This window comes from Geotrypetes seraphini, chromosome 7 (assembly GCF_902459505.1).
Source record: "Geotrypetes seraphini chromosome 7, aGeoSer1.1, whole genome shotgun sequence".
NCBI lineage: Eukaryota > Metazoa > Chordata > Amphibia > Gymnophiona > Dermophiidae > Geotrypetes > Geotrypetes seraphini.
This window is the reverse complement of record NC_047090.1, coordinates 31,593,732-31,737,910: the sequence shown is the minus strand read 5'-3', so window position 1 is coordinate 31,737,910 and position 144,179 is coordinate 31,593,732. Positions and strand designations below refer to the sequence as shown.

Sequence of the window (144,179 nt, the reverse complement as noted above, 5' to 3'; positions counted from 1 at the left end):
TATGTTCTTCAGCGAGGGACCTGCATGACCTCTGTTGCTTGCTTAGCAGGGGTTAAAACAGAGTAGTAAAGTGTGTGGCACAGTGGTTAAAGCTACAGCCTCAGCACCCTGAGGTTGTGGGTTCAAATCCCACACTGCTCCTTGGGACCCTGGGCAAGTCACTTCCCCCATTGCCCCAGGTACATTAGATAATGAATCCACCAGGACAGAGAGGGAAAATGCTTGAGTACCTGAATGTAAAACCACTTAGGCCAGTGGTTCCCAACCCTGTCCTGGAGGACCACCAGGCCAGTTGGGTTTTCAGGATAGCCCTAATGAATATGCATGGAGCAGATTTGCATGCCTGACACCTCCATTATATGGTGACCAGAGGGCACTCGCTGAAAGTCAGGGGAGGGAAATTTCAAGGTGATGCCAGGAAGTACTTCTTCACCGAAAGGGTAGTCGATCATTGGAACGAGCTACCTTAGCAGGTGATTGAGGCCAACAGCATGTCAGATTTTAAGAGAAAATGGGATATTCACGTGGGATCTATAGGGGAGTAAAAGTCAGGGAGTGGGTCATTGGTATGGGCAGACTTGATGGGCTGTGGCCCTTTTCTGCCGTCAATTTCTATGTTTCTATGTTCAATTTCTATATGCAGATCTCTCTCATGCATATTCATTAGGGTTATCCTGAAAACCCGACTGGTCCTGGTGGTCCTCCAGGACAGGGTTGGGAACCACTGTCTTAGGTTATAACTGATATATAAATACTAAAATAAATAAATCTTTCTTTATTTTCTGTTTTTCCTGACTTATGATTTGCCAGTGTAAATATAGAAGCAAACAAGACATGAGCCATTGCGCAAGTAGAGTTATTACATCTTACAGACGCATGTCTTTTTCAATTCTGTTCTGCAGTTTCAGGGCTCCTTTTATCAAGCTGGCGTGACGTTTCGTCACTCATTAACCCCCGCGCTGGTCTGAAAACTATCGCCTGCTCAAGGGAGGCGTTAGCGGCTAGCGCGGCCGGCGGTTTAGCGCGCGGCATTACCCGTGTTAAACTGCTTACGCGGCTTGATAAAAGGAGCCCTTAATGTTTTCCTCCTTAATGAATCATCCCTTTCATTTCACCTATTAACCCTTTATTTGGCATTGCTGCTGAGAAGCGACATGCGTCTTGTATGGCTTTTCTGGGAGATCTGCATCTCCGAACGCCTGTTCACTTGGCACGCTTGCTCTCGTTCAACATTGAGTTACGCAAAGCAGCTGTTTCACCATCTGCCAATTAAAGGGTTAATGTGGAGATCCTGATAAAGCAAGGTCAATTTTCAGCCTGTAAAATAATGTTCTAGGATAGAATAAGCTTGTGTTTGCCATGATTCATATTATTAATATAATTTTCCCAGTCATATGTGTACTGGGCAAAAAATACAAAATAAAAAAATGGTGGACCGCTTCTTTGTAAATTACTATCTTAAAAAATGAGTGAAAAAAAAAATCTTCTTCACGAGCACATTTTTCCTCTTATTAATCTGTGATTTTATTAGATTAAATTAAGAAATCAGACAGAGGTTAATTAAAATCTTTTTTTCTGTGCCACCATTTTAATCAGAGAGAAAGTAATTTGCTTTTGTATCTCAAGAAAAAAAATAAAAAATTGAAATTATATGATGTTCTTTATTTGTTGATATTGAGAACAAACAAACCAACCAAAACTTGAAACTATAGGTTACCTTGCCTTTGTAATAAATAAGCAGTTTGGGGTTGTTTTTTTTCCAGTGATTCCTGGAATCCCCTTTTCAGCTCTGGGCAAACTTGAAATTCACATTTTATGCCTTATCAGAAAACAGTCTGGCATGAATTTAAAGTATGAAAAGGACTTATGAACACGACTGCATTTCAGTAGCTATTTGAAAAAAAAGTAATGCATTTTATTTTCAAGAATGCATTTCCATTTCTTCTTCTTTATCACCACAAAATACCAGTGCATCGATCTAGTTCTGCTGTATTGAACCCAGGTATCTTTTAAAGAGATCAAGAAAGAGCAAAAGCCAGATCAGCTCTCATTTAAACAGCAGCTCAGAAATATTGCCCAGTTCAATTTGCGGCTAGCCTGTGTTCCAATCTACGCGATCGCTATCATTAAAATATGGACTGCAGTAATACTCACCTCGCTGCCTCGGAGCTCCTTCCCTTAAATCCCGGCACAGAGGCAATAAAGGAGGAAAACCAGCTGCTGTGTGAAATGCTGTAACCAGTATCAGGAGGGATGCCGATTACCAGATTCTGTGAGAGATAACTTAAAAAAAAAAAAAAGAAAGAAAGAAAAAAAAAAAGCAACAAATCTTGGTCCCACTGCTGTTTGAAAGTACTACGTCATCATTCTGAATCAGTGGTATCTCATGTGAAAACAGTCTCAAGTTTCAAGTTTTCAAGTTTATTTAAAATTTCTTATACCGCCTAATCAAACCTTCTAGGCGGTGGACAAAAAATATTAAAACTGTCTATTAACTAAAATACAGTTTAAAAACACACAACAACACTAGGGGAAATACTAAGTTTAAAAGACCTAATGAAATGCAGGTGGGACAAATGCACATACAGCCTACTCTATCTGCTAAGACTGTAGCATGGACGGTCCTGTAGTTATCATAATTACATGCTTTTTTTTTTACAGCAGAAAAATGCAGTTTAAAATATGAGCCTAGAAAGACTTCAGTTTGTGCATGAGCAGAACCAGCTTTAAAATGCGCAATATCAGTTCACCGGTCATTGTTGTTGTTTTTTTTAAATGGTAGACCAAATTAACAAAATCATACGTAGCTGAGCAAACCACCCATCTGAAAAACAGGTCAAATGCATAAATCATGCATTTGCATTCCATGTTTTGAGTCTTTTGTCTCTTACCCTCTGCACACTTTGTAGAAGGGACGCTTTAGTCTTGCTCAGATGTCTTCTCTCAAATGATCGAGTCTGGATTTGATTACGGATTTTTCTCGATGATATTTGCCAAGGAAAATAAGTTCTTTCTCTCCCTTTGGTTCTAAACAACACTATTATACCCTGCATAAGTCTGGAAGCAATCAGTTGTGAGGTATCTGTTTCTTGGGTCTGTGGATAGCATTCAAGAATGTAGCCTTGAATCTTTGATGCTAAAGCTTCCTGTGGCTGAAGACAGTGGCAAAACGATAATGTTGTGGCATCTGAACCAATTAATTCATAGAACCTTAATGTTTAATTATGGCCTGTCAGCCATTCATGGGCAATGTGTTATGTGCTCCTGATGACATTCAAGATATACTGTAATGTGACATCAATTAACACTAAGAAGCTTACTTGAAATACAGCAATAAAGTCTAGTTACGAAATATTTGAATATGCTAATAACATAGGGAAAATTTTCAGTGGCTGCTATAGGACAAAGGGCCAGATTCTATATACTACGTCTAAAGCAGTGGTCTCAAACCCAAACTTTGCAGGGTCACATTTTGGATTTGTAGGTACTCGGAGGGCCGCAGAAAAAATAGCTAAGGTCTTATTAAAGAAATGACAATTTTGCATGAGGTCAAACTCGTTAGAGCTAATAAATCTTTCCTTTTCCTTTGAATTAACAAAAGATTATAATAGGCCTTCAGCTCTCACCTCCTCCAGCACAAGCTGCACTTGCCTCCAGTCATTGCTCCAGTGGTTACCTTACGCTCTGGAACATGGCCCGCCTCACTGCTGTAACCTCACGCAAGCGCTCTCCTGCGTCTGCACGTGATTGGACTCCACCTCATGATCGCGTGCAGAATCTTATACCAGCCGCCCCTGAGCGCAAATCCCACGCCTTTTTCCAGCAAACTTCGGGGGAGCATGCGCGAAAGGATGGCTGCGGACCCAAAAGCAGCGAGTGGTGTCGTTCTGAATTGACGCGCGTGCGTGGAGGAGTGCCGCCATCGTCTTCCCCAATTCCCCATGGCAGCACCGTAGTACGAGGGCCTCAAAAGAGTACTTGGCGGGCCGTGAGTTGGAGGCCGCTGATCTAAAGTCACACAGGCATATCTATGCACATTTAGTAGCACAGCGAGGGTACGAGGCGCCTGGGTGGTGGTTCCCCCCATGCCCTCCTCTCACCCCCCATCCTTCTGTACAACCTCCCCATGCCCTCCTTTCTGCCCCCTGCCCATTCCACGCCCCATGACATACCTGTGTCCTCCCTTCCCAACCCTGCCTGTACCTCTTTAAATCTTCTGCTCACGCTGGCATTCCCTCTGACATCACTTCCTGGTCCAGAAGTGATTTCAGAGGGCAACAGGCCTGCGTGAGCAGCAAACCAGAGAAGCTGCTCGTGCTGGTGAAGATTTTACAGGCATGGGGGGGGGAGGGCAGGAAAGAGAGGGCACAAATGTGGCATGGGGGGGTGAAGAAGTGCCGGTGCCCACACTGAGATAGCACCCGGGGACGTCTGCCCGCCTTACTGTGCCACTGTGCACATTGCCAATTTTGTGTGAACAATTCAATTGTTTAAAAAGCTAATTAGTGTCGATAATTTTGGTGTTGTTAGGCAGGACGTCCATGACACACCCGTTCTCCACCGAGTGACGCTGGCACTCTTCCTCCTCTCTGAACCCCTGCTCCTTCCCCGCCCCCATTACTTTGCACGCCCCTTCCCTCTCTACCTCTTTAACGTTCACGGAACAAGTAGCAACCCCAACCTGCTGCTTGTGCCAGCATTAGCTCTTCCTCTGATGTCACTTCCTGGACCCGTGCCTAGGAAGTGATGTCAGATGAAGAGCCGGTGTTGGCACAAGCACCGGGTTGAGGTTGCTGCTCTCACCGTGAACATTTAAGAGGTACGGTGGCAGGGAAGGGGCACGTGTGCATGGCAGGAGGGGGGAGGAAGGAGCAAATGGGGGTGGGGGATGGAAGGATATCTCTCACCCTCGCTACATCACTGTCTCCACCCACAGGTATAGCCTGCTTGCATGTGCGCACTAAACTACATGTACGCATTTTACAGAGTAGCACCTATGCATGTATTTGTCTACAGTGGTGTATAAGGAGGGGCATGGGGCGGGCTGCCCCGGGTGCCATCTTTGTGGAGGGCGATGGCGCCAGCAACTCTCCTCCTCTCCTCTTCCCCGCGTACCTCTTTAAAAGTTTGTCGGCGCAAGCAGCATATTCCACTTACCGCTTGCACCAGCCATGGCTCCCTTCTGACGTCGCAGCCTGGTCGCAGGACCGGGACGTGATGTCAGAAGGGCGCCAAGGCTGGCACAAGCAGCAGGTGGAGATGCTCGCGCCGGCAAACATTTTAAGAGGTACATGGGGGGCAGAGGGCGCTCCAGCGGTAGGGAAATGTAGGGGGTTACGTGGTGCAGCGGGGAAGGGGGGGGCCACATGTCGCAGTGGTGCTGGGTTCCACCACCCCAGGTGCCAACCTTCCTCACTACACCACTGTTTGTCTGTTAAGGGTGCCAATCCCACATATAAGTGCAAGTGTTCTGTAAACATAAGAACATAAGAATAACCTTACTAAGTCAGACCAATGGTCCATAAAGCCCAGCAGCCCGTTCTTACAGTGGTCCATCCAGGTCCCTAGTATCTGGTAAAAAACCCAAGAAGTAGCAACATTCCATGCTACCGATCCAGGGCAAGCAGTGACTTCTCCCAAGTCTCTCTCAATAACAGACTACGGACTTTTCCTCCAGGAACTTGTCCAAATCTTTCTTAAAACCAGCTACGCTTTACGCTCTTACCGCAACCTCCAGAGCATAAGTGCTCTCTGCGTAAAAAGGTTTTTCCTCCTATTGGTTTTAAAAGTATTTCCCTGTAACTTCATCGAGTCTCCCCTAGTCTTTGTCATTTTTGACGGAGTGAAAAACGTTAACACACAATTGGCAGCTCAATTTAAATGCACCTTATGCAATTGCCTTTCATCATTTTAAATAAGTGCTCTCTTACTTGTGAAAATGATTTTCCTTCAAAGGCCACGGTGCACTGTAGCTATTGCCTTAGGACTTATTTGGTTTTCTTTGGCTTGGTGTTCCTGTGGCCTCCTTGAAATCTCTGTGGATTGGCCCTGTATTGGGAAATGTGCATCTGTTGCAAATTTGTGATCTCTGCTGCATTTTTGGCGGTTTGAAATGATAGGGAAGCTGTGTGCCTTGGGTGATCATTCCAACACAAGTGTGTTCTTCACAAGATGAAAAGGAAGACAAAACGTTCCAGCTTCCCCTGATGTGGGCATTTCAGTGCCAAACTATGAGATGTGTCAGGAAGTATTAGGTGATATTTTTTCATGTTAAAAATTACTTTCCTGCATTTTTTATTTTGTACCAAAGCACTTACAAATTTATTTTTAGGTTTCCTTCACTGGAAAAATTAGACCCATCATGATTTTGTATTAAGAACATAAGAATTACCATACTAGGACAGACTGAAGGTCAATCAGGCCCAGTATCCTGTTTCCAACAGTGGCCAACCCAGGTTCCAAGTAACTGACAGAAACCCAAAGAGTAGCAATGTTCCAGAGCTGAGATTGTGATGTTATAATGCCTCATTCCATCAATGCCTAAGAGCCAACCTCATCAGTGATGTCACAATGGCTTGATTGTCCTATACTTAAGAACATAAGAGTTGTCATACTGGGACAGACCAAAGGTCCATCGTGCTATTCTGTTTCCAACAGTGGCCAATCCATGTCATAAATACCTGGCAAGACCCCAAAGAGTAGAACAGATTTCATATTGATTATCCTAGGAATAAGCAGTGGGTTTCCCCATGTCCATCTACCTCAAACACATTTTTGCTTTCCTCCTCCTTCCCCCTTCCCCCAAATCAGATCCTTTACATTTCATTGTGTCTCTAAAATCACCATGCATATCCTTATATGGAAAGTACCGAGAAGCTCCTAAGGACACATTTGTATTTCTGTACATATTTATAAAAATGTTTATGTATGCTGGTTACTTACCTAAGAAAAAAAGCAAACAGGATGCTAGGAATTATTTAAAAAGGAATGGTTAACAAGACTAAAGATATTATAATGCCTCTGTGTCGCTCCATGGTGCAACCTCACCTGGAGTATTGTGTTCCATTCTGGTCTCCATATCTCAAGAAAGATTTAGTGGCACTAGAAAAGGTTCAGAGAAGAGCGACCAAGATGGTAAAGGGGATGGAACTCCTCTCTTATGAGGAAAGACTAAAACGGTTAGGGCTCTTCAGCTTGGAAAAGAGATGGCTGAGGGGAGATATGATTGAAGTCTACAAAATCCTGAGTCGAGTAGAACAGGTACAAGTAGACCGATTTTTCACTCCGTCATAAATTAAAAGGCTAGGGGACACTCGATGAATCTGCAGAGAAATACTTTTAAAACCAATAGGAGAAAATATTTTTTCACTCAGAGAATAGTCAGGCTCTGGAACGCATTGCCAGAGGTTGTGGTATGAGAGGATAGCTTAGCTGGTTTTAAGAAAGGTTTGGACAAATTCCTGGAGGAAAAGTCCATAGTCTGTTATTAAGACATGGGGGAAGCCTCTGCTTGCCCTGGATCGGTAGCATGGGATGTTGCTGCTACTCTTTGGGTTTTGGCCAGGTACTAGTGTCCTGGGTTGGCTACCGTGAGAATGGGCTACTGGGCTTGATGGACCATTGGTGTGACCCAGTAAGGCTATTCTTATCTTCTAAAATCTGTGCAATGGTCAAGAGCAAATTTAAATGTAAATATATAAAATCCCTAGTGCAATTTTCAAAACATAGGTATTTATATATTTTCATATAGAAAATTTGCTGGTACCCACAAAACAATAAAACACCTTTTGAAATGTCTGTAATATTAATGCTAGAAGCCCAAAAATAAGAAGGAAGAATCAGAGTCTATAGTACTAAATAAAGAGATAGATATAATGGACATCTCAGAGACTCTGTGGAAGATAACCAATGAGACACTGATACTAGGGTACAAATTATTTTGCAATGATAGGGTGGATCTTTTGGGATATTTACTATCTGGATGAGGATGGAACTATGCGAGAAAAAGGGAATTGAGTGAAAAAAAAAGACTAAGGGGTCCTTTTATCAAGCTGCGGTAGGGGTTTAACGCGCGTTAAACCGCCTGCCGCGCTAGCCGCTAATGCCTGCATTGAGCAGGCGTTAGTTTTATAGCTGGCCGCGGGGGTTAGCATGTGATGAAATGTCCGACGCGCTAACCCCAATTGCGCGGCTTGATAAAAGGACCCCTAAGGGCTCCTTTTACTAAGTGAAAATCAGCGCGCGCTAATCCACGCTACGCGGCTAGAACTAACGCCAGCTCTATGGTGGCATTAGCGTGCTAGTGCGCGCGGCAATTCTGCGCGCACTAAGCACGTGCTAAAACCGCTAACGCAGCTTAGTAAAAGGAGCCCTAAAATTTCAGCAGGAAACAGAGTGCAATGTGGAATCCTTATGGACAGAAATTCCATGTCTGAAGTGAGAGAGAACGCCGGAGGGGCTTTACTACTGTCTGTGTGCCAGAACGAAAACACAGATGGTGAAACGGTAACAGAAATGAAAGGAATCTAATAAAGTGGGTGATTTCAATTGCCCCAGTATTGGCTGATTAAAAATCACATCTGGAAAAGCTAGGGAGGTAAAGTTCACAGAGCAGCTGTTTTAGGAGCCGACAAGGGAGAGAGCTATTTCAATGGTGCATGTTGTAATCCACCTCGGTATAAGGCAGAATAGAAAAAATAAACTATTATTAGAACTATAATAAAGTATTATATCAAGTTTCCAGTTTATTTAAGCTTGATATACCGCTTTAATTACCAAAGCAGTGCACATTTATTTATTTAAAACATTTTTATGCCCTTTATCCAAGGCGGCTTGCAAGTTTCCATACAGAATAAAATCACAAAATAGAAAGACATAGATTAAGTAAAGGAAAATATAGAGTTACAACAGTCTATCTGCATAGTCACAATATGAATGCATTCAAACTGTTCTTGAATTCACTTTAATAAACCATTTACCTGTTCAAACCTAATTCACTAAAAAAAAAAAAAGCTTAAACAAATAAGTAGGTTTTAATAATAATAATAACTTTATTTTTTCTATACCGCCACAATCTTGCGACTTCTAGGCGGTTTAAGCAACTTCCTGAATTGCAGGAGGTTTCTACAAAAACGTGACGTTCCCGACAATGCAAAATTTAAAATACAGTCAAACCTTGGCGTACGAGTGTTTTGCAAGACGAGCAAAACACTCCAGCAAACTTTAACTCGCAAAATGAGTGTTGACTCGATAAACAAGCGCTTCACTCCCCAAACTGAACTTCCACCACCCCACCCTGGGAACCGGCTTCTCTCTCCCTGCGGTTCACCCTCAAACCTTCACCTCCAGCGGACACAGGAAAACAGCATGCACCAACCACCACCCTGCCTATGCCGCATCCAGCTCCGCTGGAAACAGGAAGTGGAATCTAAAGGGGGTGGAGCTTGGCCGAGGGAATGTTGCGATGCCGGTGGGAGTTAATTTGTCTGACTGCAGCTGTTCAGCTGAAGGCAGGCTTGAAGATGAACCGCGGAGGAGAGAAAGAAAAAGGGAGGGATGGGGAAAGCAAAGAGAGAAAGGTGATGGATGGAGAATAAGAAAAGGGAAAGATGGTTTGTAGGGATGGAAAGAGAGGGGAGTACAAATGCTAGATCTAGTTGGAGAGGGGAGGGGAGAAGAGGGAGAAATGCTGACACAGGGAGTGGGAGAAGTGTTGGACCACAAGAAGACAGAGAGAAGAAGGGATATGGGTCGGGGAGGAGAGATATATTAAGTCACTGAAGTTGAGTGCAGCAAAGGCTTGTTTTTGGGATGTGGAACGAATCGTCTGAGTTTCCATTATATCCTATGGGGAAACTCACTTTGATATACGAGCCCTTTGGATTACGAGCATGCTTCTGGAACGAATTATGCTCGCAAACCAAGGTTCCACTGTATAAGTAATAAAAAAAAGTGGAAATGACAACACAAATTACAGGATATAACTGATGATCCATGCTACAAAAGGGAAATGGATGGGATACATTTCATAAAAATAAAAAGGAGGGGGAAAGGGAAGGATGAAGGGGAGAATGGAATTGTCTGATTCTTAGCCTTTGTTTGAGTTTGTTTGGCCTTGCCTGCTTGGTGCGAGGGGTGCCATGTTGGGTCCACTTGACAATAGTTATCATATCATGATCAAATTGCAGTTAAAAAAAAAAAAACTGGAGTGAAGACGCTAAGGAAATATCTACTGCATCAGCATTTAACGTTCAAAAAAGGGCAGCTGTGAGAAAATCAGGAAAATGGTTGCACCAAAGCCACCAGAAGTAGCTGCAAAGGTTATGAAATTAAATCAGGCCTAGGTATCGTTGAGAAATAACATCTTGGGAGACCAGATCAGAGGTTTCCTATATATTTAAAAGCAAAAAAAAAAATTGGAGGGAGGCCAAATGACAGCTGGTATGGTTAAAAGATGAGATGAAACAAGCTATTAGAGCCAAAAGATTATCTTTCAAAAAAAATGTAAAAAAGGATCCGAATGAAGAAAGCAACAAAGGCACTGGCAAGTTAGATGCAAAGCATTGATAAGGAAGATTAAAGGAATTTGAAAAGAAGGTTACTGTAGAGGCAGCTCACAGTAAAAAAAAAAAAATAATAAATCAGGTACATTAGATGCAGAGACTCAATTGGACCTTTAGATCATCAAGGAATAAAAGGTGAACTTAAAGGAGGACAAGGCCCTAATGGAGAAGGGGGAAATACTTATAACAGGTGATTTTAATTTACCATTTAATATGTTGCAAGGTCATCTAGGAGTAGGGAGAGCCTAGACTGAAAGAGAAAGAAAGAAACAGGAAGAATGTTTTATGGATCAGCTGGCTCAGGAACCAACAAGAGGCAAAGCAATTCTAGACCTAGTTTTTAGTGGAGCACATGATTTAGAGAAGGAGACAGTGGTGCTGGGAATGCTTAATAACAGTGAATGATCATAATGTGATCAAATTTGATATGATCTCTGGAGGAAGTGCACACAGGAAAATGTCATTTAACTTTAAAAAAGGAGACTATGATAACATAAGGAGAATGTTAAAAAAAACAAACTTAGAAGAGCATCTGCAAAGGTCAAAAATTTACATCAGGCATGGATATTATTAAAAAATGCCATCTTGGAAGCCCAGGCCAGATATATTCCATGTATTAAAAAAGGAGGAAGGAAGAACAAACGTCAGCCAGCATGGTTAACAAATGAGATAAGGTATTAAAGCTAAAAGAAAATCCTTTAGAAAGTAGAAGGAGGATCCGATTGAAAATAATAGGAAGCAGCATAAGGAATAGCAAGTCAAATCCAAGGCACTGATAAGGAAGGCAAAGAGATACCCTGAAAAGAAGATTGTGATGAAGGCAAAAATACATAGTAAAAACTTTTTTAGGTATATGAGAAGCAAGAAGTAGGGAAAAAATCAGTTGGACTTCTAGATGACCGAAGGTTCAAAGGGATGCTCAAAGAAGACAAAGCTATACCAGAGAGATTAAATGAATTCTTTGCTTCAGTCTTTACTGAGGAAGATGTGGAGGAGATATCAGTGCCAGAAATGGTATTCAGTGGTGATGAGTCAAAAAAAACTGAAACAAATCTCTGTAACACTGGAAGATGTCAATTTGACAAATTGAAGAGTAGCAAATTGCCTGGACCAGATGGTACTTGACCGTATAGTTTCAAGTTTCAAGTTTATTAAAATATTTTTTTAGACCGCCCATTCAAATTTCTAAGCAGTTTACAAAATAAAATTACATAAAAATGGATTATAAAATTACATAAAAACACGTAAAATGGGGGATACTAAATAACAACCCAACATAACAAACAGTTTTAATCTGAACATGGTACTTAGACAGGATAGTGGGGAAGAACTACAATAATTATAGAAAAGATAAACGTAAAAGGGTAAAACAATAGGTTAGGATTAAAAAGGCAGTAGTTTAAATTTTAAGATTTATATTTAATAATAATAATAATTTTATTTCTTATATACCGCTGTACCGTGAGGTTCTAAGCGGTTTACAGTAGAAATAGAAGAAATGCATTAAGTAAGATTAATTAAGATGAAGAGAAAGTACTTAGAGTTCCCTGACTGTCCCAAAGGCTCACATTCTTGCTAAAGTACTTGAGAAAAATAAATTAGTTAGGTTATAAACATAGAGTAGAAGAAGGTAGGAAAACAGTTCATAGGAAAATTAATTTCGAATACATTATACATTATATATTGTTCAAGGCGGAATACAAATTATAGGAATTACCAAAAGAATTGCGTAATATAGATTATCTAGATAAATTACATAACAGTGATTCGTGTACATTACATGGTGTGGTAGAGGATTCAATTTTGAGAATTACATATCAAGGGAATCAAGTGATAACAGAATATAGTGGAGATAATCAGTATATACGGTTTACAGATTGGAAGTTACCTAATAATGAAGTAAGAAATTTATTGGATAGTGTGGAAAATGTTTATATAGGAATCAGAGTATGTATGATAGGAAAGGTTCTAAGAATTGAATTAATGTGTTATTCTATCGAGGGAGAGCTTGTGCATAAAGGGAGGCTATTAGTTGGTAATGACGTGTTTTCTGAATAGAAATGTTTTGATTTCTTTTCAAAACATTTTGATGTCTGTTGTATTGATCATTAGTTTGGTGATTGTGGGGTCAATTTTTGCTGCCTGTGTCGCTAGAAGGCTGTCGTATAGTTCTTAAGACGGGTTCCATTATTAGGTGGGAAGGTGAATAGGTTTTGAGTTCTTCTTGATCTGGATGAGCGGTAATGGTTTAGGCGGTTGTTTAGGTAACAGGGGGCAGTTCCATGGGTTATCTTAAACAGCAGACAATAGAACTTGAATTGAGTTCTTGCTTTTATCGGAAGCCAGTGAGAGTCTATATAGGCGGGAGTGATGTGGTCAAATTTTCTGAGACAGTAGATGAGTCTGATGGCAGTGTTCTGAACTGTCTGTAGTTGTTTTATCATATTGTTAGGACATGTTAGGTAGAGGCTGTTGCAGTAATCCAAGTTACTGAGTGTGAGGGATTGTACAATGATCTTGTAATTTCTTGGTAAAGAAATTTCTTATTTTTCTTAGGTTCATTTTTCTAATGCCCTTAGAAGGACAATTGTTAACCAAAGGCGTCTTGAAACAAGAATGTCTTTAGTTTAGCTTCAAATCAACAAGAAGGCAGACAGATGCACACAATTAGTAGAGGATATGCTCTTTCATTTCAACAGGCTTGGCTGTCACATGAGTGTTAAAATCCATTATCCGTACTGTCACTTAGGGCTAGATTCACTAAGCCCATCGATTGTGTTCCGACCACTTTGTGACTCCAACCCAATCCGATCCACGCATGCAAAGTAAGAAGGGCCTTTACTCACTAAACAAAGTCATGAACACCAACTGGGCTGGCCGATCAAAAATGAAGCGACTGCTGAGGACCAGTCGCTCACGTCCTTTCCTGCTCCCTGCCACTCGGCTTGCCTCTCTGCCGCCCCGACTCTCCTGCTTTTGCAGACCCGACTCTCCTGCTCTGCTGCCCTGACTCTCCTGCTTTTGCCGCCCTGACTCTTCTGCTCTGCCGCCCCGACTCTCCTGTTCTACGCCCTTCCCTGCAGTGCGAGCCCATGGTTTTAACCCACTTTAAACCCGCGGGGGGCTTGCGAGTAAAAAAATTAAAAAGCAAAGTTTTGTTCACGGACAGCAAGCGCATGCACAGATCATCTACAGGCGAAGAAGATGGTCTGTGCATGTGTCGGGATCGCTCAGCAGTGATCTGTGTCGCTGGTGTGGGACGTGCCTTCGATCATCCCCATTTTCACGAGGACGCGTTGTGGATCAGTTGGCCAGCCACAGATCGGATCGGATCGCCCACGGAGTGGGAAGGTTAGTGAATCTAGGCAGTGGCGTACCTAGGGTATGTGGCACCCGGGGCCCATCATTTTTTGACCCCCCCCCCCCATGTAAAAAAATATTTTTTGTAATGACCATGAAACGGAATAAATGGTCAGAATAGAAACAGGCAGTGAAAATTTTCTTATATTCCAAACATAACATAACATAAATTATGTCTGAATTGTCATGACATCAGAAGTACATATGGAGTAGTTGCAGGTGATGCTTGGGACAGTTCTGATTGTGTTAGTTCGGTTTTATATGTTTTTTGAATAGAAGGGTTTTTATTTATTTTTGAAGGTTTTGCAGTCTGTGGTCGATGTCAATTGGTTGTAGAGTTGGGGGTCGAGTGTTGCAGCTCGAATGGCTAGGAGGTTGTCGAACAGTTTTTTTCTTTTGACGTTTTTGGTTGGAGGGTGTGTGAATGGTGCGTGAGTTCTCCTATGTCTGTTTGAAGTGGATTGAATTATTTAGCTGAAGAAATTAGTTACCCCCTCATCCCACACACATTAATTCTCTTCCCTTTTTGTTCCCATTATAAAAAACACTGATAAGTTCCCAGAAAAAAAATACATTAAAATAAAAAGTGAAAACAAAGGCCCCTACAGATGAGAACATAACATAAGAATAGCCTAACTGGGTCAGACCAATGGTCCATCATGCCCAGTAGCCCATTCTCATGGTAGCCAATCCAGGATACTAATACCTGGTCAAAACCCAAAGAGTAGCAACATTCCATGCTACCGATCCAGGGCAAGCAGACACTTCCCCCATGCCTTAATAACAGATTATGGACTTTTCCTCCAGGAATTTGTCCAAATCTTTCTTAAAACCAGCTACACTATCTGCTTTTACCATAACTTCTGGCCACTTCATTTTTAAGTTTAGATCTTTCCTTTCAAACAGAGACCTTGCTAGATGTCAAATACAGCACAAGGTAACTTCACATGGACTTAGCTGTGCAGGAAATGTGAATCTCCTCATACACCCACCATATAGTGCAAAGGTCTGTTTTTTTCTTTCGATCACTACATAGCCTAATGCCACACAAGCAGTGCTGTTACAAACATATTCTGTAGGTCAATGCTAAGGATAACAAAGTTTCCTTCCTTGGACCAGAAGGAGATACTGATAAACCACTGGAAGAGATCCCAACACAACACCCAAAGACCCACTCAGTCTGTCAGTGTGTGAACCAGTTGAGTGGAGTGGACTAACTGGGGGGTGGAAATGGGCCCGGAGTTTGCTCAGCAGAATTTCCCAGACTACCTCTTCCTCTCAACACATTGACACGCTGCCACCACCACCACTAGGAACATCTCACTGGGAAGGCCAGCTATGCTATAAACTTTATAAAACACATTATTATATTTTCTTATAAAGCACATATTTTAACTGAACTCTCTGACATCCTCAGCCTTTCCATTCACAAAAATAGAAGGAAGAAAAGTTCCCATTTCCTGCTGTCTCATGTCCCCGGCCTATACAATATTTTTTTTCTGCAGACCCTTCAAAAGTCTGACCAAATCCTCGTTTCACTTGCATTATAAAGTACTGAGGATGCCATCTCTCCCCAATCCCAGGTCCTAAAGTCTAAGACAGTAGCGCAAACTAATGCTGCCAGATTCAGGAAAAAAAATTTTGATTCGATTCAGCCTATTGAATTGGTTTTTCAATTTGATTTTCCTGCCCAGTTGGGTGATTTTTTTCAATACTCCTGGTGGGTTTTATAGCTTTTTCACCCCCTTTGGCTTCTCCTAACCACACTGGCGCTGTGGTGTAAATAAAATAAAGAAACAAAAAGGACTTTTCCTCTCTCTGTTAAATCCTAGCTCACGTTTGCAGTCCAACACCAGCTTTGTCAGGATACACATTTCAAATCTGACATATTATAATCACAAAACAGAAAATAAAATTAATTTTTCTACCTTTTGTTGTCTGGTTATATTTCAAATCTTGTTGGTCCAAGGCTCTGGTTTTCTTCTGATAACTTGCTTGCCAGGGTCTCCTTCTTTCTTCTTTCTGCGTGCTAACCATCCATCTGCCAACTCTGTCCTCCCTTTCCATTTCTCTTCCCTCCCCAGAAAGTCTGGTATCTTTCCTTTTTTTTCATCTCCCTCCACAGATCCACCTTTTCTTAACTACCCTTTCATCCGGCATCTCTCCCTCCTTCCCCACCACCCCAGAGTCCACCATCTCTCCCTTTCTTTTCCCAATTACCCTCCTATCCAGTATCTCTATCCCTCCTCCACACCATCCCTTGTGTCCAATTTCTCTCCCTTTCAGTTCCTTCCCTCCATAAATCCCATGGTCCATCATCTCTCTCCCTCTCCTCTATTTTCAGACCCATTATTTCTTCCTCCCCCCCCAAAGTTTGGCATACGCACGTCTCTTTGAACACCCCCTTCCCTCCGTGTACTTCTAAACCAGGGTCCCCCCCAAAGGCCTGTCCCCCCTTAAAGGTCTGCCTGTCCCCCCTTAAAGGTCTGCCTGTCCCCCCTTGAAGGCCTGTCCCTCCCCCTTGTAGGCCTGTCCCCCCCTTGAAGGCCTGCCTGCCTGTCCCCCCCCTTGAAGGCCTGTCCCCCCCTGAAGGTCTGCACCCCCCCCGAAGGCCTGCACCCCCTGAAGGCCTGTCCCACCCCCTTGTAGGCCTGTCCTCCCCTTGTAGGCCTGTCCCCCCCCCTTGAAGGCCTGCCTGCCTATCCCCCCTTGAAGGCCTGTCCCCCCCTTGAAGGCCTGCACCCCCTTGAAGGTCTGCTCCCCCCCTGAAGGCCTGCACCCCCCCCCCGAAGGCCTGTCCCCCCCTTGAAGGCCTGTCCCACCCCCTGGTAGGCCTATCCCCCCCCTTGTAGGCCTGTCCCCCCCCCCTTGAAGGCCTGCCTGCCTGTCCCCCCCCCTTGAAGGCCTGTCCTCCCCTTGAAGGCCTGTCCCCCCCCTTGAAGGCCTGCACCCCCTTAAAGGTCTGCACCCCCCCGAAGTCCTGCACCCCCCGAAGGCCTGCACCCCCCTGAAGGCCTGCACCCCCCCTGAAGGCCTGTCCCCCCCTTGAAGGCCTGTCCCACCCCCTTGTAGACCTGTCCCCCCCTTGAAGGCCTGCCTGCCCCCCTTGAAGGCCTGTCCCTCCCCCTTGAAGGTCTGCACACCCCCCCGAAGGCCTGTCCCCCCTTGAAGGCCTGCCTCCCCCCTTGAAGGCCTGCCTGCCCCCCCCCTTGATGGCCTGTCCCCCCTTGAAGGCCTGCCTGTCACCCCCCTCCCCCTTGAAAGCCTGCCTGCCTGCCCGCTCGCCCCACCCCGAAGGACCGCTCGCCCCCCTGGCCTCCCCGCACCACCTATGAAGCAGCACTACCTATGCTCTCGGCCTTGCCGTTCAGTCCCCCCCACCCCCGAAGGACCGCTCGCCCCACTGACCTTCCTGCACCACCTATGAAGCAGCCGCAGCAGGATCGCGACGTCAGCTATCCCTGCGCTGCTTCCTGCGCTGCGGTCCCGCCCCTCCTCTGACATCAGAGGAGGGGCGGGACCGCGGCGCAGGAAGCAACGCCCAAGCAGCTCAGGGATCGCTGACGTCGCGATCCTGCTATGGGCTGCTTCACAGGTGGTGCAGGAAGGTCAGTGGGGCAAGCGGTCCTTCGGGGGTGGGGGGGGGGACTGAACGGCAAGGCCGGGAGCACCCCCTCAGGGCTGGCACCCAGGGCGGACCGCCCCTCCCGCCCCCCTCCTTGGTACGCCACTGAATCTAGGACTCAGATTGTTTTCCAGAGAACAATGGTGACTTAAGCGGAGAGCAAGGTGAAAGATTTCACCAAGACATAAAAGCAATGGAAGCCAGATAGCAAAGAAGATGGGATGCCCACATGATGGCAGACTATTGGTGGAATCTTATGCGGGATTGTCCTGGCAGATCCCACTCTCGGAAGTCTTACAAAAGGAGCTTCTTGTATGTCGAAGGACTGGAAAGTTTGTATCATAAACTTGTGTTTTTGGAATGTACACTTTTCTTTTTTTTTTTTAATATGTTTCTTTCATGCTTAAAAGAGATTAATTTAAACACTACATTAAAATATCCTGATTTTTTAATGGGTGAGCAGAGTGAAGCGTAGTATATGGCATATGTTCTGTATCTCAAAAACTAGAGCTGATAGGAGAAAACTGGTGCCATTTTTTTAAATCTGCAGGTCAAATGTACCCAGAAACAGGTCTAACATTTGAGGCTCCAAAATGAATGTTGGCCAGTGTTATCATTGGTGAGTGTTCACTTGCACTCAAACATTTGAAAAGGAATAATAGAAATCGAAAAAAGTAGATTACCAACAGCCTAAAGGAATCAGCTTATCCCCTGTAGAATTGGCCAAATGACTCTCACTCCTTAGATTTCAGATTGAATTGAGGTTTCCTAAAAGATCTAAAAAAAAAAAACAAACTTGCCATTGAATCAACTTTTCAATCACAACATTGATTTAGGCCCTGCAATATCTTAAAAACATGACTTAATGTTGACTCAGGCTTGGATGAAAGAATCCTTAATTTGTTTACACATTTGCTATCCAATGTTTATTTTAATCAAATATTTGCAGTTCAAGTTATATATGGCTTTACAATCTTTACAAAAAATAACAGCTTGTCAAATAATTTTGACCTTCACTAAACCATGTTATATTTTAACGTTCTTTTGACTCTCTTGTTTGACTGTGGAATGAAACATTGGCCACTGTGCAGTCAAGTTGAGAAGAAAAATGCGATAGCACAGTTGGCTGTAAAGTACCCAAAATGTTTGCTAGAGCAGGAAAAATATTCTCTTTGATGTATAGCTTAAAATTGGTCAAACTCATTCGTTATTAATGAGCCCAATACCTTTTTTTGGATTGCGCCACTGAAAAAGCCAAGAATGCCTCTGGTCAGTGCTATCCACAATTCAGACTCCTGGTCCAAGCATTAATACTAGGAATACTAGACTACTGCAATATCATATACCTACCCTGCCCCGCCACCATGATAAAACAACTATAAACAGTGCAAAACACAGCCCTCAGACTAATCTACTCACTGAAGAAGTACGACCACATCGCCGCAGCCTACCAAGACAGACACTGGCTACCTGTACAAGCACGAATACTCTTTAAATTCTACTGCATGCTCTACAAAACCCTACATTGCAATGGACCATCTTACCTGAGCACTTGCCTAACTCAAAACAACTCTTCCAGACCAAGGAGAACTCAGACACCTTTCACCCACCCCCTAATCAAAGGAATTCAGCGTAAAAAAATACACGATGAACTACGGTACTCACAACACAAGCAGCAAAACTAGACAGCCACATCTCCAAATTAATGATCTCAGCGCCAAACTACAATACCTCCAGGAGGGAAATAAAAACCAGGTTGTTCAAGGAATATGTCAAGACAAACTCCTGACACAACCAATAACCTCACCCCATCACCAAACTATAAATGTTCCAACCAATAACTTCCCTGTAATCTTCTGGATGTGGCCAGAATATCTTCCTTTTGTAATCCGCCTAGAACCACAAGATATTGGCAGAATAAAAGAAACTAATGTAATATTGGCCAGACAGAAACATGAGAGCAGATAAAAGCCAAATGGTCTACCCAGTCTGCTCATCCACACCATCCACTCTCTCCTCCTCCCTCCCCCCTTCCCCCCCAGATATTCCAGGTGCAAGCGATCTCACAAGCAGGTCCCACATCTTTTGAATTTGGATACAGTCTTTGCCTCTACCACCTCCACTGGGAGGCCATTCCTCATATCCATCACCCTTTCTGTAAAACAGTATTTTCCTAGATTTTTCCTTTTTAACTTCCTCCTATGTGATCCAAGATGTGCGCCCAACTAATTAGACTAGCTAGCCAATTAATGCCAACAATTGAGTGTTAGCCAACATTAACTGGCACTGACTTGAATTTAGGCACACATCTTACTACTTCCCATTCTATATAGCAAGGTGTATAAAAGCCCCGCAGTGCACAACCCAAAAGGGTCATGGCCATGAGAGGTGCATGGGTAGGTCAGAGGCACTGGTAAAATTTGTATGCCATGTTATAGAATATCTGGGATGTGTACTGGTTTCAGTAGGCATAAGTCCTAGCACCCAAATTTGGAAGCCAAAATCGGCTTGCAATGCTAATGCAATAATGGGCGCTTATTTTGAGCGCTCATTATAGAATAGCGTTGAGTGCTGGGGTTTTTTGGCCACAATTTTTGAGCAACTTTTATTGCATTGAGCGCAATATATATAGCTGCATATTTTCTCAGGCAATTCATTCCAATGGCTAGAATGCTTTCTGCCTCTAACCTTTCTCCAGGTGGGTCTGACACAGCCCAGGAACAGCCAATAGGCCCTTCATCAAAGAGATCTCCCTGGTATACACTTCTCCCTCCGTATTCACGGTTTCAGCATTCGCGGTTTCAATTATTCACGGTTTTTAGCTTGCTGGTTTCTCCCCCCAAATTATGTCAGCTTGCATAGAGAAATCACTGATTCTATGCATTTACAGAGAAAATCACTGCTTCCCAGCACTTTCTTCACCATGTTTTGCCTCTCCTTCAGGAATAGGCCAAATCTCCCACCATATTATTCACAGTTTCACCATATTCACGATGGTTTTTTAATAGAAAACAGCGAATAACATATGAAAAAGTTATTTGCGGATTTTCTGTATTTGCGGTTCTGTTAATCCCCTATCACAGCGAATACGGAGGGAGAAGTGTATAACCTGAAATGATCTTGGAGATATTTTGGAGTTAACCAAGTCGCTACCTTGAAAGTAAGGGTTAACATTTTAACAAATGTCATGCTTTTCTGGTGGGTGACAGAGGATCAATGTTGTTGCGTTCCTCTCCTGCTGCTTCATTTTGCACCCTCTGCATACACCAAAAATAGACTGAATTACAATAGTCTACTCTTGATGAAATCAGGCAGCGTAACAATTGCTAAATCTGAAAAAGAAAGGTAAGGATGAAGCGGACATAAGAACATAAGCAATGCCTCCGCTGGGTCAGACCTGGGGTCCATCGTACCCAGCAGCCCGCTCATGCGGCGGCCCAACAGGTCCAGGACCTGTGCAGTAATCCGCTATCTATACCCCTCTATCCCCTTTTCCAGCAGGAAATTGTCCAATCCTTTCTTAAACCCTAGTAACGTACTCTGCCCTATTACATAGAAACATAGAAACATAGAAAGATGACGGCAGAAAAGGGCTATAGCCCATCAAGTCTGCCCACTCCACTGACCCACCCCATTAAGTCTGAGTACTAATGACCTAGTTCCTTAACTCGACCCTCGTAGGGATCCCACTAGGGCGTCCCATTTATTCTTAAAGTCAAGCACGCTGGTGGCCTTGATCAGAAGTGCGTTCCAGGGTAAAGAAGAACTTCCTAGCATTTGTTTTGACTCTGTCTCCTTTCAACTTTTCCGAATGCCCTCTTGTTCTTTTATTTTTCGAAAGTTTGAAGAATCTGTCCCTCTCTACTCTCTCTATGCTTTTCATGATCTTGTAAGTCTCTATCATATCCCCTCTAAGTCTCCTCTTCTCCAGGGAAAAGAGTCCCAGTTTCTCCAATCTCTCAGCGTATGAAAGGTTTTCCATCCCTTTAATCAGACGTGTCGCTCCCCTCTGAACTCTCTCGAGTAACGCCATATCCTTCTTAAGGTACGGCGACCAGTATTGGATGCAGTACTCAAATCATGTTGAGTTTTAGACTAAATTGCTGATCGAGGCTTCTAGTGGAGGTCCCATAGAGAGTATGGAATCTGTTCTCACTTCCAGTTACGGCACTTCCTGTACCCACAGATATATGCAGCACCTTAGAATCTGTGTACTATTGTCAGACAGTTTGTGACCCGTATCGGCCATTGTTAGCAACAAGATACTAGGTTTGATGGATCTTTAGTCTCACCCAACATAACAAATCTCACGTTCTTATGTTTTTATGATGCGCTTTTTAATCTTATGTGCCCATCTGTTTTTTCTTTATTCTCCAAACTCACCAGACTTCTGATTTTGCTGTGTTTAATTGAAGCCACTCTCTGACCCGTGTCAAGGAAGCTCAGGCTTAATTTAAAACTTCATTTAAAATATTTCTTATTTCCTGCCAGTTTGAGATCCGTGTGTACAATTGTTCAGATGCAACGTCTGCAAGTGGCTTTGTATTCATGGTCTCAGCCAGCTTAAGATTTTCAAAGGGAAACTCCTTGGTTACAATACAATGTAATGCAGCTGTGTTATTTTTAAAGCGGACCCATTATTCCTTTACCCCTCCTTTTACAAAACCATAGCACGGTTTTCAGCGCCAGCCAAGGCGGTAGCAGTTGTGATGCTCATAGGAATTCTATGAGCGTCGGAGCTGTAACCGCCCCGGCTGACGCAAAAAAACGTGCTACGGTTTTGGAAAGGGGGAGTTAATATGCTGCGTGCAGGAGTTACAATTCAAAGATGGTACTGTTTCCTTTAACATTCAAACCTGAACATAGATGTAAATGCCAACGTGTACTCCTTTATGTTATCTCCAAGTGAACTGCTATTACCCCACAGTTATTTGAATTATTTATTTAATCTCTCAAATTTTTAAATTGGCCTCAGAAACACCACTCCACCGCCCAGAATAAACTTGTTGCCTGCGGCAAGCTTTATGTGTCACGATCTTCACGGGCCTGTCTCATTATTAAATAATTACTGAATTTTGCTCTCTTGCTCTAAGACGTTAAGGGGAGTCGGATGACGGCGCTGACTCGGGGGGGGGGGGGATCCTCGATAAAGCTTTGGCCAAACATGTCGGATCCAGCCCTCCCTAGTCACGTCTATTAAGATAAATGCAAAGCATATGCATGTGAAAATTTATATAAATTAACGGTTGTGAGAAGTTCTGAAAGTAGGTTAGTAATAGGAGTTTGAACTGTATGCGGAGGTAGATTGTAAGCCAGTTGAGAGATCTGAGGAGGGGGTTAAGGTGAGCATAGCAAGGTTGGCAGTAGATAAATCATGCAGCTGAGTTTTGCCTTAGGCATTTGAGACAATCAGGGCCTTAGGCTGCTCCCCGTGCATCACGTGGTGCATCGGGGAGGGGAAGGCCTATCATTGTCTGTGGGCGGGGCTTGGAGGTGGAGGGATGTGCTTCCCTCTAGCTCCCAAAGTCTAGCAAAAGGTTCGGGGAGTGGGGGTGGGGTTCAGGGGAGCATTTGGTGGCAGGAAGGAGTGGGCATCCCTCCTGCCTGGTTTTTTTTCAGGGGGGAGGGTCTCCGTTGGCAGGAGAGAGTGGGCATCTCTCCTGCCAATTTTCTCTCATGAGGGGTGGATTCCTGGTGCCGCGTTCATCGCGGGTTGTTGGGGAGGGCCATCATAGGCTGTGGGGGACCTTTTTTTCTTTTATTATTTTATGGGACAGATATTTTGCATATGTAACACACACAAAAATATGTGCCATTGAAAAAAAATGAAAAAAAACCCCAATTTTTTTTTTCCGATAGGTAAAACCCCTGTGTTTTTGTTTTTTTTGCATAGCCAAGCGATGTTAGTGCATCAATCGCTTGGCTGCTTTGCATGGGGTTTTAGCTAATTTGCATGGCCGGATCGCAAAACATGCGACAAGCCCTTTTGTGCATCGGGTCGGTAGAAGCAATCGTCACTAAAGCTGTGAAAACAGTTTTAGCGATCATCGTTTGACTTTAGTGCATCTAACCCTTAATACTAGAACTAATGACCCGGGGAAGACATAGAATGTGTATGATATGGACATTGTAACAGCAGATTAGACTAACATCTCTTTGGGCCGGTTTAATTCAGTGATTCTTGTCTGGAGATAGAATTAGAGACTAGAAGTACACCAGAGGTCCTTTCTAGACCTGTCTTTCTAGAATTTTAATGATTTCTCTAAACAATTTACTACTATTCTATGGTAACTAGCCAAGATAGCTCTACAGATTTGTCAAACAATGGTAATGTTTCCCCTGTAGACTAGAATTAATGTTTGTAGTTCATGTTCTGGTAACCATAGCATTGGTATATAGTACAAAATTAAGAGCCCCCCCCTCTCCCCACAAAAAAAAGTATCACTTGCACCACAGCAGGAGATCATTGTATTAAACTCTCATAATTTAGTTTGAACCTGATCCTGATGCAAAGGCGTTGGTATTATGCTAAAGTTTCTTAGACACATATGGTACACATTTTCAAAGCTTATGTTATTTGGCTGGAATGCGCCTTGGGTTTTAGGGACTGGGGACCTCAGAGAAACTGAAATTCTTCATCTGGAAATAATAAACTTGCTTCTCCAAAGTTAAAATTCATTTTAAATATATAATTATATATTTATTATTTGATCTGTTTGTAGATATACCTTCTATATTCAGCCAGCAGGGTTCAGTGAATTTAAAGCATTGGACACCATTGCTTGAATCTGACCTGATGTTCAATGCCCAGTCTAATCCAGGCATCATCAGCACTGAATTCGAGGCTACAACTATTACTTATTTCTATAGCACTGAAAGTTTCAAGTTTCAAGTTTATTAGGATTTTATATACCGCCTATCAAGGTTATCTAAGCGGTTTTTATAATCAGGTACTCAAGCATTTTCCTTCTCTGTCCCGGTGGGCTCACAATCTATGTAATGTACCTGGGGCTATGGAGGATTAGGTGACTTGCCCAGGGTCACAAGGAGCAGCGCAGGGTTTGAACCCACAACCCCAGGGTGCTGAGGCTGTAGTTCCAACCACTGTGCCACACACTCGTACATTTAATATTCAATAGACAGTCCCTTGTTAAAATGTTTATTTTATTTTTATTTTTCCTCTAACTCTACTTTTCACTTCTCTATTACCCTCCAGGTACTTTAGTTAGATTGTGAGCCTTCGGGACAGTAAGGGAATTTTTCAAGTACCTTTCTTATTTCTAATCTTAATGTATATTTTCTGTAAACCGCTTAGAACCTAACGGATGTAGCGGTATATAAGAAATAAATTACATTACATTACATTACATAACAGTATAAGAATAGCCTTACTGGATCAGACCAATGGTCCATCAAGCCCAGCAGCCTGTTTTCACAGTGGCTAATCCAGTTCCCTAGTACCTGGCCAAAACCCAAGGAGTAGCAACATTCCATTCAGAATCCTAAAGAATAACAAGATTCTAGAATCCCAAAGAGTAACAAAAGATTCCGGAACCCCAAGGAGTAGCAATATTCCATGCTACTGATCCAGGGCTAGTAGTGGTTTCCCCCATGTCTTTCTCAATAACAGACGATGGACTTTTCTTCCAGGAATTTGTCCAAACCTTACTTAGAAGAGCTTACAATCTAATATGGACAGACAGACAGGACATCTCAGGGTTGAGGAGTTTCTGGTAGAAGGAACGATATTAGGGTATAGATATCTGATTGTGAGTTAAGAGTTGAAAGCAGCTTCAAAGAAGTGGGCTTTTTGCTTGGATTTGGGTCATGGGCAGCCAATGAATTATTTGGGTGCTGGCCAATATTCTTACCAGTGCATGGATAATGTTCCATATAAATCCCTGTTGCTGTCTTAAGAACATAAGAACTGCCATACTGGGAAAGACCACAGGACCATCAAGCCCAGTATCCTGTTTCCAACAGTGGCCAACATAGATCACAAATACCTGGTAAAATCCCAAAGGGTAAAACTTAGTTTATGCTGCTTCTCCTAGGAATAAGCAATGGATTTCTCCACGTCCATCTTAATAGTGGCCTATGAATTTCTCTTTTAGGAAATTATCCAAACTTTTTTTAATTAATGAGTTCCAGGGTTTAATTACGCATTCAGTGTAATTAATGTTTATCTGGACACATACTAGAACCTGTTTAGTGGACTGAAAGTTGGCGCTACCTGGGTAAGGCCTGATTCTACCCTTAGACCTTTCCAGTACTAATAGGAGAGTGCCACGGTAATCTGTGTTGATATTCAGTAGCACTAAAGAGTACATTTAAAAAGGGCACCAAAATTTATGCTCCTGGATGATGCATGCTAAGTGTGAAGTCTATGGTCCCAATATACAAAAGTCTGCCGTGCACATACGACTGGTTGTAGCCACTGAGAACCCTATGCAAATGCATTACAAGGAGCTCATTACCATTTAAATGAGCTTTCTTTATGATGCACAAAATGGAATGACTACAGTTTTAGCTGTGGGAGCTACTTTCTTCCTTAGATTTCCATGTAAGTGTTTAGTATCCTATGGGAATAATCTATATATATATAATTGGATGGATGGATGGATGTTCCAGTATAACTCCGAAACGCATGAATAGATTTCAACCAAACTTGGTATACTTATCAATTACTATCTGGGAAAAAATACTGTGAGGGTGGTAAGGGGGTGATATATAAAGAATCGTCAAAAAAGACAGATATTGCTTTGACCAATGGTGTGAAATGATGGGGACCAATGGGGAATGATGTCACACAGTCAGCATTATATATGGAAATGTAGCTGTAGTGTGGTGAAGCCTAAACAGAAACTGAAAATGTGTGGGATGTTAATCCTCAAGTGAATGTAAACCAAAACCCAAGGGGATTTATATCCGGGCAATGCCGCAAACAACTTCAACTAGAGTTATGGGGAAAGGGGGCGCGCACGTGGAAGGGAGGAATGGGAAAAGGCGGGGGGCGGGGGGGGGGCAGAGAGGAGGAGAGGTGCCAGCTTCAGGAATGATGTCATACAGTCATTTAACAATATATAAGGAAGTGCAGCTGTGATGTGGTGAAGCCTAAACAGAATGTGAAAACTGAGAATTTGTGTGATGTTAATCCTCAAGAGAATGTTCCTCAAGTGAATGTAAACCAAAACCCAAGGGAACACCGGGCAACAGTACAAACAACTTCAACTAGAGGTATGGGGGAAGGGAGGGGGCGCATATGGAGAGGAGAAATGGGAAGAGGTGGTGGGGCAGAGAGGAGGAGAGGTGCCAGCTTCAGGAATGATAACAGTATATAAAGAAGTGCAGCTGTGGTGTGGTGAAGCCTAAACAGAAAGTGAAAACTGAAAATTTGTGTGATGTTAATTAGAGAATGACACGGGGACCGTTTACCATGGTAAACTGCGGGTCACTGCGGTAATTCCGCAGGAATGGTGACATTTGCAACTGGTTTACCGCAGGAATGGGGACAAGACCTTTCACCGCCCTGCAGGAATGGGGGACAAGACCTTTCACCGCCCCATGGGAATGGGGACAATACCTTTTACCGCCCCGTGGGAGCGGTGAAAAGTCTTACTCCTGTGGTAAAAAAAAAAATTGTGCCCGTGTCAGACTCGGCATCTTCTCCCCAGCTCCTCTTGTGCCTATTTTACCTTCAGGAGCCAGCCATGCCACGATGAAGACAGAAGGAACCTAAAATCAAAGCCTGAGACCAATGTGATTTGAAGAATAAAATTACCAGTCAACAAAAAGAAAAAAAAATAAATTTATTTTATATTTTGTGATTAGAATATTTCAGATTTGAAATATGTATCCTGCTAGAGCTTGTATTAGACATAACTGGGGACCGCAAAGCCAAGCTGTGCTATACTTGGCTCCAATAAGAATCAGAGTATGCTTGGCTAAAGCTCTCCCTTATATTATAGGTTTGCACCAAAATGGATTTGTTTTTTATTATTTATTTTTATTTATTCAATTTTCTATACCATTCTCCCAGGAGAGCTCAGAACGGTTTACATGAATTTATTCAGGTACTCAAGCATTTTTCCCTGTCTGTCCCAGTGGGCTCACAATCTATCTAGTGTACATGGGGCAATGGGGGGATTAAGTGACTTGCCCAGGGTCACAAGGTGTAGCGTGGGTTTGAACCCACAACCCCAGGGTGCTGAGGCTGTAGCTTTAACCACTGTGCCACACTCTCATAGACATGCCTCACATAATACTAGATTGACTCTTCATATGTTGACCTTAACAAAATCCATGGAGGATCCAGCCTTCTCTGTATTTTTGGATGCGGAGAAGGTATTTGATCGTGTAGAATGGACTTTTATGTACCAAGCTATGGACTGGTTTGGGGTGGGTTCTGGATTTATACAAATGATCAAAGCTTTGTATAACTCCCCTTTGGCTAGATTGTATATAAATAATTCTTTTTCAGACAATTTTCATCTGGAGAGGGGAGTTAGGCAGGGATGTCCCTTATTTCCTCTGATATTGTATTGGAACCCTTATTATTAGCTATTCAACAAACAGAGGAGATTCAAGGTATTCCTTATGCTGATAGGGAATACAAAGTTTCTGCATATGCAGATGATATTTTGCTTCATTTGAGGAATCCTGAATCTACTATTCCACAGTTATTGAATTTGATTGAAAGATTTGGAAAATTTTCAGGATATAAAATAAATTGGAATAAATCAGAAATCCTTCCACTTAATATACATTCTCAAAAAGGATTGTTTGACCAGTTCCCTTTTCTTTGGAAAGAAGAGGGTATAAAATATTTAGGAATATGGATTTATAAGACATTGGAAGAAACAATAAAAATAAATGAAAAATCTTTATTGTTAAAGGTTATAGAAATGTGTGAGCAATGGAATCTGTTACATTTATCTTGGTGGGGGAGAGAGTTCAGACAGTGAAAATGATGATTTTGCCTGTGGTATGTTACCAAATGGGAATGTTACCAATTTATTTTCAAGGTTCTTTTTACAAGAAATTGAATAGCATTCTTATCAAATTTGTTTGGGTGGGCAAAACTGCTAGAATAGCTTTAGTATCTCTACAAAAATCAATTATGGAGGGAGGGGTAAATTTTCCAAATTTCTATAGGTATCATCAGGCCTATATTATGCGTCAGGGTATGTACTGGATCCTGCCTGACCTCATGGAACATTATCCAGAATGGTTAATTTTGGAATGGAAAATTATGTCCCCAATGTGTCTGTCTCATATATTGGACATTAAATTGCCTAGTTATGCTAAGGATAATAACATTATTTTGGATACTTGGAAGACCCTGAGATATATAAATAATTTAACTGAAATTCCTATAGAACAGTCTTTGTGTCAATCCCTATGGCTGAACTCCAAGATACAAATAGGCGGGTCTAAAATTGCCTGGAAGGATTGGATGCAAGTAGGCATAAGAACATTAGAGGATGTCATTTTAAATGGAAAATTGCTTGATTTTTCACGGTTGCAACAATCTTTTGGTATTTCAAAATTTCAGTTTTATAAATGGTTGCAACTGAAGCAAGCTATTCGGAAAGGGTTCCCTGAGTGGCGTAATTTAAAAAATTTTTATAGTCTGCAATTCCTCTGTTTTCAGGCAGACATGCTAGGACATCAAGCCGCCAAGTGGTATAAATTAATATCTGAACTTATGAATAAGAAACCCAAAAACGCTCTTAGAGATATTTGGAGCATTGAGATTAAGCAGTATATTTCTGCATCTCAATGGCCACGTATTTGGTCTTGGAGGATGAGGTGTACAGCTTCAACATCTATGAAACAAGCTTGGTTCTTTTTGTTACATCGTTCTTTTTGGACCCCAGTTAGATTGAATAAGTTAGATAATTCTAGATCTAATAGATGCTGGCACTGTCACCTAGACATAGGTAATCAAGATGAAAAGGAATTGGCTAACTCACCTGATCCTTGGGGAGAAGAAGTCTAAAGAGATGGGGCAAATCTACAGATTGATAAATAAATAATGGACATCAGTATGAGCCCTTCGTACATAAACGAACATAGACCTCTGGCTCAGGCGATATCTCAAGAGGTGACCAGCACCAGACCACAGTCTAATTGAGAATTGCCTCATACATCATGTAGTCCATATGTGTCTAAAAATGTAAACTGTATTATACAACCTCCCAAAACTGGATAGACCTTTTCTCACCAAGGAAAAGGGGTTTTTTAATGGGCAACACATACATACTGTCCCTAAATACACACCTTGTGAGAGAAACAACAATAAATATAATAAACACTATAAATATATGTATAAAAGAATATGTGTGGTGTACCAGAGACTATGTGTAAAGTGCGAATGAAAAAAATAAATGCATAAATACTTAATAAATAATTAATAAATAAATAATCATGCAAAATACAAGGTGCTTCATAAAATACAAAGTGTGTAACTAAAATACAACCTAAAGTGCAAATGCAGCCTATAGCACCATGATGAAAGATATCTGGTCAATAAATATCACAAAGATATGTATAAAAATATATATAAAGTGCAAAGCATATACCAGAAAAAGAACATAAGGTGCAAATGCCTATAGCACCGTAATGAAAAATACCTGGTCAATGAATGTCACAAAAATATATATAAAGTGCAGAAAATATAGCAAGAATAAAATATAAAGTGCAAATGCAGTCTATAGCACCAGAAAAACACTTGTACATATAAAGAAGAATATAAATATAAATATAAAGTGCCGATGCAAATCCTACCATTTAGAATATAAGTGCAATTTGTCATTAACTATAGGTTATAAGCACCATAAACACACACTCACACGCACCAAGCAAAAGATAGTAAATAATAAATACTTGACTAGCAAATGCTAGACATTCACACTTGTACCACACAAATACACAAGTACACTCACTCATACACCGGCTTAAATGAAGCCCAATCAAACAATAGTAACTCTGTTTAAGAAATCACTCATGAATATCACCACTCCTTCATCAGGAGCGGAGACGGGTTGAGATAGATATATGTATATAAGGTAAATAAAGAGCCCGACAAAAACTGTTAGGATTGTCGGTGGAAAAAATCCTGCGGTTCCCAGGCGTATAGCAATCAAAAACGCAGGGACCGAAAAAACACCTCTCACAAGGTGTGTATTTAGGGACAGTATGTATGTGTTGCCCATTAAAACCCCCCTTTTCCTTGGTGAGAAAAGGTCTATCCAGTTTTGGGAGGTTGTATAATACAGTTTACATTTTTAGACACATATGGACTACATGATGTATGAGGCAATTCTCAATTAGACTGTGGTCTGGTGCTGGTCACCTCTTGAGATATCGCCTGAGCCAGAGGTCTATGTTCGTTTATGTACGAAGGGCTCATACTGATGTCCATTATTTATTTATCAATCTGTAGATTTGCCCCATCTCTTTAGACTTCTTCTCCCCAAGGATCAGGTGAGTTAGCCAATTCCTTTTCATCTTGATTATCTTTTGGATTTTATTGGCTACGATCCAATTAGGGTTTTTTACCTAGACATAGGAACATTAGATCATTTACTGTTTTATTGCCCTAAGATATTGATTTTCTGGAGATCAATTAGGGGACATATTAATAATATTTTAGAATCTGAGATTCCGTTAACTTATGAAATAGTAATTTGTGGTACCATTTTACATATCAAGGATCCCCTAGATAAATATAAAAGATGTCTTTTATTAATTATGACTAGTACAGCTATACAAATGATTACACGAAACTGGAAAAACTGGGATTGTCTCATCTTTACATTCTGGTGGGCAAGTTTATGTCTAATTTACAAATATGAGAAAAGGAACGCTGATTTATTAGGGAATACAAAAATCTTTAACTTAATTTGGGGCCCATTGTCGTCTTTTGTAGAATTATTATAGGTATGATTTTTGATGTTAGATAAAATGCACATCCAGGGAGGGTGGGAGCGTGGGATGATTATAAGGTCTTTTTATTGATTATTTATACAGATGATAATAGGAAAGAAGGGTGGTATTTTTGAGGTTGATAAATAAGTCTGATTAATCATATATATCACTTATGTTTAAAATATGTATAATATATACTCTGGACATATAATAAATTTTATAATTACTTTAATGATAAAGATTAGGAGGGGTGGGGGATGGTAATGATCTGTATGAATCTTGTAAAAATATGTGTTGTCTAAAGTGTTATATGTATAATCTATGTTGTTTTCACTTATTGAAAGTGTTTTAAAATGAATAAAGATTATTAAAAAAAAAAAAAAAGAATCAGAGTATGAATGGGCCCAGCCACTGACCCTCAAGCTTTGCATTGAAGAATGCTTATGTAGAAGGACTGAGGTTGAGATAGACACTAAAGAATGACACCAGATACTTAGAATATAAGACCATAAGTGTTGCCATACTGGGACAGATCGAAGGTCCATCAAGCCCAATATCCTGTTTCCAGCAGTAGCCAATCCAAAGAGTAGCAACATTCCAGAGCTGAGATTGTGATGTCATAATGCCTCATTCCACCAATGCCTAAGAGCCAACTTCATCAGTGATGTCACAAAGGCTTGATTGTCCTATACTTGGCTCAAATAAGAATCAGAGTATGAATAGGCACAAACACTGACCCTCAAGCCTTGCATTGAAGAATGCTGATGTAGAAGGACTGAGGTTGAGATAGATAGACACTAAAGAATGACACCAGATGGTTAGAACATAAGACCATAAGTGTTGCCATCCTTGGACAGACTGAAGATCCATCAAGCCCAGTATCCTGATTCCTTACTCGTTATTAAGGTCTGTCTGTGTTCCCTCTGTGTGACAAGTTATTTTATTTATTCAATTTTCTATACTGTTCTCCCAGGGGAGTTAAGAACAGTTTACATGAATTTATTCAGGTACTCAAGCATCTTTCCCTGTCTGTCCTGGTGGGCTCACAATCTATCTAATGTACCTGGGGCAATGGGATGATTAAGTGACTTACCCAGGGTCATAAGGAGCAGCATGGGTTTGAACCCACAATATCAGGGGGCTGAGGCCGAAGCTTTAACCACTGCAGCACTCTAGAAATCAAAATGTAGTATAAGGAAGCCAAATATAGGACAATCAAGCCATTGTGACATCACTGATGAGGTTGGCTTTTAGGTACTGGTGGAATGAGGCATTATCACAAACAAAGGAGGAATGACCCCAAAAAATCCAAGAGAAACCAAAAAAGCACTGTGGAGAGACGATGATCCTGAAATGGACTTGAACTTTTATTGCATATTTGGAGCTTTCTTTCTCTATTAAAGTCCATTTCAGGATCATCATCTCTCCACAGTGCTTTTTTGGTTTCTCTTGGAATGAGGCATTATGACATCACAATACCAGCTCTGGTTATCAGAGGCTGAAACTTTACACATTATTTATTCAATTTTCTATACCGTTCTCCTAAAGGAGCTCAAAAACAGTTTACATAAATTTATTCAGGTGCTCAAACATTTTCCTTGTCTGTCCCAGTGGGCTCACAACCTATTTAATGTACCTGGGGCAAGGGGGGATTAAGTGACTTGCCCAGGGTAACAGGAAGCAGTGTGGGTTTGAACCCAGAACCTCAGGGTGCTCAGGCTATAGTGTTAACCACTGCACCACACTCTCCCACCCTATGTTGATATAAAGGATAAAGTGCCTGTTATACCACCTTTCTGCAGCAGAACAAAAGGGGATTCATATTCAATGCAGATACTGCCTTAGTCCCTGCATGTAAGCTTTTGTACCAGGGGAAGATTCAGTGAATTGCACAGAGCCACAATGGACTACAGCTGGAATTGAATCCAGTTTCCTAGGTTTTCATCTCACTGTACTGTGTAGCTCACTCGCTCGATGTTTAGTGTCTAAGGATCAATAGCAAACCAGCTTGTTCTAGTTTCCCTGTATCAGGTGTATTGGTATTCAAGGGCCAAGTGTAATATTTACAGTGCATTCTGAGTGTAGGAGAACGGGTACAAGTGGATCAATTTTTCACTCAGTCAAAAATGACAAAGACTAGGGGACACTCGATGAAGTTACAGGGAAATACTTTTAAAAACAATAGGAAGGTATTTGAATCAACTATTACAGAAAATTCTGAAAGAGCGACCTTACTGGTGTCCTTTGTATTCGAACAGGATGTTAACAATATTTTTAGGCTGTTTTTTTCATAATTCTCAAAAGCTGTATTATGGGGAAAAAATTTGGATATTTCCAGATGTGACTAAACAAACTCAAGACCGTAGGAAATTATTTCTTGCATTGAAATCAGATGTAATTTCTTTGGGAGATTCATTCCTATTATCCTATCCTTGTAAGTGTTTGGTAAAATATTTAGGTGTAAAATATATTTTCTTTACCCCAGAACAGCTTAAACATTTGTAGATATGAAGAAACTGGTAACTTGAAGTGTTTATTGTCACAGAACAGATATCATAAGAAAGCAGGATATCCTGTTAAGTCTTTGTGATTAATTATATTTTGAATTGATAATCTCCTTGATATTTTCCTGGATTTGCTTATTTGTTGTGGTCTAAGGAAGATGTAATTTCTTTTTCCTTATAATATTTGTTCTCTGTATTTCTGTAACAAGAGTTCTTTTTGTAAAAATTTCACAATTGTATAAAAAAAAAAAAACCCCTAAAAAAAATACCAATAGGAAGAAATATTTTTTTCACTCAGAGAATAGTTAAGATCTGGAACACGTTGCCAGAGGTCATGGTAAGAGCGGATAGCGTAGCTGGTTTTAAGAAAAGTTTGGACAAGTTCCTGGAGGAAAAGTCCATAGTTTGTTATATAGAAAGACATGGGGGAAGCCACTGCCTGCCCTGGATCGGTAGCATGGAATGTTGCTACTCTCTGGGGTTCCGGAATCTTTTGTTACTCCGTGGGGTTCCGGAATCTTGCTATTCTTTGAGATGCTGGAATGTTGCTACTATTTGGGTTTGGGCCAGGTACTAGGGACCTGGATCGGCCACCGTGAGAGCAGGCTACTGGGCTAGATGGACCATTGGTCTGACCCAGTAAGGTTAAATGCTTTTTAATATACCACTTTTTGTAACTGGTAGGATAATGTGTTTACATATATATATATATATTTTTTTTTTTTTTTTTTTCCAGTCAGGTACTCTGAGTATTTTCCCTATCTGTCACAGCAAGCTCACAATCTAACTATGATTAATTTTATGGGGAGAGCTCATAGCTTGTGTGTTACAAGCTTGTAGTTCAGGCTTTACCCAGAAGATTCTCAGAGTTGCCAAATTGTTCCAATCTAACAGGATGATTTTAAGTTACTTCTGGTTTTGTGATGATTTCTGGCACCTGCAGCCTTGATTCCAATGGGCAGAATCAGGAACTATAAATCCCACCCAGTTCTGGGGTGTGAGCTCAACAGCATGATTGGCCACAAGGTCTCATTTCCCTCCTGAAACTGGGTAACTTGCATTTCGTGATATTGTCTAATCTTGTATGGGATCCAGATTATGATCATATTAATCTACTACTACTATTAATTATTTCTGTAGCGCTACCAGACGTACACAGCGCTGTACAGAGTCACAAGGAAGACAGTCCCTGCTCGAAAGAGCTTACAATCTAAACAGGTAAGGCAGACAAACAGGATGGCATGGATACAAAGGGAACAGTTAATCTGCTGGCTGGGGTGGTGGGTAGTGGGGAATAGGGTTATGGATTGAAATCTGTGCAATATTTGCAATGTTACCAGCCTGTGGAGAGCAATATTTGCAAAAAATATACCAGAGAAAAAGCCTCAAAATTGCAACAACAGCACAAATACCCACCGCTGTGCACAGGAAAAGTCTAAGGGCTGCTTTTACGAAGGTGCGCTAGCGTTTTTAGCGCACGCACCGGATTAGTGTACGCTATAGCGCGCACTAGCCGAAAAACTACCGCCTGCTCAAGAGGAGGCGGTAGCGGCCAGTGCGCGTTAAGGCCCTAACTTGCCTTCGTAAAAGGATCCCTAAATCTGTAATTTTTACTTAGCACAAAAAAATTCAGGCGTCTCATTGTCCAGCGCTGATTCCTCTCAGAGCTTTCAAAAATCTCGCCACGTCAACTTTTACAAAAAAAACTCCAGAACGTTAATCTCTTCAATCTCCAGCGCTGACCCAATCGCACCACCTATCTTGTTTGTTGCATCACCTAAAACATACTCCGACAAGAGCCTTGTTTCGCCAAGCTATGACTGCATCAGGGAAAATTCTCACAGATCACTCTGCTTGTCTCACGTATAAGAATGTGTTGAATGATGCTGTCAGTTACAATAATAGTTTTACTAGGTAACTAAGACCAGAAACTTAAAGGCCAAACAGCCCATCTGAGGGATTCTCTATGGCTAAAGATGCTCTTTCAGCTGATTTCATGGTGTGGGGGGGGGGTTTGAAAATGTCACTTTGGCTTGTCTCCATCCCCCTTCCACCATATCTAGCTTGCCTCCTTGGCACCTCAAATATTTCTGGTGTGTGAAAGGCAGATTCTCTCTAAGTAGACAGGTTAATATTAAAATTTTCAATTTTGCTTGACACATTGGGAAATTCCTCGATTTTCTTCTGGATTAAATCAATAACATCTTTTCTACCCGGTTGTTCATTCTCCATGTGCTGCATTCTTGGGATGCTTCCCTTCCTGTAGTATTAAAGATACTAGGTGGTGGTCTGACACCTTCCTCGGTAATGTCGTGCATTCTAGTGTGTGAATCTTAAGGGTGAGGGAGCATAAGAAGAAATCAAGACAATTCTAGGAGTTATACCTTGGTGAGAAAAAATATATATATAGTCTGCATTCAGGATGCGTAGCTCTCCAGATAATCTTCTAGCTGAGGCATGTCTCCATAAGAAAGTTGAACACCTGATTCTTCCAGCCCTCTACGCACAGATTCCAATTGATCAACGTTATTTTTCAAGCAGACATTTCAGACCCACCCATAATAACTGGTAAGTTCCCAAAATCTAAACATTTATGACTGAGCATTGCAAGAAACCAATTCGATTCTCATTTAGATTCATCCACATTTATTAACGTAAGAATTGCCGCTGCTGGGTCAGACCAGGGCCGCCATCAGGGCAGTACTACCAGTCCTGCATTCAGGGGCCCGGAGCTGACAGGGGGCCCGGGCCAGTAGCGTACCTAGGGGGGGGGGGGGCGCCCCGGGTGCACAGGAGAGCTGAACGGGGACGATGGGGGACCCGCGGGGTTAAATATAACTCGAGCCGCGAGGCTCGTCTTCTACTCCGACTGCCCTGCCGCTCACACAGCCGATCGGAAATCTTCCCCGACGTCAGCGGTGACGTCGAAGGGAGGGCTTAAGCAAAGCCCGCCCTCCGACGTCAGCGCTGAAGTCGGGGAAGACTTCTGGTCGGCTATGTGTGCGCGGCGAGACAGGCAGGAAATAGAAGAAGGGGGGGGGGGATCAGGGGGGGGAAGGTGTGCGTGGGGGGCCCAATAGGATTGCTCAGTAAGGGGCCCAGAAATTTCTGATGGCGGCCCTGGGTCAGACCAGTGGTCCATCGTGCCCAGCAGTCCGCTCACGCGGCAGCCCCCAAGGTCAAAGGCCAGTGCTCTAAATGAGCCCAGCCTCACCTGCGTACTTTCCAGTTGTACCTCTGCTTTTTGAAGTGTATAGGGGATGGGAAAACATAACCCACCCAATTACATTACATTACATTACATTAGTGATTTCTATTCCGCTTATACCTTGCGGTTCAAAGCGGATTACATAAGAAGAAGCTGGACATTTCCAGGAGGGTACGTGACATTTAGGGTAAGACATAGTTACAGAATGAGTATAGACTTGGTAACATTGGATGAGAGCAGTTATATTACATTACATATCAAATCTTTTTCCAGGCGTTGGTAGGTAATAAATCGGTAGGAAGAATTTGGTTTTTTATTTCACCCATTGTGTTCAGCTTGGGACAATTGAATCTCCTGCAAAAGCACCACCTGTGTCTTCATCCTTTTAAGGACTCTTGTCCATTTTATTGGGCTGTTTAAGAACATATGAATTGCCGCTGCTGGGTCAGACCAGTGGTCCATCGTGACCAGCAGTCCGCTCATGCGGCGGCCCGTAGGTCAAAGGAACTTGTCTAACTTTGTCTTGATGTTGAAAGTGACAATATGCAGATGTACCCCATCATTATGGATTCCACTGAAGCGTACTCTAAATCAGTGATTCCCAACCCTGTCCTGGAGGAACACCAGGCCAATCGGGTTTTCAGGCTAGCCCTAATGAATATGCATGAAGCAAATTTGCATGCCTATCACTTCCATCATATGCAAATCTCTCTCATGCATATTCATTAGGGCTAGCCTGAAAACCCGATTGGCCTGGTGTTCCTCCAGGACAGGGTTGGGAACCACTGCTCTAAATCATCTGGATGTAAGCACAGCTTTAGCACCAGTGTCCTCACAGACTTACCAGAGGCCGGAAACCCATATGGCTCCCTTCCAGCCCTAATGGAACTCCTTTCATGCATTTGGCTGCCAGAGCTTTTATTAAGTTGAACTTTCCCAACCAAACAGCCATAACAATAAAAAGTAACAACTACCCCAGCCCCCAAGCAAGCTGCTCTCAACACCTTCTCATCCAAACCCTTCCTTCCCTTCTGAAAGCCAACTTTCCCATGAAAAGTTCTCAGTCCAACTAAGAAGAGAATGACGTGGACATGGTTCTATCAATGATCTGAAACAATGTCAAAACAGAGAATTGGGTTTCTGCAAATTGGCATTTAACGAAATGAGATAACATTCTTTACAGCTACAGTGGCAAAATAAGGCTCAGAATTTAGGAAGTTGGTGGGTTGGGCTGAGAACTTTTCAGCACCCCCTCATATGTAATATAAGTGAGCTAAGTATAGGACAATCAAGCTATTGTGACATCAATGATGAGGCTGGCTCTTATTGGTGGCATGAGGTACTATGACATCACAGTATCAGCTTTGGTTACCAAACTCTTCACACTAGGAGGGGGTCTGAAAAGTTCTCAGCCCAACCAAAAAGAGAATGACAAGGATATGGTTCAATTAATGATCTGAAACAATGTCAAAACAGAGAATTTTGTTTCTGCAAATTGGCACTTAATGAAATAAGATAACACTCTTTTTAGCTTCAGTGGCAAAATAACACTCAGAATTTAGGAAGCTGGTTGGTTGGGCTGAGAACTTTTCAGCACCCCCTTGTACTTGACAGATGAGTTTTGACGCCCCTACATTATATATATAAACTTTATTTATATTGGCACGCATGGGATATTGAAGGCTACACATTCCCAAACTGATACGCATGAGAAAAACACAAAAAATGGCCACAACCAAAAAAGTGAGCAGTATTGCAATTATTTTGTACTTTTATTACAATAAAAATATGGCATACAGAATCTGTCATCATGAGCCAAAGAAAAGTTTGTGAAGGTTAGGAACAGAAAATGTTTTTTTTTGTGATTCAAATGATTTATTTGGTCAACACAATTATCTACGTATGTTCTTGATGTATGAATTACTTATACACATCTTTTTTTTCTTTTTTTTTTTCTTTTTTTTTTACTAAACTTGTATACAAACTGGGTTTATTTTTTTTATAACAAAAAACTATTGGACGTTAGCAGAAAAAAAAATACATATTATCCTCTAAGTGCCTGTGCTAAGTAGTTACATTCAAGATTGAATCTTGAAGTAGATAGTTCTAAACCTCCAGGGCTTGATTTAAGATCAAAGGAGCTAATTCTGTCCAAGAATACATAGTACATTATTAGTGCCTAGTAGTATATTTTTAAAATTCCTTCTTATGTGTGGTTAGTAGCAAACAGTGACTGTAAGATTCGTTTTAACATCAAAGTCTGACAAATATTTAGTTTGAATCTGTAGAAAGCAGTAGGATCTGGGAATGGATTAACAGAAAGAAACTACAGGAAACATGCAGAAGATGAAATCTTGAAATGCCATTAGACACAATGAATTATTAGGGTAATTTTCTCAACTGTTCAAAAATATTTAGACTTTTAAAATTTACAGTAGCAACGACAATAAGTTTCCTTTGCACTCAGGGTCCTTCAAGTCCTTCCATTGTAGACTGCTATGGACTTAAGGGCAAATTCTATAAGCAACGCCCAAAAGGTAGGCGCCGATATAGGCACCGTTCGGCGCGATTCAAGCACAATTGGGTGCTGTTTAGTGAATCACGCTGAGCAGCTCCTATTTCGAAGGCGCCCGGTAAATAGGCCAGCTCTAGGCACAACTAAAAGGTGGGGCACCCATGCGAACGCTTAAGCACGCTTAAGAGCAGCGGTTCTGTCAGAAGGCGCCTAACACGTAGCCACGCCCACGCCTAACATGCATAGCGCCTAATTTTTTGAAGGCCGCCTAAATTTTTAGAGGCGCCTTGTTACAGAATCACGCTTTCCTTGATAGGCGCCTATGTTTCAATCAGTGCTGATTTAAAAGCTTAATTGGGCTCGTTCAATTTAGCTAGGCGCCTATCTAGTTGGGCACCTCTAAAATAGGTACCTAACTAGGCGCTGGTTACAGAATTTGGGCCTTAATCCTTCCCCTTTCCTTCCCTTGATAGAACTTAGATTGTTCAAAGGAATGTGAATCCCTTCTGACCTAGTCACCTCTATTTAACTGAATCCTGATACATATACGGTATTCTAACCCTCAAATCTATAGCTGCAAGTAGTGGATCATAAGGCACTTGCATACAACTAGAAGCTTCTCTAAAATATAATTGAGATAAATCACAGCCAATTAAGAAGCAGGGCCGGATTTGTCTTCTTGGAGTCCTTAGGCACATGGGTAAGGGTGTTTCCAGAGCATGCCCCATGTTGAAAGAGGCACTTTCTCTCCTAAGAATCCGTTCTTTCAAATGCTGTACAGTCTGAATGGCAACAGACTGTTGAACCTTTCACCTTAAGGTAAAGGAGTGAGCTTTGAATACTACTAGTTCTTCCTTATATCTTTAAGGAGGCAGGTTAGATAGGATGCTTCTGGTCATTCTGAGTGTGCTTCGAAGAAATTATCACAGAAACAGAGTTCCTCTTCCAATCTAGTGGCCCTAAGCTGCTGTTTATTGTACCTAATGGGAAATCCAGATCTTCTAAAAGTAGTCTTCTGCCTCTAATTGAAGCTAACCTACCAACTTCCGAAAAGGTTCCTTAATGGCTTTTGTTTAAATGTAAACCTTTTCACCAGAGATCTGTGTCACAAATGACTTAATCAAATGGGTAGCAAACTGAACGGACTTAGAATCATTAACATCATTGTCTGTATTAGATCACAGCAAACTCACTAACTGTAGCTTACCTAACTCCATGCGCAAATTTCTTGAGGACTCTAACATGCATAAGGGAACTGCCTATGGTTGCCATGGTTAGAGGTACCATTTAGTATTCATCAATTTAAGGCATATACTCTACAGTAAAAATTTCAATACTTGACTTTTATAATTATCAACAATACTAACCGGCTTTGACAACAAGGGTTTTGTACAGCATCTAAAGTACAATTGGACATCGTCCAGAAGAGTTTACTTATAATTTCCCAGCTGTATTGCAGAGCGTTCGTAGATGCAACGGAAAGTCGATGGTTGGATTTCCCAGTATTGTACGGGGTTGCTAAATAGACTCACACCAGAGTACGAGGCCTTCTTTGTATTGTAACCAGGAGGGCAAAAGTCGTTGGAATTCACAGCCGCAATTTTATTGCTATGAAGATAGACAATCTGCAATATAATTAAAGTTATAATAAGACAAAAGTATTCCGACAAGGATTTGCCATTGGTTGTCTAATAATCATCTTCAGTACCATGTTTGCCAGCATGTATATTTGTAAATCACTGCTCCAATTGCATGTGCTGGCAAGCATACATGTGCTCCTCTTGAGTATTCTAGAAAAGACTAAATAACGCTAGACTTGAAGACATTCCAATCTGGACATCTCAAGTCTCTACATTCTTTGTAAAATGGTGCTCCATGTAATTTACTAATAGGTTAAGAACATTAATCAACAAGAAATTTAAAAAAGATCAAGTTGCTAATTCAAGTGATATACAATTAAGAAAAGAAAAAACAAAACATTTCTAGAAGAAAAAATAAGGAAATTTCAGTACTGACAGAGAACACAGATACTGGTACTAATGATTATTCCTCTGATCTAGCCTGCCCTTCTGGAAACGAGAATAAATATGTATTGGGAAAAATTTCCATGCCTAGTTTCACACCAGCTCAAAGGTATGCATAGTTTTCACAGACTTGGTTGATTTAGTCTGGGTAACTATACATTATTTTGTTCTGAGCTTTAATAATTTTTAAGATAAAAGCTAAATTGTAGATTCCTTTTTTTAGACAGTTTAGATCTTAAAAGAGCAAAGCTTACTCACTTAGTTTCCATAGATAAAAGCCATTTATAGTTTTACAATTTTTAAACTTGAACTTTCTGCTAGAGATAGTCTCTGACAGGCATAGCAGGGTCTAGCTTAGTCTTTATTCCCACCCACCCCTAGCTCATTTCTTTACTTTACTTTAATTTTTAGTCATTTATTCTAATTAGGACAATAGGAGAACTGTTTATTACATTTCATATATATATTTCATTACTTGTTAAGAATCAAACACTAAATAAAGCATGCAATATAATCCTAAGGCTCTCTGTACTAGTCTAATATTCATAGAACCATAATAGGGGTTAATTAATCAGCTCAAAAATAGGATGTTGACAGTAGTCCAGCAGCAAAAGGGGTGAGCCCATTCCCTTACGGCTAGAGTTGCAGACTCGGAGGAGCTGAAGGAGACAGAGAGGTACACAGAGGAGACCTATAGGGACATTGTAGAGAAGTTCCACCTCCAGTCTAGCAGTCCCTGTGCTGCCCTGGAGGAGCGATGTCTCCTAAAAGAAGAGCATCACCCTGGTGAAGTAGGAAATAATCCTGTAGCCAGGACCTGCCCACCAGGGGATGCAATATCCTCTCACACTGAGGATGTGTATCCAGGGGCTTCTGCCCAGGAGGGAACAGCTGTTATAGTTGGTGATTTGACAGTTAGGCATGTAGATAGCTAGGTGGCTGCTGGGCGTCACGTGACAATCACCTGGTCATATGCCTGCCTGGTGCAAAGATTTCAGACCTCATGTGTCATTTAGGATTTTAGATAGTGTTGGGGAGGAGCCTGTTGTCTTGGTGCATGTAGGTACCAATGACATAGGAAAATATGGGAGGGAGGTTCTTGAAGCCAAATTTACGCTCTTAAGTAGAAAACTGAAATCCAAAACCTCCAGGATAGCATTTTCAGAAATGTTCCCCATTCCATATGCAGGACCCAAGAGGCAGGCAGACCTCCGAAGTCTCAATACTTGGTTGAGACAATGGTACAGAGATGAGGGATTTAGACTTGTTAGGAACTTGGCAACTTTCTGGGAAAGGGGGGAGCCTACTTCAAAAGGACAGATTCCACCTTAACTGGGACAGAACCAGGCTGCTGTCGCTAATTTTTAAAAAGGAGCTAAAGTAGCTTTTAAACTAAGATGGAGGGAAGCCGACAGTTGCCCAAGAACAGATGGCTTGGTGTGGAGTACACTTGAAGGTTACTAGTGAAATAGGATATTTAGGGAGTCCCAATAGAGATGTTTCAATAACGGTGAAAGAAAGCAGGTGTGCTTAAGAGGAAGGCAGAAAGCATTGGAGCATTTACCATATCGGCTTGCGCTAAAAACCTCTAGCGCAGCTTGATAAAAGAGGCCCTAAAATTGTTACATAATTGTTACAAAATTCATGAATATTCATGTTTGAATTCTAATTTGGGCTGAAGACGTTGCTATATCTCTGCTTATACCAAAGCCGTACACAGTGGCCAACTGTTTTCTGAGCTGCCTGTTCTGGAAAAAAAAGTGACAGAAAACCCAGGAATTTTGGCCAATGCCAAAAAGGAGATGAAGTGTTATCTACATAACGTTGGTCTCAACCAAAACAAAAGCAGAAGACAAGAACATGACTTTAATATAGGTTCCAAAATATGGGAAGGAAAGACCTGAGTAGCTAACAGCATGCAAGAATAAACTATGATGAACATAAGAACCTAAGAATAGCCTCACTGGGTCAGACCAATGGTCCATCAAGCCCAGTAGCACGTTCTCACACGTGGCCAATCCAGGTCACTAGTACCTGGCCAAAACCCAAGGAGTAGCAATATTCCATGCTACCAATCCAGGGCAAGCAGAGGCTTCCCCCATGTCTTAATAACAGACTATGGACTTTTCCTCCAGGAACTTGTCCAAACCTTTCTTAAAACCAGCTACGCTATCCGCTCTTACTACATTCTCTGGCTTAACTATTCTCTGAGTGAAAATATTTCCTCCTATTGGTTTTAAAAGTATTTCCCTCTAACTTCATTGAGTGTCCCCTAGTCTTTGTAATTTTTGACGGAGTGAAAAATCGATCCTCTTGTATCCGTTCTACTCCACTCAGGATTTTGTAGACTTCAATCATATCTCCCCTCAGCCACCTCTTTTCCAAGCTGAAGAGCCCTAACCATTTTAGTCTTTCCTCATACAAGAGGAGTTCCATCCCCTTTACCGTCTTGGTCGCATTTCTTTGAATCTTTTCTTGAGATAAGGAGACCAGAATTGAACGCAGTACTCCAGATGAGGTTGCACCATGGAGCAATAAAGGCGCATTACAACATTCTTAGTTTTGTTAACCATCCCTTTTTAAATAATTCCCAGCATGCTGTTTGCTTTTTTGGTCACCGCTATACATTGGGCGGAAGGTTTCATCGTATTGTCTACAATGATATCCAGATGGCCGTCTCCAAATTTAGTTATCGGTCTAATTAAAAAAAAAATAATAATTAGAGTGTGAGCACTTACCAACACCTATTTTGTAGGCAGTAAGGGCCATATTCTATAAACGGCGCCATACGTTAAGCAGTGGTAGGTGCCCTACCACCACCTAACTTAGAGGTCCTTTTATTAAGGCGCGCTAATCGATTTAGTGCACGCTAAAGATTTGCGCTCACTAAATGCTAAGGCGCCCATTATTTTCTATGGGTGCCTTAGCATGTAGCACGCACTAATCTTTAGTGCGTGCTAAATTGATTAGCACACCTTAATAAAAGGACCCCTTAGTTGTTTTAATTGGCTTTAATTGGCGCAGTATCTGACCGCGTCATTTCAAACCAATTACAAACTCATTTAAAAAACTAGGCACTGGGAGGCATCTACAGTTTAGGCGCCGTTAATGCTTCTTCAGCAGGATGCCTAATGGCGCCTTATGCCTAAATGGGCGTGGTTAGGGGGGCAGAGCTAGACTTAGGCGTCGTTAGGCATGATTCACTAAAACGCTGGCCCACGTTGCAGGGCCTCTAAGTTTTTTGCTTAGGTGGCATGAATTCTGTTGACGGCGCCTAAGCGTGATTGACGCATGACAGGCATCCATTGTTGTGGATGCCGCCAATTTAGGAGCTATGCGCAGAATCCGGCCTGAAAGATTCACGAAATAATCCTGTGCTAATCGGCATGCAGTAATGTAGATGCTCTCATTGGTTAACACAGTAATGCCCGCTCTCTGGCCCCAGACTTGCCCCCTCTGTTACAAATATTTTTAGTGCATGGTTTGTACCATGCACAGATTAGGAATTTACCACAGGATGTCTGAGTGCAGTAATCCCTTATAAGCTATGGTAAGCATATGCTAGCAGGTATCGCAGCTTAGTAAAAGAATCCCTAAAGTTATCACATCCGCATTTTAAATGATTAAAATATCTGAAACTGGGTCATACTTTACCACTTGACGTTCATGTCCCCTTATAGAATTATCTCTTTATTGTTGTAACACTAGATTGGACAGAGTATTGGTTGCTTGGAAACCCAAAGATCTATGCCAAATTTCCCTGTACTAATAAGTCTTTTCAGTTTGGGTTGATTAACCTGAGTTATTTCAGCCAGCAATGGGCCTACAAAAGATTTAACACTCAGCTAGAAGCAGGCGTTAAATTTCCAGGCTTTACTGAGCCCATGTGGACTAGCAAATGTAGAGACCATAATCACATGTTTTGGGGTAGGATCAGTGACATCTTATTTTCATACATTGGCTCTACTGTTCCTTGTAAGCTGGAAAAAATGTAAAAAGCTGCCATTCTCACTGTAATTCAAAATCGGCTTGACCGATTTGGACGAAACTTGGTATGCAGATCCCTCACTACCTGGGGTGATATGTTCTGGGGGTCTCGCGGCCCACCTGCACACGTGGGCGGAGCTACAAACAGAAAATCAGATTTCACCCATTCATGTCAATGGAACAAATGTAAAAAGCTGCCATTCTCACATTAATTCAAAAACGGCTTCACCGATTTGAACGAAACTTGGTATGCTGATCCCTCACTACCTGGGTTGATATGTTCTGGGGGTCTCGCGGCCCACAACTCTATGTTGCTTGCTCAAGGGTGGGTTCACCCAAGAATTTATATGTTCTTGCTCCAGGAGGTGAAACTAAAATTGTTGTTTATAATCACGTTTTGCGTTAGTTGTATTGTATTCATTTTGTCAAATATTTCACATTATTATTTGAATATTGTACTTTTTATTAAGCTGTATAAAAATACTTTCATTCACCACTATAAAGTATCTTTATTTGAATCCATTTACAGTGTTATTGCTATAATTAAATACCCGTGCAACGCCGGGGCATCAGCTAGTTATATATATAATAGGAGATTGTCATAATATGCATATTAGGGTCTTACTGCACAGCATCAGTGGCGTAGTAAGGGGGGATGGGGGGACAGGGGGCGGATAGCCCCAGACGCCATCATGGCAGGAGGCACTGGCACCTCTCTACCCCCATGCCACACTCGCGCCGTCCCTTCCCTGCCCCGTACCTCTTTAAATCTTCGCCAGCACGAGCAACTGCTCTCCACCATCTGGTGCCATCTGAAATCACTTCCGGATCACGGGGCCAAGAAGTGATGTCAGAGGGAAAGCCAACACAGGTGCGAGCAGCAGGCTGGAGAAGCTGCTCACGCTGGTGACGTTTTAAAGAGGTGGGAAGGGAGGGTGTGAGTGTGGCATGTGTGGCGAGGAAGGAGCAGGGGCAGAGAGGAGGGCGCAGGGGGCGCCACCGCCCTGGTCGTCTCCTGCCCTCACTACACCACGGCATAGCATACTATATTTAACTACTACTACAACTATTATTTCTAGAGTGCTACCAGGTATACGCAATGCTGTACAGAGTCACAAAGGAGGCAGTCCCTGTTCAAATGAGCTTAAAATCCAAACAGACAAAGAGGATGCCAGGGTAGGGGGGTTATAGTTAGAGTGGATGGTTAAACTGCTGGCTAGGGTGGTGAGCAGAGGGGAGTGGGGTTTTTGAGTTGAAAGCTGTCTCAAAAAAGTGGGTTTTCAGCCCACTTTTGAACAAGGGAAGGGGCCTGACGGTCAGGCTAAGGTAGTTTATTCCAGGCATACGGGGCAGTGAGATGAATGGAATGAAGTCTGGCATGGGACATGGAGGAGAAGGGTACAGATAAAAGCAATTTGTCTGGGGAACGGAGTTCTCGGGAAGGTGTATAAGGAGAGACAAGAGCAGAGAGATGCTGAGGGGCTGCAGAATGAGCACACTTGCAGGTTATTAGACTAACCAGCTAAGACTCAGTGGTTCTCAACCCTGTCCTGGGGACCCCCCAGCCAGTCGGGATTTCAAGATATCCCTAATGAATATGCATGAGAGAGATTTGCATATAATGGAAGTGACAGGTATGCAAATCTCTTTCATGCATATTCATTAGAGATATCTTGAAAACCCGACTGGCTGGGGGGTCCCCAGGACAGGGTTGAGAACCACTGAGCTAAGTCCTAAAGGCCAAAGACATACCTGCTTTTTAGGCAGCTCTGAACTTAACTGGCGAGCCAATGAATCTTGACAGTGACCAGCCAATCTGCCCTATGTGCTATCAGCAGGAGATAGCCGGACCTCACTCGCTGAATATCAGCAGATACCCAACTAAGTGCTCTTTGGCCGGCCAGGAGCTGTTCCTGGCTTAGCAAATAGTGCCGAATATCATGCGGAAAGGTTCTGGGGCCACTGGTATTCGGATCACAAGAGTTGACCGGGCTGACTCTCAAGGTAGGCAGCAAGCCCAGAAAGCCAATCCCAGGCCATCTACGGCGACCGGCATTGAATTTTCATGCTCTTTTTAGCCGCGTTTCACATACCCAGTCAAGTTAATATTGATTGGCTGACCAGCTAAGTGATAGCGGCCAAAGATAGAGCTTCTATTTAGGCAGGTCTATCCGGTCCACAGCTAACCTGGTCTGTTGGAGACTGGGCTAGCTGCTGACTGCAAATATTCGGTAGTTATCTCCCACTGAATATTTAACCTGCTCCCAAAGGCCCTTGGCATGGAAATTAAACTTTTGAGGACATGTCCGGGGGTCTGGATGGCTTTTCAAAACCTGGCACTTTGTCCAGGTTTTGAAAAGCTTTCCTTCGTGTGGATGTCCTGCCCAACGAGAGAAGGTAGTGAGGGGTGGGATTGGAGGCGGGGCTTGGGGCGGGCTTTGGGGGTGTGACAGGGCGGAACTGGGGTGTGATGGGGCGGGGATGGGTAGGACTGGGCGGCTCTGGGGGAGGGTCTAGAGGTCTGGATTTTCCAGATATGTAAATTGTATACATACAATTTTCAATAAACCAATTCAGGTCAAGCAAACGTCTCTTGTATCCTAAACAAGTGAGATTCACATAGGTTCAGATCTCCTCGGGGCCTTCACTGATGTTATGACATCTGTACATTTGACCCTGCTATGCTAACACCATTAGAGGCTGAGAAGAATATTACTAAATTAGCTCATATGTTAGTTATACACCGCCATCTACCACCCTCATATGAAAAGTAATAGAGAGATCTTAAAAGATTAGTTATAAATATTAATGATAAGGAAAAAAGCTGTGAAGATGAGCATGCATAATTCAGTATTATCCTACCTGGATATATTTGTGCTCTCCTAATCCTGAAGGTACTTTAGTGAGGGCATTATGGTCCAGGTGGAGTTCTCTCATATGAGGTACATTGGCAAGGGATCCATTTTCAACAGTCGTTATGTTGTTAAAACTCAGACCCAGTCTAAAATAAAACCAAACGTTTAATGTGGATCTATGAATTCTAGAGAAAACATCATTAGTCATATTTTGTATTTTAAAATGCTGTTACTGAATTTCTCATATAGGCCCTCTTTTACTAAGCCACGGTAGAGGTTTCTACCGCGGCCCAGAGCGCTAAATGCTCTAACGCTGTTCCGACACCCATAGAAATTCTACGAGTGTCGGAGCATTTAGCACTAAAAGCAAAATGTGGAACCACTTCCTGGACTTCCAAGAGTATAAAATTATGAAGTTTACTAATACAAAAACAAGTCAAAAATATCAATTTACTGCATGAATAGTAGCCGTGTTTCGGCTTTGTAAGCCTTCCTCAGGGGTACTTCAAATGCAGTAATAGGCAATCAAAACAAATCTAAGTCTTCTTGATAAGTGCGACCATCATCATTACAAACAAACACTCATCAAAAAGACTTATATTTGCTTTGATTGCCTATTACTGCATTTGAAGTGCCCCTGAGGAAGGCTTATAAAGCTGAAACACGGCTACTATTCATGCAGTAAATTGATATTTTTCAATTGTTTTTGTATCAATAAAATTCATAATTTTATACTCTTGGAAGTCCAGGAGCTGGTTCCACATTTTGGTTTTAGCATCACCCATTCTTTGTGATACCCTGGTCCATCTCTGTGGTTGGCAGGACCGTCTTCGTGATGTACCGCCCCACAGCAATTGGAGCATTTAGCACTCCAGATCGTGGTAGAAACCTCTACCGCAGCTTAGTAAAAAAAAAAAAAAGGGGGGGGGATAGATAAGAAAATCCTTTTCCAGTGAATAGGTTAGATTGTTATTTCATGCTCTCTTTTTTCAATGATTTTAGTTATAAATGTTAGGGTTACCAGATTTTGCTCCTGTAAAATCCGGACCCATAGTCCCGCCCCCAGGCCTGCCCAGTTTCACCCCTCTCAACCTGTTCTCATCCTCAGGACTTTATCTGCCATCATGTTTCTATATATAGAATTGCACCCAGCAGCACCTAAGCAGTCTTAGGCGCTGGTAGGTGTTGAAACCTTAGGAGCACTCCCATTTATGCCAGGGTTTTCTTGGCCTAAATGAGTGTGCCTAAGTCATACTAAGCCTAAAGATCTGCCCCGAATTGGCCCATAACCACACCTACTTTCAGTTAGGTGACTCAGAATAGATGCCTAAGAACATAAGAATTGCCGCTGCTGGGTCAGACCAGTGGTCCATCATGCCCAGCAGTCCGCTAATGCGGCAGCTCCCAGGTCAAGGACCAGTGCTCTAACTGAAACCAGCCCTACATGTGTTCGTTTTGGTTCAGCAGGAACATGTCCAACCCTGTCTTAAATCCCTATGACAGACTCCAGAAGAGCGTTCCAGTTTTCTACCACCCTCTGGGTGAAGAAAAACTTCCTTACGTTTGTGCAAAATCTATCCCCTTTCAATTTTAGAGAGTGCCCTCTCATTCTCCCTACCTTGGAGAGGGTGAACAACCTGTCCTTATCTACTAAGTCTATCCCCTTCATTATCTTGAATATTTTGATCATGTCCCCTCTCACTCTCCTCTTTTCAAGGGAGAAGAAGCCCAGTTTCCCTAATCTTTCACTATACGGCAACTCCTCTAGCCCCTTAACCATCTTAGTCGCTCTTCTCTGGACTCTTTCGAGTAGTACCGTGTCCTTCTTCATGTACAGCAACCAGTGCTGGACGCAGTACTCCAGGTGAGGGTGCACCATGGCCTGGTACAGCGGCATGATAACCTTCTCCGATCTGTTTGTAATCCCCTTCTTTATTATTCTGTTTGCCCTTTTCGCCGCCGCCGCCACACATTGCACGGATGGCTTCATCGACTTGTCGATCAGAACTTCCAAGTCCCTTTCCTGGGAGGTCTCTCCAAGTACCGCCCCGGACATCCTGTATTTGTGCATGGGATTTTTGTTACCAACATGCATCACTTTACACTTATCCACATTGAACCTCATCTGCCATGTCGCAGCCCATTCCTTGAGTCTGATTATGTCACGTTGTAGATCTTCCTCAAAGTGGTAGACACTCACCAAGTTACATGCTTACCAGCTAATTCATTTTTTAAAATTGTTTTAAAATGGGGCTTTTCAATTAACAGCGCCGATTAAGCCTAATTGAATAATTATCTTAGACACCTAGATCAGCTGGACATGCTAATTTAGGTGCCTAACTTACAGAATCTGGGTCCACGTGGATTTTTTTCAGCATTTCAGCTCCCAGATTCGGACACCATGTACTGAATCTAGTCCATCGTGTCTAAAATAATGGCATCCTCTGTCTAAAATTAGCCCTAAAAGGGGGGGAGGGGGGAAGCCTTTACTAAACATGACCTTTAGAAACCAATCTATTATTTTTAAACAATAGAAATATGACAAGATTTGTTGTCCTGTTTTGTGCTATTCCCCCTATCCAAAATAACCATTATCAAGAAATTAAAAACAAATGATGAATGGGGTGTAACAGTTAAATAGGGAACAGTCATTAAATCTTTCAAACGAGACAAAAAAAAAAGACACTCCATAAAACTAATGAGCAGCAGATTGAAAACAAGTAGAATTTTTTTTTTTTTTCATGTAGTGCATTATTAAACTGAGGAATCTTACTGGTAAATGTGATGAAGATAACTAATATAATGAGATATAAAAGAGGTTTAGAGGCAATGGTGTAGCAGGGGAGGGAGGAGCCTGGCATCATCGTACCATGTGCCCCCCTACTTTTCTCTGCTGCTCAAGCCCCCCCCCCACACACACACATACAGTGTAGCTCTTGAAATGTTCACTGGCACTCACAACACCTTCCACTTTCTGCTCATGCCAGCCATGGCTCCCTTCTGATGTCACATCCTTGTCCCATGACCAGGAAGTGGTGTTGGAAGGGAGCCAAGGCTGGCGCGAGCTGAAGGTGAAAGATTCTGCTCACATTGGCGAACATTTCAATAGGTACGCAGAGAGGGTGCGATGCGCCAGTGCACCCTGCCAAGGCAGCATCCGGGGCGGTTTGCACCTCACCCCCCACCCCGCACTCCCCTTTCTACACTACTGTTTAGAGGAGTTCCTGATGGAAAAGTCCATAAGATATTGCTTGCCAGTTAGAGTGGGAAGAACTATTGCTCATCCCTGGAAATGAGCTACGATAAATAAATCTACATTTCAGGATCCGCCAGATACTTGCGTGACCCAGAATGACCACGGTCGGAGTCAGGATGCTGGTGCTCGATGGACCTTAGTCTGTCTCAGCATGGCTTTTCTTGAGTTCCTATGTTTTTATGAAGTTGTTTATAGTGGCAGAGAGAAGTGGAGAAGCTTTTTTGTAAAAGGAAATGTTTGCTCTGTTTTTTCTTCAGGAACTGTCTTGAAAAACATTCATTATAAGGCATTTCTTAAATGCATGGTTTATAAAATAAAACAAACTGATTGCTAATGTCGAGACGGTAATTCTATGTAAAGTTCCATCCATGTCACCAAAACCTTTGGGCTTATTAACACAGCTCTTGTGTACGCAACCAGTGATTATACCGTGAAGGAGGGATTCCAAGCTCCAGGTGGTGAGCTCCTTTTTCTATCTGGTGATATTTTTAGGTTATGTAGACATGTCCTCTTTTCAGAGGACTCTCCGGTTGCCCAGAGGGATTTCCAAAACCCGGCAGCTTGTCCAGGTCTTGAAAGTCCCTAACCTCAGGGCCACATCTGGAGGGCGTCTGCGCATGTATGGCCATCAACGTTATGATGTCATATGCATGCATGCATGTGCGTGACTTCATTGCATTAATGGCCGCGCAGATGCAGTCCCGAGCTCAGGGAGGTTCGTGTGGAGGTGGGGTGGGGGAGCGTATAGGGGGCAGAGCTGGAGGCGGAACGGGAGTGTGCTGGGGTGGAACAAAGTGTCTCCTTTTTTCAGAGAGGAACTCTGACAACGCTACTGCAGTGACTCTGGCCATCACAGGACTATTTTATCTGGTATCTGTGTTTCCTAAAACTGGCCTGGGAACCTCACAGCTAGTCTGGTTTTCAGAGTGTTCATCGTGGTTGGCCACACATTGACGACTTGATACATGCAAATTTATCTCCTGCGTTTTCACTGTGGCAGAGAACTCAGCTGCCTGTGGGATGCCAGGCCAGGTTTGGGGAGTCGTTACTTAAATACTGTTTGTTAGAGCCATCCCTGGGTATTCTTACATTTTTGCTGAATTAATTCATGTGAAATTGTATCGTAAACTTGTACAGAAATTATGTGAATGAACCTGTAACCCGTTCTGAGCTCTTTGGGGGTCAACGGGCTGGAAAACGAATTGAATAAATACATAAACGTACTTGGCCAAATTGTTGAGTCCGCTTAGACTGTCAGCGTCAACCCGTGTGATTTTGTTGCCATCAAGGTGGAGCTCAGTGAGAGAAACGGGAAGACCTAAAATATAAAATGCATATGAAGAGGCCAGTTTTATTTACGCTGTGAATTCTTTGTTAAAGGTATAAGGTTGTATTACGAAACACACCCTTCTACATTTATATTCCATCTTTTTCTTAACAAGGGAATACAAAATGATTTACATAATAAAAAAAAAAATCAATCAAATGCATCAAAGTCACATCGTACAACACATATAAGTGTCCTTAAATCAGTGCTATCCTATCCCTTACTCTCACTAGGGAAAAGCGTCAGACTGTATCACACCAAAATAATAAATTAATTAATTAATTAAAACACTCCCTTTCGGTCAGTAAACTATAATCCTCATCACAACAGCAATAGCACAATTTCTTCCAATTTGCAAATCTAGCAACTCCCCTAAAATTGTACACACACACAAATCTATAGCCCCCCCCCCCCCCCAGCCTAGTAATATTTATAGCTGGGGTGTGGGAGATAAGATACAGACTTTTAAATTCTTGAAAGATATTAACCTGGAAGAAATATCCCTTTCCAAAAAATAAAGGGTTTCTTTTACAAAGCCACAGTAGACATTTCTACAATGGGCCAGCGAGGTAAATGCTCCGACGCTCCTCCAAATTCTTTCTTTCTTCAATTTTCTATACCATTCTCCCAGTTGAGCTCAGAACTGTTTGCATGAATTTATTCAGGTACTCAAGCATCTTTCCCTGTCTGTCCTGGTGGGCTCACAATCTATCTAATGTACCTGGGGCAATGGGGAGGGGATTAAGTGACTTGCCCAGGGTCACAAGGAGCAGCGTGGGTTTGAAGCCACAACCTCAGGGTGCTGAGGCTGTAGATTTAACCACTGCACCACTATAGAAATCAAAATGTAGCAAAAGTGAGCCAAGTATAGGACAATGAAGCCATTGTGACATCACTGATGAGGTTGGCTCTTATTGGTAGAATGAGGCATTATGATATCACAGTATCAGTTCTGGTCAGACTGTGTATTCAATTTCTATACTGTTCTCCCAAGGGAGCTCAGAATTTATTCCGGTACTCAAGCATCTTTCCCTGTCTGTCCTGGCGGGCTCACAATCTATCTAATGTACCTGGGGCAATGGGGGGATTAAGTGACTTGCCCAGGGTCACAAGGAGCAGCGTGGGATTTGAACCCGCATCCTGTAGCTTTTAACCACTGCGCCCTTTCTATGAGCTCTAGATCATCTACTTCGCTAGACTGCAGTAAAAACGTTTGCTGCAGATTTTTAAAAGCCAGCAAAATGAAGTTGTAGAACCAGGGTTTGGGGGGGGGGGGTGATATGAAGCCACAAGGAGGAAGACTCAAGAGTAACATCAGAAGGAATAATGGATACCTGGAATACCTTCCAGGTAGAACTGGTAGAGACAAAAATAAGGTGCGATAAGCATTTTAGCGGGTGTTTAGCATGTGCTAAATCAACGCGGGCGCTAACCGCTAACGCGCCCATAGGATAACATGCGCGCATTAGCGTTTAGCACATGATTAGCGTGCGCTAATATTTACCACGCGCTAAAAAGCATAGCGCACCTTAGTAAAAGAGGGGGTATGTTTTATTGATACCCCGATTTTATGCTTGTAAATCGCTTTGAAATATGATATTGCAATTGAATCAAATTTTTAAGTAAACTTGAAACTTGAATCACAATGAATTTAACAGAATTTAAGTTTTAATCACAGTATGAAAGAAACCAAAAAGCCCAAAAAGCTCTCAGAATATTAAAAAAAAAACAACTTTTACTTTTTACAAAAATATGATGAAGTCTGAGATTTGCCCAAGATCACAGAGTAGGTCATTTCAAAGACCTGCGGCCGAAGTGTGGACAGCTTGTCTATGAGTCTCAGACAATCTGGCAATGGTCAATGGTAGAACAACCACAAGACACTTTCACTGTGAATGCAATAAATGTACCAAAACATATTCCAATATAACCTTTGTCCAATAACCAGAAACAGTCATGCAAAGAGTTCTCAAAACCAATATACAGTTTTAGACTTGGCGCACAGAACACGGGAAGCCAATATTGCTTTTGCAAAGCTGTACAAATATGATCTGAAAAAGCAGCCCATGAATATACTTGCAGCAGAGTTTTGAACAAGTTATAGTACATGTATAAGTGACAACGGCAGCTCTACCAATAGACCATCAATAATAATAATATGCTAAGCGCGCATGCGCACTCTAATCCCATGTTCCCTGAGTCCTGCTCTGTCGGGATGTGGCCGGCAGAGTACGCATGCGCGCTAAGGCGCATGAGGGAGGAGGCTGCGGTGGCTTGAGGCGAAAGGCTCTAAATGCTCTACTGGGTTGCAGAGACCCCACCCCCGCGCAACGCCCCTTCCCCCTTCTGCCAAGGCTTCGCATAGCGGCCCTGGTGAGGGCAGATGCTAAAGGAGGTAAGGGGTGCTGATGGACAGGGGGGGCAGAAAAAGGAAGGGAGGCATAGTGCTGGATAGGGAGAGCAGGGATGGACAGGGGAAGAGGTGCTGATGGATGGGGGGCAGAAAAAGGAAGGGAGATGTACTGCTGGATAGGGGGAGCAGGGATGCACAGGGGAAGAGGTGCTGATGGACATGGGAGGTAGAAAAAAGAAGGGAGGTGTACTGCTGGACAGGGGGAGCAGGAAAAAGGGGTTGATGGACAGGGGAAGAGGTGCTGATGGACAGAGGGGGAAGAAAAATGAAGGGAGGCCTACTGCTGGAAAGAGGGAGCAGGAAAGATGTGATGATAGACAGGGGGGAAGTAAAACAAAGGGAGAAGGGCTGCTGCTGGATAAGGGGAGCAGGGAAGGGGTAGTAGTGGACACAGGGGAGGTAAAAGGAAGGGAGAATGGACAGGGGGAGCAGGCAAGGGGTGGTGATGGACAGCCAAGGAATAGAAAAAAAAGAAAAGAAAGAAAGACACACACATATATTCTAGCACCCGTTAATGTAACGGGCTATAAGACTAGTTGTAATAATAAACAGCTAGAAATATTATGGACTACAATGTTCTTTTAAATTAGCTGGCGGCAGCAGTGGCTTTAAATAGTATTACATTTTTAACCTGAGAAAGACCGATTTTACTAATGCCTTCTCTTGACCAGCCACAGAGAGTGGTGATCAACGATAAGTCAAAGACTTTGCAACCAGATAATTATTTGAAATGTTGAATGAAATAAAGTTACCACCATTAATTTGGATTTAGCTCATAGTTCAAGATCTTATTGCTGACCTACAAGTGTGTTCATTCTGCTGCCCCTCAATATCTCTCCTTGCTTCTCTCTCCTTATACACCTCCCAGAGAACTCCGTTCCTCAGATGTCACTCTTAACGTTATCCTTCTCCTCCATGGCCAATTCCAGACTTCGTTCCTTTCATCTAGCTGCCCCCTATGCCTGGAATAAATTACCCAAGTTTGTCCATCAAGCCCCTTCCCTTCCCTTGTTTAAAGGCAGACTGAAAATCCACCTTTTTGATATAGCTTTCAATCCTTAACCCTACTCCAATCCAGCCCGCTGATTAATCGTTTCCTTTAACTGTATCCATGGCATCATGTTTGTCTGTCTTGCCTGTTTAGATTGTAAGCTCTTTCAAGCAGGGACTGTTTTCTTATTCTTTGTGACTGTGCAGCGCTGCGTGCGTCTGGTAGCGCTATAGACATAATTAATTAATAGTAGCGGTAGTACTTTCAAGTCTACTAAGTATTTCCCGGTTCCTGGAGGGATCACAATCTAAACTGCCCCAAAGCTCATAGGGATTTAAAGGGCTTTTGCCGTGCGGCTTTGTAAACGAGAGGGGCGGAGGGGGGAGGGGATTCAGCTTCTACCTGAGGCAACAGAGGGTTAAATGACTTGCCCAAGGCCACAATGAGAAAGAGTGGGATTTGAACTTGGCCCATGTATCTCCACCAATTAAATATTATGCAAGCAGGATTTAAATATACTGTATATGTTTTGTTTAATATACACTAACCTTTACTGAAAACCTGCGCTGTAAAATATTCAAAAATAAATAACCCTTAGCTGGATTAGGAGGCTTTCTGACTCAAACAGGTAGGGAATGGTTCCCGCACAGTTTGATTCTATTCAGATCATGGAAAAAGTATGATGGAGGACCATAACAGAAGCAAAAATGTTGATTTCATTGTTTTCATATGTTGGGATAAGTAAAAGGGGGTGTGAAGGTATACTTCATTCATTGGTCTATAGATTTTAATCTAATCTAATCCTTGGATTTATATACCGGGTCATCTTCTAAGTTATAAGCTTGACTCGATTTACATAAAAATACTTGATGAAGTAAAAGGATCAGATCTAATTAGCAGGGAACTAAAACAGAATTGTCGAGCCCTGGAACGGAAATGGAAAAAATCGAAATCCCCCTCAGACAAACAATCCTGGCGAGACAACATCAAGTGCTATAACACAATACTAAAAAAAGCAAGAAAGAATTTCTATGGAGATAAAATCACCAGATCAAAAAATCAAAATAGTACTCTGTTCTACATCTGGCGAAACTTAACCTCAAAAAACGACTCCACCTCTCCCCTCTCCCCTTCTTCCGCAAACGACTTAGCCAAATTTTTCAATGAAAAGATTTCCACCATAAGGAGCTCTTTCCCCTCAGCAGTCTCTTACAATTCTCTTCCTCCCAATGACTCAAACCCTATCCCAGTGGATAGATCCTGGACGACATTTGAACCCATATCTGAACCCCAGATCTCTAAGCTCTGCCTCAGACTGAAATCCTGCAAATGCATCTTAGATCCTTTCCCATCCCACCTTTATGAAAACATTCCTGCACAGGCCATCTCCTCCCTTACGAGACTCATTAACTCTGCTCTACTATCAGGCTTGTTCTCCACAAAAATGGGCCACATTGCCTTGTCACCTATTCTGAGAAAAGCCAATCTCGACCCCTCCCTACCTTCAAACTACCGTCCCATAGCAAATATCCCTCTACTTACCAAACTTCTAGAAACCATAGTTGCTACCCAGCTCTCCTCCTTTCTCGAGAGATTCTCCATTCTTCACCCCTACCAACATGGCTTCAGACCCTGCTTTAGCACTGAATCCCTCCTAGTTTCCCTAATTTCAAAGGTACAACAACTACACTCACGTAACAAATTCGCTGTCCTACTACAATTCGATCTTTCCGCTGCTTTTGATGTCGTCCATCACGACATACTACTTTACCAACTTTCCGAGATTGGAATCGACTCCACCGTCCTAATGTGGTTCTCAAACTTCTTACGCTCCCGTTCCTACACCGTCAACACAAATGGCACCATGTCCACTCCTTGGACTCCATCTTGCGGTGTCCCTCAAGGATCACCCCTTTCCCCTATTCTCTTTAACATCTACATGTCCTCCCTGAAACTCTTTCAACTATCCCCCCTGGAAACAATCTACACTTATGCAGATGACATCCTTGTCCTCCTTGAGACTGACCAGAACCTTACCAACCTCCACGAAAACATTACAGCTTGCATAATGAGACTCCGTGCCTGGTCCTTCTCGGTACAGATGAAACTAAACGAATCTAAAACAAAACTACTCTGGCTCGGCCCAAAATTCGAACACCTGCCCACACTTTTCACACTACCCACAGACGATACACTACAGCTCGAGTTCTCATGCAAGGTCCTTGGTATCACTATCGATTCCTCTCTCTCCCTCAATGACCACCTCAACTCCTTGGCAAAATCATGCTTTTTCAGCCTTCACATGCTGAGGAAAGCTAGATCCTACTTCAGCCAACAACACTTTGCTATCCTTGTCCAATCCATCATCCTCTCCAAACTAGATTACTGCAACGCCATCTACTTAAATCTATCAAAAAAAAGTATTCTAAGACTCCAGCTAATCCAGAATACTGCAGCCAAACTGATCTTCTCAAAACGCAAGTCTGACCATGCCTCCCCACTCCTTGCCAAACTTCATTGGCTCCCAATAATCTCCAGAATCCATTTCAAATGTTCCTGCCTGGCTTTCAAGATCATTCACGGAATCCTGCCTCCTCTTATCCCACTGTCTTTCAACTCCACCAGTCCCGAGTCCTCCAGAACTGCCCAAAGGCTTAAACTAGCCTTCCCCTCTCCACGCGGCATCCACTATTCAGGCAAACTGGGAAAATCCCTTCTCTTCAAAATCACAGGTCTTTGGAACGACCTCACCACCCCGCTGCGGAACCTGAGCTCCCTTCAGTTATTCCGCAAACAACTGAAAACCTGGCTTTTCAGCAAATTGTAGCTCTATCCTTCCCCCCCTTTCTCTCCCCCCTTCTACACATAAGTTCATGTAATCCTTTTTCTTCTTCTCTACCCACTATTTTAAGTTCTTGTAAACCGTGTCGAGCTCCATTCTCATGGAGATGATGCGGTATATAAACTTAAGGTTTAGATTAGATTAATAAAGTCGACATAACATAATCTACATCCGCAGTAAGAATAATTTAAAAAGACTTGTTTTAAAAGATTTTCTAAAAATTGGAAGAAGTGGAAGAATTCTAATCTCGGGAGCATTTCTTTCCCCCTCCCTCTCTCTCTCTTTCTCTCTTTGTCACCCCAAGACATAAGAACATAAAAATTGCAGCTGCTGGGTCCATCGTGCCCAGCAGTCCGCTCACGCGGCGGCCCTTAGGTCAAAGTCCAGTGCCCTAACTGAGACTAGCCTTACCTGTGTACGTTCTGGTTCAGCAGGAACTTGTCTAACTGTCTTGAATTCCTGGAGGGTGTTTTCTCCTATAACAGCCTCCAGAAGAGTGTTTCAGTTTTCTACCACTCTCTGGGTGAAGAAGAACTTCCTTACGTTCGTACGGAATCTATCCCCTTTTAACTTTTGTCTTGAGAAGTATGATTTTTATATTAAAAAGAAATAATTATTTAAAATATAAATGAATAATTAGACATTATAGCAACGGGTCCAATGAGGATTGCAGTCCAACCGTGTTAGGCTACACGATTGGCAGTCTGAAGACCCTAAAAGATGCTATATAGCGGCACAGCTACCTTATTCCAAAAGTTGTATTTTAAAAAGTAGCATACATATCTTAAACCAAAAAGTAGAAGACAACCTCTAAATGACAACCTCTAAATGACAACCTCTAAATTTCTTATTTTGCCTAATCTTTTTGTGAATTTATTTTGAATATTTTTCCACATTCTTTAATAGACATTTTGGAATCGGCAGTTGAGTTGGTAATATTTTTTTCAAGTGATATGCAGTTGTAAACTTGCAACGCTGGACATGTTAGTTCTCATCTATTTGTACGATACAGAACCTGTGTGCGGTATTCATGTCATTCATACATTACCTTGAGGGATACTTGTTAGATTGGTGTCAGCGATCCGAATGTAGGACAGTTTCTTCATGCCTTGTAATGCTCCTTTCTCGATACCGGAATTTTCCAGTGGATTGGTGCCTAGTTCTGTTAACAAAATATTTGAGGAGTAATTGTCAATTTTTAATAGTTTAGTCCAGGATTTATTTATGAGTAACTATGATTATGAGCAAGCATGGCGTGAGAATTTCTTCAGTCATTTTTAGAAATGATGGTGTTCATTTTCAAAGCACATAAATTTACAAAGATATAATAAAATATGTAAATTTGCAAGTCTAAGTGCTTGAAAATGAGTTTCTCTATCTATACCATCTGTCTAGTTCTTTCTCATATCTTCTTTGCTAATTCTTGTAAAGGCCCGTCTTCTCTGGTCGCCTTTGATTCCATATACTTAGAGCAGCATTTTTAGAAAGAACGTTCAATTTAGCATAGATGGCCAGGTTAGGATTTGTGAAGTTCTTTTAGTATCGTTCGCTTGTTAACTCAATCTTCTTTTCGCTTGTTAACTCAATCTTCCATTTTAAGTATTCTGGACTACTGTAACATTATATATTTGGGTGCTTTTAAGAAAATTCTCAAAACGTTGAGAGTAGTTCAGAATACGGCTGTTCGTCTTATTTTTGGTTTAAAATAATGGGAGCATATTACTCCATTCTATCAAAAGCTTCATTGGCTGCCATTGGAATCCAGTCTTATTTAAGTTCTCATGTATCTGCTACGAAGCAGTATTTGGCATGCTACCAGGCTATCTGACCCCGAGTTACATTAACCTTTTCCTATCATAATAAATTTTACGTTACGCTGGTTCCAATCGTAATTATTTTAGCAAAGTTTTATATTATTCACCGTTATCATTTACGGCTATTGTAAACACAATGGCCCAATAGATGGGACAAATGATAGATAGAAGGTGTACTGTATGTCCCATGCCATGGGACATACGATGGCAACGACATTTTTTGGAATGTCCCATCCGGGACGCACGATAGGAAAAGATTAATAAGAGCTCTCGAAGAGTGCACTTGTTTGCATATCCCTCAATAAAATCCTGTCATTACAAAAGGTTCCTCGACAGAACCTTTTCTTTTCAGGCGGCCACACTGAATACATGGCTTGCCGAAATTGCGTTAGAAGCTTCCTCTTGTCTTGATTTTAGAAAACAGATAAAAACTCAATTATTCAAAAGACTGGCAATCTTATGTATCTTATTACTTCCTTATAATTTTTATCTCATTTTAAATTGTTTGTATCTTCCCACTGTAAGCTTTTAACTTTGCTGAAATTATAGATGATTTTAATTTTAAATATCTATTTGTACTGTATGTATAATGATTGATTGTTGTGATTCGCCTAGAACTGCTGGGCATGGCGGTATATAAAAATAAACTATTATTATTATTATTATTATTATCATAGAACAGGACCTGCCAACTTAGAACCCATTCCAAACTACGTGAAGGGGCATTTTCAATAGTGCATCGAAGTCTGACTTTGGACGTTTCCCGCTAGACATCCAAATTTGGACTTCCAGAAGTGTCCATTTTTAAAAATGCTGGCTGTCCAAATTTTTTTTTTGGAATATCGTCGAGTTGGACATCTAGTCTACCAGGATGTTCAAGTACATGTCCAACTCCAGGACGTCTAATTTTATACCTTATTTTCAACCACAAAACTGTCTAAGTTGAAAACATTCAAATGAAGCCCATCTGGATATGGGAGGGGCCAGCCTTCTAATGGGCTGGTCACAAAGACATGCCAACAGACCATTGGGCCACATTAGAAGGCACTGCTGTGAACTTCACATAAAGAGTGCCAGAAGTACATCTCACCATAACCCCCTTCCAATGTTTGGTGAGCCCTGCCAAACTCCCCTAAAAACTACTATAGCCACCTGTCCACCACTCCAATAGCCCTTAAGGCTATAGGTAGCACCTTTATAACAGTAATGTAGGGTTTTGGTGAGTTTTGGTGGGTTCACATTGTCCACCATAAATGTAATAATTAGAGTGGATTATGAGCCTAGCTCCTCCTCTCTATGGTTCACTAGCCCACCCACCTGACACTTGTGTGATGCTCAACAAGGCTTTCCCATGCTGCTGTTCTAGAGCTAAGTATGTATTGTTTTATTCATAATATTTGGGAGTGGGAGGGGGGGTCAATGACCACTGAAGGAGTGTGTGGGGGTCATTACTTAATCCCTTCAGGGGTCATCTGGACAGTTTGGGTATCCTTTTGGCACTTAGACACTTCTCAAACAGGTCTATTATTATAGCTGCAGGATGTCCAAGTCTAAGCCTGCCCAAATTCCGCCCATAGCACTAAAAACCCCTTCTGCACACTTGTAACGGGGGAGGGGGGTTAATTTGTAATGCTTGTGTTGTCTTATTTGGTATTTTGAGACCAATATGTCTACCAAATGTAATATAGCTATCATTTGCTAAATAGATCACTAATTTTACAATACAATAAGAACATAAGAATAGCCTTACTGGGTCAGACCAATGGTCCATCAAGCCTAGTAGCCGATCCACAGCAAGCAGTGGCTTCCCCCCATCTCTTTCTCAATGTTTAGGGGAGGTATGTATCTGATTGCATCGAAGTATGTGTGTTTGTTTCAGAAATTCTCATGTGACTTACCCACAGCAATCATATGATTCAGTCCATCAAACACTGATTTTTGCACTTTTGAGATTTCATTCTCATGGGCACGTAGCTCTTGAAGTGATTTGGGCATATTTGTAGGAAGTTCCTTTAGGTGATTCTTAGATAGATAAAGTCTTTCCAGTTTTGTTAATGATTCGAAGGCTGATGGGTCTATCTTTTTGATTTTGTTGTTAACAAGGATCAAAGTCTGAAAAATAGAAAAAATGAGTGTGATATTAGCAGCATACTGTACCCTTTTAAGAAGTGTATTATTGGAAACTTGTAGTAATATATAACACAGGCAGTCCCAGATTTGCAGACGGCCAACTTAAGTACGACTCATACTTAAGAACGGGGTTGCGGCTTCATTTGATTTCACTGAGCTGTATTTCCAGTAGCAAGGACTCCTATACTTCTCCTGTAGCAGATTGAGGAATTATGCAGGGCCACATTAAGAACAGTGTGTGGTTGTGCATGCTGTACCTTAGAGGGAACACTGGTAGGGACAGTTGACCCTTTTGTCAGCTGGGAGCAGAGGTAAGCAGCAAGAATCTTAAAATCTACAAGTTCTGAGTTACATACAAATTCTTAAGAATAGCTTTAAAATTGTAACTCGTACTTAACCCAGGGACTGTCTGTATAGGAGTAATCAAGCCTCTTCGTTTCCATAATTTCCCGATTACGCATTTCCTTTGGAGCTAGTAAGAATGTATATGAGGGAGATTTTGCAATACTCTGATGTGGATAATTTTCAACCTGATAACCTCTATTATGCTCCGAGGGCTTCTAGGGAGGAAGGAGCGGAGGGGGAAATGGATAAATTAGTTTCTTCAGATAGTTTAGACCTATCCCAGTTTCTTGAATCATCTAAAGACACAATTACAAAACGTGCTACACTTTTGGTAATTTTTAAAACAATTAGAAAAACAGATCGTTTTGAAATTATATTTTACCAAGGAAATATTTACCAAGAAAATATTTTGTGGTCAACGAATTCTTATATTTCCAGACGTTTCTAAACAGACCCAAATGACGAGGAAGCAGTTTCTGGCGCTTAGGCCTAAAGCTTTAGCGGTGGGTGTGACCTTCTTCTTAAAGTTTCCATGTAAATGCCTTATCTCATATTTAAGTGATAAATATGTCTTCCTAGACCCAGTCCAGTTAAAAGGTTTTCTGAAGGATAAACCAGTTCAATAGTATCCTAGAATTAATTTCCTTTTTGGTTTTAAACTAGGGAGGATAAATGAAGAAATACAAAGATATAAAACCACACTCTGCCTACTTAGCTGTTTTCTTTATATTAAATGTATCTTGCTTAAGGGAATGCACTGTTGGTCAGATAATGTAGACTAGATCACTGAATGATTTTATTTCCTTTTGAATGATTATGTTGATGGTTGTATTTGGATATTTCTGAATTAGTTATATAATTTGAAACAAATTAAAAGAAAAAAATCAAGCCATTGTGACATCACTGTTGAAGATGGCTCTTAGGCATTGGTGGAATGAGGCATTATGACATCACAATATGAGCTCTGGAATTTTTCTACTTAAGAACGTGGTCGTGGCTTCATTTGATTTTACTGAGCAGTCTTTCCAGTGGCATAGTCTCCTACACTTCTCCTGCAACAGATTCTGGAATGATGCATGGCCACATTAAGAACAGTGTGTGGTTGTGCGTTCTGTACCTTAGAGGGACAGTTGGCCCTTTTGTCATCAGAGTTAAGCAGCAAGAATCTTAAAATCTACAAGTTCTGAGTTGCATACAAATCCAACTTAAGAACAGCTTTAAAAATGTATTGCTTTACAAAGGGGATACTTTAAGAAATTTCAGGATGTGTAGAAACCATTAACAAAATATTGTAAGGATTAAGTAAAATTATTTCCCTTTTAATTATCAGTTCAGGATATAGGGAGGGGGGTATTTTTATTATTACATATATTATATAATAATGGAAGATATGGATGGGAGGGATGGGAAAGGGGAAGGGATAAAAATTTATATAATGTACCAATGATTGCTTATAAGTGATATATTTATTGTTACTGTGAATGAATATATTTTACACTTAATGTAATTTTGAAAATGAATAAAGAATATTAAAAAAAAACAAACGTAACTCGTTCTTAACCCGGGGACTGCCTGTATTTCAAAAGCGTACACTTTCATCGGTATTGTATAGTAACCAAGTTCCCCTTTTACAAAGCTGCGGTAGCGATCCTGCAGGGGTAAATGCACCACAGCCCATAGAAACTGAATGGGCTATTGTGGCATTTACCGCGGCAGCATCGCCACTGCGACTTTGTAATAAAGGCCCTAAGTAAATGTAACTAGTTACTGTCCTTAAGTAAAATTTTGTCACTTTCACTTGTAAAGAAGTATAGGAAACATTGCTTTTACTTTACCAAAGTAATAATTTTGCCAATTTTTACCACTTGAACTTGGATACATCAGTTAAAAGTAATATACTAAAAGCGGATTTGAGACCTAGGGCAAAAATGCTATAAGAAACGCCCAAACGTTAGGCACCGAATTAGGCACCGTTCAGCGCGATTCAAGTAAAATTGGATGCTGTTTAGTGAATCACTCTGAGCGGCACCTATTTTGGAGGCGCCTATGTGAGCGCTTACGCACGCACGATTCTGCAACAAGGCGCCTAACATGTAGCCGCACCCACGCCTAACGTGCATAGCGCCTATTTTTTTGAAGGCCACCTAAATTTTTAGAGGGGCCTTGTTAACAGAATTGTTCTTTCTTGACAGGCACCTAAGTTTCAATTAGTGCTGATTAAAAAGCTTAATTGAGCTCGTTATTCAATTTAAATAGACGCCCATCGAGTTGGGCGCCTCCGAAATAGGTGCCTAACATTAGACGCTGGTTACAGAATTTGTGCCATAGTGACAATTCCTCAGTAAACCAATGACTCCTTTTACGAAGGTGCGCTAGCGCTTTTAGCGCACGCACAAGATTAGCGCGCGCGCGCCGAAAAACTGCCACCTGCTTTAAAGGAGGTGGCAGTGGCTAGCGTGCGCGGCATTTTAGCACGTGCGAAGCACGCGCTAAAACCGCTAGCGCGCCTTTGTAAAAGGAGCCCCAAACGAAACGGGCAAAACCTGGAACAGAATTTTGCTCTTGCAAACCTCATCATGCAAACAGTGGACCATCATATCTTAAAGTTTTCTATTCAACGGATGAAGCAGAGTTGCCTAAGTTTGTTGAACTGGATACTGGTCTCCAGCCAAACAAAACAGCGATGAATTGGGTCACTTTGAAGTGGAGATGAAGCGGAAACTGGTTGTGGTTCTTGGTGAGCAGACACGTCTGTAATGCAAAAGACTGATGGTCATCTCATGGAAAATTTTGCATTGGGATGACTGTCCAACGGATTGTAGAGAGGAAGTCTGATTGTCTGGCTTTAAGACTGAAGGGTTCCCGCACATTTGATTTTCTTGCATCAGCTCTTGATATTTGAAACAAAGGTTGCCATCTAGAACACCATAAGAACATCGAACGGTACCATACTGGTTCCAGTGGCATCCCTCGACTACAAGACTTTTAGAAAAGAAATAAAAACCATACACGAAAACTCTGAAAAAAGAAATAATACCGCAAGTCTCAAACTCCACCTCTCACTAAAGCCAACTACCCCAAACAAATAACCTTACCCATTTCTTACTCTTTTGGAAAATGACCAATTTTTTTTTTTTTTGTAAGTTCTTGTTGTAATACATCTAGGATAATTCTTTTGTAATCCGCCTTGAACTGCAAGGTAATGGCGGAATAGAAATCCCTAATGTAATGTAATGTAATGTATAGACCCAGTAAAGCCCTGCGATCTGTTGGTAATATGAAACTTGTATGTCAATCATTTAAGAAGATAAAATATGTCTCTACAGAAATGAAAATGTTTATGATTTCTAGGATGTCTTTATGGAATCTGGTCAAATAATATTATGTGTAGAACATTTCATTTTGTTGATGCTTATTTCTAAATACGGATTGATAATCATTCCTTGGAAACTGTTTTGTTTCTCCTTAATGACAGCTCATGAGTATTTGATGACAGTATTGCTAGGAGCATTTTCTTGTGTCGAAAGCTAGATGTGTGATGCTTTTGGACTGTTATGTTTTACTGTATGTGTGTTTTATGCTTTTATGTATGTGAATTTGTAAACCGCTGAGATTTTTGGCAGTGTACAGTTTTTAAAAATAAGAATAACCATACTGGGTCAGACCAATGGTCCATCTAGCCCAGTTTCCTGTTTCCACCGGTGGCCAATCCAGGTCACAAGTACCTGGCAGAAACCCAAATAGTTAATAGAAAAAAGTGAGGTATCCAGATGATAAATATAAAATAGACGATGAACAATTTCTAATCATGTTCTAACATGTTCATCGTCTATTTTATATTAATCATCTGGATACCTCACTTTTTTCTATTAAATGTTCCTTACGGGGTGGTTGTCTTAAGGCTTCATTCCGAGAAACCCAAATAGTAGCAGCATTCCATGCTCCTGATCCAGGGCAAACACTGGCTTCCCCACCTCTGTCTCAATAACAGATTATAGACCTTTCCTCTGGGAACTTGTCCAAGCCTTTCTTAAACCCAGCTACACTGACTGCTGTTATCACATCCTCTGGCAACGAGTTCTGGCCACTTTATGAAAGTCTTCTCTGTAATTAAATAGCGTGACGACAACAAAGATGAAGATGAGGATGCAAGAGATGAATTCGCTAGCATTACCTCTAATACAAATGATAATGAGAATAGCGATGAAAAAGTATTCTTTGTTATATGGAAGTCAAGGGTTTCAGATGCAGAGTTTCCCTTGATCAGAACCTGCAGACCTAGTCAGAAAACATCAATAATATTGCAGCCTGATTTGAAGGAACATTTTTTAGACTAAATACCCCACTTCCTGCTAGTAACGTAATGGCTAAACATTGCGCTTAACTGCGTACATTTTAGAAGCCAATAGGCCACTGGATATTCAATGCCAACATCCAGACATGGTCCAGCATCAAATATTTGGGAATGCAGACAGCGGCAGACATAGAAATGCTGACGGCCGCTGAATGAATATCTATCTCACTGTTTTATAATTTAGAAAAATATTTGCGCCCTTAACAATGATCAGAACCGATCCTTCTGTAGTAATTCACCCATGGCATCGGTAACCTCATGCTCAAACGCTCTTACATGAAGATTCTTGAGGCTCTTGAGATCGTTTTCTTTTATTTCGGTGATTTTATTATTCTGGAGGTCTAGCAAAGTGGTGTCAGAGGGGATGTTCTTTGGCACTTTGTCAAGACCTGTGGAAAGAGAAAAATTCAAAAAATAAATGAATGAATATGCCTTGAAATATAGATTTGTTGTTCCAGTCATATGATAAAAAAACATTTTACTGTAATTTCCTTCAGCATATGAACCAACAAGCTGTACGGATCTTTGTTATGAGTTCGCTAGTTCACAGGGCCAAAAATATAATAATAATAATTTTATTTCTTGTATACCACTATACCGTGAGGTTCAAAGCGGTTTACAGTAGATACAGAAGAGATGCAATTAAGTAAGATTAATTAAAATGAAGAAAAAGTACTTAGAATTCCCTGACTGTCCCAAAGGCTCACAATCTTGCTTAAAGTACTTGAGAAAAATAAATTATATTATTATTTGATCAATATTCAGTTGGTGGTGATCGATGGTTTTTGGATTTTTTTATTTTTTTTTTGCAATGTCGACTGCTGTGGACAGATTTAAACCTGGATATTCAATGCCGGGCCATGTCTGGGCACCGGTGTTGAATATTCAGGGCTAAATATATTTAAGGAAATCAGTGGGATATAGAGTAAATCAAATGACAGCAGAAAAAGACCAGAACAGTCCATCCATTCTCCTCCATATTTACACTGGTCTCAGCGTGGCTGCACTTTTCAAGGCTTTATTGTTTGTACCCCTGATGAGCCAAACATTGGTGAAACAAGGTCGCTTGTTGGGAAGATTGGAAAAGACGTGACAGCGTTGGAGCTCGAGTCGTCTTTTGTCAGCTAAGTCCTTGAATGTGCCTCCGGGTGACTTTGCCCTGTTCTGTGAGGGAGGTTTTTTTTGCCAGTGAAAGTATCAAAAGCAGTTTTGATTTGTACCTTTTGGTTCTATACTGCTACATTAGTCTGAGGCTTTTTCTCCCTCTTTTGGGGTGCATGCTGGGTTTGAAGAGGGGGGGCTACTTCGGTGCCATGATCACACAACATTTCGAATCATTATACGAACATATTATATGTTGTGTGTCCTCGTATAATTTGTTAATAAATTCAAAATTACATTAAATTGTCTTTTTTTTGCGTCCATGGAAGGTTAGCTCCCCGCACTGTAGTAAGACATGGATTTTCTTTTAATTAATTTGATTTATATTTGTCCTACTCTTTAAATCTTGGATCCAATATATGGAGGACTAGTGTGTGATCAGCTAGATTATTATTACTTTATTTATCTATTTTTATTTTCAACTGAATTATGATTGTGGTATATCTTAATTTTGGAAACTTAGTTCAGTATGTTGTTTGATCTCACTTTACTGTACAAGATGTATATGCTTGGTAATATTGTAAAATTCTATAAATAAATAATTAAAAAAAAAAAAAAAATTGTCTTTTTTTCTTAGTTAGGGGCCACCCAATAAAGTCCACCCAATATTGTCCTTAGTTTCCAGCTACTGGAGTCGCTGTCGAAGCTCATTCCAGCCTATCTAAAACCATCTGTTTGCGCGATACAGACCGTTCAGTCTGCCCAGTACAGTCCTCATGTTCCAAATTACTATAGTCCCTGTTGAAGCCCTCCCCAGCCAATTCTAAACCGAGTTGCTATATATGGGACACAGATCGTGAAAATCTGCCCAGTGCCGGCCTTAGTTCATCAATTTATACCTTTCATTTTCTAAGTATATAGGGTGACCAGTCGTCCGGATTTTCCCGGACATGTCCTCCTTTTCGAGGACTTGTCTGGGGGTCCAAATAGCTTGTCATAACCCGGCACTTGGTCCGAGTTTTGAAAAGCTTCCAGCTAGCAGTGACGTCAGTGATGTCACGCACATGAGTGTGATGTCATCATGTCACAGATGCTATCCCGACAAGTGAACAGGTTGTGGGGGTGAGGCTGGGGATGGGGCTAGGGGTGGAATGGGGCGTGACTTGGGCAGAATGGGGTGGGCGGAACTGGGCGGGCCTGTGGGCAGGGCCATGGGTCCAGATTTTCATTACGGAAAATCTGGTAACCCTATAATTATAGATCCTCTATGTTCATCTCATGCTTTTTTGAATTCTGTCTAGTACAACTACTGCCTCTCTACCGTTTTCCTCTCCACCACCTCCCTCGAGAGGGCATTTCAGGCATCCACCACCTTGTTCGTGAAAAAGAATTTCCTAACATTACTCCTAACTCTACCACCCTGCAACCTCAATTTATGTCCTCAAGTTTTACCATTTTCCCTTCTCTAGAAAATATTAGGTTCTATATTAATGCCTTTCAAGTATTTAAACGCAAGTGCCAGCTGATATTTATCTGGAACCTTTATAAGACACTTATATGGGCCCTGGTTGAATATCGGGTGGAACCTACATAAATTGCTCACATGAACTTCCCCTCTCTCCTTCCCTCCCTGCAACTCCAAACCCCCTCCCTCCCACCCCACATATATTTTTGCTCAAGCCTCTACCATCCACCCCTCCCCCCTCTCCTGTAGGCCTTCCTGGTCCTACCTGTAAACACGTGGTAGTCTAGTGGGGTCCTATGGGCAGATGAATCTCACTCTATCTCCTATTCATCATAGTAGCTATTGTAATATGGCTACCATGACCTCTAGCTAGTACATGCTAATACTGCAAGACTTCCACTAGAGGTCATAGCAGCCATTATAAATTGACAGCCATGATGGGCAGGTGCGAATGACCATTGTTCTTGCTATAGGACCCCACTGGACCACCAGGTGTTTACAGGTAGGCCCGGGGGGCATCTTGGGTTGAGTTAGTGTTAGCAGATGTCCGGGAAAACCAGGAAATGTCCTCTTTTTAGAGGACTGTCTGGGCTCCCGAATGAACTTTCCCAAAATCTGGAATTTTCTGGGTTTTAGAAAGCCCCTACAAGCTTCAGCCGCATCTGGAGGGCATCTTAGATGTCACACGCATCCGCGCATGCTCCAGGCCATCCAGACGCGGCCGGAGCTCCTCGCAAAGAGAGGAAGCTTTCTGGGGGTGGGGCTGGAGGGCATAACAGGGTGGGGCTGGAGGCAGGGCGGAACGGGGTCATGTGTCCATGTTTGGTTTTTTTTGTTTTTTAATATGGTATCCCTAGGTTGAGTTGCGATAAGTGCAGGGTAGGAGGGACAGAGAATTAGGACCGCAAGGAAGAGAGTGGGGCAGCAGAATAGCTAGCTACTAGAACTTGGAAGCTATGTGGCCAATATTCAGATCAGTGCCTGGTTAGCTTTGCAGCTAAAGTTAGGATAGCCTTTTTCTGTGATAACTTTAGTCGTTTACCTAACTGTTTAGCAGTCTAAATATGACTCCTAACTGGTTAGGTCCTAGCTCCTCCTATGCTCCATCCTCGTTCCACCCATGGACTGCTCCTGCACTAACTGGACAGCATAGGGGCATTCAATGGCACTGTCCAGTTAAGTGCCAAAGAATACCATTATTTAGGCAGTCAGAAGTGATGGGTATACCTGTATAAAGCACATAGGTACTACACTTCTCCCTCCGTGTTCGTGGTTTCAGCATTCACGGTTTCAATTATTCACAGTTTTTAGCTTGCTGGCTCCTCCCCCCAAATTACATCAGCTTACATAAAGAAATCGCTGATTCTAAGCGTTTACAGAGAAAATTGCTGATTCCCAGCACTTTCTTCACCGTGTTTTGCCTCTCTTTCAGGAACAGGCCAGGTCTCCTACCATGTTATTTGCGGTTTCACCATATTCACGATGGTTTTTAATAGAAAACAGCGAATAACATATGAAAAAGTTATTTGCAGTTTTTCTGTATTTGCGGTTCTGTTAATCCCCTATCACAGCGAATACGAAGGGAGAAGTGTACTGGATGGAATAGAAGTGGAATTACAATATACACGTGCTTTTAAAAAAGATAGATGTGTACACGTGTGCGAGGGTAATGTGATTAAAAAATTATTTATATGTGAAGGACTAATAGAAACCTATTTGCAGCCTAATTTTTAAAGGGCCCTTTTGCTAAAGCTTAGCACGCTAATGGAATTAATGCATGCTGATATTCAGACCATGGCAGACGGCGCTTCTTTTGCCCGCCACCTGCGCTGAACCTGCAGATTCAGTGCTAGGCCCTGTTTGGACTCTGGCATTGAATTTCTGGTGTTTAAAGGCCGGCTAGTGTAAGAGTTGTTAAGTCAATATTCTGCCATGGACTAGCCCATAAACCCCCCCTCTTTTACCAAGCTGCGGGAGATGTTTCTACCGCCGCCCAGAGCTCTAAATGCTCTGACGCTGCTCCGATGCTCATAGAATTCCTATGAGCGTTGGAGCAGTGTCAGAGCATTTAGTGCCCTGGGCCACAGCAGAAATGTCTGTCGCGGCTTAGTGAAAAGGGGGCCAAAGATAGGACAGCTATTTATGAGGTCCTATTTATGTGCTAAACATGGCCGGTTTGCTCTGAATATCGGGAGCTAATTGGACTCCACCCTGAAGCGACACCCTGAATGCCCCTGATGTGAGCAGCTTCCACTTCAACGTTAACTAGTCATTTTCAGCTCCACTAAAGTGCTCCTGAAAATAACCAGGTAGCTTAAATTAGCACCATATTATCTCAAAAAGTTTACATGTATCTATTAACCAGGAGGTTAATATAGAAAAATAATTAGTACAGTAGCCAAAAAAATCTGGCACATCCTGCTTAAGCCTTTTTACAATTTCCCCATTGTAGTCCAAATGTTGCAGTGAGTGTCCTCAGCCAGTAGCATAGTAAAGAGGTGTTGGTGGGTGCCAACTTGGTGGGGGTACTGGCACCTATCTCCCCCCCCCCCCCAGGTAACACTTGCACCCTCCTTTCCCTGCCACCATGTACTACTTTAAATCTTCGCCAGCAATTACTCTGGTCTGCTGCTCTCGCCGGCCTGGCTACCTCTGAAATCACTTCCAGGTCATGGGGCCGGGAAGTGACATCAGAGGGAAGACCTATTCCAACGTGAGCCAACAGGTCTGAGAAATTGCTCGCGCTGGCGAAGATTTCAAGAGGTATAGGTGTGGGAAGAGAGGGCACAAGTGTGGCGGGGGGGGTGGCATGGAAGGAGCAGTGGGGCACCTCTGCCCCAGGCTCCTCCTACCCTCGCTACGCCACTGTCCTCAGCCAGGGGGGCCATGCATGCGTACTTCTTTCAGAGCCCTGAAACCATGGACCCTAAGTCTGTTCACTATGATTCTCTCTTCTCCAGGATCCCAACTCCTTTCCTTCCTTCTTCTTATTCTCAATTGGTAGAGTTTGTCTACTTAATTTGGAGAGGGGCAGCATTATTACCCACAACATTTGTGAGGGGTGCCACCCCCTTCCCCCATGTCCATCCCAAACTCTGCTTATTTTTTTATCACTTCTACTTACATCTTCTACCTCTTCTCATTCTCTTATGCCATTAATTTTACTCGGTGCCATTAATGAAACCGAGTAAGATGATTTTTGCCTGATGTTTATCGTTTATTAATTATTTAAAGCATTTATACCACTGACTAATGACTATGAAGTCAGTTCAGAGCGGTTTACATGAGCAGCTTTGATGGACATAAGAACATTAACTTCAGTAATGATGGCACAGTGCATGCGTTACAATATATGAATGATAGAAGGCTGCTGGAATGATAGATAACTGCTGGAGTTATGACATAAGAGCTTAGTAATGGTGTTACATACAGAATTAGATTGTTTCTGAGATGTCTATTAGAGAATGACACGGGGAGAGATCCCCGCAGTGAGCCGCGGGGAGCCTGCGGTTTAGCTGCGGGCTTCAGAGACTCTATACTCAAATCTCCGCAGACACGGGGAAAAAAGTTTTCACCGCCCGCAGGCGCAGGTGAAAAGATTTGTCCCCGCAGGCCAATGTACCCCCTTCAAAGAACCGCTATTTACCGTGTCTTCACCGTGAGTCTTTGGTCGTGACCGGGTGTCATTTTTTTCCCGGCGGCCATGTTTGTCTTCGCGTGGTCTGTCTCCTCAACCCGACTTGCACGTTGCCGCATTGACTCCGCCCCCTAAGAAGAGGACCAATCGCTACTGCCACACCTGTAATTAAACCTCCTTCGCGGCTTTCTCCTCCCTCTGACGCGTCACTGATGACGCTACTGTTGGGAGGTTTGCTGCTTTCGCTGGGAAAGTCGGAAAGGTTCGGCGGGGGTTCGGCTGGGAGGAGGTTCGGGGGTTCGGTCTGCCTCGGTGCTCCAAGGCCTGGCGCCATTACCTTTTTCGCCCCCCCCGCCCCCCCCCCCCCCCCTTGGTACGCTACTGCTCTCCAGCTTTCCTTAGTTTGCCGGTTTTCTTTTTCGGCCTTGTTCTCTGCCGGGTCCTGCCTACTTCCTGTTTTCATGAAGACAGGACCCGACAGAGAGGAAGGCCTGAAGCGGGCAACAGAAGTGAATTGTGAATGCTGCTGGCAGGACATCGAGGAAGGAGCAGGGTGAAATCGGCTGCTGGCTTGGGGGTGAGTGTAGGGAAAGAATCGTGGAAGTGGAGAAATTGGCACGATGAATTTTGCTTCACCTATATTCGTGTTTTTGTATAGTTATTAACTAATATTTAACTAAGTTTTAAAGTTTTACAGAATGTTTCCTTTATACGTAAATAAAGAAAAGTATATAAAATCGTACCCGTTTGAGGCTTTTATGTATGCAGCGGTGACGGTGACGGGGCGGTGAATGGGGTTGCAGTGGCGGTGACGGGGCGATGAATGGGATGGCAGTGGCGGTGACGGGGCGGTGAAGGGAATGGCGGTGACGGGGCAGTGCAGAGGATGGTGAGACGGGGACGGGGCGGTGACGGAGACCAATTTTTTCACCGTGTCATTCTCTAATGTCTATTATACATATACACATACAAATCATTTACCTTAGGCCTCCTTTTACGAATCTACGATAGCAGTTTCTGGCGCGGGGAGCCGCGCTGAATGGCCCGTGCTGCTGGTGCCAGTAAATTAGGCTGAGTAAAACACGTGCCTACCTCGAAGATGCCTAGCGAAGCCTAAGCACGCCTAGGAACTGCTATGCGGGATTCTATAAGTGGTGCCTAGCGGTTGATTGACAATGCAGGCGTGCTCAGGAGCTATTTATTGAATCTGGCTCTAAATGCTGAGAAGCATGTTTTATACTTATGGGTATTTTAGCATTTCATGTGCGCTAATTCCGTTAGTACCTGCTACACTTTAGTAAAAGGTCCTCTAAGTGAAGGGACCATAGTTTTGGAGCTTAACATTAAAGTTGGGCACATGATTTCAGCTCAAAATATAGGCACCTAATATTATCTAAACAAAAGAATATAATTGAGGCCTAATTCACAAAAACAGAATAACCTAGACTATTACATAGGCCAACGGGAGATAAAAAATTTTCTTGGTGCCTTGGGTTTTTTGACCTGTTCCTGAGGTTATTTTTGGTAGTCTTCAATCCTTAACCCTACTCCTCTGCCCTCCAACCCAGCCAGCTGATTTACCATTCCCCTTAACTTTATCCATGACTTCCTGTTTATCTGTCATGTCTATTTAGTTTGTAAGCTCTTTTGAGAAGGGACTGTCTTCTTTGTGACTCTGTACAACACTGCATATGTTTGGTAGCGCTATAGAAATAATTCATAGTAGTAGTGTGAAGAGTTTCAGTCTTTAGGAGGCAGAGTTGAGATTATGAAGTCATAATGCCTCATTCCATCAATAAGAGCCAACCTCATCAGTGATGTCACAATGGCTTGATTGTCCTGTATTCCCCTCTTCCCTCCAGCCCAACCAGCTGATTAACTGTTCCCCTTAACTATATCTATGACATCCTGTTTATCTATCTTGGCTGTTTAGATTGTAAGCTCTTTCGAGCAGGGACTGTTTCTTCTTTTTTGTGACTCTGTGCAGTGCTGCGTGTGTCTGGTAGCATAATTAATAGTAGTAGTAGTAGTAGTAGTAGTAGTTATATAGGGTGCTGATTCAGAAAATTGCATTGGATAAACTGCATCAGCTTTAGTTTCTTAGATATGGTACAGTAAGGGGGGCCGGGGGCAGATCGCCCCGGCGCTATCTAGGTGGGGGCACCGCCGCCTCTCACTATGTCACTGAGTAGATGCGTGAAATAGTCTTCCAGTAGAGGTGGTGGAGACATGAAGACTGTATCTGAATTCAAGAAAGCACGGGACAGACACATGGGATCTCGTAAGGAGAGGAGGAGATAGTGAACACTGTGAAGGGGCAGACTGGGTGGGCCATTTGGCCTCTATCTGCCGTCATATTTCTATATTTCTAAGTATAGCTTTTTATATGTCTTTAGTATGGCTGTTTTATGATATTGTTGTAATGCGTTTTGTACTTCTTGTCATGGAAACTGCCACAAAGCCTTTTTATGGCCATACGGCGGTATATCATATGCCAATTCTATAAATTGCAACTTTGCAGTCTAAGCGTACAGTTGTGTACCCAATTGCATAGAGAGGAATAGGGCCACTGGACAGAGTGAGACCAAATTAATTAAAATTCCAATTAGATGAACAAGAATGGAAACGGATCATGTTTTATGAATCCAGTGTTTCCCAAAAGTCCCATATCTATTCCAAAATGTGCAAAAGGAATGCAATACTCAGGATTCTAGTTTGGGGGGGGGAGGTGGGGGAGCTGGAAATCATTTTCAGCGCTGGAAGAAGAGCACATCTTTAAATCTTGCACAAAGGCCAAGCATATCAATCACCTAATTGTGTTCCTTCTCTTGCAATAAACATTTCCCGCTAATCACTGTACCCCTGTTATGTGTGCGCTGATCTTTTAATGTAAGCCTGCTTTTAGGCACTGGAAGAAAAGAGTCAGATTTTGGGACATTTGCTGCAAGAGAGTCTAAACAAAGCCAAGGATAACAGCTGCAGCCAGACAGCATGAACCTTTTTTTTTTTTTTTTTTTTTTTAAATAATCAGAAACAGGATTGTCGGACAAGAGGAGAGAAAGAGAACCAAATGGCATCATAAGTGCAGAATGGAAGTTTTTACAGAAAATACCATTTACAGGTTTTTGATGGTTAGGTTTATGGAAAAATCTTTTCTGTAATTAACTAACTAGCAAGGTTTTTCTACCGATTTGTGTAGAATGTCTTACTTGCGAAATTTGGGATTATGTAAAAGCTGTCGTATTATAAATTCCCTGCCACATATATCAATCTTTACTCTTCCCTCCCTCCCCCCCCCCCTTAAAATCCTGCCATCAGCAGTTTTGACAGTGATTGAACTAAGCTGGAGTTTCAAGCCTTCTGTGTCACAACTCCACCTAAAAAAAATAAATAAATTAAAAAACGGACAAAAAACTGTGTCCAAATTTCAACCCGGAGCCAAGTTTTCTGTAGAACAGATCATTTGGTTTAATTGTGAGTGCCAGAAGAACATCAGAAGGTTTCAATTAAGCGTTCTCTGTGGGACTGTTTCTGAATAACCAGTCCGTAACTGAGCTGAAGTCATGGAAAATGGAGGCAAGAAGAATAAGGCACAGAGAATTGTATATTTTAAAACACGCAGCATTACAAAAGATTATAAACTGAAATCGTTTGACCAGATGATGGTAGCCATGCTGAAAAAAAAAGTGATAACAGTGGGGAGTTTATTTAGGTTAGTATTTATACATTGCTTATAGGGGAGTGTATGGCACAGTGGCTAAAAGTTACAGCCTCAGCACTCTGGGGAGGTGGGCTCAAATCTTATGACCCTGGGTAAGTCACTTAATCCCCCCATTGCCCCAGGTATATTAAATAGATTGTAAGCCTACCGGGGCAGTCGAGGAAAAATGCTTGAGTACTTGAATACATTTATGTAAACTGTTCTGAGTTCCTTGGGAAAAAGGTATAGAAAACTGAATAAATAAATATAGCCTAGGTACTCAAGTGTTTCTCCCTATATGTCCTGGTGGGCTCACAATCCGACTAATGTACCTGAGCAACGGAGAGTTAAGTGACTTGTCCAGGGTCACAAGGATTGGTAGTGGCTTGAACCCACAACGTAAGGGTGCTAAGGCTGCAGCCCTAACCACTAGGTCCCTTCTCCACTCCACAATTTAACTTTGAGAAGATAATGGGTGATTCAATGCAGTGGGGGCAGCAAGGTTTTACTTTCCTGAAAGAGTTTTTTTTACCATGTAACATGAAGAATAATAGCAAAGCCACTGACGTGCTTGGGGCATGAGCAAAAGACAAGGCATTAGGCCACTGCCTTCCTACTCAGACGGAGTTGGGCCCATGTGCCTAAGGCCCCACCCACAGGCAGGACCTAAGGCTCCCGGGCCTATTCTGATTGGCCCAGGCGCCTTAGGCCCCACCAGTAGGCGGGGCTTTGGTTAGGCTGGGCCAATCCGGCCCCATTCATCGGAGGACTGCCTGCCGGACGGACGGGTTTGGCACCCGTCTGTCCGGCCAACTTACCTAAAGGTACGGGGAAGGGGAGTGGGGGTGGGGAGGTCGTGGGGTCAGCCGAGGTGTTGCGGGTCGGCTGGGAAGGGGGCCGATCGGGGGTTCTGGGGGGTGGACGTTGGGGGGAGGGAGGTTCGTCGAGGGCAGGAGGGCCTGGGATTCCTCCTGCCCGTAATGTAGTGGGGGGTGGGGGTAGAGGATCAGCTGGACCAGGAGGGCTTGGGCTCCCTCCTGGCCCGAACGAGTCAGGGGGGGGGGGGCACGATCGGCGGGGCAAGAGGGCTTGGGCTCCCTCTTGCCCTGATATGTCGGGGGTGCCGCGGTTGGCTGGGGCAAGAGGGCTTGAGCTCCCTCTTGCCCCAATGTTGTGTGTGTGGGGGGAGTGATGCATCGCAGCAGGAGAAATGCCTCATTTCCCCTACCGCGATGCAATCACTCCTCTACCCGAACTGCCGCGGGTCATGGCAGTTCGGGTAGAAGAGAGATGGCATCACGGTAGGGGAGATGAGGCATCTCTCCTGCCGCGATGGTTAGGTTGCCGGGCCGCTGAACTGATGGCGCCAATGGCCATCAGCTCAGCGGCCCGTTTTTCAGCACTTAGACCTGATTTTATTTCATCTAAGTGAAAAATGTCTAAGTGCCGACTAAACTGTATTAGTTATACCTGTTGTACGCCTAGGAGTAGGTCGGCCCACCTCCCGCCCACTGCCCGCCCTTTCTCCTCCTCTAAACACACCTCTTTTCTCTCTGTGCATTTAGAGGCAGGGGAAAGGCCTAAGTTGGTTTTAGATACGTCTATAAACCAGCTTTGGTTATGGGTACTTGGACGATCAGGCTTTTTGATCATCCAAGTAGCCACTTAGGACACTTTTTAGACTTTTTTAAAATTTTGATTATTACCCCCTTAGTTTCTGTTCTAATCGCTTATATAATTTTATTAATATTTTATTAATCGAGTCGAGCCCTCCTGTTGGGATGAATCGGTATAAAAAAAAAAAATCAAAGATTAGATTACTTAGGTACTTATTTTGTACCAAGGGCTATGGGAGGTTAAGTGGCTTGCCCAGGGTCACAAGGAGCTTCAGGAGGAATTGAGCCCAGTTCCCCAGGATCATAGGCTACTCCTCTACTCACAGTGAAGGTACCCACACAGCTGACACCTATGGGATAGGATCCAAGCACTGGGCTTGGCATGTTTGTAAAACAGTAATACAGTAAATGATAACCCCCAAAATGATCCATTCGGTCTAACCAGTTGGGACTTATCCACCTTGGGTATACTTGCTTAAAAATTCTTGTATGAAACCCAACACCTTCTCTCCTTCCACATCTCTTTGCACATCATTCTCTGGTGAGACCTCATTTAGAATATTGTGTACAATTCTGGAGGCTGCACCTTCCAAAAGATATAAAAAGGATGGAGTCGGTCCAGAGGAAGGCTACTAAAATGGTACGTGGTCTTCATCAAGAGGCATATGGGGACAGACTTAAAGATCTCAATCTGTATACTTTGGAGGAAAGGCAGGAGAGAAGAGATATGATAGACACGTTTAAATGCCTACATAATGTAAATGTGCATGAGTCGAGTCTCTTTCATTTGAAAGGAAGCTCTGGAATGAGAGGGCATAGGATGAAGTTAAGAGGTGATAGGCTGCGGAGTAATCTAAGGAAATACTTTTTTACAGAAAGGGTGGTAGATGAGTGGAACAGTCTCCTGGAAGAGGTGGTGGAGACAAAGACTGTGTGAATTCAAGAAAGCCTGAGATAGACATGTGGGATCTCTTAGAGAGAGAAAAAGATAATGGTTACTGCAGATGGGCAGACTAGATGGGCAGCATTTGGCCTTTATCTGCCATCATGTTAAAATGTTTCTATAACCATAAAGTTCTATGACATCACAATACAGGAGTAAAGAGCCTTAGCCTATAGGAAGAGGAGATGCAAATGTTAAGAGCCTTAGGGAGAGGAGGAGATAATGGTTACTGAGGATGGGCAGAATAGATGGGCCATTTGGCCTTTATCTGCCATCATGTTTCTATCTTTTACCTGACTTTTCACCTCTTTTCCTTTCATTGCCTCTAGATTTATCCCACCCACCCCTCACCCCCATACCCTGCTACAGTGTTGGTCTCCACCAGTAAACCATTTCAGCCTGGTCACCCCAGTTTTCTTGGCTGCTGGACACTGTTGTGCCATTGCTATTTAGGGTTTTAACTACCTCTTCACATAGGCTACCCCAATGCTTCGATGAAGACAGATGCAATCACATCACTGCAGTATACAGGAGGGTTGTAGTACTGTTTTGATACACATGTCTATTATTCTATAAGGAACTTTCAAAGTGTCTTGGCTCAAAATTAAGGGACTGTTCACTAAACCTTTCAAAAGAGAACTTTGAATCAAGTAACTTCTATAACATATTATGACTTGCACACAGTCTACAATTTGAAGCAGCTGATTTTTTGCCAGAGCCCTGCAAGGGCCTTTTTAAGTGAAGACATCCATATGGCAATTGTAAACAGAAGGTTTCTGAGTTCTCTGTAAGCCACATTCAATGATAGTTAAACATTATGGGATATAATTTTGTCATAACTGTTTTGGTTGTGGTGAAAATTTAAAGCACCATAGAAAGGAAGCTACTTATCTTGAAAGGTCACCAAGGGGTCAACTGTGAAAAGGTTCTACTGGCTAACTTCAGATTAAAGTTTTCAAAGGTTTTCAGATATGACCATCTACACTTATGAGGCAGCCATAGTTAGCTGGGCAAAAGCCAGGCGTCTTTGGAGCATTCTTAGGGTGGATTGACACAAAGCTCACTAAAACCCTGCCTTACAAATAATATTTCTAAATATAGGGGAGTGAAACTCTGTCTGTCATTGTTGCTCATCTCGGTCCATGTCAATCAGGATTTCAGGATATCTACAGTGACTATGCATGAAATCAATGTGCATATAATAGAGGCAGTGTATGCAAATCAAGTTTATGTAATGTAATGTAATTTATTTCTTATATACCGCTACATCCGTTAGGTTCTAAGCGGTTTACAGAAAATATACATTAAGATTAGAAATAAGAAAGGTACTTGGAAAATTCCCTTACTGTCCCGAAGGCTCACAATCTAACTAAAGTACCTGGAGGGTAATAGTGAAGTGAAAAGTAGAGTTAGAGGAAAAATAAAAATAAAATAAACATTTTAAAAAGACAGCATTAATCTAAATACTTTGGAAGGTAGAAGAGAGGAGAGAAAGGAATAGAAGCAGAATGGGTCAGCGTCAGTGATGAAGTGGAGCAAGTAAGTTTAGGAGGAGCGATTGACGTATCCAGAAAGGGCTTCTTCTGGCCGACAGTCCCAGGATGCCTATGTCTCCTCCCCTGCGATGTTCTCCCATCCATGCATTCCCTCCCAGACACACTGCCCGTGCCCCAGCCGCTCCAAGGAGGCTGCCCCAGATGAGGTCCACGGTGAATGCAGGATTCTCTCCTCTGTGGGAAAGCCGCCCGGAGCCGACAGTCGATCTTCTTAGCGGATTGCAGGGGGGGAAGAGTTCACACTCTTGGTAGGATCGGGTCTGAGTGCTCTCGGTGGTTGTGGCTGGTCTCATTGCTGCTTAGATGTAAAAGCAGTTGATCTCCTCTGCTGCTGATATTTAAAAGCAGGCAGATTGATCTCTCCAATGGACTGCAGGGGGAGGAGTTCACGCTCCTGGCAGGATCGGGTCTGTGGGTTCTTGGTGGTTGCGGATGGACCCGCTGCTGCTTAGGTGTAAAAGCAGTTGTTTTCCCAATGCTGCTGATATTTAAAAGCAGGCAGATTGATCTCTCCAACAAATTGTATGGTGAAGAGCATACATGTCTGGCTGGATTGGGACAAAGGCTCTCGATAGTGGCGGCTGGTCTTGGTGCTGCTTAGGTGTAAAAGCAGTTGATCTCCTACTTCTGATAATATTTAAAAGCAAGTATATTGATTTTTCCAACGGAATGCTGGGGGAAGAGCTTACTTGTCTGGCTGGATCAGGGCAAAGGGCTCTCGGTAGTGGTGGCTGGTCCTGTTGCTGCTTAGGTGTAAAAAACAGTTGATCTTCCTAGTGGACTGCAGGGGGAGGTGGAGCTCAAACTCTTGGCTGGATTGAATCTGTGGGCTCTTGGTAGTTGCGGATAGTTCCGCTGCTGCTGAGGTGTAAAAAGCAGTTGATTTCCTACTGTTGCTGATATTTAATATATGATATGCATATTGATTGTGGATATCCTGAACACCTGACTGGCAAGGGGGTACTCCAGGACCGAGTTAAGAAACACTAATCTAGGTGGTTTTAGGCAGTTGGGTAGGTTTGGCTGGAAATTTGTCTAAAAATAACCAGCAAATGTCTGATTATTTTCACAGCTAAGCAGCTTTTTGAAAATTGACCTTGTAAGGGGATCATTTTAAAAGAAGGTCTCCTAGGTTGGAGGGATTGATATTCAAAGCAATTTAAGCAGGTAGGAGAGGCTCAGTGGTCCAGCCACCAGTATAAAAACATAAGAACATGCCTTACTGGATCAGACCAATGGTCAATCTAGCCCAGTATCCTGTCATCATGGAAGACAATCCAAGTGACAAGTACCGGACAAAAACTCAAATAATAGCAGCATTCCAGAGCTGAGATTGTGATGTCATAATGTCTCATTCCACCAACGCCTAAGAGCCAACCTCATCAGTGATGTCACAATGGCTTCATTGTCCTATACTTGGCTCACATAAGAACACAGGAATAGCCTTACAGGGTCAGACCAATGGGCCATCTAGACTAGAGAGTTGCGCAGGGACAGAAATCCCACCCGTCCCCACCTATCCACACCAAAATCCCACCCGACCACGTGAGGAATTCCTCTGTCCCCACCCGTCCCCGCGAGAAATCCCCTCCGTCCCCGCCCGTCCCTATAAACTTCAGAAATAGTTATTTCATTTAATTATGCTACTGAATTAAAGGCTCTGGAATAGACCCATTTACAAATAAGCAAAGAGATTTTATTAATTTGGAAATATTAATTGGGAAGAATACATACTTTGTAAACGGGTTTCTACCAGAGCCTCTAATGTAAATATAAAATATAAATACTCAGCTGATGAGAACCCTCAAGCTGTCAGCTGAGGACTTCCTTTGCAGTTGGCCGGGGGTCCCTTTTGCCAAGCTTGGCAGGCAGCAGAAGCGTCCCTGTGTCACTGACGCTGGCACCTCAGTGGCTCATGGATGCTGCCAGCGACTGCTGTGCTTGGTGGAGGGGAGTTCTGGCCGTCTCTAGAGGAGGTCCTTTGCTGGCGGTGCTTGGGGATCCCCACCAGTCACAGTAAGGGTCAGCAAGTACTTCAACACTGTAGAAATAAAACCAGAAATGCATTTCCTTTTCTTTTGAACACAATACAAAGACATCTGCTATATACATTTCCCAAAGCTAACATATTTTAGTCAATAAATTCCGTTTTTTACCTTTGTTGTCTGGAGACTTATTTTTCCATAAAGTTGGTCCCAGTTTCTTTTTTCCGCTTTCCCATCTTCTGTAAATTCTTCTGTTGCTGTCCATTGGATTTCTCCTTCCATGGTCCAGCATTTATCCCTTTCTCATCTTTCGTGCCTGCCCACCAGCCCCATGCCCAACATTTCTCCTTCTACCACCCCTCTCCAGCACCATGCCACATCTCTCCCTCCATTCCCTTCACCACTATGTCCAACATTCCTCACTCTTGCATCCATTTCAATCTGTCCCACTGTTCCCTTTCCACCACAATATTTCTCCCTCTCATCTGTACCTCACTCCCTCCCTATGACCAAAAATTCTCCTTTCTTCCATTCCCGTGTACACAACCATCTCTTTCCCTCCCTTCCTCTCTTCCAAGTCCATGCCTTCTGTGTCCCAAAACACATTCCCTCCCCCACCTCAGCATCTCTTTCCCTCCCTTCCTCTCTCCCAAATTCATGCCTTCTGTGTCCAAAAACGCATTCCCTCCCCCATCTCAGCATCTCTTTCCCTCCCTTCCTCTCTCCTAAGTTCATGCCTTCTGTGTTCAAAAACGCATTCCCTCCCCCATCTCAGCATCTCTTTCCCTCCCTTCCTCTCTCCTAAGTTCATGCCTTCTGTGTTCAAAAACGCATTCCCTCCCCCACCTCAACATCTCTTTCCCTCCTTTCCTCCATCCTCTTTCCCAAGTTCATGCCTTGTATCCAAAATGCACTCCCTCCCCCAGAAAACGACAATATCTAATTCTAAATCTAACTTAAACTCGCAGAATGAATGCTGTTTGCAAACATCTGTCTTCATCTATTTGTGCTCAGTTCCTAATCCTTTGAATCATTTTTACTTAAACATATGATTTACAGACAAATGCTAACCGATATGTTTCTTCAAAGGAATTTTTTAAGTATTTCAATGTGACTGACCAACTGCTGAAATATTTCTTTTGGGTATTGAATGCAATTGTATATCCATAATGAGGAATCTTTGGTAATGCTGGAAAAATATTGCTTAAGCCCTCCCTCCGACGTCAGTGTTGACATCGGAAAGACTTCCGGTCGGCTGTGTGCTGCGGCAGAGCAGGTAGGGAAAAGAAGATGAGCCTCGCGGCTCGAATTGCTTCGAACTCCGCAGGATTCCCACGACCCTAGGGGGCATCCCCACAGGATTCCCGTGACCTGAAGGGAGAACCCGCAGGATCCCCGTGGGTCCGGCGGGATTCCCGTCGTCGCCATTCCCGTGCAGCTCCCTAATCTAGACCAGTATACCATCTTCACGGAGGCCAATCCAAGACACAAGGACCTGGCAAAATCCCAAATAGTAGCAGCATTCCATGCTACCATCTCAACAGCAGACTATGGACTTTTCTTCCAGGAGCTTGTCCATACCTTTTTAAAAACCGGCTACATTAACTGCTCTTACCGCATCCTCTGGTAACGCATTCCAAAGCTTAACTATTCTCTAGCCAAACTGAAACTAGGCAGGAGAGGGCATCACGGGGGCGGAGTTGGGAGGAGCCGGCAGCTGTGCTGGTGCCAGCAAATATTCAGTGCCAGTGCTTGCATAGCTAACTGAGCAGATAGGTCCTCATATAAAGCAGTCCTTTCTTTGCCCAGTTAGGTACCATGGACTAGCTCTGATTATCAGCTAGTGTCTGGATAATTTCTGGATAGGGCCCTGAGGGATTTCTGTTGTATGTCCTGGCGTGGGATATCCAAGGTTAGTTCAGCCCACTGCTGTGAGCGACTTACAAGCTGCTTACCGACGCAGGCTGGATATTGGACCCTATAGGCCGGATTCAGTATATGGTACTAAAAATTCACCACCCAAAAAAAAATCAGTGATGAACTGTGTTCTACAATGGGCATTCCGAGACTGGCACCCTTTATAGAGGTGAACTGAAATGAGGTCTACATCCTGACACGCAAGTTGGATGTGGATCCACATAAGAACACAAGAATAGCCTTACTGGTCCATCAAGCCAAGTATAGCCAATGGTCCATCAAGCCAAGTAGCCCGTTCTCACGGTGGCCAATCCAGGTCACTAGTACCTGGCCAAAACCCAAAGAGTAGCAACATTCCATTCAGAATCCCAAAGAATAGCAAGATTCTGGAATCCGAAAGAGAAACTTAAGATTCTAGAATCCCAAATAATAGCAACATTCCATGCTACCAGTACAGGGCACGCAGTGGCTTCCCCCATGTCTTTCTCAATAACAGTCTATGAACTTTTCCTCCAGGAACTTGTCCAAACCTTTCTTAAAACCAGCTACGCTATCCGCTCTTACCACAACCTCTGGCAACACGTTCCAGAGCTTAACTATTCTCTGAGTGAAAAAAAATTCCTCCTATTCCTCTCAGCTGGAAGTAGGCTATTATCAAACCCACTCTCAAAAAACCCACCCTCGACCCTAACGAACCCGGCAACTACCGCCCAGTCTCCAACCTCCCATTTGTCTCCAAACTCCCAGAACGAATAGTACTTCGCCGATTACACCCTTTCATTGAAGAACAAGCCGCCCTGTCCCCCGCACAATCTGGCTTCCGAACAGGCCACAGCACAGAGTCCATACTCCTTGGTATCATTGATGTCAGCTGGTCGATACTCGACAAAGGCAGCGATGCCCTACTAGTCCTACTTGACCTCAGCGCTGCCTTTGACACTATCGACCACCACCTCCTCTTATCCAGACCCCATGACTCTGGAATCAAGGACTCTGCCCTCCAGTGGTTCACCTCCTTCCTTCACCAAAGAACCCAAACAGTCCTACTAGGGCCGCACAAATCTAACCCCAAGCCTATCAAATAAGGAATTCCCCAAAGTGCCCTTCTATCCCCCCTCCTATTTAACCTCTACATCAGACTTGTCATCGATATAGCCCAGAAGTACAACATTAAAATCCACTCCTACGCCAATGACATCCAGCTGCTCCTCCCACTAGGTGAAAAATGATCATACCAAATCGCCAACCTCCAACTCTGTAAACCACCCAGATACATCTGATGGTCGGTATATCAAGCCATGAAACTTGAACTTGAAACTTGGCAGCAGAGAAATCCCCATCAGTTGAGCTGGCTTGGGGGATTCCTGCCGGCTCAGCTGATGGGGATTCCCCCGCCAGGATCAGCTGAGCCACAGAAATCTATACCACTCTCCCTGACATCCCCAACATCCCTCTGACATTCCCCCCTGCATCCCCCCAACATTACTGGACCCCCCTCAACATCCCTGGACCCCCCCATACCTGCCAATGACACCACTCCTCAAAGAGGCTCATTGGCTCCCTGTCAATTACAGAATTACTTATAAACTATGTTTAATTATCTTTAAGACTCTGATTAACAAGACCCCAGCATTTTTATATCGTTTTCTTGTTCCTTATTCTACAAAAAGAATATTACGTTCTAGCGAACAAAATCTGCTATCTGTCCCTTCGTTAAAAATTATCAATACAAGGAGACAATTTATTTTTTCTTGTACTGCACCACAGACATGGAACGCTCTTCCTATTTTCTTACGAGAGGAAAAAGAACTTGGAAAATTTAAAACTGAACTTAAAACTTTCCTTTTTAAAGATGCTTTTATATTATAATTTTAGTTTTAGTATTATGTTTTTCTATATGAAACCTATGTTAATCATTTCCTTTTGTGTTTCCCCTCAATGTTTCTTCTTTACTTTATGAATTGTAGTTCTTCCCTTCTTTCCCATTTATCAATGTTAATAATCATGAGTTTTTACCCATTATTTAATAATTGTATGTACTGTATTGTTGTTTTTGTTTTTTATATTTAATAATTGTTAAATTTAAAGTGTACATCGCTTAGAATATTTGATTAAGCGATTTATCAAGTCACAGAATAAACTTGAAACTTAAACTTGATACAAATCATGCATTTGGGGGCTGAACTGAATCGAATAGGAATATTTGGAAAGTAATTCTTTTCTATGTAATGGAGGCTTTTTTACAGTCATAGCATATTGTGAATTGGTTCTCCCAGAGCTGTCCTGAGTAGTTGAGCTTTTTATAAGATGGCTGAATAGCCTTTGCCTTTTGGCCTTTGCTACAAAGCCTAGTGTTTACCATAGAGAGCAGCTCAAAAAAGAAGCTCAAGGGGGCCTTCACATCCCGAGTAGTCAAACTTCCATTTATTGAAGGACCCCCACACGGTTCGCGTTTTGGCGTATCCGCCTGCTTCAGGGGTCTTGGCTGCTGGACACTGCATTGCCTTCGATATGTAGGGTTTTAACTACCTCTGTTAACAGCTGTTAATACGCAGGCGTAATTTTGCTCCTGCTATACCTTGGATACTGATTGTTGAGCAAGTCAATATTTGGTGTTATCTGTTTGGCTATCTCTCCATTGTTCTTTGTATGGATTACATTGAATGACCCCTGACTCAGGCGGATATGCCGAAATACAGACCGTGTTGGGTCCTTCAATAAATGGAAGTTTGACGCCTCAGGCCTTGAAGGCCCCTTGTGCTTCTTGGTTGTTTTATACTTTCAGTCCCTCTCTGCTTTGACTTTTTATCATAGGTAGCAGAACACTGTAGGCCCTGGACCAACCAACTTTATACCCCACACATCATTAGCAATCAGGGCAGCATTGAAAGCTGGCTTGTCAACCCAAAAGGTATTCCACTGGCCCTGTTTAACGCTACTTACTAGCAGCTGTACTTTCAACTGATTATGATAACACAAATTTTAAGGAATGCGGTTCTGTGCCTCTTTCTGAACCCTTCTTTATATGTTTGATAGAGCCATGATAGATGTTTCAGGAATGTTATGTTATAAATCATTTTCCCCTCTTTTTCAGCCCTACAGTCACATCCTTGTCTCAGAATGGAGGATACAAGAGAGGAAGAGAATTCGCCCACACTACCAGGAAACAGGAGGGAAAGCAATATGCCAAAATCCTCCTATTTTCTCCCTGACTAGCTACTACAATAGAATACATTATACTTTCTTGTGTCAAGTGTTTTCTGATTAGTTTAATAGAGCCTCTAGGGATGTATCTATGAGAGTACTAAAGTATTAGGTAGAGAAATATGTCTGAAAGGCTCTAAGCTTTCTTTATCTACACTACAGTATACAGAGAAAGAGCGGTAAATATGTGAGAGAGCCTCTTGGTGGAAGCTGTGGAGACAAAGACTGTATCTTAATTTAAGGAAATTTGGGGCGAATATATTGGACTTCTAAGGGAGTGAAAGGGAGAGTAGAAGACATGGACTCCTTAACTGCCTCTCGGGAATCAAAAATTGAATGTCCATCAATAAACTGCAGCTAAATGCCTCCAAAACAGAACTCCTTTTGGATCCACAAAGAGCACTGCACCTACACCCACCCTTCTCTAAGCATGCAACTTGGGGATACACCTCAACTCCAACCTATCACTTTCCAACCATATCTCTGAAGTGGTCTCTTCTATCTTCTATTCTACTATCTCCGACAACTACAGAAAATAAGGAACTACTTCTCCAAACCGGACTTTACCCATCTTCTCTATGCATTTGTCCTCTCCCGCTGAACTACTGCAACACATTATTCATCGGACTTACATCAAAGAATATTCAGCTTCTTCAACGTGTACAAAATGCAACAATCAGACTTCTAATGAACTTTCAAGCCCATGACCACGTCTCCTAGGCTCTATCATCAGCCCACTGGTTACCCATAGCTAAACGATGCGTCTTTAAGGGCTTGATGCTTGTGTACAAATCCTTGCACAACATGGTGCTTGGCTATATGTTAGCTAAGTTTCCTCCATACATCCTGAACAGACTGCTCTCTCCAAATACCCCTGGTCGTGCCCTCCTTCACCAGAATGCCAGTCGACGGTCCTACTCCAATTTCATATCAAGCTATTGGAATCAACTGCCCCTATACATCAGATCTCTTGAAGTGCTTCTAACCTTTAGGAAAAGGTTCAAAAAACAGTTGGTGAAACACCGGCACAGTTATATAACACAAGAGATGGAATCTCAAGACAGACGGCGCAAGAGTATAACAACCAGCTGCACAAACATCTCTGTCCAAGATAGTTGCAAAACAATGGGCAGCCAAAAACAAGATCACAAAACGTTTTCCTTTTATACCAAATTCTGAGTGTTAATGGGCCAAGTAGCCAAAACACGGATCACAGCCATACATATGAGATACCCCCTACTATTATATTACATTACATCGTTGTCTTCTATCCCGCCAATACCTTTCAGTTCTAGGCGGTTTACAACAAGAAATTAGTGTGGGCATTCTCAGGGAGATTACAAGATTGATAGCTATAGTATGCGTCGGGATCTGGGAAGGGTTTGGTTAGATCATTGGTTTGGTTAGATCATTTGATAAATTTCTTGAATAGTATGGTTTTCAGTTCTTTCCTGAATGTTTTGTAGTTGGGCGTCGTGGTCAGCAGATTTGAGAGGTGGCGGTCTATTTTCGTTGCTCTGGTGGCTAGTAGACCATCATATATTTTTTTGCTTTGCATGCCTTTGATTGGGGGGGGGGGGTAAAGTGTGCTTGAGTTCTCCTTGGTCTGAATGTGTTTTTCCTGATTAGTAGGTTGTTCAGATATCTTGGTCCATTTCCATTTAGGGCTTTGAATAGGGTGCAGTAGAATTTGTGTTGTATGCGTGCTGGTACTGGGATCCATGTGCTTATTCTAATTATTTATCTAGATTTATTTTTCAAATAAGTCACTTCAAAGTCCTTCTTTAAGATAGTTTCAGACTACAAACATATCATCCAAGTCCATTAATTTGTCTTTCACCAGTCTCAGCCCCTCTCCTCACCCCACAGGATGGTTCTCTCTGCCCCCCCCCCCCTTGCAGGAGAGTGCTTCTCTCTCCTCTCCCCCTCCCCAACACCAATCAGGATGATGCTTTTCTCTCTCCCTATGACTTCCCTGCCTGTCCCCACCTCACCGAAATTGAATCTCCGGGTCAGCCAGCAGCAGCATGGTGAGCCTGCTGCTGTCAGCCTGCCCCGGAAGCCTTCTCTCTGGAGCAACTTCCTGTTCCCCCATAGGCGGGATACTTCATAGAGGGGCAAGCGAACGGCGGCAGACTCACCTCACTGCCGCTGGCTGGCCCAAAGATTCAATTTCGACCAGGAGGGAGGTAGGGGACAGGCAGGGGAGAATACCCTGACACTGAAGAAAGCTGACCAGATACTCGGACAGTCCTCTATAAAGGAGACATGTTTGGGTAAATCTAGACATTTATTTTATTTATTTATTTCCTTTTCTATCCCATCACAGTCCTGTAAGTGTAGATACAGGTGTTTCTATTAGTAATAAACTTGAGAATGCATGTGCTGCTTAATTCATCAGTTTGTGAGATTATAGTCATGACAGTATGAGTTTGAATGCCTGTTAAAAGTGTTTTGAATGTATATCTGAGATGTGGCAGAACGAGAGAATGAGAAAGGGAGGAAGGAGATAGATGCCAGACACCATAGACTAGAGTCGGCAAATGGCACTCAGAAATGGCCACTGGAAAAGATTTGCATCAAGGTTGATTGTAGAGGGAGTACATTCCCCTTATAGAATCTCTCGCCTAACTCTGGCCAAGTTTCAGTGTTGACAAATTAGAGCCCCATATATAGAATCTAGGGGAATAGGCTTAAAGTATGATAAGAGATGGAGAGAACATACATGAAGAGATTGTAATGGTCTCTCCTCTGCTTTGTTCTGTGGGTTGTTGTTTTTTTTCTGGCCTTCACAAATACATATTTTTAGTGCATTGAATATCTAGCGAATACATATCTCTTTTTCTGAAAGTCATCATTTGTCAAAACCCAACTAAGGATCGCCTACGTTGCCTCCAAAGACCAATATGATTTTGGGTGACTTGATCCAGTTACGAAGGGTAACTATGAAAGTGCAGTGATAAACACTTATTTTGACATAAACCAACTATAATCTACACCAGTGGTCTCAAACTCGCGGCCCGCCAGGTACTGTTTTGAAGCCCTCAGTCTGTATATGATTGTCCACTCCACAAGTGTCCAGCGTTCGCTGTATCCTCATTTAAGCGCTTTCCTGGAGTCCAATCACATGCAGACGCAGGAAAGCGCTTGCGTGAGGTTACAGCAGCGAGGCGGGCAACGTTTCAGAACATGCAGATTGGAGCAATGGTTGGAGGCAGCGCAGCTTGTGCGTGTGTCCGGTGCTGAAGGAGGTGAGAGCTGTTGATACTTTTTCACTTTCTGCATATTGCTCTGCTTTCAGTTGTGTATAGCTGAAATTATCAGAAGCAATTAAGGAAAGATTTATAAATCTTTCTTTAATTGCTTCTGATAATCCACATTTTGGATTTGTAGGTATTTGGAGGGCCGTAGAAAAAGTAGAGGTCCTTTTAGTAAGGCATGCTAGCCGATTTAGCGCACCCTAAACACTAACACATCTAATCACAAACACATAGAATCTAATGGACGCGTTAGCATTTAGCGTGCGCTAAATCGGCTAGCGCGCCTTAGTAAAAGAACCCATAACTATTTTTTCTGTGACCCTCCAAGTACCTACAAATCCAAAATGTGGCCCTGCAAAGGGTTTGAATTTGAGACCACTGGTTTAACTGTAACCATGACATCCTGTTTGCCTTTGGGAAGCAGAGCTGAGATTGTGATGTCATAATGCCTCATTCCACCAATAAGAGCCAACCTCATCAGTGATGTCACAATGGCTTGATTGTCCTGTTCTCCCCTCTGCCCTCCAACCCATCCAGCAGATTAACCGTTCCCCTTAACTCAGTGGTCTCAAACTCGCGGCCCGCCAGGTATAATTTTGAGGCCCTCGGTATTTTTATCATAATCACAAAAGTAAAATTAAACAGTTTCTTCATCATATGTCTCTTTAGCTATAAATGATAATATTATTATTAAGACTTAGCCAAAAGGAAAGATTTATAAACTATAAAGACTTTTACCTCATGCAAAATTGTCATTTCTTTAATAAGACATTAACTATTTTTTCTGAGGTCCTCCAAGTACCTACAAATCCAATATGTGGCCCTGCAAAGGGTTTGAGTTTGAAACCGCCGGTCTCAACGTATTAGCTGTAAATATGTTAACAATATGACGACACATCTTACCTAAGTCGGAGCACTGCACAACTCGAAGATGACATTGACAGCGAAAGGGGCAAACATGTTCAAATGGTGGCAGCGGTAAAGAATCTGTGCCGGGTGGAAACGCCGACCCTTCAGACGCTTCATCTTCCAGCATGAAGTCAAATAAACCTTTCTGGTAAAATGGTTTGGCCCAGCAAACCGATAGAAAGAGGAGAAAGAAAACGGCAGTCCTCATGGCTTAGTTCGTGTGTTCAAGGAAGCACCAAGGAGCCTAGAAATTAAAATCAGGTTTAGATCGTTAGGAGTTGAGTCAATAGTTCTGTGCAGAGTTTTCTAATACAGACTAAGGGCTCCTTTTACAAAGGTGCGCTAAGCGTTTTAGCGCATGTTTAGCGCGGGCTAGATCAACGCGGGCGCTAACCGCTAATGCGTCCTTAGGATAACATGCACGCATTAGCGTTTAGCACGTGTTTAGCGCGTGATAATATTTATCGTATGTTAAAAAGCATAGCACACCTTAGTAAAAGAGGGGTATAGGCCCTCTTTTACAAAGATGTGCTTAGTGCGCGTTTAGCGCACGCTAAATCGACACGTGCACTAACCGCTAATGTGTGCATAGATAACATGCATGCATTAGCGTTTACTGCGTGTATAGCGCGTGATAATATTTAGCGCGAGCTAAAAAGCATAGCGCACCTTAGTAAAAGAGGAGGGTAAGAAATTACAGCAAAAAAATCAAATTAAAATTTAATGAATTGGACACCATAAGGGTTATTTTATAATAGATTGTTTAGGTTGACAGGATAAGAAGGTATCAATTTATTTTTATTTAATTTCATTTAAAATATTTATACTCCGCTTACAAGCCTAAGTAGCTCACAATCAAACGTACATAATATCAATGAACAAAACATTGATTGCTTCGTGACTTCAATAACTTTGGTTTGTCTCACACGAGCACCATGTAATATGCTACTTTATTTTTTGTACTGTAGTTTAAAACCACAATAAAAATTTTGAACTAAACCCCCCCCCCCCACAAAAAACATAGTCAACAAACTTAACAAAACAATACTTAACCATCAAATGGTAAAATCAAGAAAATCATCTTGTAAAGAGGGGCATTTTTGAAAGGACATCCAAATCCGAATGTCCCAAACTGATGTCCATCTCACATGTGTTTTAGAACAAGATGCAGCCTGTTCTAACAGACACGTTCTGGAAAAGTCCAGCATGAACATCTGTTTTAGAAACTGAAACGTCCAAATTATGAATGGGGCCAAACAAGGGACATAAATATAGACGTCCATCTTTTTTAGCCTTGGACTACCCTTCCCCATCTGTGACTGAAATCAGATATCAATATTTAGGGCCTCCCTAGTCCCCCCAAAACACACCCAGACCACACCCTCTGCCATAAGAACATACATTTCTCCCTCCGTATTAGCTGTGATAGGGGATTAACAGAACCGCAAATACTGAAAAAACGCAAATAACTTTTTTATATGTTATTTGCTGTTTTCTATTAAAAACCCATCGTGAATATGGTGAAACCACGAATAACATGGTGGGAGACCTGGCCTGTTCCTGAAGGAGAGGCAAAACATAGTGAAGAAAGTGCCGGGATTCGGCGATTTTCTCTGTAAACGCTTGGAATCAGTGATTTCTCTATGCAAGCTGATGTAATTTGGGGGGAGGAGCAAGCAAGCTAAAAACCGTGAATAATCGAAAACGCGAACGCTGAAACCGCGAATACGGAAGGAGAAGTGTACTGCAGTGTTAGACAGCCATATTCTGACTTTGTAAAACGGATTTGGCTATCCATGCAATATGGAGGTCTAAATACCCATTTTCAGGCGTCCAAAACAAGACTTTCTAAAACAACAATCAAGGCACACATTTGTCTTTATAAAATTGCCCCAATGAAAGCTGCAGAAACGATGGCTAAACTGAATCAACAGATATTTGTACCTAAATGGGAGTGAGGTAATATTTATGAGTAAAGTATGTATGAATGCATAATTGATACAGTGCATATGTAAAATAACTCTGCTCATACCTAACCCATTCACAAACATGCCTGTACCCAGATCATGGAAATTTGTAAAAGATCCCACATTCCTGTCATTGTAGGAGTAGATTGTGATCTATGTATGCCCAAATAATGCTTTTATAAAACCACTCTCATGATAGGTAATTCTATAAGCTGCAGCAAACAGTAAATGCAATGGATAAACAAATCAAAAAGAACCTACCAGAGACTTTTTCCATTCTATGGACTTTCACAACAAAATTCAAATTTCTGACCAACTGACTTTCCCGCCAAAATTCAAATTGGTGGTCTGCCCTGTTCCCATTCAGGTCAGTGAGCCCACTATTTCCAAAGTCACACTGCAGACTTCAGAGCATACCCTGAAGAAAGCCACAGCACGGTGGCTGAAACGTCGGTTTCTACCTGACATAGGCGCAGCGAGATCCGGAAACCTAAAACAAGCACAATGCCAGCTGCGAATACCCTGAGAGAAAGTCAAAAAGAAATCCTTTATTAAGACCACCGGTGTTGTTAAAAGACTCAATTTGGGTCGTGTTTCGGCTGTAAAGCCTGCATCAGGAGTCCAAACTGAAACAGGCAGGATGTGATCAAGAAGAGACATCAAACGGGGGCTGGTCAGTGATGATCTCAAAAACAACAAATCTGAGGATTCCGTTTGAAATTCTGATGCAGACTTCACAGCTGAAAAGTGGCTCACGTCGAGTCTTGGAACAGCGCCATTGATCTTAATAAAATACTTCTTTTTGGTTTGTTCGTCCATGGCATTCGTTGCGGGTTTGCTAGCTTTCATTGTTTAATGCAGCGTGTTCTTTTTGTGAAGCTTTGTTCTTCCTCTTCTTTGAAGATATAATTGTATAAAGCATGTTCCACATGGGAAGCATGCTTTTACATTCCAAAATCATAAAATGTTGCAGTTTTATCTGTGGTTATACAATAGGCACACAGAAATACAGCACTTACTTTTATCCAATATGTGGTATAATTCTATAAAGTGTGCACTTACAGTTGCATGCTGAGAATGCATGTTCATATATGCACACAAATGTCCAAAATCTGACTAAAGACTATTTTACACACATATCTTACATAGGATATATTTTACAGGTAGGTATATACAGAAACAAAGTTTGGAAGGTGCATGGATGGGACTCACACTGCCATGTTTGACCACATTACACCTTTCTACCAAAGACTACATTGGCTGACAATAGAGAGCTGAGTGCTTTTCAAATTTGGCTGTCTCTTTTACAACTCCCGTAAATCTTACTACGCAGCTCCTGATTGGTAAGACCCAACTTTAGTATAGGAAGAGGCAGTCGGAACATATAGCGAGTGATTTCCTTCACTCACCGGCGCTCCGGCTGCCCTCTCCTGCCCGGTCATTCGTGGTCGGAAAATACCACGAATGACCGGGACCATGAGCCGCCAACCGTGAATTTGCGGGGGAACACTGTATACCACATTTGATAACCAATTACTTCATAACAACTAGTTGATTATCGCTGATACCAACAAATTACAGTACTGTTCAGTTTTAGGGATCTTCAGATTGCCGCGAATGTAACATAACACCTAACGGTTGCAATCCTCATTAGTACTCAACTATACAGTCTTTCAGAGTTTAATTAATTTTGTTTTTTACTTTTATTTTTCTTTTTAAATTTTTATAAAACTTTACTTTACAGTGCAAAGTGTAAACTTAGCTTATACATACTGCTCCAGCAATGACTCGTCCCCCCCTCTTTTTCTACGCCGCGTTTCGATTACTTTTTCAAAGTCGTGGAAAACTCTACAATAAAGCATTACATGGTCTACTGCCCAAAAACCTGACAAATCAGTTGATATTCGCCAGACCTGGACGAACTACACAACGTCAATCATTCTTCACCTTCCCTTCACTCAAAGGATGCACTCAAAAAAGATTCATCAACAGACTCCTGCCTAAGCCAGGGGTGTCAAAGTCCCTCCTCGCGGGCTGCAATCCAGTTGGTTTTTCATGATTTCCCCCATGAATATGCATGAGCTCTATTAGCATACAATGAAAGCACTGCATGCAAATAGATCTCATGCATATTCATTGGGGAAATCCTGAAAACCTGACTGGATTGCGGCCCTTGACTTTGACACCCCTGTTGTAAGCCCCTTTGTCTTCCTCCCTCTTGAAAAGATTTGTTTTTCTTGTCACATTGTGAACCTCGTTTGATCAATCTGCATTTTCATGTAGCCCGCTGACTCTACTTAGCCTGCTTTTTTTGTAAACCACCTCAAACCGAAAGGCTTTTGCGAGTATAGGTTGGATAAATTACAGCTATACTTGCTCGAGGAGCGCAGAGAGAGGGGAGACATGATCGAGACGTTCAAGTATCTCACGGGCCGCATCACGGCAGAGGAAGATATTTTCCTTTTCAAGGGTCCCACGGCAACAAGAGGGCAGCCGTGGAAAATCAGGGGCGGGAAACTGCGCGGCGACACCAGGAAATTCTTTTTTACCGAAAGGGTGGTTGATCGCTGGAATAGTCTTCCACTTCAGGTGATTGAGGCCAGCAGCGTGCCTGATTTTAAGGCCAAATGGGATCGACACATGGGATCTATTCACAGGGTAAAGGTAGGGGAGGGTCATTAGGGTGGGCAGACTGGATGGGCCGTGGCCCTTATCTGCCGTCTATTTCTATGTTTCTATGTTTCTATATAAATAAAGATTTATGTTATGTGCAGTGCCTTGGTTCTATAGAGGATGCCTTCATTAGACACGATGCCTAAGTTCAGGATCCACACTGATTTTTTTTTTTTTTAAATCGGCTTAATTAGCATGGCTTAATCAGACAGTTTTCAGCCAACCCCCCCCCCAAAAAAAAAAAAAAAAAATTAATCAATTTAAGAGTTCAGTGCTGAACTCTTAGGACGCCTAGCAAAGGCTAAGTGTAGGCACCCTCCCATGCCCCCCGTCTCCTGTACCTTTTTAATTTTCCAGGCATGAGCAACATCACGAACTTGCTGCCCATGTCGTGTCGGCTATCCCTCTGATATCAATTCCTAGGTGCGTGGCCTGGAAGTGACATCAGAGAGGGGCGACACCGAAGCAGGCAGTTCATAATGCAGGGAGCACATAATTGCAGGCTTCTAACCATAGAATTCCTCTTCACATGCCTAATTATAGATGTAGAATTTTAGGATTACCGATATATATGGGCATACTTGGAACCCTAGTTTGACTGGAGTAGGGGTTGAACTACAATGTACATGTGTATTTTATAAACACGTACACATATGGAATACAAGCACATATGTGACCATCACCGGGAAAATATTACAAAACAGTCACTAAAAAAAGAGGCAATAAAACCTACTTCAATTAGGAAGAAGGTCAAATCACACAGTGGGAGAAGAAGTCTGACCTGGTATCTGGATGAGCAGAAAAGTTTTTTTTTTACAATATAAGAATGTCTGGATAAAATATTTTCACGCACAATGAAGGGGACCAAAAAAATAGGGACGCAACATGGTCCCTTGAATGCCTACAAGTGTGCCATACAGAAGTGTTGCTGCTTTTATATTTGTTCACAATTATAGTACTAACTTTGACCCCTGAGGAAGGCAGATTGGGCCGAAACACAAACTGTGTTGAAAATATTACTCGAATTCCACAGTTTCTTTTGTGTTTGTGCTGCTGTTTTCCTTGTGGAATCTCTTTGGTGGAACCCTTTTTTATTTTCTGTTCAGGTAATTAACTTATAAACCCCCTCTTTTACTAAGGCTGACGTGTCCATTATATTATATTGACGAACCCTTCTTCCAAAGCCTTCCATCCCCTTGGGAGTCCTGTTGGCTAGAGGGGGGTCCCCATTGGAGTCCCGTGGGCCAGAGGGGGGTCACTGTGGGAGTCCCGTGGGTTAGGGGGGATTCCCACGGGACCCCCGCAGGACCCGCGGGATTCCCGCGATCCCCGTTCCCGTGCAAACCTCTAGTGGGAAGCACGAACCAAACCCACAGTTAGTGCCTGACTCTTGACCACATGTTGGTAAGCACTTGTTAGTGCTTACTACCATTCAGTAAAACGGCCCTTTAGGTTCTTAAAAAGTGTGACCTAAACTAAGTATATTCAAATGCCTCAGCAGAGAGAATCTTACTTAGGTTAATTTTCAGCAGAAATTTAAGGCTGTAATCTGAGCTGAAAATCTTCCCACCTTTTGGTACCTAATTTATGCTGGCTTTTACAAATTTGCAGTAGAGATTTCTACCGCAAGCTAGCAAGGTAAGTGCTCCGACACTCATAGGATTCCTATAAGCGTTGGAGCTTTTACATCGCCAGCCCATGGGAGTAACGTCGCAAAAGAAATCTACTGTATGGGCGTTTAATTTTCGAAAAATCAACTTTGCTAAAATGAGGAAAATGTTTAAAAAGAAGTTAAAAGGATCAGTTGCAAAGGTTAGGAGTGGAGTAAAATGGGTACAGAAGGATCGATTTTTCACTCCGTCAAAAATGATAAAGACTAGGGGACCCTCGATGAAGTTACAGGGAAATACTTTTAAAACCAATTGGAGGACATTTTTTTTTCACTCAGAGAATAGTTAAGCTCTGGAACGCATTGCCAGAGGTTGTGGTAAGAGCAGATAGCGTAGCTGGTTTTAAGAAAGGTTTGGACAAATTCCTGGAGGAAAAGTCCAGTCTGTTATTAAGAAAGACATGGGGGAAGCCACTGCTTGCCCTGGATTGGTAGCATGGAATGTTGCTATTTGGGATTCCAGAATATTGCTATTCTTTAGGATTCTGAATGGAATGTTGCTACTCCTTCGTTTTTGGCCAGGTACTAGTGACCTGGATTGGTCACCGTGAGAACGGGCTACTGGGCTTGATGGACCATTGGTCTGACCTAGTAGGGCTATTCTTATGTTCTTAAACCTCTACCACAGCTTTGTAAAAGGAGCCTGTAGACTGAGGGCCTAATTCTCTAAAGGATGCCGATCTCAGCGGCTGCCTAATAAGCAGCCATCGATTGTGTGTCAGTCACGCATCGGCGTCTTTCAGAGAATTGCATCTTTTTAAAACAGATGCCTTAAATGTAGGCCAGCATTTTACAGGCCTGTATTTAAGGTGTCTGTCTTGCACCTATGGAGATGCTTAGAGATGCTTAAAGATGCCGAAGGCTGCTTCCAGTGAAAACCATGCCCACGCCGGCCTTAGTTGTCAGTAGGCATGCTTAGACTCCTTCAAAGACATGAGTCAGAAACTATATTGTATGCATTCTTCGTGGCATGGATTTTTTTTATTTTTTTTTTTTAATGTGCTCCCGATTGACCGGTAAGACGGCGGTAGGATGTCTTCTGCTGCCTACGGTTGGGACGCTGTTTGTAGAATCAGCCCCTGAGAATATTTTAAAAAATTATTTCCATAGTAAACTTTTGTAATATTACAAACAATGCTTGGGATATGAACTGTTTATCTTCCTTCATGGCAATTGGCTTTTTTTTTTTTTTTTTTTTGCTACTTCTTTAAGCAACTTTATGAAAATCATAGGCGTTGGAACGGGGGAGGCCACAGGCGCCATGGCCTCGCCCCAAATTGCCGATAGTAAGAGGGCCGACAGAGATCCTACGGCAGAGAAACACCAACTGAGGCAGCAGCCTCGGCACTCTCAAGGGAGCGGCATCTTGCTGGCAGCCAGCTTACCTGTGGTCGACTCTCTCTGCACGCGTCCCTTCCCTGACATCTTTCTCCTCCAACTCAGGGACAGCAGAGGACTGAGAGGAGATATGGATGGGTGGGGTGGAAGGAGAGATGTGGGAGGGAGAGAGAAAGAAAGAAAGAAAGAAAGAGAGGAAGGAAGGAAATGAGGATGGAATAAGCCATAAAGAGGGGAGATGCTAGAAATGGTGGATCCATGTGGGAGAGCTATGAAGGAGAAGAGTGAGCAGAATAATGAACATAGGAGGGTAGAAATTTGATAATGGGAAACAGATAAAAGGGAATAAGAGGATGAGAAATGTGAAAGCAAGGTGATAAAAAGTTGATTAGATGAAAAGGAATAAAGCAATGTTTCATCTAAGCTGTGTGGCTGTGCACCTTTTGGTAGCAGACCATGCAGCCAGCACACCAGGACCTCTGGCCATACTCTGCTGCTGCCTGTGGCTTTGTGAAGAAAGAAGTGCAGCTGGACAAAAGGAGGTGGAGGCCTACTTGGATGTCTTAGAGCCGGCCAAAACACAGGTATACACCCTTGGGAGGGGGCATGAACTTGGAGCAAAGAAGGGAGAGAGAGAGTGCATTGGGACATAGAATGGAGGGGCATGAACTTGGGACATAGGATGGAGGGAGGAAAAGAGATACTGGAGTGGGGGAGGAAATAGAAAGGGAGAATTGTTGAGAATGGGTGTGAGAAGGAAAGAGATGACCATCAACTCCTGTTACGAAGGCTAGCAACGGCAGGTATCTCTGACCAAATCCTTCAATGGTTCACCTCTTACTTTGCAAATCGCACTGCTGTTGTCTCCTTTAATAATACAACTTCTTCTTCAATTCAAAACAGTTCTGGTCTCCCTTACTCTTTAATATCTACTTGGCTCCCTTATTAATACTCTGTCTATCTATTGGACTTACTGCTTATGCTTATGCAGATGACATTCAGGTAATTTATCTTATCAATGTCTCCAGTTCCGAGGACATCAATCTTCTCAATACCAAATTAGACAAAATCTGCCAGTGGCTCCACAAAAACATGCTGTCACTGAGTATAGCCAAATCCAAATGTCTTCTCTTTTCATGGAAAGGTAATATACAGCTTAGATCTCCCATTACAATAAATGATATCCCTATTATTTCTGTGTCTGCAACTAAAATTTTGGGTGTAATAATAGATAAATTACCTACCGCCCACAAATTAGCTCTATAGTAAAAAAATTGTTTCATAAGACTAAGGATCTCTTGCAAATATTCTAGACCCTCAATCTCTCAATATTCTAATACATTCTCTTATCATATCTAAGCTTGATTACTGTAATGCATTATATAAGGGTATCTACCAAAAAGATATCCGATACCTACAATTGATACAAAACATGGCCATAAAAATTTTTACAAACAAAAAGAAATTCAACCATGTCACTCCACTACTAAAAACAGCTCAGGTTGCCAATTCCATACCATATTATATAGAAAATAGCTATCCTTTCTTTCAAGGCTCAAACCATTAAAGAACCAGCCTTTATCCATAAACTTCTTATTCCACATGAACCTATAAGAGCTTTAAGATCCTCTTCTCTGCATTTACTTTATATACCATCCTTGAAAATTATTAGCACACGTCGGGCTACCTCGTTCGCAATCTTGGCCACTACAATATGGAATTCCTTACCTCTTCATATTAGGGCAGAAAACAACTTAGATAAATATAAGGGAAATCTAAATAATAATAATAATTATTTATTTATTATATACCGCCAAAGCCGTAGAAGTTTGAGGCGGTTTACAATAAAGAAGGGCTGGACAATCAGCAAATGGATACAATCAGAGAAAGGGTACAATCAGCAAATACAATCGGTGAATTGGAACAATAGATACAATTAATAGATGTAAGCAGGGGAGCTGGTACAATATAAGGGGTTAAGAGTAAGGTGAGCGGGGAGGAAGGAGAAAAGGAGATCTACGGGGCAAGGGTAGGGTAGGGATCTTGGGCTACAAATCGGTAGATTACCGTAGTTTTTAATAATTTTCTGCAGTTTAGGTAGGATGAGGAGCGCGAGGAAAATATTGCACAGCCAGTCATTTAGATGACCTGCTTGGAAGGCTAGAGTTCTGTTCAGATGTCTTTTGCAACGGCGGGCTTTTAGAGTTGGATGGCTGAAGAGATGAGCTTTGCGAGTGGGTCTGGATGTACGATCCATGGTAAAGTGGGGGACCATGTATAAGGGGGCCGAACCATGGATGGATTTGTAGCAGAGGCAGGCAAACTTGAACAGCACTCTTGCTTCCAAGGGTAGCCAGTGGAGTTTTTGGTAATAAGGAGTAATGTGTTCCCATTTTTTCAACCCAAAGATCAGTCGAATTGCTGAATTTTGGATGATACGTAGTCTTTGAATAGTTTTTTTGAAGGAACCCAGGTAGATAATGTTGCAGTAGTCGAGTAAGCTCAGGATGGAGGATTGGACCTACCTATGCTGAGATGCATTTGACTGTTAATTAGATTTGGTTACAGCCAGGGTTATTCTATAATCTTTCCAATTATACCTATTGTATTACCCATTCTATGTAAATTTTAACAAATAATGCAATTGTAACTTTCCCCTTCCCTCCTACCCAATCATGTTTGTCCAAATTGTTTTGTCAATTGTCTAACTTAGTTAAATTATATGTATTACCACAATCTGCTGGTTTTTAAATTGTACATCGCTTAGATATTTTTTATAAGCGATACATCAAATGTAAATAAAACTTGAAACTTGAAACTTCACCCCTAGCTTCCCTACTGTGGTTTACCTTCTATGTATTCTTTACTCTTAATTTGTAATTCTCCCCATTTTCCTAATGTTTTAAGTTGGTCATGTATTATTTTGTGAGTATTCATTCATTTACTGTCTCCCCTTTTTAATTATAAATTGTGAAAGGCTTAGAAGTTTTGATTTGCATTTTTTATCAAAAATTTTAATAAACTTGGAAACTTGAAAAGGAAGAAAGAGGAGAATTGTTGGACATAGGGAGGGAGAGAATTGTTGGGCATGGTGGTGGGAGTGAGGTAGAGAGAGATGTTGGATGTGATGGTCTAGGTCGCTCATTCCTGAACCTTCTCCATCACCACTATATCTCTCTTGAGACAAGGAGACTAGAATCGAGCGTAATACTCCAGATGAGGTCGCACCATGGAGCAACACAGGAGCATCACAACATTCCTCGTCTTGTTAAGCATCCCTTTTCCAATAATTCCCAGCATCCTCTTTGCCCACTTGGCCACCGCCGCACAATGGGCCAAGGAAAACTAGACCTAAATGCCCCTGCCAAAGTTGTGCGCAGATCAGGAGTATTCTATAAAAGCGTACCTAATAGGAATGCTCATGCGCCACCCACGCTCTTCCCCTGGCCATGCCCCTTTTTGAGATTCACGCACTAGAAACAACATGCACCACTTTACAGAATGCACATCACAAGTTGTGCACAAAACTTCTAATTAGCATCAATTATTAGATGTTAATTGCTTATTATCGGTGCAGATATGTATTGTTAAACAATTAAGCTGCATATGCAAATTGGCTAAATGTACCAAAATGCAATATACAGAATTTTTTTGGGGGGAGGGAGTATAAAACCTCTATGTTAACAGTTGGAGTGTTCCCAGTATTTTGTGGAAGGCAATGAGGCAAGAGTTTGTGAAGACCAAACCAGTGACAGAATTCAAAAGTGCACAGGATAAACACAGGCAGTGGCATAGCGAGGGTGGGAGGTGCCCAGGGCAGTGGCGCCCCTCCCTGCCTCCCTCTCTGAGCTTAAATGTTAGTCATGCAAATGAGCATTATGGCACTGATTCTATATACAATGCCTATTGGGTGCCAATTTTTTTAGTTGGCTTAATCAGCATGGTAATTGACCATGCCAGTTTTCAGCCAATAAAAAAAAAATTAATTAATTGTTTGGTGCCGAATTCGTAGGATACCTAGCAACGTCTAAGTGGAGGAGCCTTCACATGCTTAAGGATACCTAATGACGACTATCTGAAAAAGAAGGTGTGGTTAGGGGCGGAGAATAGATGTGGTTCAGTTTGGCATCGTTAGACATCTGACACAGATACCACCAAATTAGGTGGGGGGGAAGCGGTACCATAACTAAAGCGCGCCGGATATTGGCACGCCGACAAACCTGCGGTGACATTTGCATGCAGGACTAATGCGTGCCATCGCTTCTGCCGGTTTCAGGCCTTCAGGTATGCGCTCTGAGGGGGGTGTTGGGGGGAACCCCCCAGTACACTTAGAAGTCCTGGCGCTCCCGTGGGGGTGAGGTTGGGGGGAAAATCCAACCCCCCTACTACACAGAAAACTCCCTGAAAACTCCCGAAGGAGAACGGGAGTTTCCAGTGTAGTAGGGGGCTTATCCCATCCCCCACACATCCCCTCCCCAACAGGAGCACCGGGACTTCTAAGCGTAGTGGGCGGTCCCCACCCCACCTCACCCCCCTCAGAGCTCAATCCTGAAGGCCTGAAACTGGCAGAAGCGGCGGCGTGCATCAGTCCTGCGTGCAAAAGTCGTTGCAGGGTTGTCAGCGCGCCAATGTCCAGCGCGCTTTTGACGGCTCACCGGGAAAAGCTGGCCTAATGGAGCGGCACCTATTTCTAGAACCTAACGGTATCTAAATCTGCTTAGGGTGATGCTAGGCCTGATTCTATAAATGATGTCTAATGGTTGATTGACAACAGTGCTGAGCAGCGCCTAAAATGTAGACATTGTTAGGTGCCATTTATAGAATCCAGCCCTATGTGTGATTCTATTAACCGTATCTAACTCCAGAGGTGATTTATAGAATACTACTAATAATAATTATCACTTACATAGCTCTGAAAGGCTTACACAGCACTGTACATTAATAGACAGTCCTTGCACAGAAGAGCTTACAATCTAACTTGGACAGACAGACATAACATATAGGGTTAAAGATGCAGAACTTGCCTTTTCAAATTTGGTTACTTTGTACTGGCTTTTTATTTTTAAGTCACATGTGTAAGTTGTTTATTGTATACTGTTATTTTAATAATCTGCTATGTTTTGTTTTATTATGTATGTATCATTGTTGTCCACATAGATGGTTGATATGTGGGCTACAAGTGTTTAAACTAAATAAATAAACCCAAAGGTGAGAGTTGAAAGCACTCTCGAAGAGGTGGGCTATGAACTGGGCCTTGAACATTGCCAGAGACGGAGCCTGCCGTAGGGATTCCGGCAGCTTGTTCCAAGCATATGGGGCAGCAGGGTAGAAGGGATGGAGTCTGGAGTTGGCAGAGGAAGAGAAGGGCACAGACAGAAGGGACTTATCAGCTAAGCAGAGCTTGGGGGGGGGGGGCATAGGGGAAGATAAGTGAAGGGAGATAGTGAGGGGCAGCTGAGTGAGTGCATTTGTAGGTCAAGGATTGATGGGAAGCCAGTGAAGTGACTTTAGAAGAGGGGTAACGTGCGTATAGCGGCTCTTATGGAATATGAGCCGTGCTGATTTTTTTCAGTGTCAGTTTTATAGCTGACATATATATTTACTCCTGAATGACAAGGGATGCTGAAAATCTCATAGGATTTGTTACAGAACATATTGAATGGTCCTGTAGTATGTGCCCAATTCTTCTTTAGGCTCACCAAAAGAGAATCTAGGAAATTTGCTTATTATTATTATTATTATGTCATCAGAGAATATTCTCTTTTGCTGCTTTCACTGTATAAAAATTGCTCAGAAAGAAAGAGATTATCCCCCTCAGTTTTAACAATTCAGTCATATTTAATTATCTACTTTTAACTATCATGAGATTTTAACTGTGAGGTACTTTAGAACATGTACAGTCTTGATTAAATACCGAGATCTATTTTAATTACTGTTAAAAAAAAATCCCACTTTAATCACCAAATACATAATTCATTCTCCTGAATTCTTTTAAGAAAAGGAATCCTTTTTATTCCATAATTTCAAACACTCTTCTAGTAACGGAAAGCACTCATAGAAACACAGAAACATGACGGCAGATAAAGGCCAAATGGCCCATCTAATCTGTCCATCCACAGTAATCATTATCTCTTTCTCTCTCTGAGAGATCCCACGTGCCTAGCCCAAGCTTTCTTGACATCAGACACAGTCTCTGTCTCCACCACCTCTTCCAGGAGACTGTTCCACGCATCTATCACCCTTTCTGTAAATAAATATTTCCTCAGATTACACCGGAGCCTATCACTTCTTAACTTCATCCTATGCCCTCGCATTGCAGAGTTTCCTCTCAAATGAAAGAGACTCGACTCGTGGGCATTTATATTACGTAGGTATTTAAACGTCTCTACCATATCTCCCCTCTCCCGCCTTTCCTCTAAGTTAAGGGGGTAGCAATGGGAAAGCTTCCATTAAAATTAAATAGAAGCTTCCATCCTTTTAGAATTCATATGATTGGTGGAACGCTGAGGTTTCATCGTAATCCATTATAAACAATTATACGGTAATTATTAGCGATGCAAAACATTAGCTGGGCATTGGCGCCAAGATATAAGCACCACAATATGGTATACTTAGCGCCAATTATATAATGGCTTCTGGGTGGGCCTAAGCTTTTATAGAATACTGCTACAGCAAGCTGAAAGTTTGGCACCAACTTAGTTCACATGAATGAAAATATTCTATAAGTTGCATGATCATTTGGTGACGCGCTTATGATCTGCCCATATGTGCATCTCCCTGGCAATTGTGCAATAATTTTACTAAAGGGAGTTAAGCCCAATCAGGCTTTTTCAGAAACGCATTAAAGTGTTTTGCGGCATTGCTTGTTTGTGGATGTTAACCTGTGCCGTACTAATTTTTAAAAATATTATGGGAGGGGGGCGTGTCATGGGTGCATGTGTTATATTTAAGGCACAGTGATTGGCTAATGAAGATTTAATGTGGGAGCACTTAGGTCCCGATTCTATATAAGTCACCTAAAAACTTGAGCTTGGATTCTCCAACTGGTGCCATTGGCGGTGGCCGCCGATCGCATGCCAATCAAGCGATGGCACCAGCTAGAGAATCCCACCTTTGGCAAAGGTAGGTGCCGGAAATGTAGGCCAGGGTTTTCCAGGCCAACATTTTTGGTGCCTACCTTTGACCTGAATCACACCTCTGTAGGCACTTTACGCCACCTAACGCCACTTTCAGTGTTAGCGGGTGCCCACAGAGGCTTGATTCCAGCATCATTTTTTAGGTGCTGATACGCGCCTAGAAAATCAGTTTAAAATGTTGTTTAAACAGCATTTTTCACTGAGCTTGGGCATCCTAATGGCACCTTAAAAAAGGCACCATTTTAAAAATCTGGCCCTTGGTGCCAGCTAGAGCAGTGTTAAGTGCAATTCTATAAATCTAAATGGTGCTAAGCAAGATTCTAACTTTTCGGTGCGCCATATTATGCCAGGGTTTTCTTGGCCTAAATGTTTGTGCCTATGTTAGGCGCACAATGGTGCCTAAGTGAAAAACAGATGCCTAACTCAAAAACATTCCCATGATTCACCCCTAACCCCGCCCACTTTTAGGTAGGCGCTTTGGACTAGGCGCCTACTTTTTATAGAATCACTTTTTTCGAGTTAGGCCCCTAATTTTCAATTAAGTCAAATTAATGGCAATTATGAGATCTTAAGTGCCAATTAAGTGCTGATTAAGCCTATCAATTAAGTTACGTGCCTACATTGGCTAGGCATGCCAATGTAGTTGTCTAGCTTTAGAGAATTTGGGGTTAGCGCCTTGTAAATAGGAGATGGTAAGTGCTCTCACATTAACTCTATTAAGGCATTGTGGACTGGATTCAGTAAATGCCACCCAAATTTGGGAGCCAAAAAGAATCAGGGCAGAGCGCTACTATATAAAAGGCTCTCCAAGTTGAGCGCTCCTTATAGAATAGCCCTTGGAGTCCACTCCAACACCTAAATTTGAGCGCTAGTATTTATGCCAGCTAAAATCAGTTGTAAGTGATATGCCCAACTCTTAGAATTTAGGGACAGGTGTTGATGCCCCTGTACAGGTCATTGGTGAGGCCCCACTTGAAGTATTGTGTTCAGTTTTGGAAGCCCTATCTGTCAAAGGATATAAGAAGACTTGAAGTGGTCCAGAAGAAGGCAACAAAAATGGTAAGGGATTTGAGCCAAAAGAAGTACGAGAAGAGACTGGAAGACCTACATATGTCTACTCTGGAGGAGAGGAGGGACAGGGGAGATATGATACAGACGTTTAGATACTTGAAAGGTATTAATATAGAACCAAATCTTTTCCAGAGAAAGGAAAATGGTAAAACTAGAGGCATAAATTGAGGTTGCAGGGACGTAGACTTAGGACTGATGTTAGGAAATTCTTTTTCACGGAGAGGGTGGTGGATGCCTGGAATGTCCTCCCAAGGCAGAAGGTGAAAAGGAAAACAGTGATGAAATTCAAAAATACATGGGATAAACATAGAAGATCTCTAATTAGAAAATAAATGGCATAAACTGAAGAACTAATGCCTATACTGGGCAGACTTGCATGGTCTGTGTCTCGTATATGGCGTTTCTGTATAGGATGGGCTAGGGAGGATATTGATGGGAACTCCAGTAACTTGGAACATGAAGACATTGCTGGGCAGACTTTACGGTATGTATCCGCAAATAACAAGATGGTTGGATAGGCTGGAGTGAGCTTCAATGGCAACTCCAGTAGTTGGGCCTAAGGACAGTAACCAGGTAGACTTTACAGTCTTTGACCCTGAAATATCAAAGAAAAATAACAATTTAATTTAACCATGAATTTATAATGTGTGTAACTAATGAACAGAATGGATGGACCGTTCAGTTCTTTATCTGCTATCATTTACTATATTACTAAATCTTTGTAGTAAGAGCGGTTAACGTAGCTGTTTTAAAATAGGTTTGGACAAGTTCCTGGAGGAATAGTCCACAGTCTGCTATTGAAACAGACATGGGGGAAGCCTTGCTTGCCCTGGATCAGCAGCATGAAATATTGCTACTCTTTGGGGTTTTGCCAGGTACTTGTGACCTGGATTAGCCACTGTGAAGGCAGGATACTGGACTACATAGACCACTGGTCTGACCCAGTAAGGCTATTCTTATGTTCTTATGTTTGGAATACCCTGCCCTCTTTTGGGTTTCAAAATACGGGATTTAGTTTTGCGCCCAGAATAACACCAAGGAAGAGGCACATGCAAATATTTAACAATGCCAATTAACTGCAATAATTGATTAACATCTTTGATCAGAACCCAATTTTAGGCTCCATTTATAGAATCTGGAGATGGGTGCTAATGACGTTAGTGCATGACCTGAGGTAAAATATATTTTAAAAAATCCCACCAAAGTGCTGTGATAAAGCTGGTTATAGCATGTTGTAAAATCCTACTTAGCATGTGGTAAGCCCAGATTCTAGCACATTTTAGTAAAAGGTCCCTAAGTGATTTGCATACACTGATTAAATGCAAATTTTGAATTACTGTCACCAATGAGACACAGAAGTGTGAGACTTCTGTAATATAGGTGCACTATTGGCACTGAATGTAAGGTACCAGCTTATGCAACTGTCTTTCATGTGATCAATATTTAGCTAAAACCAAAAAAGAAACTGCAGAATTAATGTACTTGATGTAGGAACTTTATTTAGATCAACAAAAATGTTGTTTCATAGTGGTCCGCCTTAATGTGGAAAAAGGGACCCAACACGGTCCGTGTTTCGATCAACAAATCTTCATCAGGGGTCCGATGTGTTCCTTTTGTAATGAACCATGTGGAGCAGGATAACGTTCAAAAGTTTTCGAAGCTCGTGGGACAGCCGAACTGAAAGCGGTGCGGCTCAGGGCACAGCTGGGTCCCTGTTTCCATATTAAGGTGGACAACTAAAAAAAGTTCCTGCGTCAAGTACATCAATGTGGCAGTTTCTTTTTTGGGATCTCGTTGTTTTACATTTACTGCAGACTAGCTAGACTTTTTCTTTGGTGACATCAGTATTTAGCTGGCAGGAAATGCTAACTGCCTCTGGTTGCACTGAACCCAGATGGCCAGTGCCGGAACCCAAGCACTGAATTTTCTGGTCTTTGATGGCCCCTGGAACATATCCTGGTATGGCCGATATTCATTGTCATACTTGTGTGGCTAACCAGGCAAAGTTAGGACTGCTGTTTATGTAGGGCTACCTGACATCTGGAAAAACCCGGTCCTCGAGAGCCACAGGCAGGTCAGCAGGATATCCACAATGAATATGTATGAGATAGATTTGCGTCTCAAGGAGGCAGTGCATGCAAATCTATTTTATACATATTCATTGTGGATATCCTGAAAACCTGACCTGCCTGTGGCTCTCGAGGACCGGACATGCCTATCCCTGGCCTACGGAAACATCTCACTTACACGTAGGAAGTAATTTTTAAAGTCCTTGTTTTTGCTGTGTGACTTAAGGCCTGCAAGCTCTGCTTTTCAAAAAGAAATACCCTACTCATTTGCATTGGTTTCAAGCAGCGTTTCACTCACGGCTCCCCACATATCAGCTTTTCCATGTATCTACCACTATAGAACCCTCAGGGACCCCTGAAGAAGACTTTTTGTCGAAATGCGGACCGTGTTGGGTCCTGCGCCCTTAGCGGACTAAGTCCTTTAGGTTTTTATGTGGATGATTTCATAAGAACATAAGAATTGCAGCTGCTGGGTCAGACCAGTGGTCCATCCTGCCCGGCAGTCCGCTCACGCGGCGGCCCCTAGGTCAAGACCAGTGCTCCAAATGAGTCCAGTCTCACCAGTTTAGCAAGAACTTGTCCAACTTTGTCTTGAAACCCTGGATGGTGTTTTCCCTTATAATGGACTCCGGAAGAGCGTTCCAGTTTTCTACCACTCTCTGGAACTTTTGGAACTTTGACATTCTCAATAAAGTCCATCTAAGGAACATTGTCACTCCACAATGTTTTTTTGGTTTCTTCTGGATTTTCTTCTCTGTGGATACTTTGGGGTCAGCTCTCTTTGGTTTTGGCTGTGTGACTTAAGGCCTACAAGCTCTGTTTTTCAAAAAGAAATACCTTACTGATGGCAAGATTCTCAAAACTTTAACGTGGTCGCTAAACTGTTTTCTGGCGGTTTAGCCTGCACGCATTTAGCGGCGGATTATCAAAACAGATTATCTCTATCTTTAGCGAGGTTTCTAGCAGTCTCCAATAATGGCATGCAAATGGGCTCTTTAACATTGAAATGAGCCCTCCGGTGGATTCTTAAAAATCGCCGAGGCATTTTCAAAGAGCGACGTCAGCTTTTGGCGACCACAAAGCTGCGACTGGTCTGGGGGGGGGCCGTTACAGTGCCAGCACTTGTGTTTTGACTATGGATAATGAAAAAAAAAAAGTATATCTATATATTTTATAAGTGGAGGGTAGTAAAATCACGCTTCTTTTGAGTTTTTGGGAAAGACAGGCATGTTTCATGCGCGCTTGTTATAAGCCAACGTTTCTTCTTGAGCGCGTGCATGATGCCCTTGTCTTGTGTGTTTCGCTGCTGTCCGCCAATCTTATTTGCATGCGCGATTTTTTAAGAATATCTCGGGTTTTTAGATTCGGTATCAAAACGGCTGCGTTAGCAGACCATCGCTTTTTAACGCGGGTTTTTTGAAAATCTTAGCCTGAGTTTCCTTTTCAAAAACTGGTGGCCAACCAATGCTTTGGACGCTTTCACGCCTGGGAACTTTGCACCCTCTTCACAGAAAGTATAAAGTGAGTATCTTTAAAGCAGGGGTGTCCAACCTGCGGCCCCGTGAAGTGTTTTGTGTGGCCCCGGTCGAGGGCGATGCAGTGTTTTCCTCTGCTGCCCCAAGGTGTTTACCATCTTGCCAGCTCCCTCCTCTGTCTTGTTGCAGCGTTTGCGCATTTGTGCGGCCTCAGAAACATTTTTTTTCGGCCAATGCGGCCCAGGGAAACCAAAAGGTTGGACATTCCTGCTTTAAAGCATGCAGAAGGATTTCAAAGGGAAAATCTTGGGCACCACTTTCTGCCCCTGATATATACCTTTCTAATTTGAGTGAAAGCTTCACATTGTACGGTAGATACCTTTACCCAAAAAGAAGGCCAACTTTTAGCAGCTGAGGTTACCTGGGGAAAAACAACACAGGAAACAATTTTGAAAAGAATAGGACGGGGGTCTGTTATTCAATTTTACTTTTTTTTTTTTTTTAGTTCAATCATCAGTGTGCTTTCTTGATATCTAGACATGAAACCATGAAAACTCATGAATGGAGGAATAGATTCAGGAAATATGTGTGTTGAGGTTATAAACATTACTCTTAGATAATGCTGCTTCATTGAAACTACAGTGGAGTTTGGTTTTTGTTTTTATTTTTAGGTTTATTTTTAGTTTTCAAAAGTTCATTTGTACTCAACTGTAATGTATTCTGCAGACAAACTATAGACAATTTCCAGTTAAGACTTTTCTGGATTTAATATTAAGCATACACTGCTCTAAATATACCATGCATGAAATAAATAGTGACCTAAACTACACCAAGAAAAATTAAAATGTTTCTTCTTGAAAATACATTTATCAGTTGAGACAGGCACACTGACAGACACATCCTGCCTAGTCCCAAATCCAAAGCAACTTTTCTGAGATACCAGTCGAACATCCATGCAAAGTGTGCTAAAAACCATGCTTCTAAAATGAGAAAATCCTGCCTGAAGGTGGAAAAAAAAAAATGAACAGCACCGACTCATCAATCTCATTCAGCACATCCTGACCCTGAATATTTTCCAGGTCTGAGAACTTTGCAGTGTGGTTTCAATTCTCTTGCGAATAATTAGCAATATGCTTCGTGGCAAGCACAGTGGATGAACAGACAAGATATTTTATGGGGATGAAAGCCAGCCATGAAGCCGGGGGGGGGGGGGGGGGGGGGTTTGTAACACAATGAAAGCGCCATCATAGTTCTACATGGGATTGGACAAGTTAAACTGCAGGGGTTTGTGTTTTTTTTTTTTTTTAATTTTGCATGTTTTATTTCTCTCTGTTCCATGTTAGATTCACAATATCACCTCTAAAAGATTCCCAGACAGTAATGCAGCCACAAAGGGATTATGTTAATGTCTGCACACCAACCATTCCAGTGAAACTTATTTAGATCAAAACATTCAATGAATAAAACAAACTTTTTTTTTAAAGCACAAAACTAACAACATCCCTTCACTGTTGGGGGGGAACATCATTTCAAATTTCATTTAGGAATTTTTTTTTTTTTTTTTTTTTAAATCACCATATGTTTGTCGTTTGAAAATATTTTTGTGTGTGTTCCATGAAGTAATTTGAGGCTAAGAGCTCTTTAGCTTTGTAAAGAATACGACAACCTTTTCCTAAAGAAATGGAAATTACAAGTCCTCAGACTTGGCCCTGTTGAAGTTTATAATAGCAAGAAGAAGAAGAAAAAAAAATTCGACCACATTTCACGTCAGCAGAAAAAGTACTGTTTCCTGGTCTCCTCGTTCCTTGACTTTAATGTGAGTGTAATAACAGATCTGCATTATCTCTGTGGCTTAATGGCTTTTTAAGTCTACCAAACAACCCAGCTTCATTAATGACCCCAGACAGACTGAGTGGAGGAAGTACAGTGGCTTCCAGGGACTTTAGCCCTTTCTGAATTTTCCAGCATTTTCCAAGATGAGGAACATGCTGGTAAATATTACTGGCATATCCTTTCACAGACGGTCCTGCCTTGCATAGTCTGCTCTGAAGGCTTTGCAAGTTGATTTATCACTCTGTATTGGACTGAATGCCCTCTACTACTGCTCCAAAAAGAGACAGCAGATCTGTGAGACTTTCACATTGCATTGCTCTGCAGCAGAGAAAAGTGTGTGCATGGGCTGCATTAGAAGACGAGAAACATTTTAACCAAATACCATATGAACTTTCATACAGACGTTTCCATTTGGAAACATTACATTTACCAAGCTTACACCATGCAGCAAGCAGAACTAAGTTTAGCTTTCATATTCACTATTATATGAAAAGCACAGTGAATTAAACGCTAATAAACTGAACAAGAGAAATGATCTTTCTTCTGATGGCAAGGTATCAATCTAAACACATCTGCAGATCCAAGAAGCTTAAAACTATATAAATTTGGTTAAGAGTCTGTAAGCTTGGTGCACGTTACAAGACAATGGAATAAAACCCATACCTTTTAATCCAGGGATTTTGCCAGTGGACCTCTCAAAGCAGAGATGTAATTACACTAAATATTCAGCTCAGGCAAGAAAGCTTGCAGGTGTGGGAAGAAGGGGGCAGGCTATTGGTACTTCTCTGTGACTGTCACTTAGACAGAAAACCCTCCTGCTTCCATTCCATTGCACAGAAAGAAAATAAAGTTTCTCTGAATGAACAGAATCCAGGCTGACACCCACATTAGCTCATATGGTAATGATATTGTTTCCTGTACTCTAGCCAAAAACTTTATCAGCTTTTTTCCCTTTATTTCTTTTTCATCTGTTTGGGATCCCAAACTACTTGTACAGCACAACATGAATGCTTGACCTAAAATTCAAAATACTCAAAGTTCTCAGACCTCTCCCACCCCCCCACAAAGCATAGCAGAATACTTTGGGGTCAATTTCCAACAGATTTAACTGGCCAACTTCAGGAATAAGTCCACCAAACCTCTGTTTTAAGGTTTTCTGCTTCGGGTGAGCTCCTAAATTCACAGGGCAGACAGGACAACAAGGGGGCAGATCCTGACATGTTCTTGGGGTGGGCTGTAGACCTAGGCTAACTCTGAGTGTTATCTGGTTGGGTTTAGTCAAGCAACCAGAGTCGTTCAAATAGACGACCTAAATCTAGATGGTCAAGTTTTTCCAGCTTGGGTTTAGTCAGGCAACTACAGTCGCCCAAATAGTAGACTTAAATCTAGACGGTCAAGGTTTTCCAGCTTGGGTTTAGTCAGGCAACTACAGTCACCCAAATAGAAGACCTAAATCTAGACGGTCAAGTTTTCCCAGCTTGGGTTTAGTCAGGCAACCACAGTCGCCCAAATAAAAGACCCAAATCTAGACGGTTAAGTTTTCCAAGCTTGATTTAGGTTCATTAAGAATGCTGTCTTTCTAGAAAATGATGTCAAAGTTTACATACCGAAGGTGGTCATAATTTTGTAGAATGATAGCACGTTCGTATACATGCAAGGGTGCGTTCACAGAGAAGGAGCATGGACAGGACCAACATTTGCAGGTGCAACTTACAGAATGCTGTAAATTGCACACTGAAGTGCCAGATTTCGGTATGCCCACTTGTGTCTGTCATCGACAAGGAATAAATGGTCACATCTAAATGTGGGCTCATTGAGGCTGATTTATGCCAGCATTCTAAAACAGAGTTGGCGCTTAGTTTGGACTGAAAACTCAACTAAAATGAACCAATTACAATTAGGCTATTTTGACTGTTCAGCTATGCTTTGAAAATTGGACCCGCCTACAATACACCTTATTCAGGATAACAGTACGTCTGTGAATAAGTTTTCAAATAGAATACATGTTTCTAGAATTTAGGAGGGGAGAATTCATCAAGAGGCTCTTACCAATTTAACATGAGTTAATGATTAGTGCATATTAAATGCTGACACCCATTATATATTCCTCTGAGTGTCTTAGGGGCTCACAATCGAAACGGAAATACATCTAAAAACTGGCCTAAATCGGCACTTGGACAATCAGTGAGACATGTCGTCCAAGTGCTGATAATCGAACCGGGTTTTAGACGTATCTAAAAATAATTTAGGTCTTCACAGTGCTGCAGTACGCCCAGAACTAAAAGGGGCGTTTCAGGAAAAGTAGTGAGGGCGGGATTTGGGCAGGACGTGGACCGTCCTAGACTTAGTCGTACTGCATGTATAACTGAAAGTTTTAACAACACTGCCTAGACGGAACTTGGACATTGTGACTTAGGCCATCTAAAACCAGGTCTAAGTCATAAGAAGGTATCCAAAGTGACCAGATAATCACTGCAGGGACAAAGATCAGACCCCTACACACTCCCCCAGTGATCACTGACCCCCCCACCACCACCACCATAAAAATCATAATAAAAACGTCACATATCTGCCTCCAGAACATCAGCACCTGGCAGCCTGGCAGAGGAAAGCCTAGAAGAACTGCACAGAAGTGGTTTAAGTGGTCTGGGTGGTGTGCTAGTGAACCATGGAGAGGAGAACCCAGGCCCATAAGTCACTCTAACCAATGCATGCATGGTGAAACATGTGCACCCACCAAATCCCCCTAAAACCCTTATGTACTGCCATATAAGTGGCACCTGCAGCCATAAGGGCTATTGGGGTGGCAGACAGGTGGGTCTAATAGGTTCTGGGGGGTATTTGGGGGGCTTGCCATGACCTATAAGGTTGTGGTGAGATGTGTATGTGGCACCCCTTTTTGTGAAGTTCACAGCAATGCCCTGTAAGGTACCCCACTACTCTGGTGCAATGTTTGGGTGTCCAGTCCATCACTTTGCTGACCTCGCCCACATCCAAAAGGTCTTGTTCTGGGTGTTTTTGACTTGGATGAATTTTTGGACGAGAATGGGGTATAACGATAGACGACTTAGCGGTCTGGACGATCAAATGGCTGGTCGTCCAACTAGGTGATTTTCGTAAAAAAAAAATTTTGGATGTATTTATTGGGAATAAACATTTTACTTAGCTGACTTTGGGCTAGATTCACAAAGCAAAGCGATCATGTACCGATCGGTTTGCGACCCCTTAGCGACTCCAGCCCGATTCATTTACCTCTCTGCCGACCATCCTCCAATCTGCACATGCAAATGAGGGCAACGGCATGCAAAGTAGGCAGGGACCCGATTCACTATTCAAAACCCTGCAACACCAACTGGGCTGGCCAATCATTCCCAAGCGACTGCTGAGGACCAGTCGCTCAAGCCCTTTCCGGTTGCCCTGCCTTCTGCTGCCCTGCTTCTGCCCTGTCAGCCCCGATCTCCTACCTGCCCCAAACTCCTGCAGCCCAATCTCTCCTGCTGCCCCGACTCTCCCACCCTTCCCTGTGTGTGCACAAAACCCTTCCCTTAAAAAGAAGGAACAGTAGTGTCCTGGCGAGTCCTACGCCCATTGCTTGGTCTCTCTCAAGCCCCTCGTCCCGCTCCAGCACCGCCAAGATCTTAGGGCTAGATTCCCCATAGTGCAAGCCCATGGTTTTAACCCACAGGCTCCAAACATCCTTTCTCTGAAACCTGCCTGTTTCACATTCCCTTTCCCTCTGTCCTAGAAAAAAAGAAAAAAAAAAGCTAAGTAATAAAAAAACTAAAAAAATTGGCCCCGGCTCGGATGGGCATGCGCAGAACATCTACAGATGGTCTGCGTGTGGATTGCACAACGGCGATCCGTGCAGGCAGGTGGGACCGTTCCTCTGATCGCCCCCATATGCATATTTTTCCTTTCAGACTTCATCGGGCCTGACTTAGGCCAAAAACGAACTTAGACGTTTCTTTTGATTAGGCCCCTCCACGCGTTTAGTGCATTCTAACGTGGTTAGCACGTGCTAAATTGGTTGGCGCCATTGATGAATATCCTTCCCACCCACCCCCTCCCCCCCCCCCCCGGTGTTTCTTTGATAATTTAATTATTGCAATTTAGATAACATGGGGCACATGACAACTGTATAGCCTTGGACTAAAATAGCTATACAAATGCTAAAGTGCCTTTTGAAAAGCTACAGTGTCAGTTTATGCCAAATGCTTAAACTTGAGAATCACTATTACTTAAGGGTCCAATATTCACAAAAAGGTAAGCACAAAACTGTTACATTCATAAAATCTTAAAACAACTTTTAGATACAGATCAAGACAGACACATGCAGAAGAATTCAGTTCTTTCTAGAAATCAGCAGACAAGGAGAATCAGTTACTTAAAGGAAGGCATTTACACATACGGTAATTGCGTTTTCAGGAACTTTCTAAATGCCCTCCCCCCCCCCTATCACTGCATTTCCGGACTTGCCCTACAAGAGAATTCCACAGTTTTACTCCTGCACAAGAAAAGGTCATTGCATTGATTTCCACATATTTTGGATTGCCATTTGTCTTCAGCAGCGCAGAATTGGTTGGTAACTAGACATTTTATTCTTAAAGAATTCGGGAATCGTATTGTATAAGAATTGATAACAAATCATAATTGCCTTATATTGAATTCTAGAAGCAACTGGCAACCAGTGCAGCTGTCGAAGATAAGGTGCAATATGCTCGTATCTCAACGTTCCCGTTATCAATCTTGCCACGGCATTTTGTACCACCTGCAATGCCCTGCACCTGTTTTTGGTTATTCCAAGGTACAGGACATTACAGTAGTCAAGCTGTCTGTTGTAGGGGATAACACCCTTCAGGGATTCAAGACAAAGTTAGACAAGTTCCTGCTGAACCAGAATGTACGCAGGTAGGGCTAGTCTCAGTTAGGGCGCTGGTCTTTGACCAAGGGCCGCTGTGTGAGCGGACTGCTGGGTACGATGGACTACTGGTCTGACCCAACAGTGGCAATTCTTATGTTCTTATGTTCTGTGACAAGTCCATGACAACAGCACGAAAATCAAATGAAGATAGCATTGGTTTTACTCGATACAATAAATGTATCTGCGCAAAACATATTTGTACTCTCTTGGCCACTTGATAGTTCCGTGGCATAGTAAGAGAGGTTGGCACCCAGTATTGCCACATTGTGTACCTCCCCCACTCTTTCTTGCGACTTGAGGCCCCCCCCCCACACACACATATCTCTTGAAATGTTTGCCATTGCAAGCAGCATCTTCCAGCCTCAGCTCTCTTCTGACATCACTTCCTGGTCCCACAACCCTCCCACCCTCCCTGGATGTGTAAGGAATCTAACAACAACAACAAAAATTTTTCTTAAATATTTATTTGCACTGCTTTAAGGTACTTTTCAATAGTGTGGAGGTACACATGATTGAAATACTGTATTTGTTTAAAGGCCTTGGCCTGAAAGAGCTTGGCGCTACAGGAGGTCAAATCACCAGTTTTATATACTTTTACCATACTATCCACTCATTTTCTATATTACTATAATTTAAATCAATATTGTTTTGCAGTGTTAACGTTATAAGGCCTCTTGTTCGTTTTTCGTTTCTGTATCAAATAAGGCCCATAAATTATTAAATGGCCATGCGTGAAGGAGAGATAACGTGAAATAAATACTCCCATCTGGTTGCTTATGGTATATTTTTCATGTAAAAATGGAGAAAAGCTTGTTTTAAATGTATTCTTTCGGCCTGAAAGTCATTTATGGCTCCTTTTGCTGAGGGGTGCTAGCGTTTTTAGCACACGCACAAAATTACCACGCGCTCAACCACGCGGTACGCTTCTAGAATAACGCCAGCTCAATGCTGGCATTAATGTCTAGCGCATGCGGCAATTTAGCACGGCGCTGTTTCGCGCGTTAAGGCCCTAACGCACCTTAGTAAAAGGAACCCTTGGTATGCAATATATAAACTGAGTTTAAAGGCAGCAAAGAGGCACTGTTTATTTAGGAAAATGAAATCATTCTGATTGTTATCACCCCGGACAAATGAATTCATACCTTTTCATTCCAACATGTACCTATATGCATGCCCCTAGGCTTACACCAGATGTAATCCCAAAGTTCATTCCTATAAAATTTAAAAGATGTATAACAACTGCATGGATCACCACCGAGGTAAACTTAAACCCTCTAGTTCTCCGATGAAAGTAAAGCTGAACATAACATCTTGTGTTAATTGCATTTTAGCCACAGAAAGTGACACGTTGGACACATGTTGATTGCTGTGAACGAAAGGTTAAGCTTTATATCAACAGTGTGTAAAAGCAAGAATTGTTGTTGTTTTTTTAAAATTCCTCTCCAGGACCGCAGCAGACGCCAGTCACTTGAGCTGCAGTTTTCTGTGGAATGTGCTGAATTTTGGTGGATTTTGTACAATAATTGTACAATAATTCTGATTATAAAAAGACTCCTCAGGCGGGCCCTTTGTGGGCCAAAACACGATCGTGTCGAGTCCACCTTAATAAAAGAGACTGAACACCAATGGGTCACCTCTCTCTTCAGCTCCCGACTCCCTCACCTACCTTCCCCGGCCGCTGTCATTTTAAATCTCCCAGCAGCCGCCGTGCGGCGTCAACGTGCAGGCCTGCCCCAGAAGTCTTCATTCTGCAGTGAGGCTGCGTGGCGGCTGCTGGAAGATTTAAAATTGCAGTGGCCGGGAGGAGGTGGGTGAGGGAGCAGAGTCTTAACTGACTGGCCACCAATTTGGGGGGAGCCCATGGCCCCTGTGGCCTCCCCCATTCCGACGCCTATGATGCCTAAATTTAGATATCGATAACCTTATTCTGCAATTACGCATATAACTTAAAGTGACACCCCTAGATCCACCCATGACCTGCCCATTTCCATGCCCGCTTTTTGGACTCGTGGAAAATTTAGGCGTAGATTCCTTGCCCGAATTTACGTGCTTAGGGGTCCTTTTACTAAGGCGCGCTAACCGATTTAGCGTGCACTAAAAATGCTAATGCGTCCATAGAATATAATGGGCGTGTTAGCATTTAGCGCGCTAAATCAGTTAGCGCGCCTTAGTAAAAGGACCCCATAACTTGTAATTAATTTTAATTAACACCAATAATTGTCAATTATTGGTGCTAATTAGTTACTTAATTAAATTGCAAGTGCAATTTGGGTATGTGACCAAAAATTATGTACACAATTTTTAGGGCTTTTTACTGAATTAGGAGATTACACCCCTGATTTTATATATGGCGCCTATAAAATTGGCGCCGACTCGAATGGTGCTTAGCGTGATCCTACAAGGTGCACGTACATTTTATAGACTTGCACTTAGTTAAATCAGGCCTAAAAGCCTGGGCCTAAATTGTGCACAGATTGGGCATGTCCTATAACAATGCGCATAACTTTTAGGGATGACCACAATCTGCCCCAGCCACAACCCCCTTTTCAGATTTGTGCACTGCAACTGGCACTTACTTTTTACAGACTTGCGCTTTCCGAATTGTGTGCATAACTTAATTACTGCCAATTGCTGCACTTAGCCACTGTGCTAGAAACTTACCTCAGGACTCTATAAAGGGCTCCTACATTTGGATGCCCAGAATTAGTTAATGGGCTCTAATAATTTAATTAGTGGCGCAAACAAGAACTTAATTGAACTAATTATGATTTCGGCACCAATCTGGCCGCATGCTATTCTGTAACAAATTGGAACTTAAATTGGAACGCATGCAACCCAAAAGGGGGTGTGGCCAAGCAATTGTATGAGCGAGTTAGGGGCATTCACAACAGATGTGCAGGGGGTTATAGAATAGCAGGAATCCACATCCAACTTGTTTCAGCTGGCGTAACTACTTACGTCCCCAACGCTATTCTATAAAGAATGCTCATTCTAAAGGATGTTATAGGGTAACATTGATCAGTGGCACAGTAAGGAGGAGGCAGGGGGTGGCCATCTTGGTGGAGGCACCGGCAGCTCTCCCCCATGCCACGCTCACGCCCTCCCTTCCCCGCCCCCATACCTCTTTAGAATCTTTGCCAGCGTGAGCAACTACTCTAGCCTGCTCCTCACGCTGGCCTGGCTTCCTTTGAAATTACTTCGGAATTGTGGGGCCAGGAAGTGATGTCAGAGGGAAAGCCAACAAGGGGACAAATTTTTCCCCATCCCTGCGAGAACTCATTTTCCTGTCCCGGCGAGTTCTTTTCCTGTCCTCATCTGCAAAGCCTCAAACACTTCAAAATCATTAGTAGCAACATTCTAGAGCTCAGATTGTGATGTCATAATGCCTCAAGCTGGAGAAGCTGCTTGCGCTGGTGCAGATTTAAAGAGGTACACGGATGGGAAGGGAGGGCACGAGTGGGGTGCAGGGGAGGGTGTGGCGCAGGAGTGGAGGGTGGAGAGGAGGATACAGGGGAGGAGTGGTGCAGGAGTGGGGGGCTGGAGAGGAGAGTGCAGGGGAGGGAGTGGCACAGGAGTGGGGGGCTGGAGAGGAGAATGCAGGGGAGGGGGTGGCGCAGGAGTGGGGGGGGCTGGAGAGGAGGGTACAGGGAAAGGGGTGGAGAGGAGGGTACAGGGAAAGGGGTGGAGAGGAGGGTGCAGGGGAGGAGGTGGCACAGGAGTGGGGGGCTGGAAAGGAGGGTGCAGGGGGCGCCACCGCCCTGAATGCCTCCTACCCTCGCTATGCCATTGGGCGCTGATATTTATTGATGCCTAATATCTAGTGCCAATTAAAGAGATTGGACAGAAAGATGCTTCCACTTGTGAGGTGAAATAAAACTGCAGCTTTTATTCAAAGAGGAACATTTGAACCCAGTGACATGGGGAGACACAACACGGCCAGTGTTTCAGCAATAAAATGCCTCCTTTGACATCAAGAGTTCTTGACTGATTCATACGTCAACTGGTCAGCAGAGGCAGTGCTGAAAATAGGCTGCTCGCGGCCAGCCTTGGCAGGGCCTTTCCTCTATTGCGTCGGAAGTGATGCAGCAGAGGAAAGGCCTCTTCTGACCAGTTGCCACTGCTGCTTTGGTAACTAAGGGAGGGAGGGAGGGATTGGGGGCTGGTTACGGCTCAGGATTGCTGCTGCCAATGCTTCAGGGTTGATTTTTTTATTATTATTATTATTGCCGGCAATTTTTTTGCCGGTTTGGTGAGAGTGTCGGTTGCTTGAATACCGGTTAATCAGGAAAGAAAGGTTATGCTTATAAATTTAGGGCTATCATTCACATGGCTAGGTTTATGAGGTTTTATTTGCTAGTTACCAGCGCTGATTAGTTCTCGTATTTAATTAAGTTATGCACGCACATTGGCTGAGCATTATTTTAGCTGCCGTATATCGAATTGGAGTGGGGGGGGGGAAGTGAATACTGGCTAATGAATGCACATCCCTAATCTCAGAGTTAGGTTTTTAATCGACTCACTGCAGCTTACAACAGGGTGTAAAAGCTGCTGAAACCCAGCGACAACCCGCAAGCTCTACTAAAACATCTGGTTCGGTCTCAAATTCCTCACGCATAAATGAGTGGCACGGATCAACAGTAAAATCAACAAATACACTTCTCCCTCTATATTCGCGGTTTCTGCACTTGCAGTTTCTCATATTCGCGATTTCTCGTATGCTGGCTCCTCCCCAAAAATTATGTCATGAGTAAAGTTCCTTTTCTTTACTGTACCGATAAAAAAGATAAGCGCTTACCAACATTCACTCACAAAATCTCTGCTTCCCAGCTTCTCAGCCTGAAAATCACTGAAAATCGCTGCATGACTGCTATCAGCACCGAGAAGAACAGTGGGAGGGAAGCGTGGGCCACTCGGAATAAGTGACAGCAGGCTCAGGCCTCGCGAGAGGAGCGCCGGTGCCAAGAGTAGCGGGAGGGAAGCATGGGCCACTCGAAATAAGCGACAGCAGGCTCAGGTCTCGCGAGAGGAGCGCCGATGCCAAGAGCAGCGGGAGGGAAGCATGGGCCACTCGAAATAAGTGACAGCAGGCTCAGGTCTCGCGAGAGGAGCGCCGATGCCAAGAGCAGCGGGAGGGAAGCATGGGCCACTCGAAATAAGCGACAGCAGGCTCAGGTCTCGCGAGAGGAGCGCCGATGCCAAGAGCAGCGGGAGGGAAGCATGGGCCACTCGAAATAAGTGACAGCAGGCTCAGGTCTCGCGAGAGGAGCGCCAATGCCAAGAGCAGTGGGAGGGAAGCATGGGCCACTCGAAATAAGCGACAGCAGGCTCAAGTCTCGCGAGAGGAGCGCCGATGCCAAGAGCAGCGGGAGGGAAGCATGGGCCACTCGGGGTAAGTGATAGCAGCTTCAGGCTTGGCTCAGTTTGGTTTGGTTCTCTAATCTTCCAATGGTGCCGCGGGCTCCCCTGTCCCTCGCATTGCCTCATGCAGGAAAGGGCAGGCTCAGGTCCCGGCTCCCTGTGTTGAGTGTCTGAAGCTCAGGTGGAGCCATGCTCGGAGGAGACGAAGGATCAGGGATCAGCTGAACCTCACTTCTTCATTCATTAGCAGAGACCGGGGCGCCCGCAGGCAAACTTTGCATTGGGGAGTTGGTGGACTGGAGAGGGAGAGATGGGGGAAAAGTTATTTGCAGTTTCAATATTAAAAACGCTGGTTGTTCCAAAAAACCGCGAATAACAGTTAAAAAGTTATTCACGGCTATGTTCCACCCACATCCACCGCGAATACGGAGGGAGAAGTGTTCAGCTAAACAGCTGAGGTTTAAGAACATACGAGAGAAGGGATTGAAGTATTCACATTTAAAGTATATTTTAGTTTTGGTATCACGTATCCTTCAACTATGGCAGCTAGTCCTATGAAGTAAAACATTTTCAAAGACAAAGGTCTCTTGCCTTATGTTATTTATTCTGGCATCTAATTTCCTAACATATCCATTTGGATAAGAGTAATCTTGGATCTGTACAATGTCTTATATGGGTTACTGCAAATTAACACCAGATGTTGTCATTTTATTCCAGCTTTTCTCAAAGACAACGGTTCTTAAAGTTTCTTAAACACTCGGTCATTTCAGAAACATTGGCACTGGTTAGCTATAATAATGTAGTCACATTGTTTTTCTTACTTTGCAAAGAAGAAACCCATGTGGTCTTAAAAACGCATGTAGTACAACATCATTTTATGTTGGTTAAACACAAGGTATGGAGAACCTTCAGGGCTCCGGTTTTCTGTTGTGCCGATACAGTTCCCGGAACTCTGTCCCTTCATTTTAAAATATGGCATATTTTGTCTTTCAAACATACAAGTAAAGTGTTTTGGGTGTTGAACACTGTAGAGTTCTGAAGGTAAGCCAGCTTTAGGACCCTGCAAATGTACAACAACAATGGTGAGTTTCGGGGTGGGACGAGGACAAAGAAGACAGATTGTTGGAAGCAAGAGAAGTAAGTGTAGAAGCAGAGATGGCAGAAAAGAAATGTTAACATTGGAGGCTGGAGAAGGAAAGTTCAACCAGGAGGGATCTATTTATTATTTATTTTCAAGTACTTGATATAATGCTCATGAGGTCAGGTTGCATCCGAGTGGTTTACAATAAACTAAAAGCAGAAAAGAGCGGGAAAAGAGATACAAATGAGAGGACATGTAGGAAGAAGGGGATGAAAGTGGGGAAGAGTCGAAACAGCCAGGGCTTACTGCTTTCTTGCATTTAGGATAGGATAAGGATATAGAGGTTTAATATGACGAAGAAAGTAGGGTAAGAATGTTAAAATATCATTAGGGTGAAGCAGAATGAGAAAGCGGAAGCAGCATCCAGAAAGGAGAGACAGGGCAAGGAATTGAAGGCGCGTTCCAAGGACACAAGGACAAAGGGTTCTGAATGGTTGGAAAGGAGTGCAGAGCTGCAAGTCTTTAAGAAACCCAGGGTGTTCAGGCTAGGAGGAAAAGGAGAAGGGCAGGATGGGCAAGGATTGTGGGACTGGTAGGCACTGTTAAGACGGAAAGACTGGAGTTTGTTGACTCAACAAGAAGAGAAGGCATAGAATTAGCATCAAGGAAAAAAGATGGTTGGAATTGGCAGCAGGAGTACGGGCTAAAGCAGGCACTGTGTTGACAGAGGAAGCCAGAAGAGCAAACAGAGTTAGCATTGATGGAGAAAAGCACAGCTGGCAAGATCAGGGTTATGGGAGGGAATGGAGATTGGAGTAGAGTCATCAAGAGTGTGGGAGGGTGCCAGAAAAAAACATAAAGAGAGAGGGAGGGAGAGGAGGAGTTGACAGCAGGAACAGATAGGTGGGAAGGAGACGTGCTTGGAAGTAGGGAGGGGCAGCCAAAAAAGGTTCATTTTGTTGAATTTCTCATGTCATTTGCAACATTATTCATTTGGGCCCCCTTTTATCAAGCCGCGTTAGGGTATTTTTTTGGTATCACTGGCCACTGCGGTAAAAGCTCCAACGCTCGTAGAATTCCTATTAGCATTGGAGCTTTTACCGCAGCGGCCAGCAATTTTTTTAAAAACCCTAATGCAGCTTGAAAAAAGGGGGCCTTTGGTTTGATTAGTTTGGATCTGGCGTCTCAATTTATTTATTATTTTATTTTATTTATTCAATTTTCTATACCGTTCTCCCAGGGGAGCTCAGAACGGTTTACATGCATTTATTCAAGTACTCAAGCAGTTTTCCTCTCTGTCCCGGCAGGCTCACAATCTATCTAACGTACCTGGGGCAATGGGGGGATTAAGTGACTTGCCCAGGGTCACAAGGAACAGCGTGGGTTTGAACCCACAACCTCAGGTTGCTGAGGCTGTAGCTTTAACCACTGCGCCACACTCTCAAGCAGTGAATGAAAGGGCAGCTCTGTGGCGTCTAATTTCACTTTCAATTAAAGAGGTATTTCACTTGGTCGCATAAGTGACTTCTCTTGTATGTGTAATTTTCTTGACATCTGGCCATGCATGAGCAAGTGTCAGAAAACACATGCGCCTGTTACAAGGTTAGCATTCACATGTATATTTGCCATTACTGAATATACCTTGTTTAAGAGTGAAATCAAACAATATTCAAGCCACAGAGATAACCAATCTCAAGTGTCTGCAGTCAGACCTCAGAGCAAGTCATTAGGAAAAACTCAACGCAGACTATCATTGATTGTGGTTTATCTCAGTTGCTTAATCGGCCAGACTTGGCTGTTACCAAGTGCTATGTATTTATAGTTGGAATGAAGTAATACTTAGCTTGACGGAAGATCTACGTTTCGCCCAGAAAAATTGTATTACATCGGGCTTCTTCAAGAAGTTAATCAATTCTTATAGTCACTATAAACATAAAATACATCCGTTAAGTGACTTCAGAATCATAAAGCACTTGTTACATTCTACCATTGTAATACTTTTTTTTTGAAAAAGCACATATATTGCTTTAAACTCATTAAACAAACCACGGCAGTTCAGAACGGGCTGCCCTGGAATCCCTAATTGAAAAATACACACACAACTTCACTTAGTCAGTCCAATCATTAAATAATAAGATTTAAAATAGATAATTTAATTTGAATTTGTCTTTATTCTAATTTATTAAAATATTAGGTAGTTTTACTTAAGGACTACTCATATTCTATAATAATCGTACATTTAAATTTAAAATTAGATTTAAGTTCTTTCCGACCGTTGAACTTTGCAACGGTACCTCTGATTTACAACGATCCCAAGAGAAAATCACTAAAAGATTCCTAAAGGGAACCCCACAAGTTACCTATTAATTCGTCAATAGCCTGCACAGAAAAACCGAGCGGTGACGTCCTTTCGCCTCTAAGGCTCAAACTCAAAGTGCAGGGACAAACAGAGAAAGACACTATCCGTTATTTAATGGCGTTCTAGGTCATATCCATCCCATAAAGACCGAAACTGATGAGGCCTAGTAGAACACAGTGAAACGCAAAATAGATGTTCAATCCAAGGATCTAATAAACATATGTCTAAAAGTTATTTGAAAAAAAAGGTTAATTGAAAAAACGTTAATTGAAAAAAGATTAGGGGGAAAAAATTGCTTCAGTTGGAATTAAAATGGATTGATCGTCTACATCGTATTCAACCTAATGTTTTAAATCTTACAATTAACTGGCAGCCTTTTTTCAATTAATCTTTCTTTTTTTAACTAATCTTTTTTCAATTAACCTTTTTTCAATTAACTTTTTTTTCAAATAACTTTTAGACATATGTTTATTAGATCCTTTGATTGAACATCTATTTTGCGTTTCACTGTGTTTCACTTGGCGTCGTCAGTTCCGGTCTTTATGGGCCGGATATGACCTAGAACGCCATTAAATAGCGGATAGTGTCTTTCTCTGTTTGTCCCTGCACTTTGAGTTTGAGCCTTAGAGGCGAAAGGACGTCACCGCTCGGTTTTTCTGTGCAGGCTACTGACGGATTAATAGGTAACTTGTGGGGTTCCCTTTAGGAATCTTTTAGTGATTTTCTCTTGGGATCGTTGTAAATCAGAGGTACCGTTGCAAAGTTCAACGGTCGGTAAGAACTTAAATCTAATTTTAAATTTAAATGTACGATTATTATAGAATATGAGTAGTCCTTAAGTAAAACTACCTAATATTTTAATAAATTAGAATAAAGACAAATTCAAATTAAATTATCTATTTTAAATCTTATTATTTAATGATTGGACTGACTAAGTGAAGTTGTGTGTGTATTTTTCAATTAGGGGTTCCAGGGCAGCCCATTCTGAACCGCCATGGTTTGTTTAATAAGTTTAAAGCAATATATGTGCTTTTTCGAAAAAAAAGTATTACAATGGTAGAATGTAACAAGTGCTTTATGATTCTGAAGTCACTTAACGGATGCATTTTATGTTTATAGTGACTATAAGAATTGATTAACTTCGTGAAGAAGCCCGATGTAATACAATTTTTCTGGGCGAAACGTAGATCTTCCGTCAAGCTAAGTATTACTTCATTCCAACTATAAATACATAGCACTTGGTAACAGCCAAGTCTGGCCGATTAAGCAACTGAGATAAACCACAATCAATGATAGTCTGCGTTGAGTTTTTCCTCATGACTTGCTCTGAGGTCTGACTGCAGACACTTGAGATTTGTTATCTCTGTGGATTGAATATTGTTTGATTTCACTCTTAAACAAGGTATATTCAATTTTTGGTATTTTTGTGCTATATACACAGTATTTGAAAGGTGTATTTGCCATTACTTCCATATTATGCGGGTAAATTTGTAACATGCAACTCCCAACAAATAATTATTCACAAAATATGGTAAATTCAGGTTTATTAAAAATTTGATATACCGCCTTTTCAAATATCAAAACGGTTTTACAGAGTTTAAAAAAAAACAACATTAAAAATAATTATCAACAATTAGGAGAGATTGATGAGTCAATCTTATGCAAAAGTAGTGGGGTCCAGGTAGCTCTATGCAATAAGAAATATATTGATTGCAATAGTGAAGCTTACCGATGCATTTTCTATTTGCATGTAATCATCTTACAGAAGTTGGTCCAGGGTTTGGAACACCATTTGTTCCATCCTCGACCTTACAGATACTCTAACTTTCGCCATAATAATTTTTATGTCACAGGGTCTCCACTCCTCTATGGATATAAATAAGATTAAGCTATTTAACATTTTATTGGCATAAGCTATCCAAAATATTCTTTATAATTGGAAGGACCTAACTAACGTTGATTACTACGCCAGGTGGAATAACATATGCTTAATTGGAAAATATGAAAAAGTATTAGCCGAGAGAAACAATAACCTTCCCCAATATGCGCTCATATGGGCACCACTATTGAGATACTGTGAATCTTAGCTAGCCCGCATTCTCGTTTCATGTGTTTCATTTCATATTCCTTCTGATTTATAACATATGCTATATTCTCTGAAATGTAAACTGAATATATCCATGCATATACATTGTTCTTCTGTATTTTTCAAGCATACAGTGTTTATTTAATAATAATAATAATAATTTTATTCTTATATACCGCCATACCGAAAAAGTTCTAGGCGGTTCACAAGGTGAGCTAATACATGGGATACAGATAAAATACAAATTAGAATAATAGACTTAAAAATAGATAGACAGAAAACATTTACAATATAATGCAGAAAATACTGGCATGGCAGGGAAAGAAGTAATACATAGAACCGATCAAATACATCAAGTTGAATCTAAGGAATTTTATTGATTGAAAAAAATGAAGCAGAATGCATTAAGAACGCGATGTTCAGCTACAAAATGGGGGGGGGGATCACTGCTAGGGGTAAGTAACCTTGAAAGAGACCTGGGAGTGATGGTAGACACAACTTTGAAGGCGTCGGCACAGTGCGCCACAGCCTCAAGATAAGCCAACAGAATGTTGGGTATCATTAAAAAGGGTATCACGACCAGGACGAAGGAGGTCATCATGCCGCTGTATCGTGCAATGGTGCACCCGCATCTGGAATACTGTGTCCAGTACTGGTCGCCGTACCTCAAGAAGGACATGGCGGTACATGAGGGAGTCCAGAGAAGAGCAACGAAACTGAAAAGGGGTATGGAAAACCTCTCATATACTGACAGACTGAAAAAGCTGGGGCTGTTCTCCCTGGAAAAGTGGAGACTTAGAGGAGACATGATAGAAACCTTCAAGATCCTGAAGGGTATAGAAAAGGTAGACAGGGACAGATTTTTCAGATTATGGGGAACCACAACTACAAGGGGGCACTCGGAGAAATTAAAAGGGGACAGGTTTAGAACAAATGCCAGAAAGTTCTTTTTCACCCAGAGGGTGGTGGATACATGGAACGCGCTTCCGGAGGCTGTGATAGGCCGGAGCATGTTACAAGGCTTCAAAGAAGGTTTGGATAGATTCCTAGAGGATAAAGGAATTGAGGGGTACAGATAGGAGTAGAGGTAGGTTATAGGGATAGTCTGGGACCACTGCTCAGGCAATGGGCCTGATGGGCCGCCGCGGGAGCGGACCGCTGGGCGAGATGGACCTCTGGTCTGCCTCAGCGGAGGCAAATTCTTATGTTCTTATGTTCTTATACCAGCCTGAGTCTTTAACAATTTTTTAAAATACTGTACAACCGTTATATCTTCTTGTTACCACATCTTTGAAAACTAATAAAAAATTTTGAGCACACACACACAAAAAACACACAATTATCAATACACAACAGAAATACCACCTGAGAAACAATGACTTACTGGTACAAAAGAAAGCCGGGAAGAACTACATTATGGGCCCTTTGGCTGTATTTCTATTCACGCTTTGTATTCTGCCTGAGTCTGGTTGTAACCTTTTTCACTTTCAATAAACATAAGTTTAAAAAAAAAAAAAAAAAGAATGGAAAGGAAAAAATAAAAACACAAAGGGAAGGGGAAAAATTATTAAACCTAAGTTGGCATGAAAATTGGGTTTGTCTTTTCAATTATTGGTCCCCCTCCCCCCCAACAGCTTATAACAGGGTGTAAAAGCGGTTGAAACACAGCGACAACCTGCAAGCTCTACTAAAACACCTGGTTCGTTCTCATATTCCTCACGGCATAGATCAACAGTAAAATCAATAAAGACAGTAAACCTCCACAAATTCGCGGTTCACGAATCGCGGACTCAGTAATTCGCGGTATTTTCCGACCACCACTTCCTTGTACTAAAGTCATAGTTACACCAATCAGGAGCTGCGTGTCAAAGCAGCTCCTGATTGGTGTAGCCTGACTTTAGTAACAGGAAGAGGCGGTCGGAGCAGACCGTGAGTGATTTTCTGCACCTGCCAGCGCCCCAGCTGCCCTCTTCTGCCTTTTGACAGGTGAAAAACCGTACTCGCATTTTCTCAAAATTCACTGGGTGAATTTCGGGGGAGTACTGTACAACTAAACAGCTGAGGTCTAAGAACATATGAGAGAAGGGATTGAAGTATTCACATATAAAGTATATTTTTTGTTTTGGTATCACATATCCTTCAACAATACATGTTTGAGCCCAAAAAGGTATCAGTGTACAAAACAGTAAAATAATAGGGGCTTAGCTTGTAAGCTTGAAATCAGATAAATATATTTCTGATCTCTGATCCCAAGTAACAGAGATCAGAAATATATTGATCTGATTTCAAGCTTACAAGCTAAGTCCCTAGTGTATATTACTATTTTGTATACCTTTTTGCATATTTAAGCTGTTGGAGGGGGGATATGTGACCTATGCTAATGTGGGTGCCATCTTATATGGGTCCTGGCTGAATATCGACTGTGACTTGCATCTATTGACTGGCTTGCTACAAAATTACCCTGGTAAAGTCCTGCGTAGTGATGCTTTCTTTCAAAAATGGCTGTTGTCACCAGTTGTGGGGGCAAATACCCGTGTAATTTACAGGGTGACCTGTCATTCTCGCGCCGGACAAAAACGTGCCGACAATCGCGCATAGGACTTATGCACGCCAGATTACAACACTTACTGTTAGCGCTGTGAGGGGGTGTGGAGGGGAACCCTCCACTAAACTTAGAAGTATTCGCTCTCCCGTTGGGGGTGTGGGAGGAAGGACCCCCCGCACTACACTAAAAACTGCCGAATACCCAAAAAAGTTTCAGGTTGCAAGTTTAATGGTTTTTTTGATTAATCGCTTAATCATATTTCTAAGCGATGAACAGTTTAAAATTACATTTGGTGGGAAACAATACAATAAAAAACTTTAAATAATAACATTGGGATTAAAGATTAACTTATCATACTCATGACACAAGGAAAAAGGGGATGCGAAATACAAATCAATATAGGAAAGCAGAACAAAAAAGGGAAAAGTACAAGAGGGAAACAAATAAAAGGTATAATATAATACAGTAAAAATAGCTTGGCCTAAGGATTATTAAATTAGTTACCAAAGGCATCTTTAAACTAAGCAAAAGGGTAGTTTTTAGTGTAGTGTGGGGGGGTTCCTCCACCCCCCCCCCCAAAGGGAGTGCAAACACTTCTAAGCTTACTGGGTGTGGATTCCCCCACCCCCTCAAAGCGCTAACAGTAACAGTTTTAAGCCGGCGCACACAGTCCTGCGCGGGATTGTCGGTGCATTTTTGTCCAGCGCGCTTCTATTACGGTACCATTTACATAAGAACATGAGAATAGACTTACTGGGTCAGCCTTACAGTGTTCTGTGTTCAACAGACTAACCAGCTATTTTTTTGCAAGGTTGAGAGATAGAATCAGATTGTTCTATATTCATCAGGTTCTTTAAAGTTGTCTGCCATCATTTTTTTTAAAGTCTGAAATTCTAAATGACTCAGGCCCTCTTCTATCACACTGCGATAGCAGTTTTTAGCGCGGAGAGCCGTGCTGAATGGCTCGCGCTGCTCCCGACACTCATTGAGTTCCTATGAGCAGCGGGGACCATTCAGTGTGGCTCACCGCGCTAAAAACTGCTATCGCAGTTTGATAGAAGAGGGCCTCAGTTCACCCTTTCTCTCCTTCTTACAAAGTGAAAAATTTGCAGTATGACTGTGGTTGATCTAAAGACTGATACGCAATTGGCAATCTGATCGCCTACTGTAATGAAGCCCCTTGCAAATCACGAATTATGAAAACGGGGGCAATCGGTCTTTAAACATTTTCATGACTGTTTGATGTTTTCTAACAATATTTACATTTAAAACATACTTTCTTATACATACTAGCCACAGAGGCCAAAAACTTGACCGAAGATCATTAAGATGTAGGCGCTGTGGGGCTGATTCTATAAAAGGCACCTAAATTGGCCAGCGTCTAGAAAAATGGTGCCCGCAGCGCGTCAGTCACACTTAGATGCCATTTATAGAATCGCAGCTAGCGGCACCTATGGAAAAACATAGGCACCTGAAATGTAGGCCAGGGTTTTGAAGGCCTACATTTCAGGCGCCTATGTTTTTGGAGAATCGCACTTAGCGGTGCCTAAATCACGCTCCGCCCATAGAAACGCCCACTTAGCCATTAAGCGCCACTTAGTACTATGCGATAGGCACCTATCTTTTATGGAATCGGAGAGGCGCCTATCGCCCAATTATTATTTTTTTTTACCAGTTATATTGAGGCTATTAAGGATATTTTGCCAATTACTCCCCCCACCCCCTCGTTTTACTAAGCCACAATAGAGATTTCTACTGCTCGAACAGTGCTCCGACACTCATAAAAGTGTTGGAGCAATTAGCATCCCGGGCTGCGGTAGAAACCTCTATTGTGGCATAATAAAATAGAGCCCCTGTGGGTCCAATATTAAAACCATGGGAGGCAGCCCAGCTTCCTCCTATGGTCAACATCGATCCTGGATATGTAGTGTTGGGGCTTGTCTTCAAATGAGTTTCAAATGTGTAAGAACATAAGAATAGGCATACTGGATCAATCTAATGGTCCATCTAGCCCAGTATTCTGTTTCCACAGTGGCCAATTCAGGTCCAAAGTACCTGACAAAAACCCAAATAGTAGCAACATTCCAAAGAACAGCAAGATTCCGGAACCCCAAAGAGTAATAAGATTCTGGAACCCCAAAGAGTAGCAACATTCCATGCTACTGATCCCAGGGCAAGCATTGGCTTCCCCCATGTCTGTCTCAATAGCAGATTATTGACTTTTCCATCAGGAACTTGTCCAAACCTTTTTTAAAACCAGCTATATTAACTGCAGTTACCACATCCTCTGGCAACGCATTCCAGAAGCCATATTGGTCTAGGAGAAAAACTTGACTCTTTGAAATTTATGGAAATTATGATACTTCTTTTCAGGTACAGAAAGAAACACCGTAGAACATTTTTGAGCCCAAGTACTGTAAGTCTCTTCCTCAGATGTCACTTAGAGATGTTTGAAACTCAAACGAAAAGCATTTGGAATCTGTGAGCTTGGAACCTTAAATGAGGACTGTCTTGTCCGTCGACAGGCTTCAAATTTATTTGGACTCTGGAGAAAAACAACAAGCTGGAATGCAAGGAATAGCTTTGTAATTTAGAACATATGGCCACAAAAATGGAAACCAGAATAAACTGGTGAATAATTTTTTTCTTTTGAGAATTTAGATTAAGGTTGCAGAAATTTATTTAGAAAAGTATGCCATGAAAACTGGGGTTCATCCCATTTTGCGCAGTTGGATGAAACTTAAAATGAGCTGCGAGCTTTGATTGTTAATCCTCCATTACTTGAAAACCCTTCTTAAGACATCAAGAGGATAATTTTATAAAGTATGAGCTAACAGTATTTAGGTTTTTTCATAGGTCCAACTTTGTAGGATATGGAAAAATTAAACAAGGATTACATGCTATCCATAATAAAGGCCTTAATACATAAATGGTCACCATTAAAAATTACCTGGTGGGGGCGCTTGGCCACGATTAAAATGATGATTCAACCCAAAATCAACTACATATTAAGTATGTTGCCCTTTTTATTACACAATAATGTATACCATGATATTGAAAACATGTTGAGCTAATTCCTGTGGAAAAATTGCCAACCACGGATTACATTGCACAAACTCAAAAATGATAAGTTGAATGGTGGAGTCAACTTTCCAGACTTTTAAAAATATCATCAAGCATTCATACTGCGTCAGGGTTCTTTATGGCTTCTTAATAAAACTACATCTGACCCCACCTTCCTCTTGGCTGTCTTTGGAAAAAAAATCTTATATGGTACCAACAATCTTGCTCTCACCCTGTCAATATCCTACGCTCGGAAAAAATATAACTCTATTTTCCGTTCAATGTATAAGGTACATTTTGATAGCATTATGAAAATCAAATGGAAGGATACTACATTGATTTCATTATGGAACAATAATACTTTAAAAATCAATAACATCGCCTTGAATTGGCCTATTTGGCAAAAATGTGATATCTGGACACCGCAAGATCTTCTGTGTAATACTCAATGGTTGACTTTTGAAGAAGTACGTGATAAATTTAATCTACCAGCCAATTGGTTTCAATTGAAACTTTGTGTTTGTGCTTCAATTCCAGAACTTCTAAAACTGAAATCCATACCTGATCTCCTTCAAAATATTATTACTGTAGCTCCACTTAAAGGTGTTGCCTCTAAATGGTACGCATGATTGAGACAAAGCTCACCTGTGTCTATATTACTAATAATGAGTGCATGGCATCTGGATTTAGACATTTCCGCTGATGATGAGCTTTGGCAGAAAGTGTGGACCAGAGTATTCAAGTCTATTAGATCGGCTCCTCCAATCAATATACTTTCTATTACATTGATCCCACTGGACTCCGCATAAACTCACTAAATTTTCCTAAGATGGTTCCAATCTATGCTGGTCCTGTGGAAAATTTGAAGGTACACTGCTGCACATGGTATATCAATGCTCACACCTTAAATTGTATTGGGATAAAGTCCAGAGCACCATATTCACCATTCTAAATATTAATGAACCCTTACATCTTAAAATTATTATTCTTGGACAACATGGTCTCACATATTCAAGGCCACACTACCGTAAAGATGTGCTGAGAGTAGAGTCGGTACAATGGATGGCCACCAGGATAGTCTCGGGGCTCAAGGATCTATCGTACGAGGAAAGGCTGAAAAATTTGCGGCTGTACTCACTCGAGGAACGTAGTGAGAGAGGAGACATGATCGAGACGTTTAAGTATATTACCGGCTGTATCGAGATGGAAGAAGAGATTCTCTTTCTCAAAGGACCCTCAGCCACAAGAGGGCATCTGCTCAGACTCAGGGGCGGGAAATTTCATGGCGACACCAGGAAATATTTCTTCACCGAGAGAGTGGTTGATCCTTGGAATGAGCTCCCGGTGCAGGTGATCGAGGCAAACAGCGTGCAAGAATTTAAGAGCAAATGGGATGCCCATGTGGGATCTCTTAGAGGGTTAAGCCAAGGGAAGCTGTCACCAGGAGTAGGATCCCTAGGATAGTAGACTTGGAGGTGGGTCAGTAGAGTGGGCAGACCTGATGGGCTATGGCCCTTAACTGCCGTCATCTTCTATGTTTTTATGTTTCTATATTCTATGTCCGAACCCAATGCTCGTTTATTTAACATCTTATTATTCTTGGCTATTAAAAACATCTTGCACTGTTGGAAGGACTTATCTAAGGTAGAATACATCGTATGGTGGAACACGGTATGCATAATCAACAAATTTGAAAGTGTAATAGCTGAAAAACATCATTCTATTAGTTCTTTGCTCATAGTATGGAGACCTGTTCAACTTTATTGTGATTTAGACCGTTGACATAAATTACTTCAATGTAATATTCATAAAATATATATTGAGTCACTTCTTATCATTTAATTAAGTCATTTGTGATGCTCATTGGGAACTCTCTTCCATGTTTCGCATGTATACTTTCAGCTGAAATTATATGTACTGGCCCTGCTGGATTTGTTTGACATGAGGCACTGGTTATATTGGCTTATAATCAATACTATCTCCTTGCTTATTAACTGCGATATGTACAACTAGTCTGTTTCATGTTTGAGTTATCTTTTGTATATTTGTTTATTTATAATAATTATCTATATACTTTGTATATTTATTTTGAAAAATAAAAATGATTCTTTGGAACCCCCCCTCCCTCCCCCAGTTATGTGCTGATTACACATCTAATGCATTAGAATAATGGTTCTCAACCAGTGTGTCCCCAAGAGGTGGGATGTATGGGTCACAAAAAAATTGGTGTAGGGAAGGGATTGGGACTTGTATACTGCCTTTTTGTAATTATACAACCACACTCAAAGCGGTTTACATATGGGTACTTCAAGCATTTCCATATCTGTCCTGGTAGACTCACAATCTATCTAACGTACCTGGGGCAGTGGAGGTTTAAGTGATTTGCCCAGGGTCACAAGGAGCAGCATGGGATTTGAACCCAGAACTTCATGGTGCTGAGGCAGTAGCTCTAACCACTGCACCACACTCTCCTCAAATACAATATCAGGAGTAAACCAAGTATAGAAGCCATAATGAAGCCATTGTGACATCACTGATGAGGTTGGCTTTTATTGGTGGAATGAGGCATTATGACATCAGGGAAAGAGATTGGGACTTTTACATCGCCTTTTGTAATTATACAACCACACTCAAAGCTGTTTACATACAGGTACTTCAAGCATTTTCCCTATTTGTCCTGGTGGGCTCACAGTCTATCTAATGTACCTGAGGCAGTGGAGCATTAAGTGACACTTGCCTAGCGTGGGATTTGAACCCACAACCTCAGGGTGCCGAGGCTGTACATCTAACCACTGCGCCACACTCTTGCAATTCCTTTAGAACCATCAAGTTGGGAAGACCAGCAGGCTGTGAAATCCCTGTAAATGGCCGCTGTTTAAGCTTCCCCACTACCCCCAATAAGAACTGCTGCTTCCAGCCTCGACTGAACATGTTGTAGATCTGCTGTTTGCTATATAGATTCCAAGTAGCATCTTTGCAGTTTTTTATGCTACTTCATAGTATCTAGCAATGGAGGGATTTTGTGCTGCTGTCGCTGAAGTGACACCATAATTTGAATGTATATTTGTTTTGTTTTATGACAAGTGAGAAATCTGGAGCGGATGTTGATTGCACACAGTTTTTTTTATACCGAATAGGCAAATTCATATTAAACACAGTTAAGCAATGAAATATTTAGGCGTGCTTTGATCAGCTGTGAATTTTAGGGCTCCTTTTACAAAGGTGCGGTAAGCATTTTAGTGCATTTAGCGCACGCTAAATCAACACGTGCGCTAACATGTCCATAGGATAATATGCACACGGTAGCGTTTAGCGCATGTTTAGGGTGCGATAATATTTATCGTGCGCTAAAAAGCATAGCGAACCTTAGTAAAAGAGTGGGGTCAGTGTGTCATATACATGAACTTGTCTGTCAGGCGTGTCATAACAGAAGAAAATAATGGCATATATGTGCATATGTATGCAGATATGTGTATAAATGCCAAAATCATGCCTAATCACTATTCTGTAAATGTGCATATTTACAGGTAAGTATACATATGGGTGGATTCTGGGTGGGACTCACATTTATATGCATAACTTATTGAACCAGTGCCAGTGACATGCGGTCAGGGTCTTCAAGGGATTTGCCCCACCTCCAAAAGGTCCTGAGGGCAGTGCTCTGAATTTGATTGGTCGAGAAGGCAACAAGCAGATGCTTCTCAGCCAATCAAATTCAGATCAGTACTGTCAGGGCCTTCAAGGGCTTCAAAGAATTCCCAGTCCAAGAGCCTTGCTTTTTGTTGGGGGGGGAGGTATTATTTGTTTGATCCAGTTTGACTGGTTAAGCAGGCTACCTATTCAAAAAATCAAATTGCATCAAGCAAAAAATAAACAAATCAATTAAAAAAAAAAACACCCAGGGCTGTAGAGCTGGGGGATTCACTGAATCCCCTGAAAGCCCTCACCGCACACCACTGATCAGTGCTGAAGACGGGTGACATAGAATCAGACTGTTTCATTCATTATCATCTCTCTCGTTCTTCTGCTCTGCAGATTGAGGATCTGAAGATGCAGAATGGCTGACATGCTGAAAGAAGCAGGTATGTAGCCAGTGCTAAAGGCTTCTGTGGTATTTCTTTGCCAGTGTCTGCATCTGTAGCTTGTCCACCCTCTGTAGATGTCAAATCGGCTCTGGAGGTGCAATCAAACAGACATTTTGTCTTGTCACTTTGTTAGCTATGTAGAAAATTCCAGAACATACTGCTCAGGGAACACTTGTGAAGGCTGTTTGTGAAACAGATGATCATCTCTCCTCAAGGCTACAGCTGGAGCATGTTACTATAGCAGAAAATAACACAAATGCTAGATTAGTATAGCACCAGCCTTTATATGGCCAGTTGCCCTCCAAAAGACTATGTACTAGGCATATCCATTCATTTGAAATTACTTTTTCCATGCCATTTCATGCCATATTTTGCCTAAAATAGTGCACACTATGAGGAAAATGTGTATGTCCAGTAGTTTAGTAAGGGGGGGGGGCACCGGCATCTCTTCCCCCCCCCCCCATTACAGGGAGGTCTCTTAAAAATGCATTCTCCCCTCCCCCTGTACCTCTTATAGCTACTGGAAATGAGCAGGATCTTCCCCCACTGCTCGCACCCGCCTTCTGATGTCATTTCCTGTTTGTGTGACCAGGAGGGTAGGCTAAGCTGGCACAAGCAGCCTTCTGAACTTTATCGCTGGATCACTCTGGTACTGGAGGATGTAAGCCATGAGGTGACTTCCCAAATGGAGGCCAATGAGGGACCAGAAAGGTCCCAACTGACATTTGCTGCAACTCTACAGCCACAGACACATCATCTCCAGGAGCTGTGGGCGATGGAGCAGTGGCAGCTCCTTGAAATGGTAGAAGAAATAGTGAATGTCTGAGTTTCTAAGGCAGCTTGGAGAATACAATACTCTAGTTGGTAACTGACCCTGGTGTCATCCATTTAGTGCCCTCTCATCCATCCTTCTATCCCTGCCAGCTCACTTTCTCCTTTACTAGGGGGTTACCTCTGTCTCTCTTTTTTGTGCCCCAGCCTATCATTTCATAGTTTAAAAAACATAATAATAATAATAATAAAAAGCATTACTGTTTGATATACAGGATGCCCACAAAACACTCCTTGATTTTAAATGGTTACAAAATCAAAACTTATTGGAATATGTTTATAAAAAAGATGAAAGCAAACACAAGTCCCCAAAAGCACAGTTAGAAAGATCTTACTCAATCGCTTGCATGTTCACCCTTATAAGCTGCAATTGGTGAAGAAGTTACAACCTTCAGACAATGCAACGCGACAAAATGACCAGGTGTTCTTCAAGTGGCCCCCGAGATCAGTGGACATTACTGTTTGTGACATTTTCCTTTGGGGGTACGTACCTCCACTACCCGCAACTACGGATGATCTGCAGGAACGCATCGCTGAAGCTATAAACGTGATCACGCCGGATATGCTTCGGAGAATCCGGTCCGAGCTCGATTATCGCATCGATGTTTGCCGAGTAACAGGTCGGGCGCACATCGAGAGTATGTAATCAACATACCATATGAAACTTTATGAGTTGATGTGACGTGCAAGGCCTTAAAGGTGAAAGAACATATGAACATAAGAACATAAGCAGTGCCTCCGCCGGGTCAGACCATAGGTCCATCCTGCCCAGCAGTCCGCTCCCACGGCGGCCCAAACAGGTCACGACCTGTCTGAATCACTAGAAGGGGCCCCCTTGCCACCTTGGTTTCCCATTGAGTCCTATCTTCCCATCGAAGTCCTAACCCTCCGGTCTTGCACATGCACGACCTGGTTGGGTTTCTATACTTATTTCCTGGTTAGCTTTCTATACCTTTGTTACATCCCAGCACCTCTCTCAGTATCCCACGATCCCTTTATCCCTCAGGAATCCGTCCAATCCCTGTTTGAATCCCTGTACCGTACTCTGCCTGATCACTTCCTCCGGTAGCGCATTCCAGGTGTCCACGACCCTTTGGGTGAAAAAAAACTTCCTTGCATTTGTTTTGAACCTATCTCCCTTCAGTTTCTCCGAATGCCCCCTCGTACCTGTTTTCCCTTTCAGCCTGAAGAATCTGTCCCTATCCACCCTCTCTATGCCCCTCATGATCCTGAAGGTCTCTATCATATCTCCCCTGAGCCTCCTTTTTTCCAGAGAGAAGAGCCCCAACCTATCCAACCTCTCGGCGTATGGGCAGTGTTCCAGCCCTCTTACCAGTTTCGTTGCTCTTCTTTGGACTCTCTCAAGTACTGCGACCAATATTGAACGCAGTATTCCAGATGTGGACGCACCATCGCTCGATACAATGGCATGATGACTTCCCGCGTCCTGGTTGTTATGCCCCTCTTTATGATGCCCAGCATCCTGTTGGCTTTTTTCGTGGCTGCTGCGCACTGCGCAGATGGCTTCATTGATGCATCCACCAGCACACCCAAGTCTCTCTCTAGACTGCTGTCTCCCAGCAATCTCCCCCCCCAATTTGTAGTTGAACAACGGGTTCTTTTTCCCTATATGCATGACCTTGCATTTTTCCACGTTAAAGCGCATTTGCCATTTGTTTGCCCAGTCTTCCAGCTTGTCCAGGTCCCTTTGCAGGTCCTCACACTCCTCCCTGGATCTAACTCTGCCGCACAGTTTGGTGTTGTCTGCAAATTTTATAACCTCGCACTTTGCCTCCTTTTCCAGGTCATTGATAAATATGTTGAAGAGTAACGGCCCCAGCACCGATCCCTGTGGCACACCGCTCGTGACTCCCCGCCAGTCAGAGTATTGTCCCTTTACTCCGACCCTCTGCAGTCTACCCGACAACCAGTGCTCGATCCATCTGTGCACATCCCCTCCCACCCCGTGGTTCCACAGCTTCCTAAGCAGCCTTTCATGTGGCACCTTGTCGAAAGCCTTTTGAAAATCGAGGTAAATGATGTCTATGGGTTCCCCATTGTCCACCCGACTGCTTATTCCCTCAAAGAAGTACAAAAGGTTCGTTAAGCATGACCTTCCCTTACAGAATCCGTGCTGGCTTGTTCTCAGTAGGCCATTTCTCTCGATGTGCTCGCAAATACCATCCTTGATCATAGCTTCCACCATCTTCCCTATAATTGAAGCCAGACTCACTGGCCTGTAGTTTCCGGGGTCACCCCTCGATCCCTTCAACAAATTTTGGTTTTGTAACCATTTAAAATCAAGGAGTGTTTTTGTGGGCCCCCTGTATCTGTTATCATGTGTGGTGTTTGGATGGTACAATAGTTCCAATCCCTTTAGTCTTGTCCTCTGGTATAGAAGCTCTAATCCATTGCATATGTGGGGAAGATAGCTGTCTGTGACATGAGGTTACCCAAGCATGCCATAGGTGAGCCCCCTCAGAACTGACCACACTGAGCGAAAAAAATAAACCCTCTGGAGTTGACTGTCTGCTGCAAGTTGAGCCTTTCATATGGTCTTGCCCATCTGCATACCTCATGGTGACAGATTTCTTGATATCACCGGCTATGCTAAACAGCAGTATTCATGCAATATGTCAAAAGCAACATCTTAAAATATTTACCTCAGTGTCAGCACAACATTGTCTATACCATCTTTGAATGCACCATTGCTATCTCATCACATCCTCTGGCCTCTAATATGGACATGTAGCCCCAAGCCTAAGCTTCCTACACTCACCACTACTGAGGTCATTCTTCTCGTGGCTAAAGCAAAGAAATGAAAGCTCTTCCAAGCAGCCTCTTTTTATTGTGAAATAATACCAAACAATCTGTTACATGACTGTTGCTAGAAGCACAGAATGCCAAGGTCATGCATAGATTTCAGTCAATTTACTCAACACAAATTTCATGTGACACACGCATTAGTCCTCTGTCTATGCCTATCACATTACAGTTCACAAACTGTGGGTCTGATTAGAGGAAGAAATTGTCTGTCATCTGGTGAGTTAGAGCAATCCTGGCGCTGCAGTCCTAGTCTCAAACAGCCCATAAGATGTGAAAGCGGGCGCACAGGACACATTATCAGAGTGATTTCCAGTCTCAGTGGCCACATTAGAGAGCAGGGGTGCAAGTCCGAGCACAACCTTGTCTGTGACTTGAAGAATCCCTTGACAAATTCAATCGCAAACTAAAGACCTTCCTATTTAGGGATGCCTACCAAATATGAAAAAAGAATATGCC

At 42.4% G+C, this 144,179-nt stretch overlaps 2 protein-coding genes across 3 annotated transcripts in view; both read right to left on the bottom strand.

Annotated features, from left to right (window-relative positions):
- LUM (lumican) overlaps positions 1 to 3,139 on the bottom strand; it is an 18,507-nt gene extending 15,368 nt beyond the window's left edge. The window contains exons 1-2 of one of the 2 annotated variants that reach the window (XM_033951778.1): positions 2,892 to 3,139; positions 2,155 to 2,283 (exon numbers count right to left, since the gene is read on the bottom strand). The gene's annotated coding sequence lies outside the window, so the exon portion shown is untranslated. The remainder of the gene's footprint in view (positions 1 to 2,154; positions 2,284 to 2,891) is intronic. The other variant, XM_033951779.1, reaches the window with a different exon arrangement.
- Positions 3,140 to 40,049: 36,910 nt separating this feature from the next.
- DCN (decorin) lies at positions 40,050 to 115,426 on the bottom strand. The gene is made up of 8 exons (XM_033951777.1): positions 115,232 to 115,426; positions 93,332 to 93,581; positions 68,321 to 68,433; positions 63,114 to 63,327; positions 60,450 to 60,563; positions 53,053 to 53,146; positions 48,580 to 48,718; positions 40,050 to 41,331 (listed from the first exon to the last, which is right to left on the bottom strand). The coding sequence occupies exons 2-8, from the start codon at positions 93,543 to 93,545 to the stop codon at positions 41,137 to 41,139; spliced, it is 1,083 nt and encodes a 360-aa protein (XP_033807668.1). The 5' UTR covers positions 93,546 to 93,581; positions 115,232 to 115,426; the 3' UTR covers positions 40,050 to 41,136.
- Positions 115,427 to 144,179: the final 28,753 nt, after the last annotated feature.

What these genes read in the sequence shown, in the direction of transcription:
- DCN (XM_033951777.1), bottom strand. Translation starts at nt 93,545, where the DNA reads ATGAGGACTGCCGTTTTCTTTCTCCTCTTTCTATCGGTTTGCTGGGCC. An exon ending in GAATCATATGATTGCTGTGG is followed by an intron (nt 60,564 to 63,113) that starts GTAAGTCACATG and finishes TTTTGTTAACAG; the next exon opens with AACTAGGCACCAATCCACTG. An exon ending in GAGAGCACAAATATATCCAG is followed by an intron (nt 41,332 to 48,579) that starts GTAGGATAATAC and finishes ATTATATTGCAG; the next exon opens with ATTGTCTATCTTCATAGCAA.